Here is a 144179-nt window from a genome sequence, read left to right as displayed (position 1 = left end):
AGAACGTTGCCTTCTTAAAACGAAAATCATAAATTGAAATATAAGTAATACACTGTCGAAAGAATGTATACAATTATATAAAATTCTGATGATGTAATGGTTCGATTTCTCATTTGGGTAAAATGGGCGGTGGGGTAGCCTAATGGTTAAAGCGTTCGCACGTCACGCTGAAGACCCGGGTTCGATTCCCCACATGGGTACAATGTGTGAAGCCCATTTCTGGTGTCCCCCGCCTAGATATTGCTGGAATATTGCTAAAAGCGGCGTAAAACCATACTCACTCATATGGGTAAAACAGGTGAAGCCCATTTTTGGCGTTTCCAGCCTTGATATTGCTGGAATATTGCTAAGAGCGGCGTACAACAATATTCACTCACTTGCTCACCCATAGTTGGATCCTGAATTTTGAAAAAGAGTGGAGTACACATTACAGACGAGTCACAAGGTGTCTTGGTCATGTGCAATTAACATGAATAATATCTGGAAAAAAGAGATCGGTGCGCATCCGCCTTTCCCTAGCCTTGTGGCTAAAGGTTCGCTCGTCACGCCGAAGGCCCGAGTTCGATTCCCCACATGGGTACAATGTGTGAAGCCCATTTCTGGTGTCCCCGCCGTAATATTGCTGGAATATTGCTAAAACGGCATAAAACTAAAGTCACTCACTCACTCCTACCCCTCCGCTATCCGCCTGAGCAGGTGATTGTGATTTTGATCAGAAAACACCCCTCACAAACAATAATGTACAATTTTTTTAATTCCTAAATTTCTTTTACATTTACATTTCTAATATGCTTTTCTTTGCTTAATCCAACTAATGTAAGAAACGTTTCCTCATTTCACTGCAATTCCCGCCGATGACGTTACTCATGAAATGACAGTTGAAAGCATTCCTAGAACATCTGAAGCATGTGTTGGTTTCCCCCTTAAAAATCCCGACTAAAAGTCATGTTCCGTTAAGATGCACAATCCCCGCAGGGCGTAAACACCTTTGCAGGGGTTGAAAACAACACAGTGTAGCATTGTCCAAAGTCAGGTGCGTGATCAGTGGGGCGGTCACTGCCACACTTGAAACTTGAAATTGAAACCTCACTTCTTCGCTAAAATGCGCGGTACCAGTACAATAGACTTGCACAAGTCTCTAAGGTAATAATAAATAGTTTAAATGATAATTTCTATAAAATATAAATATTCCTCTGACGGAGTGGTGTCCTAGATGTACTGTCCGCTTATCTAAACTTGCCTCTTTAAAGGATAGAATTACTATAAACCAATGGGCTTACCATTCAGTACAGCCTTGGAGCAAGGCTACCAGTACATTTTTATATTGAGTTACGCTTTAACAAACTATAATGAATAAGCATTTAGAATGATTGCCGTTTTTCTCTTCCTTAAACGTTGTTTCGTGGTTTGCTTCCTTAATAACTGCGCTTTTCCGCTTTGTCAATCAGGTTGACAGCCTGGAAAACCCACGTGTTTATAAACATGACGCAAGGACATCAATTACAGGTGTTGAAATGATAGTTATCATCGATAACGCTGGTTTATATTATGAACCATGATGTCACAATTGTTATCATTCTTTATGTCACGTTTAACATCTTCACTTGTGTTTAGGTCACCTATTGATATAACGTATTGTGTGTGGAGGCGTGCATAAGGCTTGCTGACACTGTGTTGTTACCACGGTGGCAAAGCATAGTGGGACTATAAGCACTAATGTTCGCTCGTCACAAATAAGAACAGGGTTCTAAGCCATTTCAGGTGTTTCATGATAACGCCGATATACTGCTATATGCGAAGTAAAGACGATTCGCAACCACACTGCTTTGTAAAGTTGGTGATTTGACGAGCGCTTCAAGTACAGCCTATTTCGCACAAGGTAAAAAATTGGTGATATCGAAGGCTGTATTCGTCTCATGCCTATCAGGAGGCGGTGGGGTAGCCCAGTGGTTAAAGCGTTCCCTCGTACGTCGAAGGCTCGGGTTCGATTCCCCTCATGGATACAATGTGTGAAGACCATTTCTGATGATGCTCATACTACCGGTCACTGGCGTCCTGCTCGCTATCAATGCTGACCGCAGTGATTATATTTTAGTAAGAGAGATAGATTGTAGAGTGAGTGAGTAAGTAAGGTTTTACACCCTTGTTATCAATATTCCAGCAATATCCTAGAAATGGGCGTCACACACTGTTCCCGTGTGGGGAATGGAACCCGGGTCTTCGGCGTGACGAGACAACATTTTAACCACTAGGTTACCCCACCGCCTCTATAGACTGTAAACGTGTTATATATTGTAAAACAGCAACGTCACCCAAAGTGTGTGTGATTGAATGTTGGCAAACCGCACTATTCTAGCCATATTAGGTTAGTTTTGAGTTACTTGGGTTAGGGACAGATATTCAGCCAGGTTACATGTTCGTGGCCTCTTGCGGGTTAGTGAGTAGATGTGACCCCCCTGACCCCGACCCCCCTTCATAATTCCTGGATCCGACCATGGTACATGCTTCTCCATACAAATCATCATTAACACACACGCACGCGCGCACGCGCGCACGCACACACACACACACACACACACAGCGATAAATTATGAACGGCCCCTAATGGAAGGGAAGCCGGAAGTGAACCATGTCTTCACATGGTTCTAGCAAACCAAGGATCAAAGGGAATCAAATCCTAGGGTTAAGGAATGCAACTCCGTACACCAGAAGCTTGGTTTTGCACTCACTATCACGCCCATGGCGCTTTCAAGGGACTCAACTTCAACTCCTCTGTTTGCCTGCCGCTAACAAATATACCAAGAGACTCCTATAACACTGTCACGGAATTATGTCGGATTAAATAGATCATGCTTCACATGAGCATGACATGGAACTAAGAGTGAGTGAGTGAGTGAGTTTGGTTTTACGCCGCTTTTAGCAATATTCCAGCAATGTCACGGCGGGGGACACCAGAAATGAGCTTCACACATTGTATCCATGGAACTAAGAAACCAATTGATATGTATCGGGAGGTCTCGACAGCGTGTGACACATTTATGTAACACCCATTAGAATGTGTGATCACTGAAACATTGCATGGATAAAACCGAAACACAAAAGACATGATTTTTACCAATACCAGTGCCTGTACGTGAGTCTGGACCACGCAAACCGGTGACAGATAGTATGAACAATAATCTACGTCCTGGCGGTACCCTGTCATACATCACCAGAACGTCGAGGCAAACCACTCGATCTGTTAAGACGCTCCCTGCAACAAGCACCGTTTGCTGAAGACCCGTACAAACCATGAGTACCACAGATCACTGTTTTGTGAACTGAAGGGCAAAAGAAAGTATACACAAGAAAATTCCCTCTTCACTTTGCTCATTACTATTTACTGTGAAACTACGACAGGGACAACGTTTTCTTCCTTGAGATGTCACATGCACGCCAGCTGTTGTAAGCGTGAGTGAGTATGGTTTTACACCGCTTTTAGCAATATTCCAGCAATATCACGGTGGGGGACACCAGAAATGGTCTTCACTTATTTTACCCATGTGGGGAATCGAACCCGGGGCTTCATTTGACGAGCAGACGCTTTAACCACTAGGCTACCCAACCGCCCCCAGCTGTTTTAAGAAACACATTGGTGTGCTGCGTCATCGTCTTACCCTTAGCAAGTACATCACTGTCTAGTGTAGCCACCCTGTTTAGTTTCATTTACAGGCCCCGTGAAACATGGGTGTATATATACTTTAGATGTCTGACGGCGTCAACACGGTCGCTCAACCCTAGCAACGTTCATCTTAGGTCATACTTCGTCACAAGTAGGTCGATTCTGTCTTTCTGTCTCCATTCTTTCTGTCAAAGATTCGGCATTGTCAGAAATTCTCATATAAGCATAGAAGGAAAGATGTAAGATGTATCTGTGTTGCATCTTCCACGGGGAATTTCCCTCAGTGGGTAGTTTCTATTGTCCTGGTACGATATATATTTAGGTGTGACTTGGCGAGAGACCCACAAACTAACCCTGGATCCTATTACGCATATATCACAGGCTCAACAACCTAGCCATGCGTACATCCCTCAGACATACACACGACTCCTTTCTGCTTCGGGTGGCCCAGTCGTCTAGGGTACCGCAATTAGCCGTGCAATTGGGTTCGAATCTCGGTTCTCACCGATCATACTTCTATGTCTGTCAGTACCATACCTATACTTGTGGGTTTTGTCACAAAACTGCGCTCATTAACAGGGCTCCAGATATATTTTCATGATCAGGAGTACGTACTCCTTATTTTTTCAATATAGGAGTACTGGAAAACAATAAAAGTACATTTAGAGTACTGAATGGAATTTAATGGAGTATCAGTAATCTTGTGTTTCGTTTCATATAAGCACCACAACATTGCTACTCTTGTGTGAACAGGTCAATAAACAATAAAACAATACTTTTTCAGATAAATACGTCGGTAAATGATTCCAAGACCGCACATCATTGCTGTGGTGCGTATCTGCTACGTTTTCTAAATTATTTCATACCGTATCGTGCTTATTTTATATCCGTACATACGCCGATACGTTCCTTATCTGGAGCCCTGCATTAAGCTCACACACTATGATATATACCCTGGGAATGAACCCAACTCACTAACTCATTCACTGTTTTTATGCCACACATTATAACTCAATAGTTTCAGGAGAGACGCGTTATCGCATTTCAACCAAGCTGTGTCAGCCCCAGTCCTTTATTCTAAATTATTTATTCTACCATCTACTCTTAATAATTAAACTGCAAAATACAGCTACTGTTGAGGAAAAGAAAATATGCCTAAATTATCGGATTTATTTGTCCATTTCTTACACTTGCAAAAATCAAAGGGCAATAAATATTAGTTTAAAGTCTACAGATATTCTCATGGAAAACGAATATGGGAACACATGAAAGTGTTCCTTTATTCTGTGGCAGGTTTCTTCACAAGCTTTATATTGCACTGTGAGTGAAATTGTGGAAATAAATAAAGGAACACTTATACTTTCATGTGTTCCCTTATTCGTATCTATGAGTATAGTGAGAGCAAGTTCTTCCTGTAAGAGACCTGCCTGCTTTAAAGATAATGATTACACGGGACGTGTCTTTCAGTCCAGCTTGTAGCAAGTCTATCTGACTCACGTGTTCACCGACAAGGGTAGACAACAGTCGAACCACGAACATCGATATGGAACGTTGTTCTGGCTGAGAGACGTTTATATTGTTGAGGAATGTCTGACAGTGTTATGCATGTTGTTAAGTGAGTGAGTTTGGTTTTACGCCGCTTTTTGCAATATTCCAGCAATATCACGGCGGGGGGACACCACAAATGGGCTTCACACATTGTGCCCATGTGGGGAATCGAACACGGGTTTTCGGCTTGACGAGCGAACGCTTTAACCACTAGGCTACCCAACCGCCCCGAATGTTGTTAAGAGTCTTATCTATCGTGATGTTGTTAAGAGCCTTATCTATGGTGATGTTTTTGAAATATCAAATATAGAGCATCGTGATGTTTTTGAAAACTCAAACATAGAACATTTCATTGATAAAGGGTCAAATGATATATAGCACATTTAAGGGAAAGTTTCTCAGACATAATAGAACTAAGAGTGTCCCCATACTGTTTAATGTGTTGACAAACGTGACATACAGACAAAAAGTTCAAACAACACTAGCAAACATATCAGTTGTATAAACCAACCCCCCGAAATGAAAATGACAAGCAAAAAGCAATCGGTCATATCTTGTGAACCCTCTTCGCGCGTCCAAAACACAGGTGTATCTTGTTTTCATGCTCCTTATCAAGTTCATAAAGTAAGCTTGCGGAATCGCATTCCTATCCTCTACTAGAGCTCTGCGGAGTCCTGGGAGATCCACTGGTGCTGGGTGACGTGTGTACTCGACCGAGTTCATCCCAGGCACAGTTGGGTCGAGGTCTGGCGTGCATGCTGGCTCCATCTGCTCTAAACCCTGCTTCCTAAGGAATTCAATGACAACCCTGGCCCTATGAGGCCTAGCGTTGACGTCTTGCAGTAAATAGGGTCGACCATAAAAGCCCTGCATGGCTTACTGCAATGGTACTGCTCTAGGCGCCAGATCTCGTCCCGATAACGCTGTCCGGTAAGATTACCGTCGACCACGTGCAGTGGAGGACGTCCTGGTCCAGTAGGAGTTATCCCTGTCAAACCCTGACCGACCCCGGAAATCGGTTATGCGTGGCCACAGTTGCATCTGGGATTCGCTCTCCATTGCGACGATAAATCCTCTGCGTTAAAGAATGTAATAATGACATTTCAACGGCCTGATGTGTTTTTCCATACTGTAAGGAAAGTGTGTAAACCATTCAGTTCTATGTATTTCAAACAAAAACGAAGATTTTACAACTTTTAAGAAATAGTGTTACAAATAGTTTGACCCGTCATTAATGACGCCGAGTACATATTGGAATGATGATTTGGCTACATTGTTTTCGTATATAATTGCACACAAATGCATTATTACGGAAATATATATAGTTATTTATCTTCGTCAAATATGGGCCCTGGGGAACTTAGTTGTTTACGTGTTCGCTCATCATGCCGAAGACCTGGGTTCGATTATCACACGGGTACAAAGTATGAAACCCATTTCATGTGTCCTTCGTCGTCATATTTGGGTAATATTGCTAAAAAATGGCCTAATTAAAACAATACTCAACCTTATCATCAGTCTCAAATAACCCTCTGGCAGAAATGTATTTTTGTCGATATAAGTTTTGCCAACGTCTGGGAATTATACCGATATCTGCTTATAATGCCTTTTACTTTTATTGAGGGGCTTTGGGGTAGCCTTGTGCCGAAATCGTTCGCTCGTCACGGCGAAGGCCCGGGTTCGATTCCCCACATGGGTACAATGCGTGAAGCCCATTTCTGGTGTCCCCTGCCGTGATACTGCTTGAAGTATTGATAAAAGCGGCGTAAAACCGTATCCACTCACTCACTACTTTTATTGAGGAACGTCATGGTTGGGCACAAGGAAATGTCAAAATTAATAGTTACAGTGTGAAGTGCTTCTTATGAAATATTTTTCGGACTTATTCCTATTACTAGCCTTACATAAATGCTGCTATTGTTTTACTGCTCGCAAGTGGACGACTTTTGGCATGATTCTAAAACGGCTAAAATATGTGAAAAGGGCAGATATTTTGACTTCACGAGAAAAGTAACAACTTTTGAATTACGTCCTCCTCTATCCTCAACAAATTAGACTGGGTCAGAAAAAGAGCAGATGTTCAAATATTTCCTCATAGACGTGTCATTCATAAACACTTGTCAAACAGCAATTCTGCGCTGGTTGTTGTAGTAAGATGTAATTATACGTTTTGTAAGATACATCTGATAACTATTTATGCTGAAGCTTTACTGTTGTGTGTTGATTTAATTAATTAGGCGGATAAAATGAGTTAAGGGTCACTTATAAATTTACCTAATATTTACAAACAAATCTAAACACAGTAATAGTACATGAGCTCGGCCTCCTAACGTTAATGATAATCTTCCCTTTAGAGTATTGCCGGGCGCGGCGTTAAGCATCACAAACAATAATATTCTTATGTACAGCACGGAAAATGAATGTACTCTTGGTTTCGGTAAAGTGGAACATAAAACCAGCCGAATCACCTGATCGTGGACAAAGGATGAATTCCCAGGGAAACGACAACAATCTATGAAACTAAACAGTTGTGAATTCGTTCGGAAGAAGGAACAAAGATTCAGTTCCGAGAAATAGTATGACACAAACACAAGTAGGGTCGTGACCAGTCGCGGAAGAATATCGTAAAAAAAAATTCATCGGTATATCTTGAGACCTTAAAAATACAATCTTCACTATACGCTTATAAAACAGTGAGTGGGTTTAGTTTTACGCCGCACTTAATATTCCACCTATATGGCGGCGGTCCGTAAATAATAGAGTCGGGACCTGACAATCCAGTGATCAACAACATAATTGGGATACTATGACATGTGTATACCAAGTCAGCGAGCCTGACCACCCGATCCCGTTAGTCGGCTCTTACGACAAGCATGGGTTACTGAAGATCAATTCTAACCCGGATCTTCATGGGACGATTATTAAACAAGCATTTTTGTATATACAGTACAACCAGAAATTATTGAGAATTTATAGATTGTAATTTTTATATTTTTTTTCACTCCTTACTCACGTATTAAATGTGAATATTAGCAGAACATTACTCCAGATTCAAAGACAGGTGAACAGTTAGTATTTTGTCAAGTCACCATGGGCAGCAATACAGGCTTCAATGCGGCGGGGCATACTACTGATCAAAGAAGTTAGAAAGTCGTGGTCCATGCTGTCCCAATATCGGACCACCTCTCCTTTCATTTCAGCAATATTTGTCAGATGTTTCTTATTGACACTTTCCTTCGTAAGTCCCCAAACATTTTCTATTGGATTTAGGTCAGGGCTGAAGCTTGGCCAATCTAATAATGTCATATTTCGGGTTCGAAACCAGGCCTGTGAATGCTTTGAACGATGTTTTGGGTCGTTGTCCTGCTGGAAAATCCAAATATTTCCATAGAACACGTGGGCGGATGGAAGTAAATGCCCCTTGAGAAGATCTGTGTACCGCTCACTGTTCATATTCCCTTCAAATACAGTTTGTGTTTAGAAACAAAAATACCAAGCCGCCTCCTGTCACCGACAGTCAATTTTCTGGGCCTACCTGCGCCTCCCTGGTGCTCAATGCCATATCCATTTGCAATATTTTTCAAAGCACGATAAACAGTGGACAAAGGGATGCCTGTTCTACTTGAAATCACTTTAGCTGATATGATGTCCTTGTTATAATACTCTAAATCAACTTCCTTTTCTCTAAATCATCCATACTGAGGATCACTGAAAATGTCGACTGCTAGCAAGTAAACAAAGGGGGATAACTCTTCACAAACTAATGAAAAATGATTAACGGAGTTGTCTCTCTTGAATGAAACCAAGCACTTGCTAGCTGATCAAGGTTGTTTATACTAGAAATCCAATCAAACATATTCCTAAAATTCTCAATAATTTCTAGTCATACTATAAAACATGCACAAGTATATAAACCATGTCTTTTCATGCAAGGCAAACATTCGATGCTAAATGTTCACATGTCAGATTCTCAACGTTTTCTTTGGCCTTGTGTATACTAGCTGGGAGGGTTGGGCAACAGTTTCAGTATAAAATAATTTCCCTTGCAAGAAAATTATGAATGCAAATCCAAAGAAGGATAACATCCTATATTTGTGAAGTAATTTCAGATCTGTTCGAATGTTTTAATGATTTTAAAAACTGTGGTCCTGTGTATGCGAAAGAACATTGTCATTTGAGATGAAATTATTATCCCAGGGCCACAGGTTCACTATAAATCCTTTGTAATCAATGTCAGTGAGCGAGTTTTACACCGCTTTTAACAATATTCCAGCAATATCACGGCAGGGGACACCAGAAATGGGCTTCACACATTGTACCCATGTGGCGACGCTTTAACCACCAGGCTCCCCCACCGCTCTCATGATCAAAGAGAATGTTGATGTCATGACACATTGTGTATAAACTAGGGGTGGGTATTGCAGAGAATTTACATATTGCGATATATTGCGATTCGAAAGCATATATTGCGATACGTATTGCAATATTTTGCAAGAATATGTTTTTCATAAAAAATTAGTTATAATTGACAAATACATGTATTTACCAAGTACACGGTAGTTTGATTTAACATGCAAATAGTAAAATAAATTTAAAAGTGTTTTAGTCTCTGATCCAGTTAAACATGGTAAGCGACTGTATACAGTGAACTCATTAAACGTCATTTTAAAAGTCATTTCAAACTGAAAAGGTTAAAATTTATCTACTATTGATCCAAAAATGAGTGTGGTTAGTATAGTTCAGAGTTGTGGAATTGTAACATGTTTTAAAAAAAATGTCACGAAAGACAAATTGCATGTGTTATTGTCCGTCTGTGACTAAATATTTCATATAGCTAGCTAGTAAAGCACAACTCCTGTTATGTTTCAGCAATAAATCCCTTGAGGGAGTATAAAGCACTGAATCACCCTTCTTAAAAGAATTCTTGAGGTTACCAGACCCAAAACTATTTTTTAGTGTAAGGGGGCGGTGGGGTAGCCTAGTGGTTAAAGTGTCCACTCGTCACGCCGAAGACCCGGGTTCAATTCCCCAATGTGTGAAGCACAGTTTTGGTGTCTCATGTCGTGATATTGCTGGAATATTGCTAAAAAGCGGCGTAAAACTAAACTCAGTCACACAGTTTTAGTGTAAGCCTTGTTTTTCTCGCAGTCCCTCAAATATTATATTGTTGTTTTACCTTCAGCTCTAACTGAAATGCTAGCTGGAGCCTTAAGTGAAGCAAGTATAGATTTTCCACGTTTAATTCCCATCTCAAGGGGTCCTTTTTCATTTTGAATGTGCTTGCTTGATGTTATCAAATTTCTAAATACTTTCGAAGACAAAGCATGTGAAACTGAAGATCATGGTAATCGTATATGATGCTAAGGTATGAATCAGAGAAAGCTTGTGAACATATATTTTCGTTGTATTGTTATGTTGTTTTAGTCTTACATCCGTATGTTTATTAACATACATTTTGATGGAACCTAGCAGGTTCGGAATTGCTGTAAACTGGGCTATTTAAAATACGTGTTCCACCGATTTCGACTGAATCCTCTCCATTGATATCAATATTCACTTTATATGTAACGTTATTTTTCGGGTATTTAATACTGTATTTTATTTGTAAATTACTGCTTTTTCCTGTTCATTTATTACAAACTGTTTCTTTCTATTTTGTTTGCAATATTTTCCTCATCGTGTAGCTATCCATTTTCTATCGTTTAAAACTATATTTTACAAACATTTATTTGTTCATATCCCATATATTTAAATACTATAGTTTCCAATTTGTTTTGTTTGTTTTCCTATCCATTTGTTACCGTTTTCTTTATTCACATATTACTATATTTCTATTTATTTATTACCATATTTTTTTTTATTCATTAATGTTTTCGTTTAATATTTACTTTATTTTTATCTATTTACTTAAACTGTAACTGTATTTTTTATTAAATAGTTTTATCATAATTTGTTACTTGAATATTATATATTCCTATTTTGCTAAAAGAAATTAACTTATTTAATACTATAGTTTTTTAAATTTATTTATTGCATTATTTCGATCATATATTTAATTGTAAGTGCATTGTATACTGTTTCAAAATATTTCCTTAAATATATACTGAAAGCCATTAAAAATGCAATTTGACATTCATACTTTCTTTACTCACACTAATTTCAACATATATAAACCTAACTGGCAGATATGTTTTAAGTGAACATCTGTGAATAATTTCATCTGAAAATGTCCAGTCAACAACAACATCAGTGACGCAACAACGACATCACACAAAGGAGGGGTCACTTGCAGTCAATATCGTGTGTGTCCACCGTGCGCTGCAAGACATGCTCGCAGTCTTTGGGGCATTGAAAGACACACATTTCTCAGGAACAGCTGTTGGATGGTCTGCAGCCTCTGATGGTCTGTGGTCTGATCATGACACCACCCCCCCTCCAAAACGATCATGTTCAAGGACACAGTTTGGCGCAAGTCTTTCTCCTTTACGTCGATAAATCTGTTGACGTCCATCTGCAAAGGATAAGTTAAACCTGGATTCATCTGAAAACATGACATCTGGCCATGTCCTGTTGCCAAGATTGGCCCCATTTGCTGCCCATCGCTGTCTGGCAAGTCTGTGGCGATGCAATAAGGTTGGACCACGGTACGGGTGACGGCACCGGATGTTGAAGGCAGCAAGGCGTCCTTGCACCTTTTTGGGCGCTGAAATGACGTTGACTTGTACCAATTGTCCTCCTTGCCTAATCATCAGCTGTTTGGAGCCGATTTCGCAAGTGTGAAACTCGGATATTGCGGTTTTGTCGAGCTGTTATCACAGGTGGTGCACCAGGTCGCGGACGATCAGCAACACTTCCGGTAGCCCGAAAACGTTGTCTGAGTCGACTTACAGTGGATGAATGCACATTAAAGTGCCTGGCAATCATCACATCTGAAGCACCTTGGCTGACCATACCGATAACCTGATTCCTTTCGTCTTGTGTCAAGTGTGGCATTTTCTCAAAGTGATTGAGTTCCACAATTCCTTGTGCTTTTACAGGGCCTGGGTGCAGGTAATGCATGTGCACAACGTGTTTCATGAATGTGGTTGTGTTTACGAGAAATGTCAAAGGTTCAGTTTTAAGTATCAAAGTTCATGTGAGAGGAATGCTCCGGGACTCGAACTCGAAATGGGCCAGAATAACAGCCTTTTATCCCTACATCCTCTGTATCGCCGGAAAAATCTTCAATAGAACTTTTGTAAGTTTCAGGACAACAAATACCAATTGCGTTTTTAATGGCTTTCAGTATACAACAACAAACCCATATTATACATGCTATATTGAGAAAAGCGTTATCACTCACTTACTGACCTTTCCGTCATAGCAGTATTTGTTCGTGTGGGACATCAGAAATTTGTGTCTATATTTAATATTCAAACGTGTTTGGGGCCAAGGTACTGTCAACTGTCACGTACTCAAACCATGTCGCAACAACGTGACACACGCTGTGTGACTTGGCTGTTGTGTTATCGCGAAACAGACTTATCAAAGTGCAGCGGTCGTGACATTCCTGTATAGCTTCTCTGGTATCTAGTCAGCCTTTTTACACTTTTATTCACTCATGGAAGGTGAAAGCTGATGTTCATTGGTCAGCTGGCAACCAATCATTCGTGCAGGTTCTTGAATGCCATTGGCATATACTAAAAAAATGATCTGTTCGAGACTCAGTGTGCGTTCCAGATAACATAATACTGTCCATACCTTTGTCATATCAAACTGTCCACGTGATGTTATCACACGCACCATGTGTATGTGTTATATGTACAGTATCTTCTGGTGCAGAGCACAGTTGGAGCCCTTACTTCCGGGTCGGGCCGTGTTCAATATATCGCACGACAACACCTAATCTTTAACGTTTACTTGTTTTTTTTGCATGTATTTGCAGTTTGTTGTAGTAATCCTGGAAGCATAAAGGATGCTTCCAACAATCATTGCTGTTTGACTAGAATTCATTCGTTTCAAGGATTTATTTTACATTCGAGGGGGTGTCCCGCCGACTATGGAAGCAGCTTGAATGCCAGGAACCGCTTGTCCTCATTTGAATCTGATAAGATCTGCTATCACCAACTAAGCACCATTATGACCTGTGTCACTTTGGGAATTCCTCTGAAATTAAGCTGTCTGTTACATAACTCAAATATTGGGCAACGCTCAAATATTGATGGACAAGCTATTTGCAGTTTAGCACGGCATTCAGCCATATTCAAGCTACACCTGCACAGCACCTGTAAATAATCGAAGCTGGATCAGTCCAAACCGTGTTTAATGTAATAGACAAGCATCTACGCCGTTAAGGGACGCGGACACGCGATCTAGCCATCGAGCTGGACCCCTTGACACTCGGCCAAACATAGCCATGTTGCGAGCGACATACTCTTGTTGACGGTGTTCAGAACTAGATCACATGACCAGCATCGATGTGATACCTTCCAACCCCCAACCCCAAAAACAACCAAACAAAACAAAAACAACCCCCAAAACAAAAAACACACACCCCACCCCACCAACCTCCAACCCCCAAACATATTTCCTTTTTTTTAAAAAAACAACACAAAAAACAAAACAAACAACAACAAAACAACAACCCCAAAACACACCACCCCCAAAATAAAAATATATAAAAAATATAAAAAATCGCAACAAAACAAAAACACACAAAAATGAAAGTAAGGTAAGGAAAACGCTACTAAATGCTGCAAACTCGCTTTGACAAAATGCCTTCCAATATATAATGTGAAAAATATTACATTTTGTAAATAAAAAAACGAATGACCTTCTATCATATGGTATCTAAGATGTGGGTTGAATGACCTGCAAATACCTTTAAAGACGCCAAATGCTGTTTACGCATTTATAGAGCTGCTGTCATAAACTAGGTGAAATTAACGGTATGTCTATTTTCACTTGTTTTTAACGCATTACAGAAATAAAAATGTATTAAAAAAGCAATGCGCAGAACCATTTTCACTTAAATAATGTCATCAATCAAAAGCAACAAGCTGCCCAGGATGGCAGTGTACAGTCGTGACAGTAACACCTGCCACTTTCTTGGTGAGTTTAATCTATTGTGAAGATGATCTTCCGGGACTTCTTTCTTTCTTGACAATGAAAACCGCAAGATGAATTTGCCTGTCAGACGGCCAACAAAGACGGCATTGTTTTTAATGAGGAATAGTTCATACGAAATTGCATATTTTCCACGAATTCGCATGAAAACAAATGTTAAATAATACATGCGTGAAATTTGGTGTCAAGGCTATGTTCTTCGTCCTTGTCTTTTTGTACGATCTGTTTACAAATATCTGTTGAAACTGTTATAATGATAATATTTAATATATTCCCATGCCAATAATGGTTGTCACCCCCTTCAATTTTATTAATAGGCTGGGGGCGACAACCATTATTGGCATAAGTACAAGTGGAAATAATGTGTAATTCTTTACGTAAACTGTTGCAAAAGTAAACAGGACATAGTAATTATGGCTGAGTGAGTGAGTATAATTTTATGACGCTTTCGTTGGCAATATTACAGCGCGATACCATGGTTGGGGACCACAAATGGTCTTCACACTTTATATCTTTGTTGAAAATCGAACCTGGATCCTCAGCGTGACCATCGACAGATTAATCAAATGGGTACCCTTCTGCCCCCACTGATCATGATAATAATAAATGCATGGAAGTGGATTATGTGAATGTGGACATGAGGAAATACGTGTTTCCGGTGAGACAGGAAATGGTCACCTGTTTCGCCAACATCTGGTGGCATTACATACTTTCTGTTGTCCATTTGTATAAACGTCACCGCAATTTTCCCTGTCATGCCAAAATGTCATGAAATATATTGGGATCGCTATTTTAATTACAGTCGAGCACCGTTGTATCGAACTCTGATAACTCGATATCTCGGTTGTCTCGATATAACATCTCGGTTCCGGCAAAATCTTTCATAATTTATCATTATTCAAGCTTTTTTAAGTCGATACGGATGTCTCGATATTCAGGGACTGTGAGACAGGCCACAGCGAGCCTGGCTGTGTCGTCCGTCTCTCACTGAACAAGCAATACAATACAAGCAATAGTGTTGAAGTGTTCTGACCAGTTTAGACTAGTTGGTAAACAGTAAAGTATTTATCAATTCGCTCTAAACTTGTTCAATCGCTGTTTACTTAAGCGCAAACTGTTTTGACTACATGGACAAACATGCCACTATAGACGAGAATGGGATCGTAGCTGTGAGACATACGTTACATATTACTCCTATTATAATAGTTAATCTGCCAAGGCAGTACATGAGTGTCCTTTCTTCTGTTCAGTGATATACTGATTATCTTTGTCACGTCTTCCTGACGGACCAAACACCCATACTATAAAAAAAATTTTTAAATGTTGTGAAGCGACTGTCGAACTGCCACACGTTTTTGACTGAGTTTTTAAGTAACAAAATACTTGTTCCAGGGTTGTGAAATAAATAAAAACGGAGTCATCACGCTTTCAAAATATGGAAGTTCATCTTGCCAGTGTTAATTCTATTATGACAAATACCTGGACCCATCGCTGCAATAACATCATTTTAAGATCGATTCAGATTAAAAGATGCTAAAAATAGCTGACCAATCAAACTTCACTCATGGGCGAGGAAATAGCTGTGCGTATATGGAGATAGTACGGAAGCGCTGAAGGGACCTGATCAAATAAAATTTATCTTGAGCGCACGAGTTAGTATATTGAGTGCACAAGTTAATATATTAAGCGCACAAGTTAGTTTTCTTGAGCGATCACGTTAACATCTTGAGCGCACAAGTTAGTATGTTGATCGCACAAGTTAATATCTTGAGCGCACGAGTTGTATGTTGAGTGCACAAGTTAATATATTGAGCACGCACAAGTTAAGTTATATTGAGCGCACGAGTTGTATGTTGAGTGCACAAGTTAATATCTTGAGCGCACGAGTTGTATGTTGAGTGCACAAGTTAATATCTTGAGCGCACGAGTTGTATGTTGAGTGCACAAGTTAATATATTGAGCGCACGAGTTGTATGTTGAGTGCACAAGTTAATATCTTGAGCGCACGAGTTGTATGTTGAGTGCACAAGTTGAGTAAGTTAATATCTTGAGCGCACGCACAAGTTGTATGTTGAGTGCACAAGTTAACATCTTGAGCGCACGAGTTGTATGTTGAGTGCACAATTTAATATATTGAGCGCACGAGTTGTATGTTGAGTGCACAAGTTAACATCTTGAGCGCACACGTTAGTATCTTGTGCGCAAAAGTTAATATCTTGAGCGCTCAACTTCGTATTTAGCATCTAATGGCATTAATGAAGCGCACATTTGCTTGACTGCTGGCTAAAATGTACAAACTTATATCCTTTTTGGAAGCTTTCAAACGATGCAAAGTCGGAGTTAACTATAGGTGTTTATGATGAGACTATGTAAAAGTATGCAAATTTATAATGAACATTGATAATGTTTATCATGTAAACGTTCATCGTCTTTATGCTTGTCAATACTATTCTTTGTATCTAATTTTACCACTTTTGCTTTATTACATAAAGCAGGCCTAGGTATGTGTAATGTCATAATAAACATTGAAACATAAACATGAGTAGGAGTTAATTGCAGGGTTGAATAGTGGTGCTTTACTTACTTCTTATATTGGTACATAGTATCATGAGCACTAGCGTAAAGCTTGGATAACTTGTTTTGTGCTACGGCTTTATTATGTATATATAGTATTACATGACCATGAAAAATGTAAACATTGAGTGTTATACTTAATTATCTCAATTATAAAACTAATGTCTGATGTATTGGAAGTAAAGTCGACCACTTTCTGGGAACTATAGTCTGTAGTCTTGGTTTGCATGTATCAGTAATGTTTCCTAACGAGGGTACAATGGCAGTTAACTCTGTACAATATCATATAAAACCCGCCTGATTTATTTGATCCATTAGTATGTATTAGTATGTATAGCATATATACCGACTTTATTTCTTACTAAAATACTGTGTTCCCCTTTTCACTTCCCTATCAATCCCTTATGTATACGTATGTGTGTTGCAGTATATTTAACATGTTTTAACAACACAGGAAGTTGAAGAATAAACACGTCGATGAAGACAGTGTCCTGGGCGAAATTCAACACCATCCGGGTCCAAAAACGACCGTACAGCATCCTGTTTCACGATTAAACCGCATTGGATACATTTTTGATGCATCAACGATAACCATGTCTTTGTTCAGATCGTCGAAGTTGTCCGCAATAAAGTCTGTAACATCAGCGGGGCGGTGGGGTAGCCTCGTGGTTAAAGCGTCCGCTCGTCACGCCTGGGTTTGATTCCCCACATGGGTAAAATGTGTGCAGCCCATTTCTCTTGTTCCCCACTGTGATATTGCTGGAATATTGCTAAAAGCGGTGTAAACCGTACTCACTCACTCACTGTAACATCAGCAAATCTGGTATCTGGTGCGAAAGAGGGACATACACCTCAGAATACGCTTCAAGTGGCGTACTATACTATACCATGATTTTTGACAAGAAGATGTGTTATGTGTTTGTATTGGAACCCAAGACTGAAATAAGCATGAATCAGCTCGCGTTTCCACTCCTCCTTGCTTCCACATGAACTGCTTATGAAGCAGTGTATCTCAATATACTAAGTTGAGCGCTCAACATACTAACGTGTGCGCTCAATATATTAACTTGTACACTCAAGATAACTAAATTGTGCGCTCAAGATATTAACTTGTGCGCTCAAGATACTAACTTGTGGGCTCAATATACTAACTTGTGCGCTCAATATACTGACTTGTGCGCTCAAGATAAATTATATTTCATCAGGTCCCTTCAGCGCTTCCGTAAGATAGATATCACTCTCGGAACGAAGTATTAGTTGCGAATGGGTGCAGCATTCAGTAGATGGTTTAAACATATTTATTCGTCAAAAAGGAATGGATTGACAAACAAGGTATAAGTTTATATTAATGGCGCTCCAATACAATTTGCAATGGTAAACAAACCAAACAAAATAATCACATGACAAACCACAAGGTTAATGTACAATCAAATGATAATTAATAATTCAATAGCATTTTCATGATAACAACTGATATATTTCTTAAAGCTAACAATTCTTTAACCATATTTGAACTTAAATAGGGGTCTGTAGTGGAAATCAGTTGGAATTCAGTGAGTGAGCGACTTAAGTTTTACACCGCTTTTAGCAATATTCCAGCAATATCACGGCGGGGGACACCAGAAATGGGCTTCACACAATGTACCCATGTGGGGAATCGAACCCGGGTCCTCGGCGTGACGAGTGAACGCTTTAACCACTAGGCTACCCCACCCCCTTAAATCTACAAGAAGCAGTGATGAAGAGGTAAACAGATTGCAAGATGGCTAAGTTATAAAAATCAGATATTCCACTATTTCCATATAGAATTGTGTTTTAAGCTAATTATTTTTGTAATATAACGCATCATTTCTTAACATAACGTAGTGTGGACAGGCAAGTTCGCGATAAGCGCGAACAGGAAGGATCGTTTGAGATATGTCTTTCAAATTTATGGTAAGTTAGATCACATACAGGTTAGACAAAGCCTACAATGAATAATTTGACAAAATCGGTATACAGTAGCAGATAATAGAATACCATGCTGGGAACCATGTGAAAACCATGATGTCTACGTTTATTTATTTGCATTGTTTAGTCGCCAAACATATGCACCACTGGCAAATTGTTGGGGTTTGCGCTGGAATCGGTTACATAATTTGAACCAGGCAATTTTAACGTCTTTGTGTGAACATGCTGCCTTTATCGCACTCATAACATCTACAGCCCTATTAACATTATTCTGACAATTACCTCCTTTAAGCCGGTTAAAGGTTAGACCAATAATGCAATGGACGTATGAAAGCATGAACCGATTTTCGTGCCACTTGATCGTATTTCCTACGAGGTTTCCTACCAGGAGGACTTCTCATTGTAAACACTAAACATTAGCTCTTATGGCCATGCTAAAGAATGCAGTCGATATCAAGCGTATCTAAAACACTTATACAGATGACTTCCAACACGGAACGGTGTTATATATAATGTCTTGCAATCTATCAGGTTTCTACATCACTGCTTCAAGGTCTATGTATATACAATATTGAAAACATTTGTCTGTGTCTGCCAGGAATCCGTCTAGCCCAAGGTCAAGGACACGACACCGGGGAGCAGTCAAACTGTAATGCATCCTGGTTCCCGGGCCTCTCATTATCTGTATAAAAAACTAATGAGAGGCCCGGGAACCAGGATGTACAGTTATGGTGCATGGATCGTTATACGTAGAGGGTAATGTCGAGAAACTCTCCATTCCTTAAAAATAATGGAGCCGAGGCCCCGGAGGGGCCGAGGCACATTATTTTTAAGGAATGGAGAGTTACGAGGATATTACCCTACTTAAATTACATTCGAGGGAATTGGGAATATTTCTGTCATCAAAATTAAATGTCAAAATGACAAAATGAAGGTTTTATTTTGAAACTGGTACACATCGCTCCATTCCTGAAAAGTAATGGAGCGAACAGACAATGGAATGACGTCACAAATGTAATTTAATAGAGGTTACAGCGCTCGTTAATCACGCCGTAGGTTCGACACATCTGAACTAGCCGTCCACACAACGTATCAACACCAGTCATTGTCAACACAATGTATCTGAACCTGTCGTAGTCAACACAATGTGTCTGAACCAGTCGTAGTCAACACAACGTATCTGAACCAGTCGCAGTCAACACAATGTGTCTGAACCAGTCATGGTTAACACAATGTATCTGAACCAGTCGTGATCAACACAACGTATCTGAACCAGTCGCAGTCAACCCAACGTAACTGAACCTGTCGTGGTCAATACAATGTATCTGAACCAGTCATCGTCAACACAATGTATCTGAACCAGTCGTGGTCAACACAACGTATCTGAACCAGTCATTGTCAACACCACGTAAATGAACCAGTCGTGGTCAACACAATGTGTCTGAACCAGTCGTGGTCAACACAACGTATCTGAACCAGTCATTGTCAACACAATGTATCTGAACCAATCGTGGTCAACACAACGTGTCTGGACCAATCGTGGTCAATACAATGTATCTGAACCAGTCATCGTCAACACAATGTATCTGAACCTGTCGTGATCAACACAACGTATCTGAACCTGTCGTAGTCAACACAATGTATCTGAACCAGTCGTGGTCAACACAACGTATCTGAACCAGTCATTGTCAACACAACGTATCTGAACCAGTCGTGGTCAACACAATGTGTCTGAACCAGTCGTGGTCAACACAACGTATCTGGACTAGTCATTGTCAACACAATGTATCTGAACCAATCGTGGTCACCACAATGTATCTGGACCAATCGTGGTCACCACAACGTATCTGGACTAGTCATTGTCAACACAATGTATCTGAACCAATCGTGGTCAACACAATGTATCTGAACCAATCGTGGTTAACACAATGTATCTGAACCTGTCGTAGTCAACGCAATGTTTCTGAATCAGTTATTGTCAACACAATGTATCTGAACCAATCGGACTCAACACAACATAACTGAACCAGTCGTGGTCAACATAATGTATCTGAAACTAATCGGACTCAACACAACATAACTGAACCAATCGTGGTCAACACAATGTACCTGAACCAATCGGACTCAACACAATGTATCTGAACCTGTCGTAGTCAACACAACGTAACTGAACCAATCGGACTCAACACAATGTATCTGAACCTGTCGTAGTCAACAGAACGTAACTGAACCAATCGGACTCAACACAATGTATCTGAACCAGTCGTAGTCAACGCAATGTTTCTGAATCAGTCGTTGTCAACACAATGTATCTGAACCAATCGGACTCAACACAATGTATCTGAACCAGTCGTAGTCAACGCAATGTTTCTGAATCAGTAATTGTCAACACAATGTATCTGAACAATCGGACTCACCACAATGTATCTGAACCAGTCGTAGACGCAATGTTTCTGAATCAGTAATTGTCAACACAATGTACCTGAACCAATCGGACTGTGTATCTGAACCTGTCGTAGTCAACGCAATGTTTCTGAATCAGTAATTGTCAACACAATGTACCTGAACCAATCGGACTCAACACAATGTATCTGAACCACACAACATAACTGAACCAATCGGACTCAACACAATGTATCTGAACCAGTCGTAGTCAACGCAATGTTTCTGAATCAGTAATTGTCAACACAATGTATCTGAACCAATCGGACTCAACACAATGTATCTGAATCAGTCGCAGTCAACAGAAGGTAACTGAACCAATCGTGGTCAACACAATGTACCTGAACCTGTCGTAGTCAACACAATGTGCCTGAACCAGTCATGGTTAACACAATGTATCTGAACCTGTCGTAGTCAACACTACGTAACTGAAGCAGTCGTGGTCAACACAACGTAACTGAACTTGTCGTAATCAACACAATGTATCTGAACCAGTCGTGGTTAACACACTGTGTCTGAACCAGTCATGGTTGACACAATGTATCTGAACCTGTCATTGTCAACACAATGTATCTGAACCAATCGTGGTCACCACAATGTATCTGGACCAATCGTGGTCACCACAACGTATCTGGACTAGTCATTGTCAACACAATGTATCTGAACCAATCGTGGTCAACACAATGTATCTGAACCAATCGTGGTTAACACAATGTATCTGAACCTGTCGTAGTCAACGCAATGTTTCTGAATCAGTTATTGTCAACACAATGTATCTGAACCAATCGGACTCAACACAACATAACTGAACCAGTCGTGGTCAACATAATGTATCTGAACTAATCGGACTCAACACAACATAACTGAACCAATCGTGGTCAACACAATGTACCTGAACCAATCGGACTCAACACAATTTATCTGAACCTGTCGTAGTCAACACAACGTAACTGAACCAATCGGACTCAACACAATGTATCTGAACCTGTCGTAGTCAACAGAACGTAACTGAACCAATCGGACTCAACACAACGTATCTGAACCTGTCGTAGTCAACACAACGTAACTGAACCAGTCGTGGTCAACACAATGTATCTGAACCAATCGGACTCAACACAATGTATCTGAACCAGTCGTAGTCAACGCAATGTTTCTGAATCAGTAATTGTCAACACAATGTATCTGAACCAATCGGACTCAACACAATGTATCTGAACCAGTCGTAGTCAACGCAATGTTTCTGAATCAGTAATTGTCAACACAATGTACCTGAACCAATCGGACTCAACACAATGTATCTGAACCTGTCGTAGTGAACACAACATAACTGAACCAATCGGACTCAACACAATGTATCTGAACCAGTCGTAGTCAACGCAATGTTTCTGAATCAGTAATTGTCAACACAATGTATCTGAACCAATCGGACTCAACACAATGTATCTGAACCAGTCGTAGTCAACGCAATGTTTCTGAATCAGTAATTGTCAACACAATGTACCTGAACCAATCGGACTCAACACAATGTATCTGAACCTGTCGTAGTGAACACAACATAACTGAACCAATCGGACTCAACACAATGTATCTGAACCAGTCGTAGTCAACGCAATGTTTCTGAATCAGTAATTGTCAACACAATGTATCTGAACCAATCGGACTCAACACAATGTATCTGAATCAGTCGCAGTCAACAGAAGGTAACTGAACCAATCGTGGTCAACACAATGTACCTGAACCTGTCGTAGTCAACACAATGTGCCTGAACCAGTCATGGTTGACACAATGTATCTGAACCTGTCGTAGTCAAAACTACGTAACTGAACCAGTCGTGGTCAACACAATGTGTCTGAACCAGTCGTGGTCAACACAATGTATCTGAACCAGTCGTGGTCAACACAACGTAAATGAACCAGTCGCAGTCAACACAACATAAGTGAACCAATCGTGGTCAGCACAATGTATCTGAACCTGTCGTGGTCAACACAATGTATCTGAACCAATCGTGATCAACACAATGTATCTGAACCTGTCGTGGTCAACACTACGTAACTGAAGCAGTCGTGGTCAACACAATGTGTCTGAACCAGTCATGGTCAACACAATGTATCTGAACCTGTCGTGGTCAACACAATGTATCTGAACCAATCGTGGTCAACACAATGTATCTGAACCAGTCGTACTCAACACAATGTATCTGAATTTGTTAATTTGTATAAGCAATGGTATTGTATGATGAGTCTATGCTTTGTTTACTTATCGACGGAACAGTTTAGCACGCTACGATCAGAAGTTATGTACAAAGGATTACTTGCACATACAAACATACATCCCCATTCCATTGTGACGAATAACAGGCACGTTTGGTTACCTTGTTAACATAATTTTCCTACAGATTGTTTTTCCATTGTTTTGATATTTGAGACTGTACTGTGAGAACTTCCTGGTTGTTTTGCGACATCTCAACATAAAACATCAATTCGTGTGTTGGCAGATGGAAATCAAGATTGTAGATTGTCTGGCTGCCTGCCAAATCAGGGAGGTGTCTTATTCAATGTGTTCGGTTTTACTGTTATATGTTTGTTTACACTAGATCACTTCCCTGTCAAGTATGGTGCAAAATAGTATTCGGTTACTTGACCGCCTGACCGCTATCCATCACATTTATTCATGCTTAGTTAGTGGTTGGTTGTATAGTTTTACATCGCACTCAACAATATTCCAGCTATATGGCGGTGGTCTGTAAATAATCGAGCCTGGACCAGACAGTCTAGTGATCAACAGCATGAGCATCAATCTACGCAATTGGGACACGGTGACATGTGTCAAACAAGTCAGCGAGCCTGACCACCCGATCCCGTTAGTCGCCTCTTTGGTTACATGGGTTACTGAAGTTCAAATCTAACACCGGGTCTTCACGGCTCCAGAGTGCGTGAGTGAGTTTTTACGTCGCCTTTAACAATATTCCAGCAATATCACAGCGGGGGACACCAGATATGGACTTCACACACTGAACCCATGTGGGATGTCTTCGGTATGACGAGCGAGTACTTTAACCACAACCTAAACCCCCCACCCACCCCCCAATTCATGCATCTATAGATCGGAGTAGCAGTATACATAGTGACACGTATTATTAACAGAGGGCTGTACTATGTTGTCCCTCCACGTTTGTATGTTCTAATTAGCACCTTGTGCGACACTGTCTTTGTGAGGGTGTCAGTAAACTGTAACTGGTCTGTAAGTAGATGGCTACCAGCAGTATCAGCAGATGTACCATTTTAACAGTGGTAGTAGATGTACGTATACCAGCAGTATCAGCAGATGTACCACTTTAACAGTGGTAGTAGATGTACGTATACCAGCAGTATCAGCAGATGTACCACTTTAACAGTGGTAGTAGATGTACGTATACCAGCAGTATCAGCAGATGTACCACTTTAAGCAGTGGTCGGTAGATGTACCACTTTAACAGTGGTGGTAGATGTACCACTTTAGCAGTGGTGGTAGATGTACCACTTTAGCAGTGGTAGTAGATGCACCACTTTAGCAGTGGTGGTAGATGTACCCCACTTTAACAGTGGTGGTAGATGTATGTACCCTTTAGCAGTGGTGGTAGATGTACCACTTTAGCAGTGGTGGTAGATGTACCACTTTAGCAGTGGTGGTAGATGTACCACTTTAGCAGTGGCGGTAGATGTACCACTTTAACAGTGGTAGTAGATGTACCACTTTAGCAGTGGTGGTAGATGCACCAGTTTAGCAGTGGTGGTAGATGTACCAGTTTAGCAGTGGTAGTAGATGCACCAGTTTAGCAGTGGTGGTAGATGTACCAGTTTAGCAGTGGTAGTAGATGCACCACTTTAGCAGTGGTAGTAGATGTACCACTTTAGCAGTGGTAGTAGATGCACCACTTTAGCAGTGGTAGTAGATGCACCACTGGTAGATTAGCAGTTAGTAGGCAGTGGTAGTAGATGTACCACTTTAGCAGTGGTAGTAGATGTAACAGTATAAGAGTGGTAGTAGATGTACCACTTTAGCAGTGGTGGTAGAAGTAACAGTATAACAGTGGCTGCAACAACTATTTGAAACCCTAGTACAATAGTAAACACGTGTTATTTATGTGTGGTTATGGTCAATATGACAATTTAGTTTTTAGTACAACTCCCCAGCCTGTTCCACGTACAAAAGATGGCGATAATAGTTGACAACCATCAACCTGGCCCCGATTTCGAAAAAACTTAAGTCTGAGTTTTGACTTAAGTAAGAGTTTTTACTCAAATTTGAGAAAAGGCAGGAAAATACATTTCCCAGAATGAACTGAAATCAATATTAAACCCAAACGGAGTAGACAATTTGAGTTTGGTGGATAGATCACTTAAGTTGTTTGGGCTTTTTTATTTAAAAAATGCAATTCAGCTGTTTCAAATTGTCAAACTCAGTTTGAAATTTGAGAAAAACTTAAGTTTGTTTCGAGAAATCGGGGCCAGGTCTCAACACAACGTGATATACGCATGAGTATGTCCCAGTAAGATAACATGATAGCATAATAGCCAGGCATTCCTGACCCTTGTTCAACTGTATGTCGCTATAGTTTCGTTGTCTTGTGTGTGTGTCGAGACATGAAGTGCGTTGCAAAGAAAAACTAAACCGTGTATCTAATCGCATTGCGTTTATATAACTGTTGATTATTCGGTCACCCATATTTACATAGCCGTTATCTTATTCTTTACATAAAGGTTTGAATAAACGAGTTTCACTTCGAGTTTATATGCGACATTGTATAACAGGACATATCATATCAATATGTCTTGTACTTTGTCAAGCAATAGAAAGGAGTTGAACGGTTATACTGTTGAGTAAGTGGTTATATTTAAGAAGATTTACAGCTGTCAAAAGTTTTGTTGTGGTTTTACCAGGAACGTGTTTCATTCAAATTAAAGAGGATGTCGAGTATTGGGACACGGATAGTAATTATTTTCCTTATTATTAGAACGCAATTGAAGTTTTATATATAACGCCACAACCTCTGACCAAACTTTCGCCACGTATTTCGATAAAATCTGGACACAAATCAAAGTATTGGGATTCTGACATATTTGTCTCATAGGATCTATACTTTCGCGGAACTCGCGTCTACTTCCTTGTGTGGATAAATCATTAATGACCTTATCTAATGTCAGCACATATCCTTTGTCTCGAAACTCGGATATGTCGACATTCAGTTATATAACTTTATTCAGTAGAAAGGCCACAGGCCCATGTACAATATATATTACAATACAAAAGGAATGATGTGCACAATAACTAGAACTTATTTTTATATATTCACAATAACAATGCGCTACGTCGCATAAACGCTTCCTTAATATATTTTGCATACATATATAAATAATTGCTATTTTCATTTTGAAGAAGGCGAATGAGAGAGTTTCTATCTTTACAGTCAATATTTAACATATATCCTTTGTTATATAATGTTGACAAGTATGATTCCATATTAAACGTACTTTTGACACATGAATAGAACTCTAAATTAGAATGTTGATTTAACATAGAAAATATACACTGGATGTTACAATCTTTAACTCGTTGAGAAAACTGTTTAGAAAATAAGTCAGTGTTAACAATATTTTGAAACTCCCACGCATAGCTGAAACCATAAATATAAATTAATTTCCTCACTTCAGTTACCCATGACTTGCGGCTAATATCGTCCATTCTTTTTAACATAATATAGGTTTGTTTTGGATATCTAGTCTCTTCCATAATTAATAATTTGCACCAGTACTTAACACATCTTATTATAGAATCACAACATATATGATGACGACCGCATTCAGATAAAACATCTGCATTTGTTGTGGTAATACCAACACCAGGAACATATTTACAGTATTTTACATGAAATCTTTGTAGAATTAGCCACTTTTGAAAATCCCATATTTCTGAGCAATATAATAAAATAGTCTTAATTTGCGTATCAAACATTTGAAATAAGACAGTAGGGGAAAGATTTTTCATTTTAAGATTTTTCATTTCAACGTATGGTTATCTTCGGGTAACGAGGTTTCATTGTACTACTGATCCGTCGAGCAATTACACGTAACCGTAATTCCTGGAATAGATGCCTGATCTGAGTATGAGACAGGTGTGAGACTCTCGAAATGAATAAACGCCTGCCTCGATCTTTAAACTCAGATCCAAGTTGCTCCTTATTGCTCCACAAGTAGTCATCTTAGCAGTAAGATCCGAGTTTTAATGAGAATGCGTGGCATCGGTGTGCGAATTAGACGCATTTACCGTCTGTCTTGCATAAACGCCTGTCTTGAATAGACGTCAGATATTCAAACGTCCATTGAATAGGCTCCATGATATCTATTCAATGATTTACGCAGCCTGGTTCCCTGAGTCTGTTGCACCTGCGCTAACGCTCCGACACTGCGCAACAGACCCAGGGAACCAGGCTGTGATTTACGGTAATTTGATTAATCCAGCATAAATACGCATATCCACGTGCACACATATATTACACGTCTCTGCTTAATTTCCACGTGACACCAACCCAAACAATTCATCACATAGTCACACAACATCAGAGCAAACAATTCATCTCAAAGTCACATGACATGAAACGAAACAATTCATCACATGTTCCTCGTGACTCATTGCCAGGCATACCGTCAAGGTGATAAATTACCAATTTTCAGGGTCAACCCTTCTCAACCTCTGCTGGCGACGTAAATCGACTACATTGTACAAACTACGGCCAGACACAAACAGAACCGCTGTACGTGATGTTTTATGAACAGACAACAGCAGAACGCCTGACCTCCAGGACGCCGCATGTACGTGACATCAGCGACGGTAGCGGCGTCATCGACACCATGGAACACGACGGAGATTGGCTCGAAGCTAATTAATACGCAAAGCGAGTGCCCTGGAATTTCAGAGCAAAAAGGGAAGAGGAGACTGTATGAGATGGGATGAAGTAACGGATGCCCACGCTGCTGTCGGTAGGATTATCCCGTCCCATGAATGATTACGTCGGTTGTACGTACAATACCTGTCATAAGTTTACATGTTGCGTCTGTTTGTACGTCTCCGACGTGCGTCTAAACTGGGACTGCTGGTATCAGCAAATAAATCCGATTGCAGCGAGGACTATTTTTGTGGATGCTAATTTGGATACTCTTTTGATGCAATTACCAAGTGTGAGCAGCTAATGGACTTAGATGCAGAGCCAAGAAGGACAACAAATTGTCGGTATGTATCAATGTAGATAGGAAAGTCAAAAACGCAGTATCGCGTCATGTTTTCTGGTCAGTTGCTTAGTAACGTGACATACAAACACATGCACACAAACTAAACCAAACAGAATGAATTAATGGGCAGGAATCTTATTTTCGGGTCATAATATATTGCATAATATATTGAGCTTGTTTGTCTTGTATTTAGACGCTTTGTAACTGTCCCCAGTATAATGGTGAACGTTTTCTGTGCCTTTGGGATATGCACCGTGTTTCGCAATAAGCCAATGAGTCATTGGCCGTTTGAAGCACACTTGTAATAATTATTTGGACCCACGCTTTGCAACATTGTTGACGTAATACTCATACTATTGTTAAGTTTTCGTGTACTGACGTAACAATAACAATGACGTCACAAAGACGTGATTCTTTTCGAAATGAGAGCCATTCTTCACTACAAATTAATTTTAAAGTGTTGTTGTAACAGTAAAAAATATGACTATTTTTGTGTTTTATTTGAAAAAAATTAGAATTCATATATTTTTCGAGAGAGGACGGTAGTTCAGTCATAATATATAATCTCTATTTATAGCATGCGATCTATTTATATCTACACACAATCTGTGTCTTCTAATAACAAATATATGTATGATATTTAGAATAACAAACAAAACGGCCCAATTTCACATTCCTAACTGGCAATAATCTATGATTATTAATTGATCAATGATTATCAGGGGTTGAGTTATCAAGACGGTTGATCTACACCTACTCCTTGCGATTATCGTGCTCGACAGACCTGTCTGTGTATGCGCGGCTGTGTATACGATTGGCTCTTCTATTCCGGAAGTAAAACTGTCAAGGCTAGACACACGTGTGGAAATTTAGGGACTTCACCTTGTATTGTTTGTATTAATAGTTTACGTCGTGTTGTTCAACGAAACAAGGTAGTGATTTGGTGTCATTGTCGAGGAAGGTTATGAGTGAACAGCTGAGGTTGCCAGTGGAAGAGAATAACGAACTTCACTAACTTCGTCAAACACTTCAGCAACTACAAACAAATGATATTTTGTCAGCGTTGGACAGTGGCAGTGCTTGGCGGTCTTTGCAGTGTGAGAATACAGTTTCTATGGTGAGTACTCTCTCCCATCAACCGGTAATATTTCGGCTGTCACTGACGCCGAAGAGGTCGTTAAAGTGAAATTACAGAAACGTACGCGGTACCCATACCACGACGGATTAGTCAACATTCCTCAATCTAAAACCAATCTAATGTGTAGAAGAATAATCACAATTATTATGGAAATACAACTTCTTTTATTCTGTGGAGGCGAACTTGGTGAATTCTAGACTTGCTTCATTTAGGCCTTTAGCACTGCAGAGACGGATAGGCAGTAGGGAAAATAATGTGGTTCAGGGACTGGGAGACAGACTAGTAGTGGTTCGCCTGATCGCGAGTGGTATTGTGCATCGCGAAATATTCATGTATGCTTGTTTCTTAAATAAGACTATCAAATGCATTTCATACAATAGAATGACAGTTCCTTTTAAGAAAACAGCACAATGTGGAATGGACTTGTCATAGGGTACATTTCTGTATTCCGATTTTGGCTAGGGTACGTGTGTATACACAGAAACATACCTGGGGTACATAACTGTAGTACCGGCGCAGACAACGTCCACTTCAGCGTCACTGACACCAGTAATGGTGCCGTTAAGATTTCCACCGGTAAATGACACCAACATAGCAATGTTGGCAGATAAACATGTCATGACAACCTGTGTACGTCACAGCGGCATATGTAATGCCACTCATGAGGGCTCAACCTCGTAGAGGTTATCCCTCTCAGCTGTAGTGGGTATGATAGCAAAGATATCGCACATATTGTTATCTTTTTGTTTTAACCCTGATGTAGTTTTGTTTACACTGCTGTCAACAGTATTCCAGCAACATCACCTCATGTCAACTTCAATACAGGAGGATGAAGGTCCGAGTTTCATTCTGTGTGAAACCCAGTAGCATGGTGCAGACAAACCTAGAAAGTTGAATATGGGATGCAAACCCATGTTCATAGGTTTATTACTTCCATGTCACAGATCAACATAGCAAATTGTGTCATGTCTGATAATTAGCTACTTAAAGAAGTATATGATATCAATTGCAAATGTTATGCATGACTCACAACTCAAGGCAGTCAAGTTTTAACTGTCATATTAAATCATTGGTTTGATCCGAAAGTATGATAACATTACAGAATAGGGGTGATTAAAATACAAAGTCATAAAAAGAAATCTCAACATAAACTTGTGCTATTTGAACCAAATCAGGGAAGATATCGTATGTGTTCAACAGTTTTGATAAGATGTGAATGTAAATCATTTGATGACAGTTATTATCAGTGACCATTAGTAACACAATTTTATACTCTGTGTATTGGGGCGGGGTAGATGAGTGTTAAAGCGTTGGCACGTTACGCCGAAGACCCGCGTTGAATTCCCCACATGGGTACAATGTGTGAAGGCCATTTCTGGTGTCCCACTCCATGATATTGCTAAAATGCTCACTCACTCACTCTGTGTATGTGTATTGTATTAGTATGATAATTAGAGGGTCTTTGTGGCCCAGAGGATAGAGTGTCAGCTCGGAGAGGAGTGAACTCATGGTGTATACAACTAATTACCCTCTCTGGCAGGCCTCATTAAGTAGATAAAACGTAGACTGATATGCTAAGAAGTGAACACCCGCCCACCCACATACTGTTATGTTAAGGAGGGGCGGTGGGGTAGCCTAATGGTAAAAACCGCTTCTTGTCATGCTGAAGTCTCTTGTTCGATCCCCCACATGAGTACAATGTGTGAAGCCCATATTCTGGTGTCCGCCGCATTGTGATATTGCTGGAATATTGCTAAAAGCAGCGTAAAACCATACTCACTCCTTCACCATTACCATAAACCCTAGTTTAGTTCAGTTTTTTATGACAATACTATCTTGCAAGTGATATACATTAATTGGACTTTCAACTGAAAGCACTCAAATATCACCGATAACCTTTCTGTGCATCAATATTTGCGTATTTCAAAAGTCAGGAGCATTTACTGTTTTCTTGTCAACCCCGGAAAACATACATTATTTTGTGTGTGTTGTGAAGTTGAGACTCAATAGAACTTCCCTCTTGAACAAATAAACATTTGTTGTACCAACCTATATCTATTTTCTATGTAAGCTCTATGTACACCTATGTGTGAATGTCATCTCACTGCTAATGTTGTGTATTCAGCATTCAGAGGCGCGGTAGGCTGCTACTGGGTAACCTAGTGGTTAGGGCGGTCGTTCGTGGCGCTGAAGACCCTGGTTTGATTCCCCACATGGGTACAATGTGTGAAGCCCATTTCTGGTGTCCCCCGCCGTGATATTGCTGAAATATTGCTAAACGCAGCGTAAAACTAAACTCACTCAGCTTTCAGATCACACAGTAATTTTTATAGAGATATATTTTATATGGTTGGTGAAAGGAACAGGTCCCCTTATATTAATATATTATTTTACACAGAGCAGTAAGGAAACAGGAAGTGAGGACGATGCTGTACCAGGAATATGCTCCTGAAACGGACTTGACAATCAATGACTGTCAGGGTTAATAAACACTGTCATAAATAATGTACTTGAAGAATGTATATCGCCATACTTTGCAGGATACAGAAATCTAACTTTTGTTCAAGTGTTATATGGGGAACTGAAGTTTTTTATGTGACTTTTGGGATGTAATGTAGAACATACATTTCAATGAAAAAAAGTATAGATTGTTTAAAGTTTGTTAATTTGCTCATCATTGTGATCTGTTTGTCCAGTTTACTTGTGTAGGACATTTTTGCATAGATTCATACTCACTATGTTAATCACTGGATTGTGACTCATTTGATTCATTTATAGAACCAAGTAAAAGGCTCGCAATCTGGGAGTAATTCAGGACTCTCTTTTTTTCACTTGAAGACCATGTCAGCCATATCTGCAACCAAGCATACTTCCATATGAGGAACATTGCTCTAATAAGGAAGTATATAAACACACGTGTGGCTGCATCACTCATCCTGGCATACGTTTTATCCCGTCTGGATTATTGCAATGCTCTCTTGGTTGGGTTACCATAACAACGAATTGCAAAGTTACAGTGGGTACAAAATTTAGCTGCTAGAGTTATCTCTCGAACCGGCAAATATGAGCACATAACTCCAGTTCTAATGCATCTGCATTGGCTCCCAATAGTCAAACGGATAGAGTTTAAGATGCTTGGGCTTGTATACAAAGCTGTTCACGGTATTGGCCCATCATACATCAACGAACTGATCCAGTGCCATCAACCATCCTTTTTGACAGACAGACAGATTTATTTCGTAGAGTGGCCATGAGGCCAATAGTACAGTGACATTATGACATGTTCTTTGGAGCGCTGGCATGAGAAGTACACCGGCATTTTTAGTATCATAAAACGTTATGGATTTTGTTTACAAATATGGCTAGGCGTAAAATAACATTTGCATTTTGGGTGTTAAGTAAATTTACAAACTTCTGTATGTTGGGATTTCCACAATAATATTGTGGTATATACCTGATGCGTAAATCAGAAAAAACAGGACATTGTAACAGAACATGGTACTCGTCCTGGACCCATCAACCATCCCGTTCCCTACGTTCTAGTAGTGCCCAGTTACTAGTTGTGCCGCGTACGAGGACAAAGACATTTGAAGACAGATGTTTCTCAAAAGCAGGTCCTATGCTTTGGAACAACATCCCATTGGGCATTAAAAGTGCAGAGAAAATCTGTGCATTTAAGAGAATGTTGAAAACATTCTTTTTCAAATCATGTTACAGTTCCGAGTGACTCTTTCCTTGTCAGACTCATACGAAAGCACCTTTGAGCAGGACTCATCTGGATATTGGCGCTATATAAATCTCTAAAATCTCTATATATTAGAGACTGCCATGATGTTACTTGAATATTGCTGGATGCACAGACACAGACAGACAGACACACAGACACATGCACGCACACAGAGTGAAAGGGGCAGTTAATATCTAGAGTACGAGAGAACTCATTACAGTATCTTGCAATGTTTTGTTACAGATACTTGTCACTTACAGATAAAGCTTCCAGCTTCTGGATCAACACATCACAGTTAAAGATTAGAGAAGCTAACTTCCACAAAATGCCAGTGTGTCCCACATGTCAAGATCTAACCTTCCTCTTTCAATAAGTCGGACATGCCAAGGTTATGACATTTTGATAACATAAATACTGTTCCATAGTGTTATCTCATTCCGTGACCTCAGCCATGCCCTGGGTTGGATGTGGACCCTGTTTGGCTATGTCAGTATGTTATCACCCACAATACATACGATAGCCGATACTTCATGCTTTCAATATCTCCTGGGGCAATGGGGTAGCCTAGTGGTTAAAGTGTTCACTTGTCGCACTGAAACCTGGTTTGTTTCACAACCCATACACCCAATGTGTCAAGTTTCGTTTAGACTGTGAAACCATCATCAATTACTCACAATACCTTGGCTAACTACAGGAAGATAATTATTATCAGACTAGTCAAGATTATAAAAATCAAATGGATTTAGGCAACTCTGATAATGGATTTGACTATAGTAGTTAAGCCATTATCAGAAAATATGTTTTGAAAATTTTCAAAATCATATATATGTTTTCCTTCTACATTTAATGGATTAGAAACATATGAATATACAACTACAAAAACTAAATAGGAAATATGTTTTAAAAAGGAAAGTTTATGTTTCATGTTTTTGACATTACAATAACACATAATTAAGAAGAACAGCCTTCTCTCACAGAACACTACTGAAATTAATACCACAGTTTTAGACATTTGTGCTAATCTCCAGCTGGAATTTGCAAAATTGTACTATTGTTTACGAAAAACGTTTAACAATTGTAATCCATTTAAACTAATTATTTTAATCTTTATTTCGACCTACCCACATTTACCCAACCAATAATGAAACTGTAAATAGAAGGAAGTTTCTTCTCATCTCACGTTGTAATGGGACGACAATATACTTGATGTTACTATTTTGACAATTTCAACAGAAATTCTGCCAATAAATGCGTGTTTCTGTTGTCATTGGTGCTGGAAGGAAACTGCTCCCATTCATACAGAAAGTGATACTTGGAAAGAGTGAATACAAGGAAATATCAGTTGTCATTATATATACATGTACTGTGTAAGTGTGGTATGTCCATCTTGTCCAACCTATCATTCTATTTCAGCTATTTTGCTCATATCTTTTTCAAACGTTCTTTCATTAAGTATGTAAAAACTGATAACTTGAAGGGCTACTTGTTTAACAACAAAATTTAGAAAATGCCAAATTTTTCCTTATCCTGACTCATGCTCTTTTGCTTGTCTTCTTCTTCTTGCGAACATAGTGGAACACTTGTATCTCCTTATTTGAAGCTCCCTTCAAAATAAAATCACTAATTGGTACTCACCACGAGTTGCTCCCCTTTGTCTCCCCTGGCGGGAAAAGGTGTCGCCACCCTCTGGCCATGTGCTTCACTCTCTCCTTCTTCGCCCAGTGAGCAGGATGTGAGAGCGCCTTGTGTCTCCTTACACACATATCCTTTGATAATCTCTTAGTTTTTACCTCTCATAGGTTACTATAGAGGTATAGCTAGTATCCTTTACTATTTGTATTGATTAATTATCGTATTTCTACTGTTTATTCACGTGTATTCAGTGATTGTTCAGCTAGCTTTTACGCTCATGAAAATCTGCACGATTTGTAGATTACGTTTTTCTGCCTCCGATCCACATGTAATATGCCCTAGTTGTTCTACGTTAATGCGTTTAATTCACGTTGCAGTTACTGCATTAATTTATCTCATTCTGCATTTAATAAATATCATCTTTGCGTCTTTAAGACGTGCTGCAGATAGATCACGCAAACAAGGGCAAAACATGGCAGAGAGTCCAGATATTCCTTCCAGTCAGCTGCTAGCGATCGACCTCTCCCGCCTGGTGTTCTGCTAGAGACCCCTGCGGCGCAGAGGAACGCGGGACGAGTCCGCTACCTCGAAGAAACGACCGCCTCCCCAGACATCCCGCCATTGCAGACTAAGTCTAAGAGGGCCTCATCGCCGCCTCAACGCAGATTGAGGACACCAGGGCAGCGCGAGACTTCCAAAGGGAAATCTACGTAAGACAGCAAGAACTTTCAGCCGAGATCGCTCCAGCAGCAGAGTTGGGCCTCTACGATGATCAGCCGATAATCATCCCGACTTACGGCAGAAGAAGCTGACCGTGTCAGCGACTGTGACTTCTGCAGAGATCTCCATGCAGCCTGATGCTCTCTACACCGACGCCAGACGTCATTGATGTGAACCCCATCGCAGAAAAGAGCGCCGACGACTTCGTCACAGATCATCCCAGAAGACATGATCGGCAGATTATGAACATCATGGAGGACCACTACAAACCGCGCAAAGCAGGTCCGGAAGTTTTCAGCGAAGGCTCCAACGTGAGACAGCACCCCAGAGGCACCCCGTCAACGTAGCAGCCAAGACGATGTCACCTTCGCCAAGGAAGTCCCGCACCACCTTGACGAAGGACCTAGATGTACAGCTTCGAAGGCCTTCGCGAAGGCGGAGAGATCATCACCATCTTCGATTTCATCTCTAGATATGGACTCAGACCATCAGACATCACGGAAGCCTTCGCGAAGGTCATATCATCGATCCCCCGGACCGGACGCAAATGAAGCTTCGCGAAGGCATTCGCGAAAGACATATGATTCCAGATCTTCATCGTCTAGAAGAACATCGAGGGACTGCCGAAGAGCTTAGCGAAGCTATCAACATTCACCTCACAAGTCTCCGAGAAGATCATCCCATAGACGATCTCCACTCCGTTCATCACCAGGTCGATCACCCATCAGATCTCCACATAGAGCGGCGCACAAGTCAACTAGATCGCCACAAACCTCATCAGATATTCAGATAGCTACACGCAGTCCCGAAGAGCATCTACAATTTATTAATGATGATGGTTTTGAGGATGATGGAGGAATCATATTTTCTGATGCAGAGATACTGGTATTGATGGTCAATAACCTAGATCTCACATCACCATCTAAAAGTGGCAATACAGCTCAGACGTATTTGATGAAGGAAGATGATCCAGATGCAATCACTCTACCCCCGATCGACCCGATTGCGGCAGTGCCACAGAATCTAGATGCAGCTTTCCAGAAAGCTACGAAAGTTCAGATACCACATCTACCCAACTTTCAAGCCAAGAAGTTCTCCACGCATAACATGGACTCCTTCTACAAGGCCCAGGACATCGATGAGAACTATAAGATCATCAGCGATGTAAAGAACAAGATTTACAAGATGGATGATCGCAAGTTGGCTCATATAGAAACCATGACGAGACGATGTTCTTTGGGTTAAATAGATCTAGGACGATCAATGAGACTCTTATTACTAGATTCCGGATTCCACGACGGAAGATGATAGAATGATTTATTCTGCCTTTACTTATGCAAAAAGAAAGATCAGCAGTTTTTAACGGATCATCTTACATCTGTTTCAGCAGCACTGACCTTAGCTCGTCAGCCAAGGCCTCTCGCCTCCTGTAATTGGGGAGAACTTTACAGCCCCCACTTTATACAGCCCGTGGTCGACAACATCCATCTTTGACGGAGAAATCGACAAGGTCGCCAAGGAAGTCTCTAGGATTCCAGGGAAGTCCTTATGATTAGATCGATGGACACACTAGCCAGCGCCATTCGTCAGACTTCACAAAGATACTCAGGCAGATCTAAGTTCACGGGCCTACAAAGAGCAAGAGACAGGAAGATAGCCAGCTCTAGAGGTAAGATTCTTTTCAGCCTATATGGCAACTATAGAGGAGGATCAGGAAGAGGCAGGACACCCAGAGGTTCCCGCAATTATAGACGCTGAAACACAGGTTCGAACGACTGGAGTCTTCCACCCCCAGCCGCTCCAGTACAACCAGCTCAGTGGGTGGGTGGACGCCTCCAACTACACTGGGAAAACTGGGAATACTGCAAGATCCTTACGCCTCCAACATTATTCAACACGGATTTCGTGATCCTCTACAGGACAAGCCTCCGCTGACAATCAAACCCCCCAAGTTCGATTTACAAGCGCAACAACTACCAAAGATAAAAGAGGCTGTCTCATCACTCCTATCCAAACAGGCCATAGAAGTAATAGATCAAGCAAACGTCGAACCAGGTTTCTACTCCCCAGTTTTCCTAGTTCCCAAGAAAAACTCCACGGAGAAATACAGACTCATCTACAACATGAGCTTTTTCAACAAGAACTATCTACGCGAAACCACCGAAGTTTCAAGATGATACATTTACCTCAGTTACGCCAGATGATTCGGCCCCTATGGACTACATGGGCAGCATAGATCTACAGGATGCCTACTTGCACATCCCCATTCATCCCGATTCCAGGAAATACCTACGATTTACTCTAGAAGGGCTACATTACCAGTGGAAAGTACTCCCATTCGGAATATCATCAGCCCCCTGGCTATTCACGAGGATAACGAAACCGATTATCAAATTTCTACATCGTCAAGGGCTACGCAGTGCATTTTACCTCGACGACGGGATACAAGTAGATCAAGATCCACCGCGCGCCTCAAACTACAGTTAAATTACATCATAAAGCTACTAACACAACTAGGTTGGTTAGTAAACTTACGCTAAGTCGGACCTAGTACCATCGCAAGACCTACAGTTCCTAGGTATTCGATTCATCACAAATCGCGAACCGTGATTATGGTACCAGAAGACCGTTGGCTCAAGATACAACAGACCATTCCACCAGCTCTACTCTCTCTCCGCTACCACTGCGACAATGGCAGAGCCTACTAGGTCTTCACATCAGCCCAAGACATGACTGTCACAGGCAGATTACAGTTACGCCCCCTACAGGTCTCATCAACGACATCTCAACGATGTACAACCATTCAGTCTACGAAACATCTCAGACCACATCTACTATGGTGGACCAAGAAATCGAATGTTCGCGAAGGGATTTGTTTAGCAGAGCAGGAATACAAAACCCATCTGTATGTAGACGCTGTTACTCCAAGGTTGGGGAGCTCATCTCACCAACCACACGATATCAGGGTTATGGAATCAGCAAGAATGCAAACTCCATATAAACAGTCTAGAAATGAAAGCTGTAATCAACGCCATTCTACATTGGAGCACATTTCTACAAAATGCCACTAATGATCCATACAGACAATTCGACAGTGGCGTTCTACATAAACAAGCAAGGCTCAACGAGATCGATGAACCTTTTGAACCTAAGTTTTCAACTGTTCGATTTAATACAAGATCTAAATCTACATGTCAAAGCAGTGCACATTCCCGAGCCAGAAATATACTAGCAGACGCTTCTCTCGCCTCATCTACCATCACCCACAGAGTGGATGATCAACCGGAAATTTTTGCACAGATAATCAAGCAATTAGAGCGCCGCTAATAGACCTATTCGCCACGCGATTCAACAATCAGCTACCGACATTCGTGGTCACCAGTCCCAGACCCCCAAGCTTGGGCAACGGACGCTTTAAGTCTATCATGGAAGGCCTCACGCGCACGCCAAGCTCGCCGCCAGCAATAATACCTCAAGTATTACAGAAAATCAGACAAACACAGAGCCTACAACTCACTTTGGTCGCTACTTACTGGTCGGCCAGAACGGTTTCCATACTAATTCAAGAAATCGGTCAACCAACACTGGAGCTACCCAAGCCGCGCAAACCTGTTAATTCATCCTCACACCAAACAAGTGCACGGAAACCCAGCAATGTTCCAACTACACGCATGGACTGTATACAAATGTGTTTAAACAAGAGAGGATATTCTGCCAGGGCGGCAAAAGCAGTCACGCTTTGCCTTTTACGCTACTCAACTCGTGAACTTGTACCGACGCACAAGTGGCACAGTTTCAAAATTATGCAACAAAGAAAGGGTTTACAGCAAGAGAGGCTTCACAACCTCAAGTGGCAGACTATTTGTGTTACCTACGCCAAAACAAACATTTAAAAGGTTCAACGATATCAACATATCTTGCCGCGCTTTAGCTCTGTAATCACCATGAGAACGGGTGTCAAATTGACAAGATCTCCAGAGTTACTGGCCTTACTACGAGAAGCCCGATTGAGGACCAAAAGCGAAGTTCCACTTCCAGCTTGGGATCTGAATGTAGTGTTACAACACCTCACGAAAGTGAGGTCTATGAACCCTTTGAATCGATTAAACTTTGAATTTCTCTCACAGAAAACATTGTTTCTGCTATCGCTAGCCACAGCAGCAAGAATGTCTGAAATTCACGCCTGGATTACGAGAGGATACAGTTTGATGACAATCATAACACAGCGCACTCGGATTAAGATGGGATTTCATTGCAAAGAATCAACTGCCAGGTCAACCAGACAGATTATTCCACATCCCGGCGCTTATCCTCTATTCTCGATCACAAGATACACAAGACCTATCACTGTGTCCGTAAGAGCTTCAAAGTTTTTATTTACTTAATTTATCCAAAACAAGGAGAAGATTTCTCAAACGCTTATTCATCCCATTATCGCCACTTAATCAAACAGAAGTGTCACGGACCACAATATCTATTTGATAAGGACTGTCATTCTCCCAGGCCTACAAGGCAGCAGGCTTGGACCCACCAACAGCATCAAATCCACATGAGATCAGGGCACTGGCCTCTACCCTCGCCTCTACACGTAACTGTTCCTTGAACACGATTATGGAAGGATGCTATTGGAAATCTAACATGGTATTTGCTAATCACTACCTAAGAGACATCACTACAGAAGATGTCTCTGGCATTCACCATTTCGACCACTGGTCCTCGCCAGCAACTGACAGTCCCTCAGAGATGCTTAAAATATTAGCCTCACAAGATTAATATGTATTTTATACATACTCATCTAGCTTATAACTCTAAGGAGTTTTAGGGCTATGTATATATGTTCAGCTTAAGTATTCTACCTTAAGCATATACTTGATATAGTCAATTTCAGTGCCTCTATCAGAGTCACCTATATATATATATATATAATTTATATGTATTGTTCAATATATTCATAATGTAATTCCCTTTAATGGCTTTATATAACCTATGGTTTTTTTTATACAGGATACATCCTAAATCTAAGACTTCATGAAGTTCCCAGAGGGGATATTACAGTATATCTATACAAAATCACTAATTATAAATCCAAAGTATTCTGTTACCCACCTCCGCTCTGTGAGGATGCTACAAGTTAAAGAGCATGAGTCAGGATAAGGAAAAATATGTAATTTTTAGAGTAAAATTGATATTTTATACTTATCCTGACTCATGAGGTTAGCCCTCCCATCCTCCCCACATAACACTTTGGATTTCCCTGTAAATTCAAGTGTTGGGCTCGCTAAATCAGGAGAGAGTGGAGCACATGGCCAGAGGGTGGCGACACCTTTTCCCGCCAGGGGAGACAAAGGGGAGCAACTCGTGGTGAGTACCAATTAGTGATTTTATTTTGAAGGGAGCTTCAAATAAGGAGATACAAGTGTTCCACTATGTTCAAGAAGAAGAAGAAGACAAGCAAAAGAGCATGAGTCAGGATAAGTATAAAATATCAATTTTACTCTAAAAATTACATTTGGTCAGACAACATGGAAGTCATGAAATTTGATATCAATTTTACCAGTGGAACAAGTAAATAGGGCAGTAGTGTGTTTATTTTGACTAGAATGTTTGCTAATCATGACCCCATTCTCTCAAAAATGTAACACGAACATTTCAGTACCACGGTATACCACGGTTTTTGTTCAAGTACCACGGTATTTACCATGGTATACCATGTTTTTTGTTCAAGTACCACGGTACTTACCATGGTATACCGCGGTTTTGGTTCAAGTACCACGGTATTTACCATGGTATACCACGGTTTTGGTTCAAGTACCACGGTACTTACCATGGTATACCACGGTTTTGGTTCAAGTACCATGGTACTTACCATGGTATACCACGGTTTTTGTTCAAGTACCACGGCATTTACCATGGTATACCACGGTTTTGTTCAAATACCCACGGTACTTACCATGGTATACCACGGTTTTGGTTCATACCACGGTATTTACCATGGTATACCACGGTTTTTGTTCAAGTACCACGGTACTTTACCATGGTATACCACGGTTTTTGTTCAAGTACCACGGTACTTACCATGGTATACCACGGTTTTGGTTCAAGTACCACGGTATTTACCATGGTATACCACGGTTTTGGTTCAAGTACCATGGTACTTACCATGGTATACCACGGTTTTGGTTCAAGTACCACGGTACTTACCATGGTATACCACGGTTTTGGTTCATTTACCATGGTATACCACGGTTTTGGTTCAAGTACCACGGTTTTGGTTCAAGTACCACGGTACTTACCATGGTATACCACGGTTTTGGTTCAAGTACCACGGTATTTACCATGGTATACCATGGTTTTGGTTCAAGTACCACGGTATTTACCATGGTATACCACGGTTTTGGTTCAAGCACCACGGTATTTACCATGGTATACCACGGTTTTGGTTCAAGTACCACGGTATTTACCATGGTATACCGTGCTGCAGTAACTACTAAGTAATGAATCTGATTGTCTTGTTTAATGATTTTGAATGAACTGGACCATGAAGTAATGTCATAACTATAATAAACAAGTATGAACAATACAAAGTGTACACAGAAGATGAAATCTGAAAACTTCAAAACTGAGCTCACTGCCAAGTTCAACAACTCAAACATTATGAACAAAATAAACAATCTTGTTAATTCCAATAAGTCAACAATATTAAGCTAACATAACTTGACAATATCACAAAATGACCTCCCAAAAATCACATTGACTAGAAATATTACAAGATTCACAGCTGTGCAATGAGATTCTTGAATTCAGCATTATTCAGGTATTAAATTACTAGGAGTGCAAGTTTTAGTTTGCAAAAGCACTCATCACTAGTCATCACTCATCAATCATCACAAAAAGGAATAGTAAACTGAGATGATATCCTTCACAAACTTCCATATGAAATTGAAAATTTCAAAACTGAACAACAAGTTAACTGTTAATCATCAATGCCATTAACAGTTCTTTTCGTCTTTTCTTCTTTCAATCTACATTGGATAGCAGCATTTTAAAGAAACAACCGCCTCCGTGGTGTAGTGGTTAGAGCGTCTGCCCGGATGGCGGAAGGTCACAGGTTCGATCCCCGACCGCGTCATACCAAAGGATGTTAAAATATGGTACTTGTTGGTCCCTGCCTTGCGCTCGGCATTAATGGGTACAACAAGGACTGGTCGGCTCAGAGTCAGTATAATGTGTCTGAGGGGGGTATTCATGCTTCACTGCGGCATGGTATCTCAATGGGCTAGCACTATAAAACCAGCTTCAGTCTGGGCTAGTACAAGCAGCTGCACATACACATACACACGCATGCACGTCGTCATATGAGCGAAATATTGTCAGGTACGACGTAAAACCCAATTTCACCTCACATCACTTTAAAGAAACCATGCAAAGAAAAACTAGTGAGATCACAAATTTTACTAACAAATATCTTTGTGAAGAGAAAATAGTGTTTTATTTGAACGGAACACACACACACACCCCAGTTTTATGCGACCTTCCGCGATGGGTACGTACCGGCTCATGGAAAAAACCATCATGTATCATGGTGTAATATCCAAGTTGAAAGAAGACCCAAATTTCGCAGGATGCAGCACTAATTGTAAGAAATGTCCTTACTTACTAGTTTTTTGAAACATTGAATAAATTCAGGGAACAGCCATCCCGAACATTGTAACGTTTTAAATCTGCAATTGCAGAGTATTAAAGCAATGTGAGACAAAAAAAAGTCTTACTTTTCCTTGAAAATATCATGAAATATGACACACAGCCTGTGGTGATTGAAGCTGTCAAGTGTTAAGTGATGACAGCTGATCAAACTAATACTGTCATGCAAACTAACAAATCAGATGCTCAGCTTTGATGTTTTGAATGTGCATGTAGTGAGAGGTGGTATGGGCTAACCTATGCCGAAGAAAGTTAGGTTTTAGGTTAGGTTTTACAATGCTTTTAGCAATATCAGTGTATGAAATAACCCAAAACTCCAGCCAGACATCAGGGCTGGTAACTTCAAAATGTTACCAGTCCAAAATGGATTTAACCAGACCAGACACCAAGATATGACTTAAGATGTATATAACACCTAAATTTGGGCTGGCTAGCTGTCGGGCCATCGGTCTGGCTAGCTGTAAATCTAGACTGTCCGTCTGAAATGTAACTCGTCTCAGGTGGTCGGACGGGCCTTACTTCATACACTGGCAATATTCCAGCAATATCCCGGAAAAAGGCCTCCCACATTGTACCCATGTGGGGAATTGAACCTGGGCCTTCGGCGTGACAAGTGAACGCTTTAACCACTGGGCTACCCTACCGCCCTAATGAGGAAAGAGTTGATCTACTGTAGAGTTGATCTACTGCAGAGTTGATCAAGTTTTTAAGACAGGGGCAAAACCTTTAAAGGTCACATGCAACCAAAAGATCAAACATAATTAAAACACAGTTATCACTTGTTCATGACATATAATATACATTGCTGGTTATGAAAAAACATGAAAAGTAAATTATAAGCGGACAATCGCAAATCAAAAGTGCAATATTCTGTACTTGGGTTTACTTCCCAAGAAACGATGCAGCTGGGATACCGAACTCAGTCAGCAGGTGGGTGTGCACTCACTGCTCATTGTGTGTGTGTGTGTATATATAGACCGAGCTCCAGATAAGATTTAGCTCGTGTGGGTACTGTACCCACTGCTTTCAAATATGTGAGTATTTCAGTCATTTCACTCGCCTAAGTATTATGTCGTTGAGTAAGTTTACTAAGCAGGTATGTTCTGCCTCGTGTCATACCTACCTCGTTTTCATACCTCGTAATCAAAACCAACTTAAATATAATGGAAATGATTTCATAAACAATCACTCATCCTATACTGACAGTACAACACTAGTCCTATACTAACAGTACAACTTGATAGCAATCTATGTCTTTTTCATTACGCAAGCTATTTTTATAAATATATTCCGTACACATTTGTTTTAAACTTTTTGCGTATCCAACATTTTAAATGCGTAATTGGTACAGACAAGCATTTTTCAATGCGTAATTGGAAATTTTCTATGCATATTTTACCCGGATACGCAGCTTATCTGGGCCTCTGTATAGAGATGTTGGGTTTTGTAAATACATGCTCATTTTTTGTGTATAACATTTTGCAATCAACAGACATCATAACATGTCATGTGTACAAGTATCACACCTGCCTGTCTGTGTAATTACATAATGTGACATAGACCGAACTCGGGCCATAAATCAATGAGTTTTGTTTATGGTGTATAGCCTGATAGGTGTTAAGTTCAAATTGCATGTGGTCACTGATTGAAATTGTGTATTGAATATTGTCATTAGCAGACGGGCAGGCAGACACATAGGTGCCAATAAAACAGACATTGAGTTTTGTCTGTGATAACGACATATCTATATCACAGTTAGAAATTCTGTCGATGCTAAATAATGACATTGCTTTTAAGTATGGAACTGGGAAAGTGACTCGGTAAGAAGAACATGTGGTGAAATAGACAAATGAAATTATATAAACAGTTAAATCGGTAATCTACTGTAATAACATATAAAAAGCTCGCGCCTGTGAAATATCAACAAAACATTAGAAAAATAGCTCACACCAAAGCCTTCACCGAATATTCACCGGACAACCCGCTTCCAAGCTCCGCGAACCTATTTCACTGCGCATGTGCTATGAGCGCAGCCCAGCTGTTGAAACCACTTCAATTCCCCCAAGCGCTTGGGGAAAGTTAATGAATCGTTTGAACTACGATTTCGCACGGGTTTTTTTCATCGCGTTATTTTTCAACTTTATAAGTTTAATTTGCATTTTTGATGATTTGTTTCGTAAGTCCATACCGAAAGGTATCAGAATCTGCAAAGTTGTGTTTTACGTTGCATGTGACCTGGTGACCATGGTGACTGATCACATGTTGCATCAATGTTGAAGTGTAAATTTACTTCTCCATGGAGACAGAAACAGGTTGGTCTAATATTTAACAAGTATGTTGTATGCTGATCCAATAATATTGTCTGAGATCATGTTTTTTTTCTTTTATATTTTATATTATCTTACCTTCATGTAAAATACTTTAATTTCATTGGGGACCCGTGAAGGTCTGGGTTAGAATTGGTCTTCAGTAACCCATGCTTGTCGTAAGAGGCGACTAACGGGATCGGTTGGTCAGGCTCGCCGTCTTGGTTGACACATGTCATCGTATCCCAGTTGCGTAGATCGATGCTCATGCTGTTGATCAGTGGATTGTCTGGTCAAGTCTTCTTTATTTACAGACCGCCACCACATAGCTGGAATATTCCTGAGTGCGGCTTAAAACTAAACTCACTCACTCACTCACTCATTGGTCAATGACGCTTTAACAAGTTTCCATGTCACCCCTACCAGGAGGGTGACAACTGGAAAAATATTGCCTGCTGCCATGGTAACTGCCAATCTCTCCGTCGAGAAGCTGTATCACTAACAATTGTGTCACATAATATGATGCATGCAGTGCCTGGAGTTCAAAAACTGTTTTGATTAACTGTATTTGAGTTCACTATGTACACATTTATTTTACTTTTTACTATTTTCACTGCTTTATCTAAACTATTTTATACATATAATCATTTGCACACTCAATTTAAACATAATTAACCATTTGTATAGCAGTTTTAAGCCTGTCAGAATATGTTTCACTGATTGTAAAAATCCAGGTGAGAGACAGAGGCCATTTTGTTTACATGCCATACAGTCGGTAGCAAACAGGTGTACAACAGACCGTATTACCCTCGAGAGAAGCATATAACTTATATTATATTTAAAGTGTAAGGTGCAGCTGATTGACCTGTTATTCAATCTATGTGTATCCCTCCCAAGGTGCAGTATATAACCCTGAAATCACACCCTGGACTCATGTGCTAGATGATCACACGTCATCCAAATAACCATTGAATCTCTTCTAAATACATATTCAGGGCCGACATGCTATTCAGTCCGCCAAGTTTCTGTGTAATTACACCTTCTGAGTCCACTGGGGACAAACATTTGTGTTCACTGTCTGCCTTCACACTATGTGCAATAAATAAAGATATATTGGATATCGCTGTTCTTCCGTCTTGCAATAGATATGTGCTGTGTAAATCTCAATATAATTGGCTGTAGAAGGAAGTCATTAAATGGAGAAAAAAAATATCACTCGTAAGAACATTGTTCACCGTCACTCGATACGGAGTTAGAATGTTTTACTCCTGTAGGTTATGTTTTCATTGACTTGCTTGGAAGGGTCCTTCAATGATGTTATCAAAGGTTTTACAATTTCTTCAGAAATATATATATATCGTGAGCTTGACAAAGGGAACCAGTATTGATAATATGAAAAAGGTTTCACTCCATGCAAATTTTAATAATTTATATTCCTAAAATGTCTGCATGGAAATAGACATTTATAAATCTCTGTGCATGTGTGAAAAGACCCATATAGAACGCTGGTCTTGCTGATCGGATATTTTCATTAAGACTAAAAGTGCAGTTATCATTCATACATACATACGTACGGACGTACTGATGGACAGATGTTCATCTGTTTTTGCATACAAATGCAGCTTGTAATGTATATATGCAAGGCTCCAGATAAGGGCCGTATCGTCATATGTACGGATAGAAAATAAGCACAATACGTTAGGAAATAGTTTAGAAAACGTAGCAGATACGCACCACAGCAATGATGTATGGTCTTAGAATCATTTACAGACGTATTTATCTGAAAAAGTATTGTTTTATTGTTTATTGACCTGTTTACACAAGACTAGCAATGTTGTGGTGCATATATGAAACGAAACACAAGATTACTGATATGCCATTAAATTCCATTCAGTACTCAAAATGTACTCTTAAGTTTTTCCAGTACTCCCATATTGAAAACATATGGAGTACGTTACACCTGATGTTGAAAAATTATCTGGAGCCCTGTATATATGTATACTGTATTTGTTCTAATTTTCAACCTACTTTCAGACCCAGCGTTTATTAGAGGCCCAGCGCTTTTTGCGCTTACTGGATGTAATTATGTTAGAGGAAATACAGTATTAATTCATTTTTGCATACAAATGCAGCTTGAAATATACCTATCTCAATCCAAACAGAACAGACGTTCAGACAACACTCAGTTGCATTCAGCCAAGAATGATTCATATTTTAACAAAGTGTGAAACATTTAATATTTTGAATCCAACGAGGATATCTTAAGTCATAAAGTGCATTCTTGTTTTCTTGATCTTCAGTAACCAATTATTGCATAGATTGATGCTCATGATGTTGATCACTGGATTGTCTGGTTCAGACTCGCTTATTTACAGACTGCCTCCATATAGCTGGAATATTGCTGAGTGTGGCGTAAAACTAAACTCACTTTGAACATGCAAGACTGGAAATACAATGTCATGAAATCCGTTCTAAAGTACACAAGGTCAGAAGTACATACGTAATCCAGTCATTACATAATCTGGTTATAAAATGTGTTTGTTGTATATTTTGACTTGTTATCCAAGTTATAACTTTATTCAAAATTTTATTCAAATTCGTTTAAAAAAATTCAGATAGGATTTGTGTGTGTTGATTGCCAAATGGCACCAACTTACCATTATGTAAAGCATCTGCAATGTGATTGCTGAGTATTGGATGATCACTTAATACTCAAGTGTACACTCTGCACAGGAAATATTGTAATAATAAAATTTTGTAACGATACAATAAATAGACCAGAAATGTTGTGACATACAATATAGAAGAAGTTGTCATCCGTAATATTTACGAAAATCTTAAAACAAAACACTCCCAGACGTGCTATGTTACATGTATAATTTCTTTTTAAAAGCACAGAACATGTATCGCATGTACTGTTAAGACAATTTCCTTTGACATAAGAGTGTTGAGGATACCACAGAGAGTTTAGTGTGACGGTGTAGACCTGAAGGAACATGCTATGTAATGACCACAAAGATTACTTGTATCGCTGAGATCATGTCCGCATCAGGAAATGGGCGATTACCAAGTAAAACCTCTTGATGTAGGTGGCGTAATGGAGTTGGAGGAAATTCCTCGATGCGTTATCAGAGGAATACTTGTTTTGTTGTACCTTTGTTGAAGGGCGTGAGAAATGGTTGTTTTCACTTCTGATAATATGATCACATTTAATCGTGTGCCCTGGCACAGACTTTGGAAGGACTTTGCAAAGAGTATGGGAGGAAAACGTATCAAACGAAATCCAGATTGTAAGTACTTACTTTGGTATAAGTATGATTGAAATTATGTAACCAATATTAATAGTTTTGATGGGATGATATTGTGATAAGCCATTTTATATGACCAGTTAATAAATATTATTATGGCATTAACAATAGCGTAATATATAATTATGTGTGAATTATGTAATCACATTTGAATATTTATGAAGTGATAATATTCCTGTTAAACCATTGGAAATGTCACCAATTTGTTAATATAGCATTATTGATAAAATCTAAATGCAATATAAGTTAAGATGCAGGGCTCAATTTAAGATATGTTAACCTACTTGCACCAGGTGCAACCTAAGATAAAAACCTAGTTGCACCAGCAAATTCCAGTTGCACTGCTTTTATTGCAATATGTACTGTAAGAAATATGCTATTGAATTATTTAGATGTTTTATTCAGAGTTTACCCAATCAAAAATTGAGTTGCACCTGGTGCAAGTTAGATTAATAACTAGGTTGCACTGTGTAATATTGGGTTGCACCAGTGCAAGTAACAAAGCACTAAATCGAGCTCTAAGATGTAAGTAAAAGGTTTATCAGTGAAAGAATTTGAAATACTGAATGATTAACAGGCAATGATTGATAGATAAATGACAAATAATGACCGATATGAAATACAAAATAGAAATAGTTACTAATGGTTAATCAAGAATGATACTTAGGAAGATCTAGGTTAGATTTTGTCTTCGACAACCCATGTTGTGGTGGGGTAGCCTAGTGGTTAAAGCGCCCCTCATCATGCTGAAGATCTGGGTTCGCTTCCCCACATGGGTACAATGTGTGGAGCCCATTTCTGGTGTCCCCTGCTGTGATATATCTGGAATATTGCTAAAAGCGGCGTAAAACCAAACTCATTCACTCACTTACTCATGTTTGTTGTAAGAAACACTAGTAACAGAATCAGGTAGTCAGACTCACTCATTTGGTTGATATGACACTGTATCCATGTCACATAGTTCAATGCTCATGATGTCAATCACTGGATTGTCTGATCCAGACCAGATTTCTTACAGTCTGCTGTTACATGGCTTGAGTATTGTTAATTGTGGCTATAAACAAACAACAACTGAACAGGGTGGTACCTCGGGTAGGTTCTCGCCACGTTTGTACAATATTTATCTTGTGTTTATCTGTATATTTATGTGGTGAAATTTCAGTTTGTGTATCTCAAAGGAAGTTATGAAAGCAAATTTATTTACTTTGTATTTTATAGACAACAACTGCAAGTTTAGGGAACTGAATACCAAGCTGATTGGCTATGCTTAGGCATAGCTGATGTGGTAGTTGTAGGTACGAGATGACTGCCTCTGTAATCTAGATGATGGAGTGTCCGCCAAGAAAGTGGAAGGTCAAAGATACCAAGACGTATAATAACTATAGATGTTAAAAGAGGTATTTGTTGTTACCATGCCTGGAGGATCAAACAAGCACTGGTCAGCTTGGAGTCAGTATACCCTGTCTCACTGGGCTAGTCATGTTAAACTGTGGCATGGTATCTCTGTTGGCTAGCACTGTGAAACCGGTGATCAGACTAGTACAGATGCACGCACGCACATATGCACACATGCACATGCACATCATTGTGTTAGTGCAACAATTTTGAATGTTATATCATACCCAGTTTTCACCCACCTTGGTCTGAGAAACATTCACTTCACTTGAGTTAGTTTAGTGTTAGCAAATTATTGGTATGACTTCTTTTTATACTCCATAGCCTATTGAACCATAGACATAACCTTCAACATGTTTACAGATAAAAGGATCATGTTGATTCTGACATGCCCCCCGATTATGTCATTGAGAAATAACTAAGCAAATACAAATGAAAAAAGATTGTCATTTAAAAAACGCTGAATGAAAACAAAAATATTCAGAGTTGACAAACTTAACAAATAACATAAATATTTTAACTTTGATAAGCCTTAATCTGAAAAACAATATTTTCCCATGCTTATAAAATATTTACCTTTCTGTTTATCTTAATGTATAACAGCTACATTTATCACCAGCTCTAGAGACGTGAAATATAGCTGTGCTTGTATTTGTTTTTACTCTTCAAAATAGTTGATCCAGTTAGCAAACAGGAAGTAAGGAGTTGGTTAAATTCTCTCTCACATATCGTCCCGGCACGTGTGTACAGCAGCCTCGTGTACGAGGAAGATAGAGTTATAAACATTTACAGTTTGATTGTTTGTAGTCAACTTACGTCAACTCCACTGAGACAGTCGTGGGTGGCCTTCACACTGTATGTGTTGACAAACTTCCTATCTCCCTAGGGGAGAGTGATCACCTCCCGATTTTCCTTTTCTCGCCTTTTGAAGGTAAATTGTTTTAACGTTCGAGACATTAATGAGTATAATGAAGTGTCCCAAGCCAATACCATCATGGGTGATGTTTCAAATTTATGCCCTTTTAAGGGGGTTTTGGAAATGTGTTGTAGATTTGAAAGGTGAGATGTATTTAATATTTGTTTATGTTTGTTCTCATCAGTTGTTTATGTATTTCAATAATGTGAGTAATTTGTTTCATTAGAGCTAATCTTCATCCAGTAGTGCTTGTCACTGAAGTTAAGTGTTCTTATCTAGACAACTTTATTTGCCTTTGTCATCTTTCAAATATTTGTGCTTTTTCACAGCCATGTTGAAAATATTTTAATTCCCTTGCTTATTTGGGTGTACCAGTGTGTTGGGTATACTATGTAAATATTTTTGGTTTTGCATCATTTTTGGGATACCTTACAATTGTGTTCCTCATATTAAATAATCATTTAAAATATGTGTGATAAATATATGTTTTTCTTTTAAACATATTAAAATATTTTTCCTTGTGTGTAATTTTTTTTAAATTAATGAAATCATATTTGAAATATTTGTGTGCATGTTTAAACAGTAGACAGTGAGTAGGTCTGCAGATAAATGATAATGGGACATGTCAATGGTTGGTGAGTATTAGAACTCTTTCAAGAGGGCTAGCCTAGTGGTTAAAGTGTTCGCTCATGCTGACACCCTGGATTGATTCACCACATGGGTATAATGTGTGATGCCAATTTCTGGTGCCCCCCGCCGTGATATTGCTGGAATATTGCAATATTAACACGGTGTAAAACTAAACTCACTCACTCACTTACTTTCCAAAGGAGACAATGTTTCTTGTGACAGTCCATGCAGTTTTAATTTTTTTGATATTTTGGGTTCAATCCACGGTCTTGTGACACCAGAAGGCATCACAAGGTGTCCATGTCGGTGTCTGAGTGGGTTGTACATGTTAAAAGTGTGGCATGGGACCTCTGTGGGTGAGCATTACATATTAGTACACACGCCATACACTACACACAAGGGCACCACACAATATGCATGAATGCAGGAACGCGTGCATGCACACACGCACACATACATGTAGTCATGTCGCTGTATTAGTACAAAAATTCCTGTGACATTAACCCCCCTTTCATCTGTCTTCACCTGCTCTTGAATGTCATCAACTTCTCTTGTCTTCTCCACTGGATTAATGTCTTCTCTTTCAAATTTCAGATCGTTCCAGAATGGCGACTGAGGTGCCTGACGCGTTCGGCGAGATCGTCATCGTGTTTGCTGACGATGGCAACGAATGGGCCTTGTTCATCCAGCGTAAACTCACATCCCCGGAGTACACAATCGCTACCCACGCACATCACTACAACACCGTGAACATACCTTCTCTCAAAAACTACAAGGTGCAGGTGGTGCTTATCTCCCCTCAACTCCTAGAGGGCGCTGCAAGTAATCAGTGGGACTTCGCACAGTTTGAAAAGTCAAGCACAGTCATGGTTCTTCTTGGACTTGATGTTATGGAAGTGAAAAATATTTTGCAAGCTAAGAGCGAATATATATTTCAATGTAATCACGAAACAATCCATCAGAATGATCCGGGAGCATCTCTCCGAAATGCATTGATGGAGATTATCAAGGTGTACGAACGTGATGAGTTCAGTGACGATGAAGACCCATTTGAAGAAACGGATAGTATATACCAGTACCCCCCATCACCACGCCAAATCAACCAAATCTACAAGATCATTCCTAAAGCCCTAAATTCGGTAAGTGTCAGTATTTTGTCAATTGTTCACCGAATGTTTTTTTTACATTTATTCATGCCCCATTCATGTTGTATATTTCCTTGAAAACTGTTTAATAAATGACCATGTTTATAAAAATTAAATAAAAATTAATATTATTTGTATTTGAAGAAGTCGAACTGTGTCATATTTGTAATTGACATCCCTTGTACCTTGGTGACAAGCCTGGACTTGATTCAAACATACTGTTTGTTTAATGCTGTTAACTCATTCACAAGTAGAGTGAGTGAGTGAGTTGGGTTTTACTCCGCTTTTAGCAATGTTCCGGCAATATCATGGTGGGGGACACTAGAAATGGGCCTCACACATTGTACCCATGTGGTTCACAAGTGAGAAAGATGGACGGGCAAGACCCAAATTACAGAGAGATCGGAGAGACGTGTCTCTTATGTAAAAGCGTTATAGATCGCCAATACCACATTCCTAGTCTTTGTCCACAATAACAATTTCTTCGATTACAATATTTACTGATACATGTTATAGAAAAATATTATTCAAAATTTGTGGATATTGTGGAATTGAGAACTTTAGTTATGTATTTGTTCCAAATGTGTATGTTATGTCAAGCTTTCATAATTTGAGTGAGTGAGTGAGTTTAGGTTTAGGACGCTTTTAGCAAAATTCCAGCAATATCACGGCTGGGGACACCAGGAATGGGCTTCACACATTGTACCTATATGGGGAATCGAACCCGGGTGATGTGCGAGCGCTTTAACCACTAAGCTACCCCACCACACTTCATAATTAGTATACCATTGGAAAACATAGATATACTGTGGTTTTTTGTTATGGTGGGTGGGGATTAGCTCTAAGGAATAGTACTGCGTACTTGCTGTGTACAACAGGGCTGTTGCGTTTCACTCACATGTTCGGTGAATTGAAGATCACTAAAATCTAATATCCATGAATTTTTAAAGAAGGATTTCTTCTTACCTGAATTTAAATGTTATCCATCAAAATCACAGGTGCAAAATGGAATATTTCCAAACCAAGCAGTATAACAACCAACACTAAAATTTAATCAGTTTGGCAGTAATTTAGCCTCTGCTCATTTTCGTGAGAAATTGATAACTATCATTATGGTCAAAACATGTGAAATAATTTGTTATCATGGTTATTGGGGGCGGTGGGGTAGCCGTGTGGTTAAAGCATTCGCTCGTCAGGCTGAAGACCCGGGTTTGATCCCCCAATGTGTACAATGTGTGAAGCCCATTTCTGGTGTCCCCCCGATCGTGATATTGCTTGAATATTGCTAAAAGCGGCATAAAAGTAAACTCACTCACTCACTTGATCATTTGTTATTGTTTAACTGCTAACTTGTAACAATATTCATTAACCAATATTTTTGATAACTATCATATTCATCTCATAGTGGATGCAATGCAGCCCGCGTGTACAATACTGCATTTCATGTTTATCATGATTGGCCTGTTGCCTGTGTATTAGGAAACAAACACTGGCTTGGCTTGGCTTGTCATGAGATTTCTTCAACCATCTTCCTGGTACATTCAGTGTCAGATTTCGGGGTTTTTTAACAACAGCAGCCTATGTTTGCTCAGTTAGTGAAATCATGCTTAGATTAAATCATACTCCAATTAAAGGCACGAGCAGCCCTGAATCTCTATATTTGAGATTGAAGGATAAGAAAAGGCCCTTTGTATTCCATGCTTTACACGCAGTCTGTGGTCAGACAGTGTGACCTCGCTCATGGCGTGCCATCATGTGTCATCACGTGCCATCATGTGCAATGCTGTCTACAACTTCAGTCACGTGTGTTACCTAGTGCAGAATTTATTACTACAGTTTGCTATGATGTAGCTGAAATATTTCTGATTATGACAATGATCACTCATTCATATATTCTAGATATGACAAAAAAGTTATGACACTTATCACTGCTTATGACTCATACGAAAAACATTTCAGACGTGTCGTAGAGCGACATTGGCAGGCCTTGATCTACGACTTTTGAAGGGATGCCACAGTGTTTTGTTTAAACCTTTTACTTTTAAGGTCATAATTTGAATGTTATATTTGGAGGGGATTCGCTTGACAATATATGCTGGGGGGGTCATTGTTTTTATATAAATCATTTAATTTTAACATTGTAGTTATATTGTTAAATTGGTACGATCAGTATGTGCCTATTTAATTATATATGCATGGGTAAGAGGTGCAGGTATCGGAATTTCAAGTATTAAAAACCCTGCTGACTGGGACACTATCTTCCTGAGGACAGCCCAAACACTGCTTATCCAGTGACTCCATCTCCTAGATGATCACTTGAGGATACATTATAAGGTCAGGGATTTATCTCAACCTTTTCGCACACTGATATATGGACGCAAGTCTGAGGCAGATGTTATGAACGTTTCCCAGATTGGAATTAAACATTTCCTGCTTTTTGTTAATCTGTAAAAAAATCTAAGTTATTTTATGATTTTAGAGCTATTTTACTTACCGATACTCAAAGACTGGGTAAAGGAATAGGATTAAATCATTAGTTTACTATCATTGTGTTGAATACAATTTAAGAAAACAATTTTAAAATTAATCTCAACTGAAATAGATGTGAACTTAAAAAATACACACATTCGGAACAAAATACAGAAATATGTTATCAACTTTCCTGGCAGGGCCAGTTGGTTCAGGATTGATGATAATTCACTGCATGCATATCTGACAAAATGACATTACCAACAACGTTGTCCTGGAAGTGTTAATCCAGATGAATTTCAATGGAAACTGTATTGTCCGGATTAGTAAGGTTTGACTTTACACATATTTTCCTAAAAGCAGTATGAGCTTTGCTATCGTCACCAACAAGTTACAACAGTTCTTGTGTCACTGCCAAGTAATGGATGTGTATTAAAGGAAAATTGCCAATTCTATGGCACTACATATTTTACACAAAGAGCCAAGTTTCCATGTGGAGATTCCAGGTTAGAATGCTTGTCCAGTAGGGCTGCGCAATATAACCGGTTTAGCGGTATTTACCGGTTCAGACATGAAAACGATACGTATTGCGATACGCTGATTGAAAACCGGTATTTTGACTTGCATTCGGAAAACTTTGTAACACTTGGAAATTTTCGGATATTTCCTTGTTTCGTTTGTGCCAAATATTATTTACACTTCTATTTTATCATGATTAAAAGTTGTTATTAAAGCTTAATCAAGTATAATGATTTTGTTGTGTTTTTGCTCTATAAACATGATAAATCAAGCATTAACTCGATTATAAGTAGTTTTTTTGTTTAAAAATACTTCATGCAATATATTGAAATACATATCGCAATACATGCTTTTGCGTCGCAATATATGGCAATATGAAAATTCTCTGCAACACCCACCCCTATTGTCCAGTTGGGTGTCCAAATGCATGGGCTGGTCAGACTCGGTGACTTGGCTGATTGCATGTCATGGTACATGCTCATAATATCAATCACAGGTTTGTCTGGTCCTGACTGGATGTTATTATCCAGCTGGACAATACCTGAGTATGCTTTGATAATGGAATACAGCTTCTTACATGTCAGGGGCGGTGGGGTAGCCTAGTGGTTAAGGCCTTCTCTCGTCATTCAGAAGACCCAGGTTCGATTCCCCACATGGGTACAATGTGTTACGCCCATTTCTGGTGTCCCCCGCCGTGATATTGCTGGAATATTGCTAAAAGCGGCGTAAAACCAAACTCACTCACTCACTCTTACATGTCAGGGGCTGTGGGGTAAGCCTTGTGGTTAAAGCCTCCTCTCGTCATTCAGAAGACCCGGGTTCGTTCCCCACATGGGTACAATGTGTGAAGCCCATTTCTGGTGTCCCCTGCTGTGATATTGCTGGAATATTGCTAAAAGCGGTGTGAAACCAAACTTAGTCACTCACTCTTACATGTCAAGTTTCTATTTGTCATTTTGTGTCATTTTGCTTCAACCTTGAGATCTGTATCAATGCAACATTTGTAACGAGGTATGTATCAGCTGGTGAAACTTCAGTAATACTTGCTGTATTGTTTACGAGCACATCATATGTCTGGAAAAAATTACCAACATGAAATGTATCTTGTGACTGTATAATGTTTTTCCTTTCTTGCTAGTCATCACCCGAGACTCTGATTCTCCTGGATCGGCCAGCAGATTCCGATCTGACTGTGGAGCTAAAAACATCACCACCGATCAAGGTCACGGCAGAGTTCATTGACAAGGCCGTGTATGCAGTGAATATCCCAGGTAACTATACTGACACAACTTTGTGTCATATCTGTTACACGTTAATACTAAGCCCAAAAAACATTCTGACTTTATCCACCCTGAGTGCTGTTGTACAAAGTGATCTTACCGCTAAGGTGATCGTAACTACAACTGTCGTAGCACTAAGGTTACTTTGTTCAGTGACACCCTCAGCATTTTAGCTTTTTTGTCAGTATATTTTAGTCTTTCAATATGGATTCCTTCCGGGAACCCTGGGAGAGAGTGTGCCAATTATTGTAGAATGTGTCCTCAACAACCTTTTGCTGATCATCACAACAGGGTATGGTAGCCTAGTGGTTAAAGCATTCACTCGTCATGCCGAAGATCCAGGTTCGATTCCCCAATTTGGGTACAGTTTGTGAAGCCCATTTCTGGTGTCCCCTGCCGTGATATTGCTGGAATATTGCTAAAGGTGGTGAAACACCATACTCACTCACTCACTCATTACCAAACAGGATTGATTAAACAGATTAGTAGTCAGTTTTAATACAACATTCTGGTGTCCCCCGCCGTGATATAGCTGGAATATTGCTAAAAGCGGCGTAAAACTAAACTCACTCACTCACTCACTTTAATACAGCATGTGTAATGTTTACTCAAATGACTTTGTAAAAATGTTAAAGGTCACATGCAACGTAAAACACAACTTTGCAGATTCTGATACCTTTCAGTATGGACGTACCGAAACAAATCATCAAAAATGCAAATTCAAGTTATAAAGTTGAAAAATAACGCGATGAAAAAACCCGCGCGAAATCGGAGTTCAAACGATTCACTAACTTTCCCCCGAAAATTTCGGTACGCTCATAGCATGTGCGCAGTGAAATAGGTTCGCGGAGCTTGGAAGCGGGCTGTCTGGTGAATACTCGGTGAAGGCTTTGGTGTGAGCTATTTTCCTAATGTTTTGTTGATATCTCACAGGCGCGAGCTTTTTATATGTTATGACAGTAAATAAACTGTTTATATAATTTCATTTGTCTATTTCACCACACTTTCTTCTTACCGAGTCACTTTCTCAGTTCGATACTTAAAAGCAATGTCATTATTTAGCGTTGACACAATTTCTAACTGTGATATAGATATGTCGTTGTCACAGACAAAACTCAGTGTCTTGTTTTATTGACACCTGTGTGTCTGCCTGCCTGCCTGCTAATGACAATATTAAATACACAACTGCAATCACTGACCACATGCAACTTGACCAATCAGGCTATACACCATAAACAAAACGCATTGATTTATGGCCCGAGTTCGGTCTCTGTCACATTATGTAATTACACAGACAGGCAGGTGTGATACTTGAACACATGACATGTTATGATGTCTGTTGATTGCAAAATGTTATACACAAAAAATGAGCTTGTATTTACAAAACCCAACATCTCTATCTATACACACACAATGAGCCGGGAAGCGGCATCTGCAAATGAACCAGCCGTTACACTTGAGTGCACACCCACCCGCTCTGACTGGGTTCGGTATCCCGGCTGCTTAGATTCGAGGGAGGTAAACCCAAGTACAAAATATTGCACTTTTGATTTGCGATTATACGCTTATAATTTTGTTTATTTGTTTTTTCATAATCAGCAATGCATATTATATGTCATGAATAAGTGATAATTGTGTTTTAATTATGTTTGATTTTTTGGTTGCATGTGACCTTTAACATCATGTGTATGGCCAAGCAGCCCAATGACATTGTTTACTTCCTCCTTTGCTTTTGATCACACATCGGGATGGTCACTCAATCTTTGATGTAGCCAGTTGTGCAGCATATTGTGTGACTTCCTGTCAACTAGCAATGGCTGCTCAGTACATAGATATACTGTGGTAAGGGTCGAGCTGGGGAATAGCTTCTGTTTTGTGTCCAGGGACAAGTACACAATTTTAGTGTTCGCGCGTCTTGCGGTAGGGTAGCCTAGTGGTTAAAGCATTCGCTCGTCACGCCGAAGACCCAGGTTCGATTCCCCACTTGGGTACAATGTGTGAAGCCCATTTCTGGTGTCCCCCGCCGTGATGTTGCTGGAATATTGCTAAAAGTGGCGTAAAACCATGCTCACTCACCCACTCACTCACTCACTCCATAGTAGTATTTCCACACCCCTCAACTGATAACTCTGTAGCTCTCTGACGACATGCCTTTCAGTATGCTAAACAATGGTTGTTAGGGTTAAGGATGTTTTCATGAAATTATGTCGTTAGTCTTCAATACAAAGACAGCTGTGAAGATACGGGTTAGAATTGGTCTTCCGCAACCCATGCTTGTCGTGAGAGGCAACTAGTGGTCAGGCTCGCTGACTTGGTTGACAATTGCATAGATTAATGCTCATGTTGATCACTGAATTGTGTGGTCCAAACTTGATTATTTACAGACCACTGTCATAGATTTGTTATGGTAGAAAGTGTTTATATCGTTTCTATTATGAATGACTTCAACAAATATATGTCGGTTCATTTGTATTTCAGACAGATGCAGTGGAACTGTACCTGTGAAAGTCTCAAGTGGTGATCAAGTGATAGCTGAAGATCATGTGAAACTACAGACTAAGATGGACCAATTGTGTAACTTATTACGTGACATTACCGACCCCATGAGCGTGATGTGTCAGGCACTGGGGTTGAAAAGTGATAAAAACGAGGCATTAGATGCAGCTATGTCACAGCAACTGAAGAAATGGTCCCCTCAAAATATACAGATGCTTCAGATGTTTGAGGCCAATGTCACTGGTGGGTATTCTTCATATTAAGCTGAATGTAATTTCATAATCATTTTTGAAAAGTGAAAGCTGGTTGCATTGTATATTTTATTTGTGCTGTCCAAATTGGATCCTACTTCACCTAATTTATCAAGAGATCAGTGTAATCAGTGTAAAAGATATTGATCCAGTTCTGCAATGTGACCTTCACATTACGATGATCATAACTCAAATACTTTAGCGTAGACAGTTCCAGTGCGATATTGTGTAGTAGAACAATCATCATAATGATCATGAAATGGGATCAAACATTTGTTTTTGATCAATATAAAGATGGAACCATAACAACTTATTTTCTTTACTATGACCTTTTGTCCTTGACCCACTGACCTTGACCTTGACCTATATATTTCAACAGATGAGAGGAGCAGTCACGAGTGGCCGACTATTGCTCACTTTGCTGCCGAGTTTAACTTGGTAAATACTTGCACAGAATTGCTGCGGTTTCCGCCCACGTTCATTGTGATGGCGTGCTGCATGGAGAACTGTAATGGTGACTACCCATGTGATATAGCAGAGAGGAAGGGCTACCAACATCTTGCTCAACTTCTAACGCGTGTTGTGGAGGATCACAGTAAGTAACCCCCATCTTCCAGAGTGGATGCTTTACATAGATGATGCTCATTTAGGGCTGCTTGTCTAATGATTTGGCTTTTGTTATGGATAATGTGTGTGACAATACTCAAGTACGCAGTCATTGAAAGACATTAACTGCCTCCCTCCTTAAGTGTCTGGAAAATTGGATGACAACCTGATTATTTAAGAAAAAGTATAGACACCAAAACGTAACCAGCAACAATGCACACATGCCTTGCCCATCCTAACACCAACCAATCAAGAAACAGTAATTTCTTCATGGGCGTGTCTAGTGTTTTGGTTTATTGGAACAAAGGTGCAAAACAACTGATATTTTTAGCCAATCAAATGCCATGGAATCATGTGCCGTCCATACATTTCTTCACATCTAATATTCAGACAGGAAACAGAAATTACACCCAGTCAGTACCGAACTCTTAGAAACATACTGTAAATCCATGAATAAATGCCTCGCTTGAATAAATACTAGGGTGCTGTTGTATGAAGTGACTTTAACCCTAAGGTGCTGTAACTAACATGATTTAACATAGACTTCCAATAGTCTTAGCGCTAAGGTTGTTTTGTACAACCATCCCCAGGCCCACAAGTCTCAACCTTGAATATGTCTTTGCCTTGAATAATCATATTTAAGTCTACAGAATTTGCCATTTAACGGAATGCTCCAATTTCTCTTGGCTTAATAATTCTTGTTACAAAAATAAACAAGTTTTGATGTAAATAATTAATATTCATTTCTGGAAAAAGTGGAAGCATGACGCTCAGTCATGGAATCTTCTGAAAAAAATAAACAGGAAATAAATGTTTTCACCGGGTACCACTTGATTGTTTATAATTGATTCCCATGAGGGAATAAAGTCTGCTTTTCAATTATGGAAATTTGACATCTGTAAATTTATTCATAAAATACATTGAGACCAGTAGTCCTGAATTTCCAGGACCAAGAGCCGTTTTTGTCTTTTTGAAATTTTGAAAAATATGGAGATTGGTAGTGTGGAAAAAATATTTTTTGCATGAAGAGGGCAGAAAGCCTCTGACATAATTTTTAAAAAAATGTCTAATCTGGCTGCTTAGATAACAGATCTAGATTTTCTCCTCAGCAAAATATTTTTGACATGTTATGTTTGCCTTATGTGCTTGGTGACTGGTGACTGATGTTTATCTGTTTGTTTAGGCGGCGTGAGTCATGTTATGTTCGAAGTCCACAGTGACAGTTTGCCTACTGTATAGTTTGTAACAAGCATTCGAAATTGAAGTAAGAATATTATAAGTGCATGGACAAGAAATTTCAGCATATCTTACAGTGTATTATATGTTACGAATTTAGTCTCTATTAACTTGTCTTTCACTCGTAACGCCAAAGACCCGTGTTCGATTCCCAACATAGGTACAATGTGTGAAGCCCATTTCTGGTGTCCCCTGCTGTGATATTGCTGGAATATTGCTAAAATCCCCGTAAAACTAAGCTCTTTCATTCACTTGTTTCCACTGTTTTTAGTTATTTGTTTTTTACCAGTATTATACACATACACATATGTACAAAATATATAGTAAAAATATCTACAGGGAATCCTCCTAGCTTAGTAAATAGCTAAAAATGCAATATGAAATTGAACAAAAAATATATATTTTCAATTAACTATGATATCACAGCAATTGTTAACTTTTAAAATATTTCGAAAGTCCAAGGACATTTGTCAAATGTTAGATACTAAATGGAACTATGTCAAAAATGTCATTCAGAAATCAAACATTTCATCTGAACTACAACACACTTCCTGGTACATAGACCACACACTGGCTTGCTGATGGGCAGGAAAGTTGTCAATATCATTTTATTTCCTTATTGAATAATGACAGACAAAAGGACATACTTAACTTTCCCTCATCCCAGATGAGAGTAAATCATATGGATTTTTCTTAATTTACAGCATGCGTGCAATTGCCCCATTTGGGGAAAAGACTATTCATGAATGTACTTTGGACGGTAATGGATATGAAAACGGATGAATTATTCACTAACGTTATCTGTAATATTATCTGTCCGGCAGCACTTTCGAACATACATCGCACAATTCTGTTATGACTTGTTTGAGTGGCATTTTTAGAAGTTGAGACGTACAATATGAAACACGTTTTTATGGATAACAACTTCTGTATTTGGTGAGTGCGATGTTTCGATACAGATTCTTGTACCGTTGTCAAGCAAGATTCTGTTATGGTTTAGCTCTCAGATCCTTAGAAACTGTAGCAAATATAATATTTATTTCTTTCATTTTAAGTGATTTATGTAGGCACAAGTTTGACTTAAATATATTATTTTAATATTGTTTTTAAAATTAATGGCAGATGAAGTCTGTTAGGGTGAAATAACTTGTACATCATTACTGTTTATGTTATATTTTATAAATCAACTTTTCGTTTAAACCTCAGTGAATGCAAAAAATACTGAAGTCTGTTCTTGTAAATAAGTAAGGCAACATTGATACCTTTGCTAACTGCTTATGCAATCCTCAACACAAAAAACTAGACAACAGTAAGAAATTGGTGATAATGTTCACCAATATAACGTAACATAAATGACAAGACGAATTTCAAAGTACCAATAGTGAGCAGGGCTCCAGATAAGGGCCGTATCGACGTATGTATGGCTAAAAAATATGCACGATACGGTAGGAAATAATTTAGAAAACGTAGCAGATACCCATCACAGCAATGGTGTACGGTCTTAGAATCGTTTACAGACGTATTTATCTGAAAAAGTATTATTTTATTGTTTATTGCCCCATTTACACAAGACTAGCAATGTTGTGGTGCATATATGAAACGAAACACAAGATTACTGATACTGCAATAAATTCCATTCAGTACTCGAAATACTCTTAAGGTTTTCCAGTACTCCTATATTGCAAAAATAAGGAGTACATACTCCTGATGTTGAAAAATTATCTGGAGCCCTGGTGAGCGTGGCCTAATTTTGTAAGGTTTCAAATTCCAAAGTAGTCTGTGCATGGCTTAGTTTTGTTTGTTTTGTGGAAACATGACATAACTTTCTGGGTGAATTGTCATGAATAATAAGCAGTGTAAGTGCAATGATATGAAGCTGTGCTGGTAACCAGTACTACACTTGAAGTGACTCAGCTGTTTCCTTGTCTTATGAGTTCAAGTCTGCATGTGTCAACCATTTTGCTGAAAAGTTTTCTTAGCAATAGGGAGCGATGGGGTAGCCTAGTGGTTAAAGCGTTTGCTCGTCATGCTGGAGACCCGGGTTCGATTCCCCTCATGGGTATAATGTGTGAAGCCCATTTCTGGTGTCTCCTGTCATGTTGTTGCTTGAATATTACTAAAAGCGGCGTAAATCAAAACTCACTCACTCACTCACTCTTAGCAATAAACCTGCTGCTATAAGGTTATGTAGATCACCCTCACATCATACAGAGATACTTGCAGTTAGGATGGCTCCAGAGTCAGGATTATATTTTACATGAATTCCATTCACCCGTTACACAGAACAGCATTACAAATTTGTCCAAAAACTTTGCTAGTATATTTGACTGGTTAGTTACCGGTACATTACGACCAAATAGGTATTGTATTTGTTTGCTATATTTAGTAAAAGTTCTCTTGACATCAAATAATTGCCTTCAATATCATGTAGACTTTAAATGTTTTCTTGTACTATGACAGAGCCTGGATTTTGGAAACCTTCCTTTGAAAAACTTATTTGACTGGACAGTTATTTTCCCTTGTGATCTGTGAAGAATAAAGACAATTATTATAGATATGCAACTTCTTTTATTCTGTGGAGGCGAAGTTTCGACATAGGTTCTAAGGTTGTTGTCAAGCAAGTCACTATAATACATAATACACAATGCCATTGAGAATCTGGTCAAGTGCAGCGTGTTCTGTTTGGGACCACGCCCTCCCAGCAAAGCACAGACTCCCCAGGACCCAGACCCACCCCCCAACAGCCTGGCACCCACTCGCCAGCACACAAGAGTCAGCCACCCCTGTGCGCGGGGATCTGTGTTTGTCCTCTTCATTGTTGTATTCCAAACAGTCATTCATGAAAATGTGATTACTAACTTTACATCACTCTGCTAGAAAGTCTTATCGGTAACTGCCCGAATGGGTGGGGGGCTGGCTGGCTGGCATCGTGAGCAGACATGTATCTTTCTGAAGGCTTACATTACAATTTCCAACAGATATGCATATAAAAGAATAATCATATAAATGATAGAAATAAATATGTAGAAATACAAGACAAGGTACTAATAAGCCCTCCCATTTATTGATTTTCAGAATCATCTCATCCCCAAAAGCTCCCAAGATACTGATATGTCATTTCCGCCATGTTGGCAACTTCGCTGTATAGGTAGCATTGTTGTAAATAACAGTCGATTATTGTCTGGCCACACTTTCTTTGTTTTGTGGTGAGTTTTTTTCATTTTTGTTATAATTTTGTTCTGCTTCATGATTTTACTGTTTGTATTTTGTTGCCAGTAAATTTGGGTGATCAAAATAGAAATCCATTTGTGCAGCCCTGTATTTTCTTCTTTTGGGGACTATGTATTCACTGAGGCATCCGTCCATATACGTACGGATTGAGGGACGCCGCTGAATACAGAGTCCCCCGTATGTCCTGATTCTTGTTAACGCAATATCTCATGAACTGTTGTACCCATAGGTCTTCAAATTTGGTGACAGCCTACTTTGGGGGATTACACAGACACCAGTTGATTTGGGTGACCTTGACCTTGTTTTCAAGGTCACCACAATTTGACCACTTTTCAAGCTCTTGTTAACGTGACATCTCAAGGACTGTTGCACCCAATGCCTTCAAATTTGGTGACAGCCTACATGGGGGGATTATGCAGACACCAGTTTCTTTGGGTGCCTTATCTTCAAGGTCACCACGGCACTATGACCGCTTTTAAAACTTATTTAAACGCCATATCTCATAAAACATTGCACCCAATATTTTCAATTATGTCGACAGCCTACATTGGGGGATTAGTCATTTCAGGCATCTTGTATGTGCCCCCCCCCCCAAAAAAAGTAGTAAATATAGATATTCCATTCTTTAGCGGCGGGGGACATTGCCATATCAGTGGCAAACACTTGTTTTAAAACAAATTATATTGTTTTGGTCCATTTGGAATATTGTTGGGAACTACATATGATGACTGTGGGGGCTATTTTAGCAATTGCAGTTCTACAGCAGCTGTAGTAGCCTGAACTATTGCAATACTATTGACATAGTTGTCAACTATTGCAATTCTACCCTTGCCATCGCAATAGTAGGTAACCAACTTAGTTATATGTATCAATGTAATAGAAATGTATTAAGTATTGATGGCAATCTGAAAGCCGGCCATTTTCTTCCCTCTTGTGACTCAAACCAAAGGGCAGTAACTCTAAGTTGTCAAAATCCATGCTTACCAGTAAACAGGCTGGTTAGAATTGTAAATATACAATTAGTGTTTTATTTGTAACTAATTGCAGTGATTGAAAGCATCAATTGTTATACATACAATCAATTATACTGCAATGTGCACGGCAGCTGTGTATTTCCATCTGTTCTTTCAATTTTTTTAAATTCCGTTTTGATCAGTCTACTCCATGTGTAAATGGCCACAGAATATTTACAATGCATTTGATGATTTATTGTTTAATAAGTCTACAGTTACTTCTGTTGGAAATGTTTAAATAGTGACTTGTTTTTGTATCCATAGCAAATTAAGAGAGTGGGTTATAAATTGATGTTTATATTTTCTGTTGTGACTGTGACTTGTGACTCACTAATCTCATACAAAAAATTACAAAGAAGTGTTGCCTCACTAAAAACATTGGTATTATTATAAGGTCAATTCTTACAAATATTTTCTCTGATTTAATTCACTGTTATTTGTTCATTGCCTGTGTCAGAAGTCAAGTGATCTGCTGTACCCACAGCCTTGATTCATTTCTGTGTATACATATGTTTATCATTGCATGTGATTTGGATACATATATGTTTATCATCCATGGTAATATTCACCTCCGCTTTTACTGTGGTGTAATGATTAATAACATTTCATTGTATAAAACTGCTTGTTAGTGATCCAGAACCATTTCCAGAAAGTTTGGACGCTGGAATGGGAGAAGAAGTGTGTTTGTGTTCATGGTTCATGTGGTTCACGTGTACAGCTTTGTGAAAAATGGAAGACAGATTTTGGATTGTGTCCTTAAGAAGAAATATGATTCATAACATCCCGTGAAAAACGCCACACTTGCTTAAACTGGGACTGACTTTTGGACTAAAATGTCAGAAGGCATACTGAATCCCAAAAGAATCGAACTTTGTGACTATTATCATATTCCTATCATCATCATCATCTTCATCACCGCCATCACTCCATCCTTATTACCCATCATGCTTTGCAGACGTGGACAGTGGGATCATGGAACCAGAGTTACCTCCCCCTGCCCCTCATATGAAGGCATATCACTACGTCAACCAAAGTACCGATACAGTGAAAGGGGTGTTGGACTTGGAATCGCCATATATGGACATGACTGGTGTACAGAAAGGTGAATAGCTGCTGGGAATATAGTACAAGGAAGACTTGACTGCTTTGGAAATAGTTTCGAAAGGGCTTGCATCATTTCAGTTAGGGTTTGGTGCTGTCATTACTAATGTAATTGTCCTTCAAATGTATTTGGGACTGGTCATTAATTGCTGGAAAGGGAGAGGAGGAATCGTGGAGCGATGTCATATTTATCCTCAACTCCCCCCCTCCCCCTCCCCAACACTTGTAACATATTCCCATGATACCCTGATCCCCTAAAATTGCCAGTCCCTAAATATTGCCCAGTGCTAAGATTTATAACTTTAAGCAACACCGAACTTTCACCTTTCACTGTGCTTGTCTGCTTTAGTAAATGATTCGTCCCTGTGTCAAAATTATTTGTGTTTGAAAGAATATGTTTGTTATTTTCAATTCATTTTATATAAATATATTTCAGTCCTCCCAGGAGATAAGCCCTTTCCATGTAAGAAGAGAACCAAATCTAAAGGTATGTTTATCTGTATATTTCAACTATTTTGAGCTGTTTATATCCCATATCATCACAGAATGCACTATGCTTTACATCATGAGATAACTTACTGTTATATCCATATCTGAGTGTTCCTTAAAAAGGAACCGCCTCCGTGGTGTAGTGGTTAGAGTGTCCGACCGGAGAGCGGAAGGTCGCGGGTTCGATCCCCGACTGCGTCATACCAAAAGATGTTAAAATATGGTACTTGTTGGTCCCTGCCTGGCGTTCGGCATTAATGGTACAACAAGGACTGGTGGGCTCGGAGTCAGTATAATGTGTCTGAGTGGGGTATTCATGCTTCACTGCGGCATGGTATCTCAGTGGGTTAGCACTATAAAACCAGCTTTAGTCTGGGCTAGTACAAGCAGCCGCACATACACATACACACGCATGCACGTCGTCATATGAGTGAAATATTCTTAAGCACGACGTAAAACCAAATTTCACCTCACCTTCTTGAAAAGGGTTTTTTAAAACTGTGAAGATCCAGGTTACAACTGGTCTTCAGCAACCTATGATTGTTGTAAGAGGCGGCTAACGGGATCGGTAGGTCAGGCTCACTGACTTGGTTACACATACATCGGTTCCCAGTTGCGTAGATCAATGCTCATGTTGTTGATTACTGGATTGTCTGGTCTAAATGATTTTTAATTGATGCTTGAAAGAGCCACAGTGTACCAAAGTATGTTCCTTAAAGGTCCAAGATCCTAATCACCAATGCACCTAATGTGCTTCAGCAGTGTGTGTGTATTGTCTATGCACAAATGCAACATGATTCACTTATAATTGCCGTACAATACAAGTACCTAAATATTTGGTTGTGAAAACAATACTTTTACATAAGCTGGAAACCTACCAAATGATTAAATCCTGAAATAATAGCCCTGTATTTCGATGTAATTGCTATGCTTTAGGGGTGGTAGGGTAGCCTAGTGGATCAATATGCCAAAGGCCCTAGTTTGAATTGCCATTTGGTGCAATGAGTGAGGTCCTTTCCTATTGTTCAAAGGATATTGCAAACAGCAGCATAAAACTGTATTGACTGACTGCTTGACTCACTCCTATGCTCTCACATATAGTAGTACTTTGTACTTTGTGAATCTGACCTTAGCTTATGGATTGATTCACAGATGAGATGTGCTGTATATTTAGAACTACTGACATTTGATATATTCTGCGTTCAAGGCACACAGGAAGTTCATAGGTCCGTGTCGGAAGGAGGCAAGAGGCTGTCATTCATGAACTTAGAATGTAAGTCTGTAGTGTTCATTTTATGTTTGGCTTAATGTATCGGAGAGAACACATTTGTAGATACTTTGGATCAAGGAAGTTGTGATAAGAAATGGGTTTTGGACATGGTAATCTTGCAAAAATGTCAGTAATTTGATAGATTTTTATGAAACAAAACAAACGTATGGTATAAAAATGGACCAAACATGATGAAAACATGAAGAAATATATGAGATATAAAGATGGACACATCACTTTAATATGAGTTGATAGATCTAGAATAAACACAAGCTTCTGTATGTCCTCAACAAAATGCTTAACAAACATTAATTTTAAGTGAAATTACCAAATGAATATAATTTCATATCTGTATCTTTGGAGAACTACCAAGAAGTGACTAAACTCCTGATGCTTATTGCAGCTGCTTCTTCCAATGGTGAAGACAGCACATCAGATGCCTCCAAGCCCCGTAGCCCCCGTCCAGCCAGCGAGGGATCAGCAGAAGAGGCCTCGAGTTCTCCTGAAGCCTTGACCGACTTCCTCAGCAGCTTCAAACCTCCTCCATCACTTCCTCTTAAGAAAGGCCCTCCAACACCTGCTAAACCACAGCTAGCTTCCAAACCTCATCTCTCCCAATCTGCATCCCCATCACAGTCATTGTCTTCATCAGTGTCCTCATCAATGTCATCGCGTCCTGGCTCCTCCGTCAAACCACCTCCACCAAAGGGTCCAAAACCCAGGAGTTCGTCCAGTCCTAAGGTCTCCGATGTAGAGTCTAGTCCCTCTGAGTCTCCTCAAACAAGTCCAAGAGAATCGTATGTGACAAGTGAGAAGTCACCAGAGTCCACAGCAGATGTTCCTGCTGGAGACACCCAGCTGGTGTCACAACTGTATGGAGACACCCTGGCATCCTCCTCTATACCAGGAACACAAGGTGTCCCACCGGAACATGTGCTGTCTGATGATGAAGCATCCGACATCAGGTTGGAAGCACATGAACAACCAAGTGCTCTCATTGGGGATACATACACGGTAAGTCTTATAGGTCAGATAATGCAGATGTTCCATGACTTGCTGCTGCTATTCTTTGACTTGTTGCTGTAAGTCCATGACTTCTTGCTGCGTGTCACTCTGACTTGCTGCTGATATTCTTTGACAAGCTGCTGTTATTCCATGACTTATTGCTGTAATTCCATAACTTGTTGCTGAAATTCAGTGACTTGTTATTGTTATTCCATGCCTTGTTGCTGTTATTCCATGACTTGTTTCTGATGTTCAATGAATTGCTGTAGATATTCTTTCACTTGTTGCTGAAATTCCATAACTTGTTGCTGTAATCCAAAACTTGTTACTGATATTCTTTAACTTGCTGCTGTTATTCCACAACTTGTTGCTATTATTCCATGACTTGTTGCAGTTATTCCATGACTAGTTGCTGCTGTTCTGTGACTTTTGTTGCTATTCATTGAATTAATGCAGTTATTTCCCAACTTGTTCCTGCTGTTCACTGAATCAATGTCTTCTTGCTGCTGATTACAGACCAGCGAACTCTCCATGAGAGGAAAGACAACAACCAGAAGTAAGATCTCATCGTTCCTCAAACGTATCGGCATGAAAAAACACTACAGTGAGCATGACCTTCATAGGAGTGACAAACAAAAGGTAACCATGGAAACAATGGTCTTCATTTTCAGAGTACCTTCCATATATTTTTTGGTTGCTAAAAAATTAAATGTCTTATTCCATTTGGGTTTAATAATGTTGACATTGAAAATATTTTTTGTCAAAGTCATGGAGTGTAACTTTATTTTGTTGAGGTATGAATCATATGCAGATTGTAAAAAATATAACAATTATTTCTCCTCAAATTCCAGTTAAAGATACTCATTTGTATTATTTTCAGAAAACGCGTTTTTATGTGCGTCAAGCTCGAGGCAGTGACCCCGGCCTATCAGGTATTGGCATTGATAACCTCCAGCACGGAGCCCAAAAGAGCTTCACTGTCCCACGTAACTATGTCAATTTTGTTTTTCTTGTGTGGCAATACTAGCTTTCTGCACTTCTTTGTTCTTAGAAATGCACCACAAGAAATAACCAGTTGACATATTCTGTGTCTCAGTGGATCAAAGGCATATAGATCTTGTAAAGATCATGTTAATCTGGGCTTTGTTGTTCATGGTTTTCCTCTTTCAATTTATTGTAACAATAATGTCAATTAAATGAAATCGTAAAATATCATTTTTCATGTACTAATGAACTAATTTTTAAGAAAGATTCTTTTAGTACTAAAATCATCTCATCTCTGTGATTTGAAACTTCTCTTTTTTCATATACTTAGGAACAAATGTTTAAGAATGATCATTTTAGTCCTTATATCATCTTATTTATGTGATTTTTTGTTTATTTTCATATACTAATGAACCTATCTTTAAATATAATTATTTTAACTACTTAAATAGTCTAAATTCTGTGATATGAAATTTTACAAATTAAGCAAGACAGATAGAATGATGTCCTACAGCAGTGTAGGAAAGATGTAGAAAATCTAGCCTGTCCACAGGACTGGCAGGTCAAATTTTTAACCAGTCCTGCCAAAATCTAGCCTGTCCTCCAAATATAAATAAAACACCTTCGGCAGTAAATATTCAAAAAGGTTATAATCATTATATATATATGTCATTGGTTTGCTAAAATTGACCCGACATGAAGACGGACTAGATACTTTTTTTAACCCGTCCTCCACAAAATTCACCCGTCTCGGACGTTGGGACAGGCTATCTTTCCTACACTGCCTACAGCTTCTAATTATCTAATGCTGTAGAAGTCAGTATGGAATCTGTCTCTGGCACTGAGTAGGTGGAAATGGTATCAGAACGACATAAATGCAGTAAACTGTCAAATCAAGCACTTGTAGAAATCTTGCACTTCATATCTATCCCGTAAACAAAATGCTTATCATTAACACTTTGCATACCCTTCTTCAGCAACCCTGTAGTGTTAGTCTCACGGATCAAGGTAGTTTTATGCTTAGGATTGTTTTTTATCAGTACCCAGCACTTAACACAATGCTGAACTTCTGATATGTACTATGCGTAAGAATTCAGAAAGGACACACATTTTTTTAAATATTTAACTATAGTTAGTGAGTGAGTATAGTTTGGCATGGTTTTCGCACTATTACAGAATTATCATGGACACCATAAATGGGCTTCACACAATATACCCATGTGGGGAATCAAACTCATATCTTCGGTGTCTTCAAGCTAAGCTACCCAACCACCCCTCATAGTACTACTGGCAAACAAGGATAAGTTCAGCACTGATCTGACATTTGATCCGTATTAGCATGTACGAGTGCCGACCACTGGCGCTTGCCATTGTTAGCGAAGGGGACCCATGTTGTCCGCGATCAAGTGTAGTGCGACTTGCTACACCGACGTGAGAGTCTTATGAGCAAGGCGTCTGCAGCTATGCGCGGAATCAATTTCATCGTCATGCAATGCACGTGCACTAGCCTACATCTGCTCTACCTTTCACAAACCAAATGGGTTTGCTCATTGCCATGCACCGCCTACTTCTCGTAAACGCGTTCTCTTCATCGGTCCAACTTATCCTTGTTTGCCAGTATAGTGTCATGACATAAATGATTAATTATTGTAATATGAAAGAATATGATTTTCATAAATTTCTCTTGAGTAGTATACATGAAACCATTTACATATATACATATTGTAGTAATAGGGAAGTCTATCCCTATTAAAAGTTGAGTCATATGGTTTAAATAGGTTTGAAACAATTTGTAATACATAGATAGAAGTCTCAACATAACAGGTGTGATTGGTATTCATCTTTAATATACAATTCCCTCAAGATTTGGTATCCACATAGTTTCAATGGCTCAATACCCATGAAGGAAGCTAGAATCGGCCTTCAGTAACCCATCCTCGTAGTAAGAGGCGACTAACAGGATCGGGTGGTCAGGCTCGCTGACTTGAATGACACATCATCATATCCCAATTGCGTAGATCGATGCTCATGATGTTGATCGCTGGATTTTCTGGTCCAGACTTGATTATTTACAGGCCGCTGCCAAATAGTTAGAATATTGCTGAGAGCGGTGTAATCTAAACTCACTCACTCACTCAGCACCACACACCTGCTTCTGGGTCCCATCAGTGATAAATGTCTAACACCTGCATCACTTGTATCTTTCAAACCCACATTCGGGGCCTAGTGGTTAAAGCGTTCGCTCCTCACGCTGAGCTAGGTTCAATTCCCCCTTATGGGTACAATGAAGCTGGAATATTGTTAGAAGCGGCGTAAAACTAAACTAACTCATTCACTTATCCCACATTAACCCTATTTGCCGTTAATGCTATTCAAGGCAGCATTAAACCTAACTCGCCTTTTCTTTATTGTAGTATAGTAGAGCGTATACATTTATATCATCTTCAAAAATCATATAATGTTTCTCTATTCTGCCATATTAAAACTTATTTGGTGTTTATTCGTCAGTACGCATATTAATCTAGACATGGAAAGTTACACATAACTTTTTTCAACCACCAACCACCTGTTGTTAAACCATTAAAAATTATAAAGGTCTATGACAGAAAAAATAGTGAAATAGTTAAACTGGATTTTAATGTATAATACAGTCTTAACAAGCTGTAGAATATTTCTAACAGTGTTGGTAGGAAGCCATTTCCATGTTTGTCATGTTGTAAATGGAGGAGATGGTTTCCAGGAAAGATGTCCCTGCCGGCGGTATTAGAACCCCCAGAGCCCCGTGACAGTGGAAGCTTTAGTGAAGAAGAGGATGGCACAACTGATGCTGAGAAAATTGTAAGTGCATCTTCTTGATTCAGGGGTGAAATAATCTCTTTCGATGGTGGGAAATGGGAGTTTGTGATAATAGTTTACTGAACTGATTTTTTTGCAATGACATTAAGAGAAGGGGTTTGATGTGAAGATTGTGATCTGTTTTTATAGGGTAATTCTTTCTGTCACTAGTTGATTAATAGTGAATGTCTTCAACTATTTTCTGAAACGTCTCCTTTTGCAGTCGTACAGGAGGAAATCGGGTAAACATGACAGGTCTCACAGGTCTCGGCAGTCTCTGGTAAGTAAACAACCCTTGTCTGTCAAGTCCAGGGTAGTCTAGTGGCTAAAGCGTTCGCTCGTCACGCCGAAGACCCAGGTTCGATTCCCATGGGTACAATGTGTAAAGCCCATTTCTGGTGTCCCCCGCCGTGATGTTGCTGGAATGTTGCTAAAAGTGTCGTAAAACGAAACTCTTTCACTCTTACTTGTGAATGAGTTAAACAAACAGTATGTTTGAATCAAGTCGAGGATTTTCTGTGAATCAGTGTCACTACAGTAGCTAGAGAATGTGACTGTCACTGGTGCAATAATTCCTTCTTTTTCCTCGCCTTGTAATTATTTGTTGTTGATTCTGTGGATCAGTTTCACTTCAAGCATCATAGACCATGAACCCGTTAAAATCCAGGATGACACATGTCGTCATATGCCAATTGTGAAGAACAATGCACATGCTGTTGATCACTAGATTGTCTGGTCCTGACTCTATCATTTACAGACTGCATCCTTATAGCTGCAATATTGCTGAGTGTGGCGTAAAACTAAACTCACTCACTCACTCACTCACTCACTCACTCACTCACTCACTCACTCATAGGCCATATCTCATTGATGTTTGTTTGCATACTCACTTTTTCACTTTACAGGAGAGGAAGCAGTCGGTCCGTCTTTCACGTGCAATGAATGAAAATATCAGCGATGCACCCAGCATGCCTCAACAGCAAAAGCCGTCGAGATTTCGTAGCATGCTGTCGTCGGCCTCCACATAGACACCTTACAATCCCTCCCATGCAATAGCAATCAGTAAACCTCCTCTGTTGGCAATAGAAGACCCTCCATCATGATAGCTCTGCATGCGCTTCGTCTGTATACATGTAATGAAGACATACTGGTTTGTTTGTAAAGTGCACATAGGTTTCATATCCTAGATATGAGTGCACATTTTGTAACATGTGAAAAATAATGTATCTGTACTGACAAGCAAAGTTCGTCTCTATGAGTCAATATGTATGTGGTGCGGTTGGGTAGCCTAGTGGTTAAAGCATCTGCTTGTCATGCTGAAAACCTGGGTTTGATTCCTCACATTGGTACAATGTGTGAATCCCATTTCTGGTGTCCCCAGCTGTGATATTGATGGAATGCTAAAAGCGGTATAAAACCAAACTCGCTCGCTCGCTCACTCACTCACTCACTCACTCACTCACTCACTCACTCACTCACTCACTCACTCACTCACTCACTCACTCACTCACTCACTCACTCACTCACTCACTCACTCACTCACTCACTCACTCACTCACTCACCCCATATGTACATGTTGGTGTTACGGCAGTTAACACTGAGATCGGTCAGTGTAGCAAGACAGGAGAAGATGTCTAGACATGTTGGGGAGCCATCTGAAAATTCTACAAGGTCAAATGAAAGTTTGTTTTTGTTTGTTGCAATGTTGATGCAATTGGAACAACACTTTGTGTTGTTGTTGTTGTTGTTTATTGTGTATTATGTCCATGCTCTGTTCTGCTAGCATTATACAAGCATCATACTCATTACTTAGCAATATAATGTTTATTAATCATATTTATCACCAAGTGTGTATAAGTGTGTTTGTATATAGAATAACATGGTTAAATATATTTTGTCGTATCTAATTTAAATGCTATAAATATTATTTAACTTAATGATTTGTCACAAGTTGATGAATTTTTTTTAAAAACATGCTTCTTGCAGTATTTCAAGATTTAAAATCTTTTGTATATTATTGCAATATGGGTTATTTTTCTCCATGTACAAGTCTAAGGCTAAGTAGTGCTCAGTTTTGTCCATTGTTTGTGCCCGAGGGCTAACATTACAGGTTTTATTACAAGATTCATCCTGGTTAGGCATCTCTGTACCATATCCAGTTGTGTGTCACCAATGTTTTAACACCTGCGACAGACTTTCCTCCCTCACAAGCTCACATGTAGTGATATAGCACTTCATGTACAGAAGTGACTCATAGCAGTGACAGGATCCACTGATTGGAGCTTCAAATATCAGACCTGACATCGGTGACAAAAATCAAACACACAAACCACACCTTGGAAGGTGATCGAAGTCAAACACACAAACCACACCTTAGAAGGTGACCGAAGTCAAACACACAAACCACACCTTGGAAGGTGACCGAAGTCAAACACACAACCCACACCTTGGAAGTCAACCGAAATCAAACACACAAACCACAATTTAGAAGGTGACCGAAATCAAACACACAAACCACAATTTAGAAGGTGACCGAAGTCAAACACACAAACCACACCTTGGAAGGTGACCGAAGTCAAACACACAAACCACACCTTGGAAGGTGACCGAAGTCAAACACTCAAACCACACTGGAAGGTGACTGAAATCAAACACACAAACCACACCTTGGAAGGTGACCGAAGTCAAACACACAAACCACACCTTGGAAGGTGACCGAAGTCAAACACACAAATCACACCTTGGAAGGTGATAATGGGCAAGAGTAACACAGTGGTCAGTGGGCTTTCTCTTCAGTCAAAGGCTGGTTATGACTCTCATGTGTGTGCAAATGTAATTAGTTTGTGAATATATAGCTTGAAAGCTCATTTTGTGTATTCAGTTTGTGTTAAACCCTGTATATATGTACATATCACTGATATTGTGTTGTGCGGTAAGAAGGTATAAAGCAAATATTACCTCTTTATAATGCTTGTTAATGAAATATGCTCAAGAAGATCGCTATACATATCATTGTATGTAGTTGGTGTGATTGAAATGATAATGATAACCATTTTGTTTATTATAAATTTATGTCATATTTAGATGATAATGAAAGATATATTTTAAGACATTTTTAAACTCAGTTTGAAGCAAGACCTTTTATCTGATTATTTGTCGATACTAACATTTTGATTTGGTGAATTACCCGTGTCCAAAAACACCATTCTGCCATGACTTCAGTAAATACTGGATTGTGATTGGTTCATTCAGAGGTACATAATCACGTTATATACCTCTGTTTTTCCAACACAGTATGAAATATTTAAAAATCTAATCTTAATAACACGGTTATGGTAGAGTGGAGATAAACACACTGTGTTGGAAAATCAGAGGTATATAACGAAATATAATAGCTACACGTTCAGTTTTAAATCAGATTTAGAGCTATTATAATTTTGTTATATACCTCTAAGTTTGAAAAACATTATGTTTATCTCCTAATTATTGTTAGCCATCAACGTTTTAAATTAAGTATACAATAATAATTATTCTGGTTAATTTGCAAATTATACATTAATACCATGCTGTCATCACTTTATACAATTGTTGATCTGGAACTGGGTCATGAGTTATATAGAGAATATATAAAATTAGTCAACATCAGTTCTATTACTCATAACCAATCACTGATCAGTAATAAATCAATAGTTCAAGGAAAGGAGGATATTATTGCCATAAGGAAAGAATGACAGCCCACACAGTTCCTTCCTTCCTTCCAATGCAGGGTCTGTGTGGAGGTAACAATAGCATTAACTAGGATTGGCGCTTTGTAAACCTATTATTAATCCTAATCGTGTCTCTTCCTGGATGTTCTAAGAATGATACTCATGACATAAAAATAGACTATAAATTGTATTTAATTCCTTGTGTCATTTTGAAGGTATATTAATTTATGTGATAATGAGTTTCCTTTACAAGAGGATTGGTCAAAAATCATATAGATCTTTGTAGGAATGTTTGAATTTTTCAAATTGATTACAGTGATGTGTTGTGGCACAGACATGGATCATGCCAGAATGGTAAATTAGAACGTTTGTAATAAAACCCCTCTCTATGTGATGATATGACAATTGTTGAAACCCTTGAGGTGACAATATAATAACATTGTTGGCACCACAGGAGGTCTATGAGGTGACAGTATCATTGTCATATTATAACATTGTTGGCAGCACAGGAGGTCTATGAGGTGACAGTATCATTGTCATATTATAACATTGGTGGCACCACAGGAGGTCTATGAGGTGACAGTATCATTGTCATATTATAACATTGTTGGCAGCACAGGAGGTCTATGAGGTGACAGTATCATTGTCATATTATATCATTGGTGGCACCACAGAACGTCTATTAGGTGACAGTATCATTGTCATATTATAACATTGTTGGCAGCACAGGAGGTCTATGAGGTGACAATATTATAACATTGTTGGCAGCACAGGAGGTCTATGAGGTGACAATATTATGACATTGTTGGCAGCACAGGAGGTCTATGAGGTGACAAAAGTATAACATTGTCGGCACCACAGGAGGTCTATGAGGTGACAGTATTATAACATTGTTAGCGCCACAGGAGGTCTGAGGTGACAATATTATGACGTTGTTGGCTTTACAGGAGATCCATAAGGTGACAATATTATAACATTGTTGGTACCACAGGAGATCCATAAGGTGACAATATTATAACATTGTTGGTACCACAGGAGGTCTATGAGGTGACAATATTATAACATTGTTGGCACCACAGGAGATCCATAAGGTGACAATGTTATAACATTGTTGGCACCACAGGAGATCCATAAGGTGACAATATTATAACATTGTTGGTACCACAGGAGGTCTATGAGGTGACAATATTATAACACTGTTGGTACCACAGGAGGTCTATGAGGTGACATTATGAGGTGAAAAACAGATTTAGCATATGTTTCATGCACTGAAGTGCAGTGATTATTCACCTGTAAGACTGATATAGCCATGTTGATATAGGTGTTATTGTCTGTGCCGTTGTCTGTGGCAGCGTAGTCGTCTACTACAGAGCCTGAGTTTGCTGTGTGCAGTTTCCTCCCATCTGTGAGCAACTCTCCTGCAATCATGGGTTCAAATCTCACACAAGGGGCGTAGGGGTAGCTTAGTGTTTAAAGCTTTCGCTCGTTACACCGAAGACCCGGGTTTGATTCCCCATATGGGTTCAATGTGTGAAGCCTGTTTGTGGTGTCCTCTGCCATGATTTTGCTGGAATAATGCGACTACCATACTCACTCACTCACTCACCCCATATGTAAGTATTGGTGTTATGACAGTTAACACTGAGATCGGTCAGCATAACAAAACAGGAATCTCTCACCCCTGATTATGTTTATGGGTTTGTCATGTTCGACATGTGATATACAACCACAACACTTCAAAGTAGACCAGTCCAAACTCAAGTTCAATGTATGAAGTATGAAGTCAAAATATTGTCATGTTGTTAGTTTCTCAATTGAGGAAGGATGGTGAACCGCTTGTCTTTGCTATTGCTTCAAATGGTTGTTATGACACAAAGCTTGTGATTAATTTAAAAAAATTGTAAATACTATACTTTGTAGATAATCACTGATAATATATATCCTATTTACAGCTTCAATTGTACATTTGAATCAACAAAGTTGAGTGTCTTTAAAAGACAATCTCAAACAGATTGCATCTTTTAGTAGTATGTAGTTTGTGTTAGTTTTATAATGTAATTTATTATACACTGTGCCTGCAATTTGAGAAGCTATAATTTATGTAACGGACCACGGATGTATAATAATCACTGGAAGAGCTGTGTTACTGCAGTAAGGCAACACCTGTTTTCTTTCTTGTGTAGTGCAAGGTCTTATTCAGGTAAATTCATTCGACAATAGAGTTCTAAGTATTGATTGATTTTCCATGTCTGTGATAGCTATTATGTTGGGGATGTTTTGTTAGTGAAGAGTATTGTTTGATCAGATGAAAATATATGTGCATAGTGGTGATAGGAATAGTTTATCCAACTAAATTTTGAAATGATTTTTTTGTCGATATAATAGATCCTAAATCTTACGACTAACAATTCAGTGCATAATGCTATAAAGAATACCCATGAAGGTCCGAGTTAGAATGAACCTTCAGCAACTCATGCTTGTCTTAAGAGGCAACTTAAGGTCAGGGTCGCTGGCTTGGTTGACACATGTCATCGGTTCCCAATTGTGCAGATCGATGCTCATGCTGTTGATCACTTGATTGTTTGGTCCAGATCGCCGCCACATAGCTGAAATATTGCTGTGTGCGGTGTAAAACTAAACTCACTCATTCAGTCACTAGGAAAATAATGTAGTTTCATAACCTCCTGACTCCCAACATATTTTATGCTGACCAAACCCCCATTCCTTTAATAGTGTTGTGAATTTCACTAAGTTATATCAGGAAGTTGAAATATAACCAGCCCAGACATTATGACCATCCTGCATCCACCTAGTTCATGATTTGACGAAATGAAAAACTATACATTTGAAATGAAGTTAATGTTATATTTGACATACCACTGTTTTTTATAAACCCACCTCAACAAACACTAGGATCTTAGAGTACCAGGGTCAGGTGATTGATGCTCTGAACGAAATAAAACATTGCACAATTTTAGCAAATGTGTCCAGTGTGTGTACTTGATCATGAATATAAAGTTATTTTAGTTATTTGTTACTGTTTCTATTTTCCTCGGCTGTATAAGCTGAGAAGTTGATGAAACGGAGGGAGATAAGTGCCTTGTTCGTATCAGCTCTTTCTTGGTATCTCTTGGTCAACATGCACTAGTCCCTGGGTCAATTTCTGTAGTTTGTCATTTGCGTATTGCCCGCCCTTGTCTTTCATTAACATTTTACCACCCAATCAAATTTCGACATGAGGGAAAGGGAGGTAACTCATGATCTCTAGAAACACAAAGCCATCGCCAGTTTTAATGGCCATGAAGACATCCTTTTTATCATAAACATTTATGATCGTTTTCTTACACCTGCCAATCAGTTTTTCAATTTTGAATTTCTCGCAAATCTTTTCTTATTCAGTGGGAATGGCTGCCATGTTGTTGATTGTTTCCATCTTAAGTTCAAGTAGGTTTGTAACTCGCATTCTGATAGGTGCGTTAGGGGTAGAAGCATCACTAGTCAAGTTGATAAATGGAAATCAAGGGCGGGTAATTTGAGATTGTGAGAATCACAGGAGTGGAGCCGATAATAAATGTAGGTAATGTTAGCCATCGGGATATAGAGGATGATATCAACTTTATCAGAGCTGAATGTTTAACATATTATCATTTTAGATTGTTACATTCTTACTATATGTTTTATATTTTAGAAAGTGTATTTTTATCAAATTTTTCTGAATTATTTACATATTCAAAATCCAGACAAGAATCACAGATTTATTTCCATGAATTATAATTTTACGGATGTCTGTAAATAACGCTGTGATGACTGTTATTTGTATGCAAGAGATATAGCGGTACCAGCTTCCATGTAATGGAGACACGCAAGCGTCACCTGTTAATGGAATAGCGTATCATTATGGAATAGCCTAGTGGTTAAAGCGTTTGCTTGTGGCACCTGTTCTGGGTTTGATACCCTTGGATACAAGCACATTTCATTCTTGAAGTCAAGTACCATGATTCTCCTACAGTATTGCTCAAAGAATGAACCGGGGCAGTGGGGTAGCCTAGTGGTTAAAGCATTCGCTCGTCACGCCGAAGACCCGGGTTCGAATCCCCACATGGGTACAAGGTGTGAAGCTCATTTCTGGTGTCCCCCGCCATGATATTGCTGGAATATTGCTAAAAGCAGCGTAAAACCAAACTCACTCACTCACTCACTCACTCAAAGAATGAACCACACTCACTGGCAATGATGGCCTGGATTCTTACCCAACATTGTAGGGCAATACCCATGTTTGTCTGTTTTCTCTCAGCCTTCTTATGTCATCACAAGCTTATTGTAATAAAGGAAATGCTTATGACTGACATGCATATCCAGTTAATCCATTACCTCCTTTGTGATTTTAAAACTGACGACCAAAAGTATGGCGTTTCTTCTTGTCTTATTCTGGGATAAGTCCTTAGTAACCAGTGGTTGTTAGAGGCAATTTTGTGGATACTTTACTGTAATTGTATCCAAAAGATGTAGATCAATGGTCACAATGTGAATCACTTGATTGTCTTGTCCGAATATGGGCAGGCCTCCAATCATATATGAGCATGGCGAACTGGGGATCTATCCATCCAGGCTTTCTGCATCTTAGACCATGTTACACAGATACTGGCAGAAAAGTTTGAGAAAATGTATATATTAAGGAGCTATTTTATATGTTTTGAATTTGAAAACTCATTTTTATGTACATGGAAAGTTTTTAGCATTTTTGCAGAATTTTCAATTATGTTAATATGAGAGAGCTTGTGAAGTGTGTGTTTGATATATGTACAATGTTTGCTTGCTTGTAATATATACTGTACACAGTTTGTAATATATACTTTTTCCTCCACAATGTGAATAGTGCTTTGGAAATTATGAAATAGTATTCTTCGTTTTACTTCGACGAACTATTATTTTTATGAAATAAACTTGTAAAATATGTTTCATTGTTTTTTATTGTACATGTATACGTTGTCCTCCGTGTTGGTTTTTATAAATATCTGTTTTAGATACCGGTCATCTTACTATACCATAGTTCAGATGAATTAAGAGTAGCCTCCCTTGGGTGTGCCAGAACCCTATGATTGGAGGTTCGAATCCCTGCTTCACCTGATGACCTATCTGGGTTTGTTCTCAGGGGTTTCAGCAGCATCTGGGACATGCGTCACCACATGCTTTCATCCTGATGCTGACATGCCATGGTATAAGTGGAACATTGTTCTACGTAGCATTAATCCACACTGACAGACTCACTCTAGTCTCATTTCAACTAAATAATAACCTGTAAACATAGTTGTTGGCATGAGCATGATTACATTGCCTCACAATGGTACACTATGTACACCATCAACACATGAAATGGACATGACTATGTACACCATCAACACGAGACGGACATCAGTATGTACACCATCAACACATGAGATGGACATCACTATGTACACCATCAACACATGAGACGGACATCACTATGTACACCATCAACACATGAGATGGACATGACTATGTACACCATCAACACATGAAATGGACATCACTATGTACACCATCCACACATGAGACAGACATCACTATGTACACCATCAACACATGAAATGGACATCACTATGTACACCATCGACACATGAGATGGACATGACTATGTACACCATCAACACATGGGTCAGACATCACTATGTACACCATCAACACATGAGATGGACATGACTGTACACAATCAACACATGAGACGGACATCAGTATGTACACCATCAACACATGAGATGGACATCACTATGTACACCATCAACACATCAGATGGACATCACTACGTACACCATCAACACATGAGATGGACATCAGTATGTACACCATCAACACATGAGATGGACATGACTATGTACACCATCAACACATCAGATGGACATGATTATGTACACCATCAACACATGGGTCGGACATCACTATGTACACCATCAACACATCAGATGGACATCAGTGTGCACATCATCAACACATGAGACGGACATCACTATGTACACCATCAACACATGAGACGGACATCACTATGTACACCATCAACACATGAGATGGACATCACTGTGTACACCATCAACACATGAGATGGACATCACTATGTACACCATCAACACATGAGATGGACATCACTATGTACACCATCAACACATGAGACGGACATCACTATGTACACCATCAACACAGGAGATGGACATCACTATGTACACCATCCACACATGAGATGGACATGACTATGTACACCATCAACACATGGGTCGGACATCACTATGTACACCATCAACACATGAGATGGACATGACTATGTACACAATCAACACATGAGACGGACATCAGTATGTACACCATTAACACATGAGATGGACATCACTATGTACACCATCAACACATCAGATGGACATGACTATGTACACCATCAACACATGAGATGGACATCAGTATGTACACCATCAACACATGAGATGGACATCACTATGTACACCATCAACACATCAGATGGACATCACTATGTACACAATCAACACATGAGACGGACATCAGTATGTACACCATCAACACATGAGATGGACATCACTATGTACACCATCAACACATCAGTTGGACATCACTACGTACACCATCAACACATGAGATGGACATCAGTATGTACACCATCAACACATGAGATGGACATGACTATGTACACCATCAACACATCAGATGGACATGATTATGTACACCATCAACACATGGGTCGGACATCAGTATGTACACCATCAACACATGAGATGGACATCACTATGTACACCATCAACACATCAGATGGACATCACTACGTACACCATCAACACATGAGATGGACATCAGTATGTACACCATCAACACATGAGATGGACATGACTATGTACACCATCAACACATCAGATGGACATGACTATGTACACCATCAACACATGGGTCGGACATGACTATGTACACCATCAACACATCAGATGGACATCAGTGTGCACATCATCAACACATGAGACGGACATCACTGTACACCATCAACACATGAGACGGACATCACTATGTACACCATCAACACATGAGATGGACATCACTGTGTACACCATCAACACATGAGATGGACATCACTATGTACACCATCAACACATGAGATGGACATCACTATGTACACCATCAACACATGAGATGGACATCAGTATGTACACCATCAACACATGAGATGGACATGACTATGTACACCATCAACACATCAGATGGACATGACTATGTACACCATCAACACATGGGTCGGACATCACTATGTACACCATCAACACATCAGATGGACATCAGTGTGCACATCATCAACACATGAGACGGACATCACTATGTACACCATCAACACATGAGACGGACATCACTATGTACACCATCAACACATGAGATGGACATCACTGTGTACACCATCAACACATGAGATGGACATCACTATGTACACCATCAACACATGAGATGGACATCACTATGTACACCATCAACACATGAGACGGACATCACTATGTACACCATCAACACAGGAGATGAACATCACTATGTACACCATCAACACATGAGACGGACATCACTATGTACACCATCAACACAGCAGATGGACATCACTATGTACACCATCAACACATGAGATGACATCACTATGTACACCATCAACACATGAGATGGACATCAGTGTGCACATCATCAACACAGATGGACATCACTATGTACACCATCAACACATGAGACGGACATCACTGTGTACACCATCAACACAGATGGACATCACTATGTACACCATCAACACATGAGATGACATCACTATGTACACCATCAACACATGAGATGGACATCAGTATGTACATCATCAACACAGGAGATGGACATCACTATGTACACCATCAACACATGAGATGGACATCACTGTGTACACCATCAACACATGAGATGGACATCACTATGTACACCATCAACACATGAGATGGACATCACTATGTACAACCTCAACACATGAGATGGACATCACTATGTACACCATCAACACATGAGACGGACATCACTATGTACACCATCAACACATGAGATGACATCACTATGTACACCATCAACACATGAGATGACATCACTATGTACACCATCAACACATGAGATGACATCACTATGTACACCATCCACACATGAGATGGACATCAGTGTGCACATCATCAACACAGATGGACATGACTATGTACACCATCAACACATGAGACGGACATCACTGTGTACACCATCAACACAGATGGACATCACTATGTACACCATCAACACATGAGATGACATCACTGTGTACACCATCAACACATGAAATGGGCATCACTATGTACACCATCAACACATGAGATGACATCACTATGTACACCATCAACACATGAGATGGACATCACTATGTACACCATCAACACATGAGATGGGCATCACTATGTACACCATCAACACATGAGATGGACATCAGTATGTACATCATCAACACAGGAGATGGACATCACTATGTACACCATCAACACATGAGATGAACATCACTGTGTACACCATCAACACATGAGATGGACATCACTATGTACACCATCAACACATGAGACGGACATCACTATGTACACCATCAACACATGAGATGACATCACTATGTACACCATCAACACATGAGATGACATCACTATGTACACCATCAACACATGAGATGACATCACTATGTACACCATCAACACATGAGATGACATCACTATGTACACCATCCACACATGAGATGGACATCAGTGTGCACATCATCAACACAGATGGACATCACTATGTACACCATCAACACATGAGACGGACATCACTGTGTACACCATCAACACAGATGGACATCACTATGTACACCATCAACACATGAGATGACATCACTGTGTACACCATCAACACATGAGATGGGCATCACTATGTACACCATCAACACATGAGATGACATCACTATGTACACCATCAACACATGAGATGGACATCACTATGTACACCATCAACACATGAGATGGGCATCACTATGTACACCATCCACACATGAGATGGACATCAGTGTGCACATCATCAACACAGATGGACATCACTATGTACACCATCAACACATGAGATGACATCACTATGTACACCATCAACACATGAGATGGACATCAGTATGTACATCATCAACACAGGAGATGGACATCACTATGTACACCATCAACACATGAGATGACATCACTATGTACACCATCAACACATGAGATGGACATCAGTATGTACATCATCAACACAGGAGATGGGCATCACTATGTACACCATCAACACATGAGATGACATCACTATGTACACCATCAACACATGAGATGACATCACTATGTACACCATCAACACATGAGATGACATCACTATGTACACCATCAACACAGGAGATGGACATCACTATGTACACCATCAACACATGAGATGGACATCACTATGTACACCATCAACACATGAGATGGACATCACTATGGACACGATGATTTTTGCTCCTAAAATTTCAAACGTACAACGTAGATGTACAGTTAAATTCAGATAAGTACAAGGGACAAAACATTTTCCACATCTAACAGTAATCTTTGTAAAAGGATTGTTGACTCTACAATTACATTATCAAAAACAGGTTCAGCACGTTTCAGCAAAGTGCCCCTTTCAGCGTGGACCATGCCTGTCATGTTATTTCACCTGACGAGCTCCATGTAAATACCTATTTCTTTGCCCTTTGAGCGATCTTGATATCAAGTCAAGAACAAGCAACCCGGAAGGTCAATGGTAACACAAGCTGTCTGTCTCAGATATCTCAACTGGGACACTGCGTGCGTCAACAGTTATAGGTTATGTAAACAATGCGTGACTACCACAGTTTTATTGTTATCTGACGTTTCCTAGGCAACCAGCACAATACGGTGCATCAAACTGCACTGAAGACAGAAAGCTGCCCTTAACATACAGGTGAAACAGGTGCAACGTTTTATCATCGTGTGTGGTTAGAAACGATGTTCTCGGATGAAGTTTAGGAGATGAACATCATGTGTTGGCCAATTTCCGGGTGTTATTGAGTATTTGAAGCACGGGAATATTCCATTTGAAACCGACGGCGTATAATTCCCGTGCTTCAAATACTCAATAACACCCGGAAACTGGCCAACACATAATGTTTATCGACATTGTAAACACAAAAGTAAACCAAAAGGTCTACATACGTTTTTCTGTCTGCACTCATTGACATCGAGTACGGGTACAGCAGTGAAATGTCATCAGCCGGCCGTTTCGGCTGTCTCCCATGGTAGCATCTGGAACTGTTCATTTGTGACGTCATTCGGACTTTACGTCACAATATGATTTTAATGACGTCATCACAGCTGACGACGTTACAATACAATGGTGTGAGCGATGTTTGTATGTATTAATACGCAGCGAATTTCCGGGAATCGAATACTATTTGATCACGTTTTTCAACCAATCAGATTAAAGAACACAGTGACTTTTGGTTTACAATTATGTGTAATGCTTTCCCAGTTGAACCCAGGGCCACTGAGTGGGGCCTCGTGGTCCAAGGTACCGCGATAAGCGTCACGTGTGCCAGAAAACAAAACTCCTGGGTTCGAATCCCTGATTAAGATTCTTGGACCAACGTACTGTACTGGTGTTCATGAGTTTGAGAAGTAGTGTAGCGGCCATAAAAGTTCCGAGTCCCGTGCTGGGATTCGAAACACGGACCTTCTGCTCCGAAGTCGGACGCCTTGTCCACATGACCAAAGAGGTTAACCCCGTCATCTGTGGAATGACTCCACGCCCTGCTACAGTACTATTTATGTCATTTCTGTCTAAACTAAGCAAACAACGTAATATCATTTACATACTGTTGAAGGTCGTTTTAAAACCAAATCACTTCCACGTACTTAAAGGGGCGGCGAGGTAGCCTTGTCGTTAAAGCATTGACTCTTCACGCTGAAGATCCGGGTTCGATTCCCAGCATGGATGCAATGTTTGAAGCCCATTTCTGGTGTCCCCCGTCGTGATATTGCTTGAATATTGCAAGAAGGGACATGGTCGCCTTCATAAAAACAAGCACAAACGTGTCAAAATAAACATTTGACATTTTGGCCATTTAACGCATTGTCGCAGTTCGGTTAATTTGGATGTTTTTAGCGTATATTTGGACCCGTGAAGATCCGGGATAGAATAGGTATTCAGCAACCCATGCTTGCCACAAAAGGCGACTATGCTTGTCGTAAGAAGCGACTAACGGGATCCGGTGGTCAGGCTTGCTGACTTGGTTGACACATGTCATCGGTTCCCAATTGCGCAGATCGATGCTCATGTTGTTGATCACTGGATTGTCTTGTCCAGACTCGATTATTTACAGACCGCCGCCATATAGCTGGAGTATTGCTGAGTCTGGCGTAAAACTAAATTCACTCACTCACTAGCGTGTTTTTGTAAAGGCAACAACGCGACAATGTCCCTTCTAAGATTCCATAGACGTGTAATTGATGCGTCATTTATCAGTTGCGCAATGATCGTGTCTGGTATCAAAGGTAAGACTTCCTAGCAAACACCCTTATTATTGTCTCTAAGATCATGACACCCGGAAGTGTAGAAAGAGTCATGTACATATGGATTAATTAATATGGATAATCATAATAATAATCATAGGTGGTGAGGGGGTGGAGGTTGGGGGCGAACACTTTCATCTCTTACTTTCACTCAGTAACTTTTCGAGAAATCCACCTGGCAATCCATCCAAACCCTGCTGTCATGGATCTATGTGTAAAAATAAAACATTATCGCCATATAATAATGATTCTCCGAAACTAATTCCATTCAGCGTAACAGGCAAATTGGTGGTGAAAATTATACGGTGAAAAAACTTTTAACGCCATCACTTCGATGAATGTAACAATGTAGACTAAGCATATGCTGAATCGTGAGGTATTGAAGCAATGTTTTCGGGGAATGTAGAATATGCGGAATCGTGAGGTATTGAAGCAATGATTTGGGGGGAATGTAGAGTATGCGGAATCGTGAGCTATTGGCGTAATGTTTTGGGGGAATGCAGTATATGGACAGCCGTGACGTATTGATGTTATATATACAGTGCCGTGAAGTATTGATGTTATGACCTGGAGGAATGCAGTATATTCAGAGCCGTGAAGTATTGATGTTATGACCTGGAGGAATGCAGTATATACAGAGCCGTGAAGTATTGATGTTATGACCTGGGGGAATGCAGTATATACAGAGCCGTGAAGTATTGATGTCATGACTTGGAGGAATGCAGTATATACATAGCCGTGATGTATTGATGCTATGGCCTGGAGGAATGCAGTATATACAGAGCCGTGAAGTATTGATGTTATGACCTGGGGGAATGCAGCATATGCAGAGCCGAGAAACATTTATGCCATGATTTGGAGGAATGCAGTATATATAGAGCCGTGAAGTACTGACGTCATGATTTGGAGGAATGCAGTATGTATAGAGCCGTGAAGTACTGACGTCATGATTTGGAGGAATGCAGTATATATAGAGCCGTGAAGTACTGACGTCATGATTTGGAGGAATGTAGTATATATAGAGCCGTGAAGTACTGACGTCATGATTTGGAGGAATGCAGCATATACAGAGCCGTGGAGTATTGATGTTATGACCTGGGGGAATGCAGTATATACAGAGCCGTGAAGTACTGAAGTCATGATTTGGAGGAATGCAGCATATATAGAGCCGTGAAGTATTGATGTCATGACACTGAGGAATAGATAGGTATAGAGATCCGACGTGTTTGACATCAGGTTCTATGATTTTGCAAGTTCCGGCGTCGACCGCTGCTCATACATGCGGGCACCCGTTCCTGAACACAAAATAACATTTTACGAATGCTTCAAATCAATAAAAACATTATACCACCATGCATAAAAAGCGCGACCAGAGAAAAGTGTAAATAAATATAAGGAAATTCCATCATGCATAACCGAATATTATGCTCACATTTGAGTCATCAACATAATCGAAGTGCGTCAATTCTTAATTCATAAGTAACTAGGAAGCTGTAATAAAATTACCCAGTTCTAATATTAGCCACCAATAGAGTGATCGCACCGACTGGGCCTGCCTTGACATATGAGAAAGTACATTGGCAGAGCATCTGAGCACATACAAGTGGCTGATGCTGCCAACTTTTGATGTTTACGTGTTGTCAAAGAGAAGTTAATAAGAGGTAATTAGTAACCTCCGGAATCCCTGGACAGCGGTGATTTGACTGACCGATTTCGCCATCAACACGGAAGTAATATGCTATCGACAAGGTGTGAGAAACACCTACAAACATCGTATACACGAATGACGTGAGTATCCACGAAGTTTTCGACAATTAGTTCAGAATCATCATCTTTGATTAAGAGATCAAGTGCTTATCAAACCTACATATTGCTTGTATGTGAATGTGTTCTCTTTTTTAGCATTGATGTGGAAAAGTGACTAGACCGAAAATCCGTTATTGCTATTCATGTTCACTGGGAAAAATAACTCTTTGAACTTTGATAGAATTGGTGTGTAAGAAAGAGCAGGGATGACACACACACACACACACACACACACACACACACACACACACACACACACACACACGCACGCACGCACGCACGCACGCACGCACGCACGCACGCGCGCACAACCACACACACAACTGTATCAAATTTAACTCTCTCTCTCTCTCTCTCTCTCTCTCTCTCTCTCTCTCTCTCCAATCCAATCCAACCCAGTCCAATCTTCTCCGGCTTCAGCTGCGACTTTTTTCGTACCAGAGCAAGGTGCTGTCATGACTTCAATTGAATACGAAAATGATAATCAATTTCAATTCATATGCTTTTGTAATTATTATTATTTTCATGATAATGTGTTTTTCACTTTCATTTTGGGGTAATACTACGTTGATCTTACTTTCGCTGTAGGAAATGAAAAAAAATCCCTGACATGATATTTATGGGTTAAATGATGTGTTTGATATGTGCTTATGTTATCAACCATGTGAATCATAACATTCATCCGGTCATTCCGTGCAGTTATATATTTACATGGACAAGAAAAAGGCCGGTCCCTTTCTTTAGAACATGATGTCAGTAGATACGTCTTGTGTTATGTGACCTGTTGTCTAACAAATAGGTTCGTCCTGGCATACTTCCAATTGTACGTGTAAGGAATGGGTAATCACAAATATTGGTTACTGATTTTATCGAAAATGTTGGACACGTACTTCCGGGTCTTCCGGGTAGATGCTGTCAACTGCGCTCACTGCAACCATAGATACATTCCGTCTTACTCACATCCGTTAAGTGTGTGAGTTAAGTTTTACATCGGTTTTAGCAATATTCCAGCAATATCACAGCGGGCGACACCAGACATGGACTTCACACATTGCACCCATGTGGGGAATCGAACCAGGGTCTTCGGCGTGACGAGCGAACGCTTTAACCAAGAGGCTACCTCAACGCCCCCGGAAATACTAGACTTACATACGAATACCAAACACTATTACGTATTATATATTTATCGGAATATGCAAAGCGAATCTGAGTGCTGCCAATATGTACTGAAGACTAGTCTCCGTAATGCGGTGCGTGTGGGGAGTGGTGCAGTTACACCGGAACAAGGAAACCAGTCCACACACAGACGAACAGACTGAAAGACGTACATACATATATTTGATGCAAAAGAATACTATTAGCCTTGCTGAGCATTTTGTTATGTCATATTTATTGTGGAGCCTAATGTTTACCCGGCGTTTCAATAGTATATACTGTACGGGTGTATACAGGCCTATACCCCACTATTTCAGATTTGGACAGTACTTCCCCTCACGCTTCACGGTCAGCGAATATGTAAACATGGAAATTTTGCCGTATTTGATGTAATTCCCCCTTGCAATGCATGATGGGTCTACTAGGAAATCCTCGCGGCTAAGCAATTCCGCTTCAGCAGAGAATGGCTTAATTCCATTTTGATTGTCTAAACCTAATAACCACTTGGTAACGTCGAATGTTTTCGTAAGTCTTCTCTCGCGGGGAAATCTGAAATCGCGTCGCATTCATAGAAAACTATCACAAACGTTTTTTCTTCGTTAAAGCAAACGTATCTACGCCAAGATACTCGGTGCAAAACGTGCTTAGTAAAGTCTTGCCGAAGTCCCGGGGGAACGAAGGTGTAAAACAGTACTTTTTTTGCAAGATGTGCAAGGCAAAGGAGACTACCCATGCTCTTCCTTGCCTTACAAGACCAGAGCAAAAAACTGGAGTTTAATTCATACGATGTTAGTTTACATAATGACCAACAAAAATCACTTAAGTTTAATTTCTAGTGCTTAGACTTGATCTCTCCCTAAGTGTTAATAAACATGTTATAAACAGACGTGTCATTAAATAGATGGTGTTTCAATTAGGAAGTTACAGAGCAATTGTAACACCGTCTATTTACTGTTCAATAGTTTCAAATATTGTGTAGACAATGCTAAACGACGAGGTGATATGTGCTTGTTGATATTCTGAAATGCGCAAACCCTTTCGGACAATTAATAAACGAACAAATAAGATATAAAGAAGATGTTATTAAAACAGTACATACACTACGGGGTGTAGTTAATGAATAGCTGACAGGCCTTTTGAAATTAATGCAATATACTACGCCTTTGTTTGACTCTTGTCATAAAAACTTATCGATATCCATGTTTGTGCTCTCAAACCAAGGATGATACAATTAAATTTAAGACACAGCAATGCTGCACTCCAAGAAAAACAGAATTCTACCCATGTGCTCCTCTTCAGCTAATTTATGGCGGTTAAAAAGTTATATGAGACATAAGCCAATGATAAGTCAAAATAGTGGTATTATTCAGTGACGTGGGGAATCATATGGTCTACCTACACTCATAGGGAACTGTTGGGGTTGACAACTCGAGTTGCTGGTTAACGTCCTAGCAAATCCATTAAATCTTGTGTGGCGTTCAATGCATCTTTGGGATCAAAACGTTTATTTATACAATTCCAAAGACGTTAAAGAACTCCCGATTCTACTGTTAGATCACTGGTGTTAGTCTTGTCATTCCTTGTTTCCTTCCTCAACTTATTTTGAGCTCAAGGAAGCTTAGGCCATCCATATAGTTTTCATGTGTTTCTCATCTCCAACCTTAACCAACCATAGAGTGAGTGGGCGAAAACACAAAATAAATAAATGAATAAATAAAACGAACTAACGAACAAATAAATACAAAAATGAATTCATGAATCGAATGCACACTTAAATATATACATGAAACGAATAAATAAATAAATAATATGGAAACAAATAAATAAATATATAAAACGAACTAACGAACAAATAAATACAAAATGAATAAATGAATTGAACGCACAAATATATAAATAAATAAATGAAACGAACAAATAAATAAAGTGTTTTTGTTAACTGTTTTAATTTAGATCACATGGTAATAGTCTTTATATCAATCTGTGATGTATAAAGCAGCGCTTTGTTTCGGAACTAGACGAGCGAAGATCAAGATGACCTGGTATATATACTATGTGTGAAAGTGTAAAGGTATTACACGGACACACACCTTTCACACTCACAGTTGACACGTGACACATTTTTCCACTGTGGAATGTTTCACTGTGTATGGTTATTGGGACATACGGTGATATGGTCGTGTGACAAAAGCATTATCTATATGATGACGTATGTACTCTGTATTTTGCACCTCCTTGAACGAACGTGCGTTGATACAGTATTTTCCACCTACCCGGATGTGAAAGGGGCATGGTCAGTCCGAACTGACTATACTGTACATCTACAGCCCCAAACTAATGTTATTAAAGGTTAAATCACATATCAATGTATGACTGCGTTATCTCAATTGTGTGTCGAAGCTAACTCTCGTAGAAGATGTTGCAAACAAACAGGATTCAAATTTTCAGTACGGTTTGTGAGATTTGAAAGAAAGTATACGAATACATAACGTATTTTAATCATACTGGGGAGACTTACTATGCTAAATGGTACCTGGAACTAAGCTTTTGTTTCACCGATATCTGATAATGTCTTTAGAGAGTGAGTGAGTGAGTATGGTTTAACGCCGTTGTTAACAACATTCCAGCAATATCACGTCGGGGGACACCTAGTCTGTCTCACAGTCCCTGAACCACATTATTTTCACTACTGCCAGGCCCTCTCTACAGTGCTAAAGCCCCAAATAAAGCAAGTCTAGATTTCCTCAGGTTCTGAATCTCTGGTCTCCCTGGGGCTCCTTTTCAGTTTAAATGGGCTTATTTGTTACTATCAAAATTATATATATTCAGAGACTAAGCGTTAGTCTAGGGAACACCAGGCATGGGCGATAGTGTCGTTAGGGATGCTAATGGCTGAACTATTTAATATATCTGTTTCCAATTTGAAATGAGAGAGAATTATGGTTGACAGTGGCTAATTTGAAACAAACAAGAATGATTCTTCCTTGTTTCGGACCTGCTCGGCGACTGTTTTCAACGTAACCACGTTTTCGTAACGTTTTCAGTTTTTTGGTCATGTACAGTTTTGAAGTGTTGGTTTTTTTACATTTTGTTTTGGCCCCGTAGCTTTGTTAAAGACGTAGATTGTTGATCTCGTTATGTTTAATCTGTGGAGAGAGCAGTAGCCACATCGTACATCTACCACTGTTTTCGGTAAAGAAAGTCGATCGGTAATAACTTTCACAGGCAGGATGTTGTTTCCAAATTACGGCTTTAAAATGTGCTACGATATCCCCACTGACAGAGGTTCAGAAACAGTTCAACCCGTTTCAGTTTCATGGACTGTTTTCGTTGTGAACGAAGAAGCACTGTTCAAAGCACGGGGACATTCGTAACTACTCGCCTTTTTCCGTAATGACACGAGTAGTTACGAATGAGCACGGGGAATGTTGTGTGCACATTAAACAGTGACGTCATGACTGCTGGTACGCAGCAACGGATGAGCTTGCTTCTAGTAAAGTTATACTGATACCGTATGATTCCTAAAACATATTCGACCCGTGAAGATCCGGGTAAGAATATTGATCTTCAGTAACCCATGCTTGTCGTAAGGGTGGTCAAGGTCGATGACTTGGTTGACACATGTCATCGGTTCCCAATTGCGCAGATCGATGCTCATGCTGTTGATCACTAGATTTTCTGGTCCAGACTCGATTATTTACAGACCGCCGCCATATAGCTGGAATATTGCTGAGTGCGGTGTAAAAGTAAACTCAATCACTGACTCACTAAAAATATTTTCCTTAAAATTATATTAATTCTGAAATTCAATGTAACAAAAAGGGAACAATATTATTTAAATTGGGCCTCAGGAAACCCCACATGCTTGTTACCACTAGTGACGTACACTTTGTCAAAATAAACAATTTTTTCAAGCTTTGTAAGAATACTTTTGGAATACTTAGAACGCACTTCGAACCCGCCTCGAATGATTCTTACTCATTCCAAATGTAATAGATCACGAATGCAGCTCGAACGAATCGGAATACAGCGGTAATAATTAGAATGCCGTTAGAATACACTAAGAATACTTAAAATGAATTTCGACTGCCGTACGGGGCCGGTCCGACTGTTGCGTGAATAGCACTCGAATTTCATTTGGAACTTACCTTGAATGCTGTACGAATTTACATAGAATGCATTCAGAAAGCTCTTGGAATGACCCCACAATATGGATCGAATGTTAAAGAATTAAAACAGAATGCAGCTTGAATATTTCAAATGTCCTTCAAATTCACTTAGAATGTAACACGAATGCATCAAGAATGCTGCTGGAATGTTCCACGGTGGGGTATAAAACCCAGCAAAGAGAATCAACAACTCCAGGATCAGCAGGGGCCGACGGGTAGTGGAAAATGCATTTGGAATCATGTCTCAGAGTTGGCAAACCCTCCACCCCACCATGCTGCCAAGGTCTTCCGTTGTGAAGGACGTCATTGAATGCTGTGTCTGCCTGCACATCTTCATGAGGAATCGTTATCCTAATCTCCACAACTGGTGGATGAGGAAGATGAGCAGCGCAACGTGGTGCCAGGAGGCTGGAGACAACTTGTGAATGATATCCGAAGTTTCAGTGACAGGTGGCTACGTTTTTATGCGATTCGGCAGTGCTCTGGTGACATCAGGGCTCATTTGAAGAACATTCGGGATGTTCTGACTGTATTAGAGGTGTATTCGATGTACACTCGAGCTGTATTCTAAGTGCAATTGAAATATTCCGATACGTTTGAAGAATATCCCACCTAAATTCCACCAGCAATCGAAATACATTCGAGGCGCATTCGGGACATTTGAAGTGGCTTGCCTTTTCGATTCTCCCTCGAATACGTTCAGAATTCTTAGAATGCAGTTAGAATGCAGTAAGAATATTTAGAATGCAGTTAGAATACATTTCAAATGTTGTTCGATATTTTTCCACTTAGAATGTACCTCGAAAGTTTTGAACATGTTCAAAACATTCGGGCATGTTATAAGAATTGACACGAATAGTTGGAGTGCATTCGGAATGGAGTAAGAAGTTTTAGAATGCAGTTCGAATTTCCAGGAATCTCCAGGAATTTTCATTCCGACGGCATTCCGGCTCATTCCGCTTCAAGTGTGAAGGGGTATTATTATAGCAGTTTAACGAATAATACTGAGCCTAAGTTTACTTAGACTGCGGTTAACCGCAGTCGGTGTCCCCGATTTGATAAAAAGAGGTCAGCTCCTTACAGCAACGAGGATGTTATTTCGCTGTGAGGTAAAATTGAGTTTTGTAGTTGTGTCCAAGATTGTTGCCGCTTTTAGCTTGTATTGCGGACCTTCGGCGAGTGTAACGAACAAGTCAACCACGAGACCAACCTTCAGCGAGCTAACTAGACTATTGCTTAGTCTCTGAATATATATAATTTTGATAGTAACATACAAGCACATTTAAATTGAAAAGGAGCCCCAGGGAGACTAGAGATTCAGAACCTGAACCTGAGGAAATCTAGACTTGCTTTAGCATTGACGAGAGGGCTTGACAGTAGTGAAAATAATGTGGTTCAGGGACTGTGAGACAGACTACGAGCTGACGTGTAACTTGTTTTTGTGAAACGCGTTCTCTCATTGGTCCTACATTTCACAATGACTTGTGACAAGCGAGCCGGACAAAATAGTCTTCCTTGGTGATAGTTCACTTATGTATCGTAAACACTGCCCTGTAAAACATAGTTACAACAGTTACTGTGTACATGACATTCCAACATGGATACTACTGATGAAATCTACGTTGCTAACCACATCCAATGTTATAACTGGCTGATAGCTGGAAGTGAACTTAAGCAAATTGTTTTAAAACATCGGCTCCCAAATAAACTAGCATCCTTTGGTGATAAATGATGAAAGTCAAGACTGATTGTGTTTCCGGAAACCATTTAAAAATTTATGATATTTCAAGATTATCAACACACTAATGTTGACATTAACGTTTTTTTCGTGTCGATTTTTGCTTGACACAGAGGCGACTTTTTACTTATACCGGGTTAGAATTGATCTCCAGTAACCCATGCTTGTCGTAAGAGGGGACTAACGGCATCGGGTTGTCAGGCTCGCTGGCTTGGTCGACACATGTCATCGTATCCCAGTTGCGTCGATCGATGCTCATGGTGTTGATCACTGCATTGACTAGTCCAGATTATTTACAGACCGTCGCCATATAGCTGGAAAATTGCTTAGCGCGGCGTAAACCTAAACTCACTCACTCACTTTTCACTTATACGTATATAGCATGCATAGCTTTGGTTGGATTAGCGATGATTAAGTTTCATTGTCCGTCTATTATTGAATGAGCAGACCGCCTCCGTGGTGTAGTGGTTAGAGCGTCCGCCCGGAGAGTGGAAGATCGCGGGTTCGATCCCCGACCGCGTCATACCAAAAGACGTTAAAATATGGTACTTGTTGGTCCCTGCCTGGCGCTCGGCATTAATGGGTACAACAAGGACTGGTCGGCTCGGAGTCAGTATAATGTGTCTGAGTGGGATATTCATGCTTCACTGCGGTATGGTATCTCAGTGGGCTAGCACTATAAAACCAGCTTCAGTCTGGGCTAGTACAAGCAGCCGCACATACACATACACACGCATGCATGTCGTCATATGAGCGAAATATTCTCAAGCACGACGTAAAACCCAATTTCACCTCACCTCACCTCATTGAATGAGCATACTTGTAAAATATCATCAAGTCGCTAAAGTTTACAACGTCATACATTTTAATAGCTATAATTTTCCAAGAAAATAGTCTTAATATATCTGACAGACTTTCCTCAATAGCCAAAAATAAATACGTGAAAACCGTAGCAACTGAAACTATGGTCCCAGCCGGTTTGGTTATACAATGGTTTTTATTGTCATTATACGGCGTTTTAATGATATCACTGTAAAAAAAATTAATTAATTAGTCAGCTATTGTGATCGGTACCTATATGTTGACAATTGCATGTATTAGCATAACGGCTTCCTCTCCACTAAGACAACATCAACATCAACACCAAGGTCCTCCAATTTCAAATGAGTCAACAATTCTTGTTCAACTCCACGGTTTGTTTAAAAGACACATATTCTGTGTTGTCCTAAACCTGATGGTTAAAAATGCAAAACCTGGCTAGCTATTCTCGACACGTCTCGTAGCCCATTCTTAATACATTGGCTTCGATCAAAGTTAAGAATTCTTAGGGCTACGATCATTTCGAGAATAAGGGCCCTGTTTCTTTCAGGACTTCAACACGAGTCCTAAGCAGGTTTAACGATATGTATGTCGAGCAGCTGTTTTAAACCTAAACATTTTGTACAATATACAACCTTTATGAATGTGTGACATTTCATTGACACGAGCCTTAAATGGTCAGTATTCCAGCAGTTATCAGAAGAAGAAGGATTTGCATATAATAGTATACACAAAACATAACGGGAATCGGTAGCATACAGTTGATCTGAATGTGAAGGGCACTGGGTACAGGTTTTAGATTCTATTCATGTATGTACATGTAGGAAGTAATAACAGAGAGTACTGATACCCTGAACATGTACCGTTTCCGCATATTGTCTCCCAAACATATACATGTAAACATATATATTTTATGATATAAATATCTCGATGTAGAAAGAGGAAAAGAATAAGGAAAACAATGACTATTGTCATAATCAAATAATATTCCTCCCATTGCAGCACGTTTGTTTGTCTTGATATGTTTACGAATAATAAGTATGTCGTACAATAGAATACAAGATTGTCCATGTAATTCCTAAATTTATTTTCACATGTCAATATCCATGTTGAAGAAAGTAAGGTAACCGGACATTTGTTAAACAAGAAACATCAAAGAAATGTTATACAAATAACAAATTGTATCTAATGTTAACTAAGTTTATAATTGATATATATTTCTGCAATAGAATTATGGTGATATTGCAAATGCAATAAGAGTAAAATTTCAATGGCATTATAAATACAATAATGGTATAATACAAAACATGGAAAATATGTACACAAGAAAATGATGCCGAAATTCACCAGTGGTCAGCAAAAGTGGTCAAGCTTTCAAAATAGGTACTGGGAATCCTGGGTGAAATGTGATCTTGACAGCTGTTGGTCTTGGTGTAATGTAAGAGGAAATGTGAAATGACAGAGGTAACATTAGATATAATTTAGATGCATACAATACAGGACAGTGCAATACAAGAATATTTATTTTACCTCACACATAAATGTCGCTTTCTGATTGGTTGACCGCTCTTCTAATGTTTTCAATGTACCCCGCTTACAAGCGAGTAACGTTTCAGTGTACCCTGCTGTCAATGGCAACTCATTTGGTACTTCGTGGTAGTAATTCTTTATCTCGAATTACATTGAATCACGAATGATGTACGGAAATTACCGATGTTTTGCGAATGCAAATCGATGGAAGGGAAATAACTCTAATCTGTTTTTCTTGTCAGCAAAATCTAGCGATGGCTACAAAACGATTTGTACCAGTGCTTCAAACAATTCAAAATTAACATTAAGGTGTTCGGTAAGATAAATACGTTAACGTTCACTGGTCCTTCGGGCTCAGGGAACATAAACAAACATCGAGGGTACATCAACCCATGTCCCCCTCGTGACCAGTGAATAACTTATAATATACTGACGAGCAAAGGCATCTTTCGCCTTGTTCAATTTGATCTCAGGTTAAAACAAGAAGAAATCGAAGTTTGCAATTTATAATTTGTGAAGCAATGACATAGGCACGTGCTAAGTACAAACGTTCGATATTTACAAAGCTGAAAACTGATTGAACAGGTTATGTCGACATGGGGTCAAACTAGAGAATTCACGATCAGTGGTTCCATTCGGGAAACACAGCAAAGCGTGAACAGAAGTCTAATATTCTGGATAGAATACATGCAAACACACGTCTTCTGATTGAAGTTGTGAGGCGTCTGATGACGTCAGCTGGGATTCGCCTCCCTTCTTCGACAGGGCATGAGCTATTTGCTGCACCGTAACCGGTGGATTCTGTCTCCGTTGAATAACTCTATCAAGGTAGTCCCATGCGTGCTCGATGATTGGCGACATGTCAGGAGACCGTGCAGGCCATGGCAGGACATTGACGTTGTTGGCGTGAAAGAAGTTCTGGACAACTCGAGCGACCATGTCTGTCTGTCAGCAGCGTTCCTCGGAACGGTCGGTAGGCCCTGATACCATAGGCCCGTAGTCTCCTTGACACTATCCTTCGATTCACTGGGTGACTGAGTGCTGTTGACGCAGATGACGTTAACGTCATGAAGGGGTTTCTAATGTGTAACGTCCTCGGGTGGCGGTCTTTCTGCGCAATTGTCACCTGTCTGCCTGTCTGGGGCCTGTCTGAGGTCTGACCAGTCTATTGGTGACGACGACGAAAGTTCCTGACGGTCACGACGGAGCAATTGAAGGTTCTTGCAACGTGACCCGTTGCAGCGCCCATTTGCAGCATTCCGATGGCCCTCTCTCGCTCTGCTGAAGTTAACCTCGGCATTGTAAAGTGGTTTTCTGCTGAAGTACGATCTGCTCTGTGCTGTGAGGTGGTTTTATACCATTACTTGCAAACACGTGCATTTTGCTGTTTTCGGTGCAAAGTTTTCAAGAGGTGCGTTTGGCGCTGATGTTGATCAGAATCGAACCCTTGTTGTTGACAATAACTATGGGGCAATTTGCATTTGATTATATTTTAATATGTTAATACTATGAAAAATTTTGCAAGAGAAAGTTTCTATTGCTCATCAGTATGTCAGCATTATCATCTCACAAAACAAAGCACAAATAAAACATTTGACATGGTTGGAACGCCAATACCCACTGTTTGGATAATGTGTTGGGTATTTCAGATGTGCATGACCTTTCAGCTGATAAAGAGGTGTTGACAAATGGGATCGTGTATACTATATGTAAACATTTTATATCGTACACCTGTATACATATCACATTCTATGAGGAAATGTTATTCCATGCAAATGAATGACTGAATATCGCATAAGTATTTGTTTTGTTTGTTTGTTTGTTTTAAACATATTTTATTCATGAGAAAAGGATTGGGTACAAGTTATACAACTTAGAACACCCTCTCCGTAGTATTTACATAGTATTATTTACATTCATTCTACAAGATGGACAGAGAAGAACAGAACAGAAATATGGGAAAAAGAGGAACAATTGCAACAATTAAGAAAATCGTTTTGAATGACAAATATATGTTTGAACAATTTTAAATATGTTTTGATTTATGTGAACAGTCAGATCTGCATTGCCATGTATTAGTAACTCATAGGTTATATCCACATTTGTAATACTGCGTAAATTAGTCATCATGGTAGTTCTCTGTACTGTATATAATTGACAGTCAAATAAGTAATGATAAGAATTTTCACAAACATTTCCACAAGAACAACTTGGGTTATCGCTTAAACCAGCACGGAATAGATCATAATTCAACTGACTACACATGTAACGTAGTTTTGTAAGGATGATGTTAGTGATTCTCGGTCCAGAATCAAAGTATTGAGGAGCAGTTTTATGTTTTATGACAATATTATAGTATAATAGCATATAGCATAAGTATTTCCTTGTAAAAAGAAACATTTTGGACAATGCATGTGAGCTTCATAAACTGTTACCAGGATAAACCCATGTCAGATAGCTTTGAATCCCTCTTCGGCTGGTGGGATATCCTAGTTCGGCTCGTCGCGCCGAAGACCCAGGTTCGATTCCCCACATGGGTACAATGTGTCAAGCCCATTTCTGGTGTTACCCGCCGTGATATTGCTGGAATATTGCTAAATGCGGCATAAAACCTAACTCACTCACTCACCTATGCTAAGATATGTCCTATCCTGGGGACGTATTCTAATCCCGAATCCTTACGTCGTAATATAATATTTTGCTAAATAGTAATCGATCAATCTTTATTCAGAACTGAAGGCCACAGGCCCATAGTACAGGTATTTACAAAGTTCAAAAGCAGAGTGGATTTCTCTTCAAAATAGCATGATAGATATACAAAGCAATATTTTCAATAAATATACGGTTAGAAGTAGACAACAGTTGGATAAATTTATGTTTTGAATGCTGTTTCGTAACATAACAAGGCATATATTTGCATCTAATGTTTCTATAATGATCACAAATTAGCAGAACATGGTATTCATCTTCCAGGACATTCAATTTACAGTATCTGCACACAGTAGATGTCTTATGAAATTTTCCCTTGTAACAACTTAAATCATAATGAACGAACGAAACTGTGATAAGGCTATTCTTACTTAATATAGTATTCACAAGTGCGTTGATGAAATACGTTTCTTATACCACGAACAATCGGCATGCGTTAGTGTCGGGTGTTACAAATGTCCTCGTATCAATCACGATCATATACAGTCATTGGCCATAAGTGAGTCATCATTAGTGAAATTTCCATAGACTAATTACATGTTAATTAACTGTTGCAAGAAAAAAACAACATAAATTGAGTAGAAGTGATGATTTTGTTTTGATATTTTGCTAACATCTTGGAAATCATCTTCAGCCACGTGTACATGATTGCTTTTCATCTTTTCGTTCATTAGTTATCGAATGGCACCCGATTAAGCACCATAAGTACAACTTAATTTTAATTTATCCCATAGACAGCCATGTTAAACTTGTTTGAGTGGCATTTTAGAAGTTGAGACGTACAATATATAACAAGTTTTATGGATAACAACTTCTTTATTTTCGTGAGTGCGACGTTTCGATACAGATTCTTGTACCGTTGTCAAGCAAGAGTGATACATGAAGTGTAGGAGCTGCATATATATACTGTATATAACAATGAAACAACATAATAGACAAGGGAAACAACATAATTGCCATGATTGGCTAAGCAGTAAGCTGATGAAGCCAGTAAGTACATAAAGGATAGTGAGAGGAAGCCAGAGATGTAGTTACAATGAGATGTTTATACAATGGATGCGATGTTTATACAATAGACTGGGCTTGGTGGAGGAGTGGATCATAAGCAGATGGAATGAAGTATCCTTGGTCACGGTTGATGGTAGGCTTGTGCCGTTTGATGTGAATGGCTTCTGTGAGCTTGCGTTTAGTGAAGTCCGTTTGGTTGTTGGCGAGAATGGTAATGTCGGACCACTCTATTTGATGATTGGGGTTGGCTTTGATGTGGTCAGAGATAGCTGATTTGGTGTCGGAATTAGCAACAGAGGTGCGATGTTCTTTGACTCGGGTGTTGATGGGTCGGGATGTTTCACCTATGTAGCATTGTCCACAATCACAGTCTATTTTGTAAATAACACATTTCGGGTTGTTGTTGTTGACGGTGGGTGTCTCAGCGTCCTCCAGCCTCAACAACCTCCTCCATGCCAACGGAAGAAAACAACCCACCGTCAACAACAACAACCCGAAATGTGTTATTTACAAAATAGACTGTGATTGTGGACAATGCTACATAGGTGAAACATCCCGACCCATCAACACCCGAGTCAAAGAACATCGCACCTCTGTTGCTAATTCCGACACCAAATCAGCTATCTCTGACCACATCAAAGCCAACCCCAATCATCAAATAGAGTGGTCCGACATTACCATTCTCGCCAACAACCAAACGGACTTCACTAAACGCAAGCTCACAGAAGCCATTCACATCAAACGGCACAAGCCTACCATCAACCGTGACCAAGGATACTTCATTCCATCTGCTTATGATCCACTCCTCCACCAAGCCCAGTCTATTGTATAAACATCGCATCCATTGTATAAACATCTCATTGTAACTACATCTCTGGCTTCCTCTCACTATCCTTTATGTACTTACTGGCTTCATCAGCTTACTGCTTAGCCAATCATGGCAATTATGTTGTTTCCCCTTGTCTATTATGTTGTTTCATTGTTATATACAGTATATATATGCAGCTCCTACACTTCATGTATCACTCTTGCTTGACAACGGTACAAGAATCTGTATCGAAACGTCGCACTCACGAAAATAAAGAAGTTGTTATCCATAAAACTTGTTATATATTGCATGTTAAACTTGATTGGTATGTCTAATATATGATGTTTAAATAGTTGTAGTTTTCTTAATAATTATCTGAAAATTGAATGGAAATTATGTGTACGTAGCTGAGATGATTTCCCCAGCTGGTTGATAAGTTTTAAAAGCAATTCGACCGAAACTAAATTTATGAACATTATTCTTGTTGTAGCTGGAATATTGCTGGTATGTGTAACATTAATCATAAATAGCATATTTATTTTGGTAAACAAATTCTACATCTCCTTCACTACAACTGCTTCATGAATAATGTGTTTCTGTTGTATGTTCCGTATTATTGACAAGTTCACAAACGATGGAAATTTACAACAATTTCCCTATTTTTAAGTCCAGAAATATAAAAGTATTCACAATCCTGAGAAATAGTTTTTGTTTTTAGATACATTGGTAAAACCAATAAATGTTTACAAGAGTTGTTTATAAACACTCTAATGTTTACCTCACAGGTTTTGTTTTTGTTGGATGTGTCAGCCGTCTCGGGTCGACTGTCGTAAGTTGCCAGATATCATAATTCAGATATTTCATAATGTTTAGTTGTTTAATGTTTAGGTAATTTTCTTGATAAAGACGGAGTTGACATGTGGATGTACATTGCATTTATTTTTACAATGTGACGGCTAAATGCTTGTTTTGTTTTGAATGAATTATGTGACGTTTCGGCATGTGCATGATGAAGTAACAGACTGCTCTACTGAGACTTAAAAAATAACGGGTGTCTTGGCTACCTCACCACGCCTATTACAGTGACGGGTGTCAACCTTCACTTGTAATGAGAGTGGTGTGTTAGCTTCTAGTGGTTAAAGCGTCACGCCGAAGACCCGGGTTCGATTCCCCACATGGGTAAAATGTCCCTTGCCGTGATGTAGCTGGTATATTGCTAAAAGCGGCTTAAAACCATATATACTCACTCACTCATAATGCAGCTTCTGATCTTATCTTGGAAATCAACATCAGGGCTCTCTTGTCAGACAACTTTCCAACTACCTGTATTATGTGTACTGGCATTTTGTTCATAATTTCGGATTTTCCACTCTTAGTTGCATGTACTATTACAGCTTTCATTGTCGTGTAGGGAAGTAGTTTCTGTCAAAGGTGCACCATTCACCACTGTTCAGGTCTGTGTCGACATTACATTATCGACATTGTGTTATGCATTACATTACATACACATTAACACTTTTGTTGAAGCCGACATTATGTTATGTATTGCATTTATGTTATGTATTGCATTTACTTACTCGTTTACACTGTTGTTGAGTCAGACAGTATGTTATGTAGAAAGGCTATGACTTTGTATTTACCTCGACATCATGAAACAAGAGTGGGAGAGTCCACTGATCAGTGGACGGGGGTCACTGGGAATGAGAGTTGTCTACTGTGAAAACATCAACGTTGGGTAGATTCAAGCACTTACTGTTAATCTTAATAAGATTAGATCTTTTATTGGTGGAGGAGTATTTAAAAGAAGGGTGTATAATTCTGTTTCCTTCTCCAAATAACATGAGAAGGAAGAAACTTGCTATAAGTGTGTATGTTTGTAGCTATGTCTATATCTATATCACTATGGCTCGTGACTTGCATACTATGCAGGACATATGTTTAAAGTCAACCATCAAGTAGATGACATTTGCTACTGGACATGTACAGGGCAGCACTGTAAAGGATCTATCCACACACAAGATGATCGCCTACAGAAGATTGGATCGGGACACAACCATGAAAGCACCCTACATGTATAATTCGTCCTTCGTTACTTAAGACATGCTATCCAGCTGGATGGAGAGTGGAAACTACATATGCAGGAGAAGACTTCCTGATGACAGATCATGGGGCCGAGGACTGAATTCTCATCTTTGCGAAGCCGATGTCATACATGGTGATGGAACGTTCTATACATCCCCGAAACACTTCCAACAGATACCCGTGAAAGTCCGGTTAGAAGTGATTTTCAGCAACCCGTGCTTGTCATAAGAGGTCACTAATAGGATCGGGTGGTCAGGCTCGCTGACTGGTTTGACATATGTCATTGGTTCCCAACTGCGTAGATTGATGCTTATGTTGTTGATCACTGGATTGTCTGGTCCAGACTCGATTATTTACAGACCGCCGCCGTATAGCTGGAATATTGCTGAGGGCGGCGTCAAAAACCTCACTCTTCCTACAGATCTGCACTCTCCACGCTGATATCAGCGACTGATGCACCCTCCAGTTTACTGTTGTGCGAAACAAGACTGAAGCCACATACACTACGACCTTCCAGCTGATCCAGGATGAAGCCAATCGTCACAACCTCGGTCGACTTTAATCTGATCTGTCATGACAGTGTGATATCATGATTCGTTACTCGCCGTGGGAGATACTGCAGTGTAATATTTTTACGGCAATATTACACTAGTGTAATACTGCTAGAAAAATAAATATCTCAATATGAATATTTGAGCTTTATTGATTCTTATGATTCACCCCTCCTGTGGTCAAAAATGGACCAGTCCAGCAATAATCCACCCTACTCCCATAAAACCAGTGAGGCATGAATGCCCACATAGCCTAATGAACTTTACCTGCCTAGTTAAATAACTTTAGGCCATGATGGCTGACACCATCATGTCCACATTGTTTGTGTGAACGCCATTTCTCGATATCACGTGTATCTCGCATTCCATAGTGTAATCAGAACTCGCATGGTGCTTCCTGTTACCTGCTCGTCACATAACGGGACGACGCCTCTCATTGGGCGATATCGGTCCATACACAATGATAACAGATCTCCAGTTATTTTTGTTACAAACCCGAAACTATATATAACAGGAACCAATCAGATAATATAACGCTATTGTTCACGCTCTGGTGCTAATTTGCATATCACGTGACCAGATTTGTTTTGTCCACAACGCGGGTATTCATAGATCAGAAGAGACTTGATTAATGTTACCTTGTCGGTGTGCTTTTCACATTGCTTTGCATAGTTATATAGATTTACTTCTAAGAGTTTTCAAAGGGTTGGTTCGAACCCCCTGAACCTGGGTAGAAGAGCGGCTTATGCACTTGACTCTGGGCCAGGAATTCACCATTTGTTTTGAGTGAGTGAGTTTAGTTTTACGCCACACTCAGCAATATTCTAGCTATATGGCGGCGGTCTGGACCAGACAAGCCAGTGATCAACAGCATGAACATCGATCTACGCAATTGGGATGCAATGACATGGGTCAACCATTCGTAACTACTCGTGTCATTCCGACAAGCCGGATGGCGTCTCGAACCCATCTTGTGGCCATGTTTACAACTGGGCCCTGTCTAAGCGCAAACGGGCAGGGAGATGAAAATAGTCTAGTACTATTACCAAGGAAAGATAACTCTGAATTTCCAAACATGGCTCCCAGAATATCCGTCATCCCGTGGGCAAAACAGCAATACAGTCATTCCCTTTGTAAATATGTTTCAGGATTTAAAGTTGCTGATCTTTAAGCTCAAAGTTTATGCTTAAATTGTGCTTTGCATAGTTCAGCGAAGTTTCAAACTTCAACGGTGCCGCCATTTTCATGCTTCGAAATGCGTTTTACTACGCGCGATTTGATTGGTTTGCCACGATTCTTGGCAATAATGGCGTACGATAGGGGTACGAGTCTTCTTGTAGGTCACGGAAAGAGGCGAGTAGTTACGAATGCTGTTCAATACTGGAGTCTTGTTTTGTAGTGGGAAATCCGCGAGAGTACAACATGTCGATCACACTATGGAATGTATTGCCGGAAGTATTTATCATTATTTCATGAAACATAACAAACGTGGTCAGGGTCGGGCACTGTATCAAAGGTATAGTATATTATGTGCTGAAAATGGCTTTGTTTGTGTTTATCGTGATTAGTTTATGGCCTATGGAATTTGTCGCCCTTGCAAAAACAAGCAAAAAGTGTCAGCTACAACAATGCGACCACATGTTTCTCGTAATTGCGTTTCAGTAAATGAAAGATAATTACAAAGCTCGACAACGCGACCTTCTAGAAATGGTGATTTTTACGTTGTCTCATTGTCGCGATTCGACTAATTTTGACACAACGCCACGATGTCGCTTCTAGGTTTCATTAAATTCTATTCTAGTAAATTGTTAATTAAATGACTTAATATTATGTCACCTTAAGCATTGGCCCCTGATAAACACACTAGTGACTCCATCACCCCATCCACGAGACTCCATCCGTCGAACTAGTCTAACAACATCCCCACCCACGAGACTATTCCACCGACCCCAAACACATGACAAAGGTTTACCGACTTACCAGTTAATCTACATTATCAATTTCCTCTTTGGAAACTGCTAAACCACCCTGTGTTTTTAACGGAGCTATACCCCCTATCTGTCGACGCCTAACACCTGTAATTAGCGATAACTGACTACATTTATCAAACAAGTCCGACCTGGTTTGGGTCACGAAATAAGAAAACTTTCGTATACAGTTTGGTAGCAACGATACCCATGGTAGCATGAGATAAACCACATGCGGAACCAGTTTTCGTTCACAGTTTAACAACAACGATAACGGTGATAGCACAACACACGAGTTTTGCTACGCCCTGTATTTATCCACCGAACCAACCTAATATGGTCATGCGTGATTGAAACAATTGATATTTTACGTAGTTTATTTCAAAATCATGCTTACATATGTTACTGTGGCCAATAAAGAGTGGCAATAAACATAACCTGCCTTACACTCGGAGACAGTAATGAGGGATTTTCTCAGCATTTGCAGGAACATCGCATTGAATTTATACAGAAATAATTATTTTTCAGTCTCTGTCTCAGTGTGGACTGACGAAAGAGAATAGAGAGCCCGGCAGGTCCACTGTTATTTTCCTTAACTCGTCATCATGGCTACTGTGAACACAGATCAAATTCTGCAAGAATTGTTGAATATGGAAGTTCAGATGCGTAAGATGCTGTTAACCTTAGACACGAGTGTAACGGCTCTGGAAATAACCCCATCTGGATCTGAACCGCCGGAGGTGACCCCCGAAAAGGTTGAACTCGTCTCGGACAAGATCGGTTTGACTTTGAAGAACGTTGTGGCGCAGTATAGAAAATATTTCTACCTATTTCCACAGCGAAGGCAACACGGTGAGTGACAATGTATTGGTTTGGTTTGGTTTAATGCCACACTCAGCAATATCCCAGCTTAATGGCGGCGGTAAATAATCGAGTCTGGACCAGATAATTCGTGATCAACAGCATGAGCATCGATCTGCGCAATTGGGATACGATGACTTGTGCCAACCAAGTCAGCGAGCCTGATCACCCAATGGTTTTTGTATTGGCTCAATTGGGCCAGTAACTCTGTCGGCCTTTTCTCCAAAACCAAAGGGTGCGGTGGGGTAGCCTTGTGGTTAAGATGCGTTTGCTCGTCACGTCGAAGACCCGGGTTCGATTCCCCACATGGGCACGATGTGAGAAGCTGATTTCTGGTATCCCCCGCCCTGATATTGCTGGAACATTGCAACGATCAGTGTAAAACCATATTTCACTCTCTCACAAAAGCATAGTTTCCTGTTAGTAGGGACATTTATGACTGAATAAATAGAGGAGATCCCAAGAATTAATATCAGCTCAAAGAACCCATTCGAATTGGATAATGGAGCAGACAAAACGGGACCTCTATGGTTTCCGGTATGGTACCGCTGATATTGTAATTACCTTCCTGGTAGCCTTTAAGGGTTCTATTTAATAAGTTTCCATTTTTATGAAACTGTATTTACATTCCAATCGGTATTTTCATTTAAATTGTACAACTTCCGTTGTGCAGTGACTCGGCGTTCCTTCCGTGAGGACAGCGGCTTCGGCAGTGGCATATTCAACGATGATCCTGCAGCGACCGAAGGTACAGTATGATAATTGCCTTAATATTAGGCCTGGGTGTCCAGAACAAAAAGAGTCAGCAATATTCCGGCTATATGGCAGCAGTCTGTAAATAATCGAGCCTGGAACAGACAATCCGGTGATCAACAGTATGAGCATCGATCTACGCAACTGGGATACGATGACACGTGTCAACCAAGCCAGCGAGCCTGGCCACCGTTAGTCCCCTCTTACGACAAGCATGGGTTTCTTATACTGAGTAACCCATTTTAACCCGGATCTTCACGGGTCAGAACAGAAAGAAACTAACGAGTATTGTAACATGACTGAACCATTCCTTACTGTGTATTGAGATTATCTGAAAAATGGGGTGTCTGAAAATGGGGGTGTCTGAAAAATGGGTGCTACCACTCAGTAGCATAGTTAGAGTAAATCTGGTTGCAATACCGTAACGATGTTGTCCTCCTACTTTTATGGTCAGACAACCTTCCTTTGACTGGAACTGCCGATGGTTTTGCACAGGCCTTCACAATTCCTTTAGAGTGCCCTTAAAGGAGTTCCGTGGGTTTTTCTATTTCCAAGTTTTCAAACTATTTTTGCTGATTTAATTTTATCAAAAGTTATGAATCTGGCTAGCTATTCTCGAAACATTCGTAGCCTTACGAACTTCTTAAGACCACTCTTAACACATTGGCTACGATCAAAGTTAAGAATTCTTAGGGCTACGAACATTTCGAGAATAAGGGCCCTGTATATATGATCTGTCTATATATGCGTCTCATGTTTCAGTTTCTTTATGTTTTACGCTGTTTTTAGCAGTATTCCAGCAGTATCACGGCGGGGGAAATCAGAAATTGGCTTTACACATTGTAACCTTGTGGGTTTTGCACAGGCCTTCACAATTCCTTTAGAGTGCCCTTAAAGGAGTTCCGTGGGTTTTTCTATTTCCAAGTTTTCAAACTATTTTTGCTGATTTAATTTTATCAAAAGTTATGAATCTGGCTAGCTATTCTCGAAACATTCGTAGCCTTACGAACTTCTTAAGACCACTCTTAACACATTGGCTACGATCAAAGTTAAGAATTCTTAGGGCTACGAACATTTCGAGAATAAGGGCCCTGTATATATGATCTGTCTATATATGCGTCTCATGTTTCAGTTTCTTTATGTTTTACGCTGTTTTTAGCAGTATTCCAGCAGTATCACGGCGGGGGAAATCAGAAATTGGCTTTACACATTGTAACCTTGTGGGAATGGAACTCGGGCCCCGTTTCACAAAGCTACCGTAGCGCTACAACTGTCGTACCTCCTATACTGTAACATAGACTTACGACAGTCGTAGCACTACGATAGCATGTGAAACGGGGTCCTCGGCCCCGTTCCTCGAAGCGATCGTAGCGCTACGACAGTCGTAAGTCTATGTTAAGTATGGGAGTTACGATCATCTTAGCGCTACGGTCGTTTTGTGGAACGAGGCCCTGGTTTTTGGTTTTGAGTGCTTTAACCACTAGGCTACCCCATCGCCCCCTCGTAGTTCAAGTCAAATCGGCTAAACTATCTAACAGCATAACACTACAAACCGTGGTGTTTCTGGTGTTAATGAACTCTGATACTGACTATACAGAACTACTCCCTCCACTCTGTTACCCACTGACCTTACCCTTCATACGCTGCCGTTTGATAGGAACAGTTTCGGTTTCATTGTTTAATGCTAATAAATGTCTAACACTGTACAAATATAGAACAATGCATGTATTTACATACATTGTACTTGTTAGCAACAAAGTTTAAACTGATAATATACAACTGTACTAGTATATTTTCATTCAAGTGTTGACGTTAAATGAGGGACCGTCGCTCGTTTATGTGAAAATGAGTGACTGAGCTTAGTTTTACGCCGCACTCAGCAATATTCCAGCTATATGGCGGCGGTCTGTAAATAATCGAGTCTGGACCAGACAATCCAGTGATCAACAGCATGAGCATCGATCTGCGCACTTGGGAACCGATGACATGTGTCAACCAAGCCAGCAAGCCTGACCACCCGATCCCGTTAGTCGCCTTTTACAAGCATGGGTTACTGAAGGCTCATTCTAACCGGGACCTTTATGTGAAAGTAAGGTCGTAACAATTGCAGGACTGGTTTTAAGGTAGAGATGTCATGGCTGTCCAAAATCTGTATTGAAGCAACTATGCTATGTTGGGAAGCTACAACTGCTAAAATCCATGTTAAATTAGGGAAGTCACGAATGTCTTAACACTGTGTTAAAAAAGGGAAGTACAACTCCCAAAAATCAATATTAAATTAGGAAGTCACGACTGTCTTTGATCTAGGACAATAAAGTTGGGAAGTTTTGCGACTGTTGCTTGTCTAGTTACAGCAGAGAAACTACCAATGTCTGTGGGTTTCTGAGTGGGAATGTTTTCATCGTGTAAAACAGCAACCGTGAAAAAATATCTATACACATACAGGATGTTTCATGTTCGTTTCATTAACTAAGTATAGTCGTACTAGTCTGAACATAGCTAGCTTCAGCAGCTGCAATCTCCCATCACACAATTTCCTGGCTGATGTATTTCTACAGGCACGGATACAGCTTTTTGAGAAAGGGGGGGTGCACACTATTGAGAAAAGGGAGGGTGCACGCTTCATTTTCACCAGAGGTTGAATGGTCATTTAATAAACTTTCAGGACAAAAGGTGGGGTGCACACACACACACACACACACACACACACACACACACACACACACACACACACACACACACACACACACACACACACACACACACACACACACACACACACACACACACACACACACACACACACACACACACACACAGACACACACACACACACAGACAGACACACACACACACACACACACACACACACACACACACACACACACACACACACACACACACACACACACACACACACACACACACACTGGATCCGCCTATGTTCTACCCATATAATTCCCGCATCCTGGGTTTGATAAAGGAATAAACTGTCTACTGTCTGTTTCAGTCTGCGCTACACCCATACAGGAATCCCAGGAGACCACAAACACTGAGGTAGGCCCCTTACAACAGAGGAATGAATATCCCCCAGTGAAGGGTACCGTCTCCTAGTCACTGCTCTTTCGTCATAATGAAGAAAGTGATGTGTATACCTATAGTGGTTTGGGATACAATAGTTTCCCAAAATAATTTCAAAACAATTTGTTAAACTTTGCATATTTTTGGGGTTTGGTTTTGTTTACCGAAGCACTCTACAGTATTGCAGTTATATGACGTGGGTCTGTATATACAAACCTTATAGTTGGGTAATTGGCAAAGATCCACACCTTCAGAGTAGAGTGACGCACAATCAAACAAGTGAGTGAGTAAATATAGTTTTACGCCGCTGTTAACAATATTCCAGCGATATCACGACCGGGGACACCAGAAATGGGCTTCACACATTGTACCCATGTGGGAAATCGAACTGGGTTACAACAGAGGACCAGCTACCAGCCAGACACATCCTGTTGTTTATAACAGTAAATACGTCATGTTCAACCATATAAGGGCTGTCCTCTACAGCCTGAACCTCAGTCTTGATTACACAATGCCATTTAGAAAGTGGTCATATGTAACATATGTTATATTTGGGATGACACTTTCTTAGTAAAGTACAAATTCTAGTACTTTTTTTAGTTGAGCACCATCCGGGATTCGAACTCACACCCTCAGAGTCAGGCACCTAATCAACTCAAAAAAGTACTAGAATTTGTACTTTACTAAGAAAGTGTAATCCCAAATATAACACATGTTACATGAACCTCAGTTTTGTTGTGATATATTCATGGAAGGCTACGGTTATTTCTGGTGTTACTAATATTTCTGGACTGTTAAACCTTTTCTTGGTGTTTTAATAGGGCAGGAAAGTTTAACGTATCCTTGTAGCTTCTAATAAGACTGAAATGTTAAGATTAATCCTTTGATAGAGACCTCGGTGTTATATTACTTGCAAACCTGGAACGTTCAGCTTAGCCTTAGTGTTCCGAATATTCCTGTAATTTATAGCTTCTTCAAGGGGTATCGCAATAATCCGGGAATATAAAACGCTGAATCTGACTGGTCTATGCATTGCGTACTACTCTTAATGTTGGGTTAACATGGTGGTTCCACATTGGCCGGTGTAAATCGGACAACCTTGGAGACATCATGAATTTATAGCGATTTTATTGTCGCCTTGTCGTTGGAATAGACTATTGGATTCGGGAAGACAGGCTCGCGGGCTTGTTTATACAGGCCAACGTATCCAGGTTACGTAGAGAAATGACTACTATAAATTACCTTGTTGTGTGACCCGTTGTATAGCAGGAATAGCGTTGCGTTAAAAACAAACAAACAACAACATGACGGCGGTCTACCGAGATCAGTTTAGCCTGGGTTGAGTGAAGTAAACATAGCGTTAGATTTAACACAGAGGTTTATAAATAACTAAGTTTAAACTAGACATATTGGCTGCTATAACTCGGCATCCGTGAGGCACCATTGTGACCATACAATCTCCATTACATTGCAACACTATGGGATATCGGGTGGCACCCCAGCTGTGCTGCTGATGATGTATGTAACCACATTCAGATGGGGTATGACCACTGCCTACTTGACCAGCGATAGTTGCACTTCTAGATATCACTTTAATTGAAACCATGAGTCTGAATACCTATTTAAAAATAACACCTTGCAACAAGGTAGGTAGACGATATATATAATTTCCGTTTCAAATCACTATTGCTACGATGTTTCTTGGATAATTGTACTTTTCTAACGCCTCCCCCGACGCCAGCCACAACCCCCCAAAACAACTAAATAAAGAAAGAAAGAAAGAAAGGAAGAAATAATGAAAGAAATAAAATGAGATAAATAAAATGAAATAAATTGAATTAAATAAACACCCTAAGCAAAAATCAACAACAAAGATATATTGCATTATAAAACAACGAAAAAAAAGAGTAATATTATATTATATAATACATATGATGATTAACAGAAAAAAGAGGAAGTGACGTATGAAAGATCAAATCTTGAGGTTCTAATCTGACATCTTCCCCTCTCCACAGAAGAACTCAGCCGTAGAACACAGCGAGGGCAACGGCAAGGAGGTCGGCCCAGAGGAAACCTCGGCTACTGTACCCAGCGTCACGGAAGTGACCCACGTGTAGCCGCTCGTCACAAGCCTTGGACAGTAGACGTTACCAGCCCACGTATGAACTCTTGCAGCTATATTTCATCTCAACAAATGTTGTTGAGGTCCTCATGTACTGTCATTATGACATTGGGACATTTGTATACAACCATGAATTGAGCATCATCTACAATCACTGTATCATTAGGTAGATTGGCGGGTGGATTTGGTGAATAGGCAGGTATACTTCGGGTCATTTAATATTCTAGGAGGAAACGGAGTGACTGGGTGAATTTAGTTTTACGCCACTTTTAGCAATATTCTAGCAATATCACGTCGGGGGACACCAGAAATGGGCTTCACACAATGTAACCATGTGGGGAATCGAACCCGGGTCTTCAGAGTGAGGTTTTTACTTCCTCCTGGGATACCCCGCCACCCCAGGAGGAACTGCCCCACCACCCGAGGGGGAACTGCCCCATCACCCCAGGAGGAACTGCCCCATCACCCCAGGAGGAACTGCCCCACCACCCAAGGACGAAGTAAAGTGGTGATGTTGGGTGAAGTAAATTTTCGAACGAAAATGTTTTACGAAGGGGCGTAGGTAGCTTAGTGGTTAAGGCGTCCGTCTGTGACTCAGAAGACCCGGGTTCGATTCCCCACATGCGTACAATGTGTGAAGCCCATTTCTGGTGTCTCCCGCCGTGATATTGCTGGAATATTGCTAACAGCGCTTAAAAAACAACTCACTCACTCACTCATGTTTTACGAAAAGTAAGATTGTTCACCAGATAAGTTAAACACAATTACTTTACACTCGTGTTTTAGAGAACACAGTTTAGGTGTCTGGAAATGTTGCGAATGTCTGTCTCTCTCCAACCAATATCTGAAAATATTAAATGGTTGTTACCTTAAAGCATCCCCAAACCCACCGGCCTGTCTCCTTACAGGGACACATACATTAGTTAATGCTTCATACTCATGATATAGGGCAACCGACCAGTCTGTACAACCTGGGACTGTACGGAACCTCAAATCAAAGTGAAAGTAGACTGAAGTTTTGTATGGATGGGAAAGTGTGTTCACAGTAGGTTGTTGACATATGGAGACTCAGTTGACACATGGAGCCTTAGTTGACACATGGAGCCTCAGTTGACACATGGAGCCTCAGTTGACACATGGACCCTCAGTTGACACATGGACCCTCAGTTGACACATGGAGCCTCAGTTGACACATGGACCCTCAGTTGACACATGGACCCTCAGTTGACACATGGACCCTCAGTTGACACATGGAGCCTCAGCAGGACCATGCTTGCCGTCACATTATAGCCGATGGGATTTGTTCACAGAAACAATCATGCTCCTTGACTGGTGCAATAAACCCATTATAACCCACCCGTTGGACTGTATTAGTTCCGTGTTCTCCCTATGTATATATTGAACACGGACTCGGGTGGCCCTTCAAACGCCCGGATATTTGCTCATATCTCCTTGCACGTTTAAAATGTACATATGCAATTTTCATTTGTATGAAATTGATAAAATGAGTAAAAATTGCTTTGTGTTTACATGGCCTTTAAATGTAAGTGCCATGCAGTGTTTATATTTAATAGCACAGATTCAGGATGGAAATACTGCATTGTTTGGGGCATGTGAAATATGTTCCAGGGAAGTATTGCTTATTTCCATTGAGGATCGTATGTCCCGACTGGGACATGATGAAGTACTGACACTAAACTAGTGCTCAAAACAAAGTATGCAGTGTGTTTGACCAAACTTGAAAAGAAAAGAAAAGCATATCTAAACTAGTGTTCAAAAGAAACTATACACCGCAAAACATTGCATAAAAATTCACAAAATTAAAAGGAAGTGATAAAACCATACTCAGCCATAATATTTTGCGGTGTATAGTTTCTTTTGAGCACTAGTTTATATCCTATTAATCAACTGTCGGAACGAGCGGAAACTCAACAGAGCTATTCCGACATCAACATATATGTATATATTGTTTCCTCTGTACATACGCGTTCTGCTGAGCTTAACTATTTGTTGTTTGTTTCTGAATACTATGCAATGAGAGACGTTTTATGTAAAAGAACATAACTGCTGAATGAAATCGGGAAAGTCCAGATCGTTATCCAGAATATTTGAACATTCGAGTATATGTAGAAAATGGGAATTTTGTTTAAAGTGCATTGGTGATATATACTGATAGAAACAAATAAAGGGTCACAGGAACATTCCAGCGTTCCTTTAATATTTTCCAGTTTTCATCACCACAAAGCTGGTGATGAAAACTGGAAAATATTAAAGGAACGCTTGAATTTTCCTGTGATCCTTTATTTGTTTCTCTCAGTATATATAGTTAACAAGAAGATATTGGGGTTTCAGTAGAGAGTTAGATTACAGGTCTGTATAATCGCGAGATGACAGTGGCCTGACCGCCACTGAATATGACGTCTCATATTGACTGTCACACAGATAGGTTGACTTCAGGGAGAGGACATTTGTGGCTGGTCCAAACTCGATTATTTACAGACCGCCGCCATATAGCTGGAATATTAGTGAGTGTGGCGTAAAACTTAACACACTCACTCACCTTATTAAAGTGAATGTTGGTTGGAAATATTGATCACGTGCCATGTCATCACTCATCACCACGCCATTCATTCTTTAGAGATAAACAATTATGAGCGTTTTTATTCTTATTATGTGTCTTTTGCTCGTTAAGTAAGAAGTCATTCCATTGTGTACAGTGTACAGATTCATAACTATGCATTGCATGTCAATATATGACTGTATTATCTGTTGCAGAGAGTCATTTGTTTGTAAATACAAACATGTTGTGACTTCTATACTACTCCTTCATACATTCCTGAAGAAAGATGTATTACCGTTATAAAAATTTACATATCTTTCTGAGTTTTCATTCTTTCTAAACAAACGGGCAAAAGAAACGATACCAAGTCGAAAACACTGAATTACAAAACGACAAACCACCATTGTTAAAAAAAGAAAGTGAATTTTAATAACAAGTGTATGCATGTGAATTTCCTCTTTCACAATGGTGATCTGTCGTTTTGTAATAACAGTGATTTCGACTTGGTATCGTTTCTTTTGCCCGTTAGTTTATTTCACTTATTTTCCAGTCAAACGCATTCAAACTAATACATATTGGTATTACAAACATTTTGTACCGGACATTTTAGAATTTAATCGGTGGTTCAAATCTACTCTACACATTTATTTTTAAAATATATATTCATTTAAAAAACAACAACACTCTCATTATAATGTTTTCTAACTGAACATTTATGGATGGAGTCTAGTCTTCTGGGAATGATAGTCTCTCCACAACCACAAATGAGTATCCTTGTACTCACATTAATGCCTATATAAGTTCATATTACATATATACCACGACGCCTTATTGCGTTATATGCTGGTGTGTGAAAGTGAAAGTGAAAGTAGGGACACCGAATCTATTGTAAATTCTGATAAACTTAAGGATGTCCTTCATGAATACCACTTACAATTTATCCAAGATAGATATTATGAATTGATATGATATAATTCAACTCTCAGACAGAAGTAAATCTCTCTCACACACACACACACACACACAAACAAACACAAACGAACAAACAAACATATACACACACACACACACACATCAAACATATATGCACACACGTATTGCATAACTGACTCTAACAAGGTACGGAAGTCAGAAATACTCTGCGTTTTACTAAAGTACATTTCTTCACAGTTAATCCGAAAAATAGCATTCCACGTGAAATTCCCCGACAAATTATCAAATTATAAACAATGGGAAACTAATTTGACTTCACTATCTACCCACCTACCCGGTGGTGTCCGGATTACAGAGGTTTGTAATAGCATGAGTTCATAAGGGTCTCTAATTTGTACAAAAACATCAAAAGATTAGATCAGTTAGCTTTTCAAGTATCTTAAGGCGAACTTTATTTTTCAAATCCTTTTTACATCGCACGCAGTGAGATGACGCAATCACTTGCACATGTTTACATAATCACCTAGCATAACCCACGGGGAAGGGTACACTCTCCTGGTCACCGCTCTGTCGTCATAATAAAGCAAGGGATATGTACACTTGTGGTGGTTTTTTAAATTTAATAGTTTCCCAAAATAATTTCAAAGTAATTTTTTAAAACTTTGCTTATTTTTGTTTGTGTTGTTTTGTTTACCGAAGCACTCTACAGTATTGCAGTTTATTTAAAAATTGTTTATTTAAGACTGTAGGCGTTATTCCCTGAAGGCATTAGTAGACTCCACCTAGAGTGCCGCACAATCAAAAAAGTGAATGAGTGAGTAAATATAGTTTTACGCCGCTTTTAGCAATATTCAGCGTCGGAGAACACCAGAAATGGGCTTCTCACATTGTACCCATGTGGGGAATCGAACCCAGGTCTTCAGCGCAACGAACGGATGTTTTAACCATTTGGCTACCCCACCGCCCCTCAAACAAGTCATCAAACCTGATCATCCGATCATAATCTCACGACCAGCACAGGGCTCGATATGGCGATGATAGATCAAGGAATTAACTTGGTAGACTCGAGGATTCGAACCAGCCATTAGAGGACCCGTGGCATAAGGGAGGTAACTCTGCTAGACGAATTGCGACGCCTTTTACTGAACCTCATTACGTGTAGTTGGTTGGTTTGTTGCTTAACGTCACACTCAGCAATATTCCAGCTATATGGCGGCGGTCTGTAAATAATCGAGTCTGGACCAGACAACCCAGTCATCAACAGCATGAGCATCGATCTACGCAATCGGAATTCGATGACATGTGTCAATCAAGTCAGCGAGCCTGACCACTCGATCCCGTTAGTCGCCTCTTACGACGAGGACGCATAGGTTACTGAAGAACAATTCTAACCCGGATCTTTACGGGTCCATGACACGTGGTACACATGCATGTGAACTGTCATACAAAAACCATGGAATATTTTTCTTCCAGGTGACGCTGACGTATCTGAGGGTCAAACGTCACACAGTATATAACGCATTCATCTTCCTGCTACAGCTGGTGCAGTAGCACTGAAAGCCGAAGTGGGGAATTGCCACCATTCTATATATAGATTAAAGTCAGGGTTTTCCCTGGAAGGTTTTACTGCCTGTGGTATAATAGCCAACTGACCTCGGAGGGCACGGCAAAATGTGTTTACACATCGTAAACTTGTGGGGATGTTGCAAGCGATTTAATGGAATGCAGACTTGAATGCGACACCGAAGCGGTAATATATCCGAGTTCATGGTCGGTGTTCATGGAACCAGTTAAGACGACTTACAGTCCAAGAGGGGCGGTGGGGTAGCCTAGTGGAGAAGGCGTTCACTCTTCACGCTGAAGACCCGGGTTCGATTCCCCACATGGGTACAGTGTGTGAAGCCCATTTCTGGAGTACCCCGCCGTGATATTGCCGGAATATTGCTAAAAGCGGCGTAAAACTAAACTCACTTACTGGTGTCCATGAAAACATAATAATAATATGAACCCTGAGAGATATAATGTCAGCCCTTTTGTCAGCCTGTCGCCGATAGCTGAATAGATGTAATACACACTATAAACACCAACATGTTGATACGGAGCATTGGGTGGAACCTGTGCAGCATCTATAATCAGTTATAGCCCAGCTATGCCAAGCCGGTACATAATCGTAGAGAATACACAGGTATGTGGTTTCGGCCATTATCGAGCCTGGATCAGGTAAACCAGTGGTCGATATTAGGAACACATACCCACAGCATGGTGTACAATGTGGCACTGATGTGTAATGCATATTAAAGTTGTTGCTATGCTTCTAACAATACATCAGTAAGGGAGGTCAAGAACTACCTCCGAACCACTGCTTTACCCATTAACCCAAACTGTCGCTAATATGAAAATATTACTGAAAATATATCAATATCATGATAGTGAATGTATAATTTTGGCAGCTACCTTAAACATTTTTTTTCAGAAGGCATCAGACGTGCATGGGACGTGTGTGTGAGTGCGCGAGTTAGAGAACATTTACCACAAATAACATTTACACCACAGGCCCTCGTGTCTTTGCGAGGATTGAAGATTTTAAGAAATATATACAATTTTTTAGATGACCCCGACTCGAAATGCTTCACAGTATAATAATGTATTACACTGTGAAGCATTTCGAGTCGGGGGTCATCTCAAAATTTTATATTTTTCTTAAAATCTTTAATCCTCTCAAAGACACGAGGGCCTGTGATTGTGGGGTGAAATTTGAGGATGTTTCAGATTACATAAACAATTAGGATTCAAGGGTATTGTGGCCCACACATAGAATAACTTATTGTATCTGTTGTTTTCACAACATTACATTAAATTTACATTTTGATTAATAACATTTTTTAAAAACTCATAAGAATATCAAAGTCGTTTTTTTCCCTTTCCATCAACTAATTTTCGCATCAGTTTTCATTAAACGACAAAGTAATATGTCTGTGTATTTGTCATAATACACCCGTGAAGGTCCGGGTGAGAATTGGTCTTCAGTAACCCATGCTTGTAGGAGGCTACCCGTGAAGGTCCGGGTTAGAATTGGTCTTCAGTAACCCATGCTTGTCTCAACCCGTGAAGGTCCGGGTTAGAATTGATCTTCAGTAACACATGCTTGTCGTAAGAGGCGACTAACGGGATCGGGTGGTCAGGCTCGCTGACTTGGTTGACACATGTCATCGGTTCCCAGTTGTGTAGATCGATGCTCATGCTGTTGATCACTGGATTGTCTGGTCCAGAGTCGATTATTTACAGATCGCCGTCATATAGCTGGAAGAGTGCGGCGTAAAAATACACTCAGTCACTCATTTCCCAGTCACTTCATTCGATTTTACAGCGCGGTTATGTATGTGCGCCATCCCCGGGTTCTGCCTTGTATTTCTGAGTGGGGGTCGGGGAATCCCCATGGTGTCTGTTGATGGGTGACGCACGAGGGTCCAACCCCACCCACAACACAACCGTCTGTAAACTGTCTGGAACTCAGTCTAGACTTGTAAACAAAAGCTCTGACATATATCTTGCGTGGTATGTATTGTAGACAGATTAAATAGGTTGTCTGCACACGTAATTGGGTCAAAACATTCTGTGTTTGTTATGAGGAAGTACTTGACATCTGTTAGTGGTTGGTTCACACGTTCGCAGTGCTTTTGAATACAAATATGATGAAAAGGTTATTGTCGGTGTTGACACTGATAATCGAAAATGTGTGTGAGTGAGTGAGTATAATTTATGGCCTTTTAGCGATATTCTATCAATCTAACAAAATCAAGGCTTCACACATTAAATCCATATGGGAAATGGAACCCAGGCCTTCGGCCTGACAAGCGAACGCTTTCAACATGAGCTATACCGTCACCCCTTGCGAAAATGTATCGTTACCAGACAGTGATACTAACCAACGGAGTCGCATCAGTTTCAAGTTTCTGCGGGAAACGGGGACAATGCTGCTTTGTATTTATGGTCATTAGTATCAACCAGGCTGACACTCCAAGAGTTACAATATAACCAGGGATACTCTACAACATATTCTACCTGATATAACGGATCAACACACTCACGTGTTTCTGGAGTAGGAGTAGCTGGTGTTTTGCCCGTGTCTTGTTGGAAACAAATTTATAAAACGTAAAGAGAAACACACGTTAGGAAACGCACGAAGACAAAGCTGAGAAACAAGGTAGAGAAACAGAGATGAGAATTTCCAAGAGGTGACAAAACAAGGAAGACAGAGGTGAGAAACAACAGTGGAAAACAAGGTGAAAGACACTAGAATTAGAAACATAGGCGAGATAGAAGGATCATGAGATAAGTAAAGGGAAACAAAGATAAGAAACAAATATAAATATAATGTCTGAAACAAGAATGAGATGAAATATCTCGAAACTAAGACAAAAGTATAATCGAGAAACTGTAACGAGAAACAATGGTGAGAAACCAAAACAAGAAACACGAATGTGAAGGTGATAATCAAAGGCGAGAACCAAGTAAGGTGAGGTGAGGTGAAATTGGGTCTATCGTCGTGCTTGAGAATATTTCGCTCATATGACGACGTGCATGCGTGTGTATGTGTATGTGCGGCTGCTTGTACTAGCCCAGGCTGAAGCTGGTTTTATAGTGCTAGCCCACTGAGATACCATGCCGCAGTGAAGCATGAATACCCCACTCAGACACATTATACTGACTCCGAGCCGACCAGTCCTTGTTGTACCCATTAATGCCGAGCACCAGGCAGGGATCAACAAGTACCATATTTAAACGTCCTTTGGTATGACGCGGTCGGGGATCGAACCCGCGACCTTCCGCTCTCCGGGCGGACGCTCTAACCACTACACCAAGAGAACCAAGTAAGAAAGGATGAGAAACTATAAGATGGGAAACTAAAAGTAAAGTTAAAAATCAGGATGGAAAGCCGAGAGAAACCAATGATTGAATAAGGTGTAAGCGTTGGGAAAGAAGGATGAGAAACACGGGAGAGAAATATAGATATGAAACTAACGACGAGAAAAAAAGAGAAACAAAATTTGAAATATCTGAGAAAGACGAGAAACACATTTTTACAAACTCTGTGGTCATGTATAGTTGTATATTTCCCTGTTTGTTACTTATAAATGAATACGAAAATGTGATAAAAACAAATTAACTATGGATAACAAAATGACGCACTAACTAAGCGTGACGGTATGCGGCAGGCGAAAAAAATAACAGTATCGTATAATAAACGGCACACCGCAGCGTAAAACGTCTCTCATTTCCTCATGACATGCCTGCAAGCATCTACTCAAAAGAGTAATAGACTCATATACTCGGAATCTCCCAGAGAATTAACAGTTTATTAAGAAAATACCTTACAAAACCTCTCATATACGCACATGATCTTATGCTGTGTGTGTTTCCTGATATTGACATATTTCTCTTAAAGGCACATGTGATTACTTGCCATTCATGTTCGATTTATAGTTATTACCTACGAGGGCGAAAATATCAGGGTTCATATTTTTAATACGATGCCCAAGGGCAAAATATCACTTTGTCATGGTGACGTGAGGTCATGAACAATGCCATGACGTCACGTTTCTTCTATGACGTTGCGTTCTACATACGGAGACGGCGAGTAGCCAGCCTAAGTTTGAAAGTAGATAAGGGTTTATTTTCCTCAATTTAACGACTTCGGTAATAAATAGAATATTATATTCGTGCCTATATCATACTATGTTTACGACACAACACTCGCTCCCACTCGGGAAATACCGTTCAGGCACTCGTGTCCTAAACATAGTGTGACACGGTCACTCATATAATATCTTCTATTTATGTCGATCTCTCTCGCCAGCCAAAACGGATGAACTCATCATTAACCCTTTCCCCAGCTGCATTTTTCCCATATACATTTTGTCCTGGTTTTCGCAAATTTGCATATATATATATGAATAATGACGTCATCCACCCAGCCAATCAGATGACAGCCAGCCTCATTGTACCACGTGATCCATCCAAAGTCTCCTGGACCGGAAAGCGGCGGTGGATGTCTGAAACAATGTTAATGACATTAAGTAAAATCGTGACTCTGCAACATTTAAATTGAAACCACCGTGTTAAATTTTATTTGTTGTTTTACGCCGCATTCAGAATTATTCTAGCTTCCTATAACGGCGGCCTGTAAATAGTCGTAAATAGCTGAAACCACGAACACAGATACCAGTCACAACATGGATTTGCTGATTTCCACAACCAAGCACTTGTTAATGTAAACTTTTACATTGCAAGCTTGAAGACTTGTGCGCAGCTCATCTTGCGTATCCGCACTCGCCGGCAATGCCTAGTCAGCACCAGACCCGTGATCTTGTAACAGTAACCCCTGCTGGTCGTAAGAGGCGACTAACGGGATTGGGTGGTCAGGCTCACTGACTTGGTTGACACATGTAATCGGTTCCCAATTGCGTAGATCTATGCTCATGCTGTTGATCACTGGATTGTCTGGTCCAGACATTATTATTTACAGACCGCCGCCATATGCTGAGCGCGGCGTAAATCTCAACTCACTCACTCACTCACTCGCTAGCGCCAATATTCTCTATCTTGCAGGAAAGCGCTAATGTCACTGTTATCACTGACGCGTACGCTTATGAACCATGGCACTGTTTATTCATATATTTATAGCATGCTTACATACGGGTCCTGAAATCGGATCTGAATTAGATATTTAATTCATCACGTTCGCATAACTTAAAATTATATGTAATTAAAATTGATAATAAACTTATTGTCAAGCAAATAACCCAACACGAAACAGACACTATCCTGGTGATATGATATTATGGTTCTTACACGAACGGGGAGCAGACGTGAGACGGTCACGTGATCCGACCAGACGATAGTTGAGCCGGTACGTTCCGGTCAGACGGACGAGGACTGTGGAGATGTGATTCACCAACGTCTGAACATCGTCTGGGCGAGGACTTCCACGTCCCCTGAATGTACTACCCCTGTCACCATAGAGTAGATCCGCCTGCAAAAGCTCCTGTCGCCCGAGAAGGTGTTGCAAACGATCGGCGGTAGCAAATAGTTCCGCCATTATGTCAGTGCAGGAAGCCCCAGCCATTTCTTATGACTTGCAAATTGACGAACCTGTGTGAAAAGTGAATATTGCAACAATATGAAATTGGGACTTAGATGTATGTCATGTACAAACACTTTCTTGACCCAACAGCGTAGATCGGTGCTTATTATATCAATCAGTGGATTGTCGGCTCCAGATTCGATTATTTCCTGACAGTCATTTACTTTGAATATTGAGTGCGGTGTTAAACAACAGCCAACTACTTCTTTTCAATTAATGTACATGCATTGTATGCCAAACGCTGAGCACGTCACTCTGCATTCAGCATGTGTTATCGAAATAAATTGTTCCATTGCACCATTCAGAAAACGCTCACTAACTTGCATATTGCCCTCGCAACAACAGTCATGACATAAATCAACTTTAGAGATCGGTTAAACTACAATAGACATATATTGTCCTAGTTCTCTGTCTCTGTCTTATCTGTGCGTCATATCTGTCTTGTCTGCATGTTATATCTGACGTGCAGACTCACGGGCAAGGCGGATATAACATGCAGACACACAGACAAGACAGATATGATATGCAGACGTGACGGATATGACTGGCAGACGTGACGGATGTGACACACAGACAAGACTGATATGACACAGACAAGACAGATATGACATGCAGACAGTACGGATATGACAAACAGACAATACAGGTATGACATGCAGACAAGACAGATATGATATACAAACGAGACGGATATGACAGACAGACAATACAGGTATGACATGCAGACAAGACAGATATGATATACCAACAAGACGGATATGACAGACAGACAATACTGATATGATATGCAGATATGATATACAAACGAGACGTATATGACAAACAGACAAGACAGATATGATATACAACAACAGATATGACAGAGATATGATATGATATGCAGATAAGACAGATATGATATACAAACGAGACGGATATGACAAACAGACAAGACAGATATGACAGGACACAAGACATGATATGACAAGACAGACAATACAATACAGATATGACATGCAGACAAGACAGATATGATATACAAACAAGACGGATATGACAAACAGACAACACAATGACAACACAGGTAAGACAGGTAGACAGGACAGGCAGACAAGACAGATATGATATACAGACAAGACGGATATGACAGACAAAGACGACAGATATGACACACAGACAAGACAGATATGACATACAGACAAGACGGATATGACATGACAAACAGACAATACAGGTATGACATGCACACAAGACAGACAGATATGACACAGACGATAAAGACAAGACAGATACACACAGAAACAGACAGGCACAAAGATGACAGACAAAGACATGACACACAGACAACATACGGATATGACAAACAGACAATACAGGTATGACATGCAGACAAGGCAGATATGATATACAAACAAGACGGATATGACAAACAGACAACACAATGACAACACAGGTAAGACAGGTAGACAGGACAGGCAGACAAGACAGATATGGCACAGAGAAACACACAGGCACAAAGACGACATATATGACACACAGACAACACAAGTATGACACACAGACAACACAGGTATGACAGGCAGACAATACAGGTATGACATGCACACAAGACAGATGTGACACAGAGAAACAGACAGGCACAAAGACAAGACATATATGACACACAGACAACACAAGTATGACAGGCAGACAATACAGGTATGACAGGCAGACAATACAGGTATGACATGCATACAAGACAGATGTGACACACAGACGTAAAGACAAGACAGATATGGCACAGAGAAACACACAGGCACAAAGACGACATATATGACACACAGACAACACAAGTATGACACACAGACAACACAGGTATGACAGGCAGACAATACAGGTATGACATGCATACAAGACAGATGTGACACACAGACGTAAAGACAAGACAGATATGGCACAGAGAAACAGACAGGCACAAAGACTAGACATATATGACACACAGACAACACAGGTATGACACACAGACAACACAGGTATGACATGCAGAGAATACAGGTATGACATGCACACAAGACAGATGTGACACACAGACGTAAAGACAAGACAGATATGACACACAGATATGTAGACAAGTTGGTCTTCTGTGTTATGATATTACAGGTGTTGCTTGTAGTACAATACTGAAGAGATATACGAAATAAGCTCACAATAAAATGTCGACTAGCTGGGTATGATATAAAATGATTGCCTCACCTGATTAAGTAGACAACAGCGTTAAGTCACCCCTTTGCGTGTAGCGGTAACCGACCTCTGAGTTGGGTAATGCCCAGCACTGGTCAGCGATGGACACGTCGCGCTGGTCAAGTGGGTCAGTCGGCGTCTAGACGCTATGCAAATCGTGCAGTAATAATCTGTCTCAATACGTGAAGCCGGAAAGTATAGGACATGTGTGATATAAATATGACTGTGTGTATAGTTTTGCCTCCATTGGTTGTAATTAGGGTGGGATGTCTGGGTTCTGGCTGTAGACGTCTGAAATGAGAGGTCAAAGTGGAATATTTTTATGTCTCGGGCGTTTCACTTGTAAAATGTATACGTCCAAAACATTTAGAGAATTATTTGCTGCACTGAATAACGTTTTCTTTGACAATGACTAACACAGGATTTTAAAGAGATTTACAGATTAGACATTAACATGACAAAACACTGTGATATCGACATCATAGGCAGGCACGTAGACGAAATGTAGACAGATCAAAAGTTACAGAGACAGGGATCTGTAACCCGACAAAATAGACAAATGGTCGTGTATATGAAACAAAACAGACATACAGATAAAACTGGCATGCGGAGTCGGACAGATAAAGTTAAAAGACATGGCATGTATGACGGACAGACATGTACACATGTCATACACAGACAAGACATACATGGCAGGTAGACATGCATGATAAGTCAGATCTTGCAGACAGACAAGAAGATAAGACAGATGTGACAGACAGACAGACATGAAGATAAGACAGATATGACAGACAGACATGAAGATAAGACAGATGTGACAGACAGACAGACATGAAGATAAGACAGATATGACAGACAGACATGAAGATAAGACAGATGTGACAGACAGACAGACATGAAGATAAGACAGATATGACAGACAGACATGAAGATAAGACAGATGTGACAGACAGACATGAAGATAAGACAGATATGACAGACAGACATGAAGATAAGACAGATGTGACAGACAGACATGAACATAAGACAGATGTGACAGACAGACATGAAGATAAGACAGATATGACAGACAGACATGAACATAAGACAGATGTGACAGACAGACATGAAGATAAGACAGATATAACAGACAGACATGAAGATAAGACAGATGTGACAGACAGACATGAAGATAAGACAGATGTTGCAGACAGACAAGAAGATAAGACAGATGTGACAGACAGACATGAAGATAAGACAGATGTGACAGACAGACATGAAGATAAGACAGATGTGACAGACAGACAGACATGAAGATAAGACAGATATGACAGACAGACATGAAGATAAGACAGATTTGACAGACAGACATGAAGATAAGACAGATATGACAGACAGACATGCAGATAAGACAGATGTGACAGACAGACATGAAGATAAGACAGATGTTGCAGACAGACATGAAGATAAGACAGATGTGACAGACAGACAGACATGAAGATAAGACAGATGTGACAGACAGACAGACATGAAGATAAGACAGATGCGACAGACAGACATGAAGACAAGTCAGATGTTGCAGCCAGACAAGAAGATAAGACAGATGTGACAGACAGACATGAAGATAAGACAGATATGACAGAAAGACATGAAGATAAGACAGATGTGACAGACAGACATGAAGATAAGACAGATGTGACAGACAGACAGACAGACAGACAAACATATAGATAACACAGATGTGACAGACATACAGACATGCAGATAAGACAGAAGTGACAGACAGATATGCAGATAAGACAGATGTGACAGACATACAGACATGTAGATAAGACAGATGTGACAGACAGACAGACATTTAGACATGGCGTGTTTGATAAGACAAATATGAGAGACAGACATGAACCCAAGATAGATATGACAGACAGACATGTACCCAAGATACATATGACTGACAGACATGTACCTAAGATAGATATGACAGACAGACATGTACCCAAGATAGATATGACTGACAGAGAGACATGTACCCAAGATAGATATGACTGACAGAGAGACATGTACCCAAGATATATATGACTGACAGAGAGACATGTAGCCAAGATCGATATGACTGACAGACATGTATCCAAGATAGATATGACTGACAGAGAGACATGTAACCAAGATATATATGACTGACAGAGAGACATGTACCCAAAATATATATGACTGACAGAGAGACATGTACCAAAGATACATATGACTGACGGAGAGACATGTACCCAAGATATATATGACTGACGGAGAGACATGTACCCAAGATATATATGACTGACAGACATGTACCCAAGATACATATGACTGACAGACATGTACCCAAGATACATATGACTGACAAAGAGACATGTACCCAAGATAGATATGACTGACAGAGAGACATGTACCCAAGATCGATATGACTGACAAACATGTACCCAAGATATATATGACTGACGGAGAGACATGTACCCAAGATATATATGACTGACAGAGAGCCATGTACCCAAGATATATATGACTGACAGACATGTACCCAAGATATATATGACTAACAGAGAGACATGTACCCAAGGTAGATATGACAGACAGACATGTACCCAAGATATATATGACTGACAGAGAGACATGTACCCAAGATAGATATGACTGACAGACATGTACCCAAGATATATATGACTGACAGAGAGACATGTACCCAAGATATATATGACTGACAGACATGTACCCAAGATAGATATGACAGACAGACATGTACCCAAGATAGATATGACAGACAGACATGTACCCAAGATAAAGATAGATATGACAGACAAACATGTCCCCAAGATATATATGACAGAGAGACATGTACCCAAGGTAGATATGACAGACAGACATGTACCCAAGATATATATGACTGACAGAGAGACATGTACCCAAGATAGATATGACTGACAGACATGTACCCAAGATACATATGACTGACAGAGAGACATGTACCCAAGATATATATGACTGACAGAGAGACATGTACCCAAGATCGATATGACTGACAGACATGTACCCAAGATAGATATGACTGACAGACATGTACCCAAGATATATATGACTGACAGACATGTACCCAAGATAGATATGACTGACAGAGAGACATGTACCCAAGGTAGATATGACAGACAGACATGTACCCAAGATAGATATGACTGACAGAGAGACATGTACCCAAGATATATATGACTGACAGAGAGACATGTACCCAAGATCGATATGACTGACAGACATGTACCCAAGATATATATGACTGACAGAGAGCCATGTACCCAAGATATATATGACTGACAGACATGTACCCAAGATATATATGACTAACAGAGAGACATGTACCCAAGATAGATGTGACTGACAGACATGTACCCAAGATATATATGACAGATAGACATGTATCCAAGATAGATATGACTGACAGACATGTACCCAAGATATATATGACTAACAGACATGTACCCAAGATAGATATGACTGACAGACACGTACTCAAGATAGATGTGACTGACAGACATGTACCCAAGATATATATGACTGACAGACATGTACCGAAGATAGATATGACTGACAGACATGTACCCAAGATAGATATGACTGACAGACATGTACCCAAGATAGATATGACTGACAAACATGTAACCAAGATACATATGACTGACAGACATGTACCCATGATAGATATGACAGACAGACATGTACCCAAGATAGATATGACTGGTAGACATGTACCCAAGATATATATTAGAGACAGACATGTACCCAAGATATATATGACAGACAGACACGTACCCATGATAGATATGACAGACAGACATGTACCCATGATAGATATGACAGACAGACATGTACCCAAGATAGATATGACTGGTAGACATGTACCCAAGATATATATGAGAGACAGACATGTACCCAAGATATATATGACAGACAGACATGTACCCAAGATAGATATGACAGACAGACATGTACCCAAGATAGATATGACTGACAGACATGTACCCAAGATATATATAACTGGCAGAGATTTATGTAGCCAAGGGAGACATAATAGATTATGCAGACAACGCAAATATGACAGACATGGCACAGAGACAGAAGGGTATGCGTGTAGGACACGCACACTACGACATGCAGTTGGGGTACACAATTACCGGCAGACGACTCGTGGTAAGGAGAGAACAAATAGAGTGGCCTAGATTAGATGTGAACTGTGTGAGACGTGGGGTAAATAATGTGGTTCAGGGACAGTGAGACAGACTATCTCCTCCTAGTCCTCAGCGTGCCGGTAGGGACACCCTCTCCAGATCTCCCCGGCCCCTGTAATACTGGCCGGGCTCGTCACTGTAAGGACTGTACTTTCGTGTGTTCCAAGTAGCCACTGTGATCTTAAGTCGGGTCAGTCGGTCGGTTTGAAAACTTAAAATATGAATTTCTTAATCTTGCTTTGTTCATATCTACATCAGTAAAGAAGACAAAAACATCTGTAACTTTGATTATGCATTATTTTGCCTGTTTAGGAGTGTCTTTGGAAAATCTGAAACTGTAAAAGAAGAAGAAGTGTCTTTAAAGCTAATGTATTCTGTTTTCTTTGGTTTTAAGAAAATATAAAGAATATATACAGCGAAATCGTCTGTTGTTAAATGTGCAGATTTTGAAAGAGATTGACGAAGCTGCAGAGAACATCAAAATATACTTATTTATTATCAGAAACCTCGGTCAATGAAAGGTTTCCTTTACTCTATGAAATATGATAGTGTATTAAAAAATGAAATTAACGGAAAGTAGAATGTGAATACCTGGCGCCTAGACTTCTTGTGAATTTTCACTTATCTTCTACCTACATCCCCATGCTTGTCGTAAGAGGCGACTAACGGGATCGGGTGTTCAGGCTTGTTGACGTAGTTGACACGTCATCGTATCCCACTTGCGTAGATAGATGCCCATGCTGTTGATCACTGTTGTCTTGTCCAGACTCGATTATTTACAGACCGCCGCCATATAGCTGGAATATTGCTGAGTGTGGCGTAAAACTAAATTCACTCACTCACTCTACAAACATCCCTCCCACCAGCATTGACACAGAACGGAAAGAGTCCAATGACCATTTGAATGAGCAGATTATATTACAATGTATTGATATTTTCGGGTCGGCGGCCGAATTATTTCGATTGGGCGATGAGGAACACGGAAATACAGTACAACCAGAAATAATTGAGAATTTAAAGATTGTAATTTTTTATTTTTTTTCACTCATTACTCACGTATTAAATGTGAATATTAGCAGAACATAACTCCAGATTCAAAGACAGGTGAACAGTTAGTATTTTGTCAAGTCACCATGGGCAGCAATGCAGGCTTCAATGCGACGGGGCATACTACTGATCAAAGAAGTTAGAAAGTCGTGTTCCATGCTGTCCCAATATCGGACCACCTCTTCTTTCATTTTAGCAATATTTGTCAGATATTTCTTATTGACACTTTCCTTAGTAAGTCCCCAAACATTTTCTATTGGATTTAGGTCAGGGCTATAGCTTGGCCAATCTAATAATGTCATATTTTGGGTCCGAAACCAGGCCTCTGAATGCTTTGAACGATGTTTTGGGTAGTTGTCCTGCTGGAAAATCCAAAAATTTGGGCGGATGGAAGTCAATGTCCCTCGAGAATATCTGTGTAACTCTCACTGCTCATATTCCCTTCAAATACACAGAGGGACGTTGCCCCTAACAGATATGCCACCCCACAAAGGGATGCCTTTTTTACTTGAAATCAATTTAGCTGATCTGATGTCCTTGTTATAATATCTCTAAAATCAACTTCCTCTTCCCTAAATCATCCATACTGAGGATCACTGAAAATGTCGTCTGCTAGCAAGTAAACAAAGGGGGGTAACTCTTCACAAACTAATGAAGAAGGATTAACGGAGTTGTCTCTCTTGAATGAAACCAAGCACTTGATAGCTAGTCAAGGTTGTTTACACTGGAAATCCAATTAAACATATTCCTAAAATTCTCAATAATTTCTGGTCATATATAAAATGTTGCCTTATGGAAGTTACACGGGCAGCGACAGCAAGGGATGCAACCCTGCATGTCGAGTTGCAACGCCTTCAGTTATGGAGCCACCCCATTCCAAAGATAGAAGGAACCTTTGACGAGAGTACAAAATGTATGCAACAACATTGTATTTCTTCATTGACAATATTATATTACAGAGGTATAGAATAAGGAAGTTAGGAGTAACATGTAAGGTCTATAATTAGCAGCAGATCCATCCAGGAAGTAACGACGTGCACACAACAACATAATGCTCTCATACCAGGGTGTTCATTTCTGAAGGCGACGTTCTCAAGGCGAGACGTGTAGCCGGTTGGATTAAACAATATTTGTCGTTCAGTGGTGAATTGCGTTTTAGCCGTGTCAATGTAGCGCACCTGTGATGTCGCCTTAATCAGCCAGTGGCGGGTTATCAAACGAAAGGTAAGTGACAATGTCTCCCTTTATAGGTAAACGTTCCGATGTTGTGATCGCCGTTAAGCTGGGATTTGACAGCGAATTTGAACTTACCACCCAGATCTGCCCCAACGCTTGTAAAGCAAGTGTACTAGGAGGTGAAGTATACTACTCACACTTTGCTAAGTATCACAAAAATTCCCAACTTTACTTAAACATAGATTTATAATTTGAAATTGTATCCATTTAAAACCAGATAAGTAATGATATGGTAACCCCTCTTTAGGCAAACAGCCACTTTAATCTAACCTTATGCACTTGATACATGAGTAACCATAAAAATGGTTTTCATGGCACCAATCAACCATTTTGCAAATCGTAGAATGAGTCACTGACAAGTACACAACACCTGTGAATAGCAGGTATGGGATCCACAAGATGCAGTGACATACTGAAACCTAGGGTCCATGCTTACAATAAGCTTAGATATTTAAACCACATAAGACACCACATCATATAGTTTTCTGTTGAATCAATGGTTTGATCCTTAGCAAAGTGTGAATAGTATATGTTGCATTCGCTGTTCACGACGCAAGCAGTTCACCGAAGCACATGATTTGGATCAAGGTTCTACTGGAAACACGATGAAACAGCCTTTGGTTCTGTGTAGCAAGTAAATCAGAATTAACAGAATAACAGATGTTTATTGCATTTCGGGGCCTAGAGACCTCGAGTATAGTTTATCATACATTATCAGAGCGCTATAATTTTGATTTGAATACTTTATACAGGTAGGCGACTAAGCTGAGCAGTAAATTACTGTTTGTTGTTGATAACAAGGTAATGAATGTTGAGTACATGGATGGCTATAATAGTACAAAGGTAAACTATGTTCCCGGTTTTGAGTGAGTGAGTTTAGTTTTACGCCGCTTTTAGCAATATTCCAGCAATATCACGGCGGGGGACACCAGAAGTGGACTTAACACATTGTGCCCATGTGGGGAATCGAACCCGGGTTTTCGGCGTGACGAGCGAACGCCTTAACCACTAGGCTACCCAACCGCCCCCGTTCCCGGTTTTGGACGTAATATGGACATATAAACAGAACATGATATTTGTCTTCCCTCATCAACTCCACAGCTAAAGACATAATAAATCAGCGGGGTTTTATAATTTTGAACATATTTGTATTATTGTATTCAGTGGCTTTAAAATTATTTGAACAGCATCTGACCTTAGTCAAAGCCTTTAACAAAAAAGAATATATACACGAGCTGCAGGGAACATCAAAATAGACTTATTTATTATCAGAAACCTCGGTCAAAGAAAGGTTTTCTTTACTCTATAAAATATGATAGTGTTGATTGAGGAAGAATATCAAGAACCTAAGAAACGTTGAATTTCCGACATTGTATAGTTTGCGTAATATCTCTACAATGTAACCTATAACTGCTACGTTTAACTTCAATATGAAAATGCATACCCAAAATGACTGAATTCCTGGTTCAGAATCAACAGCAACAGTTGTGTACGTTATCAAAACGGTTTAACATTTTTAGAGACACTTCCACAGAATCCAGGTTTGACTGATCCATATGTCATCGCACGTAACGCCAGTTCTTAAGGGTCACATGCAACGTAAAACACAACTTTGCAGATTCTGATGCCTTTCGGTATGGACTTAAAGTAACAAATGATCAAAAATGCAAATTCAACTTATAAAGTTGAAAAATAACGCGATGAAAAATACCCCGCGAACTGGGAGTTCAAAAGATTCACTAAATTCACCTCAGCTGGGGTGAAAAGTTGATTCAACAGCTGTGCTGCACTGCGCTCATGGCGCATGCGCAGTTAAAATGTGTCTGCCTGCATGTCTGCTAATGACAATATGCAATACACAACTTCGATCACTGACCACACGCAATTTGAACTTAACACCTATCAGGCTATACACCATAAACAAAACGCATTGATTTATGGCTCGTGCACACGAGTTCTGTCTCTGTCACATTATGTAATTACACAGACAGGCAGGTGTGATAATTGTACACATGACATGTTATGGTGCCTGTTAATTGCAAAATGTTATACACAAAACATTTCTATACACACAAAAAGAATTCTGAGTGTATCGGTAAATGAACCAGCCAATGAAACACTTCATTACACTTAAGTGCGCGACCACCCGCTCTGACTGGGTTCGGTATCCCGGCTGCTTCGTTTCGAGGGAAGTAAACCAAGTACAAAATATTGCACTTTTGATTTGCGATTGTACGCTTATAATTTTGTTTATTTGTTTTTTCATAATCAGCGATGTATATTACATGTCATGAATAAGTGATAATTGTGTTTTAATTACGTGTGTAGTTTTGGTTGCATGTGACCTTAAGTATATGCATTGACTTCCCACTGAAGCGAGAATCCACTTTAAAGTTCTATGTATGGTGTACAAATGTCAAAATGGCATTGCACCACCATATCTTTCTTATATGCTAGTAGACTACATCCCTATAAAGACTCTTCGATCTCCAAATCTGAATCTTCTGAACACACCAAAGTATAATCTTACCAGCTATGGACAGAAGTCCTTTAGTCACGCAGCTCCTCGACCATGGAACAAACGTCCTCTGGCAAACTCAACTTTCATCATCATTAACGGTATTCAAATCAAAACTCAAGACGCAACTATTTTCAGGCTATTATTCACACACTTTATTTCACCATATTATTCATGGACTTTAATTCATAGACATTTTCTCCTGCTTTTTTTATTTCACACTATTATTTCATTACGTGTGTCTTTTCTCTCAATTTATGACCCGTGAAGGTCCGGGTTAGAATATTTATCTTCAGTAACCCATGCTTGTCGTAAGAGGCGACTAACGGTAGCGGGTGGTCAGGCTCGCTGGCTTGGTTGACATATGTTATCGGTTCCGAATTGCGCAGATCGATGCTCATGCTGTTGATCACTGTATTGTCTGGTCCAGACTCGATTAATTACTGACGCTGTCATATAGCTGGAACATTGCTGTGTGCGGCGTTAAACAACAAACACACTTTATGTATTGACAAGTACGCGTGTCAGTTTAGTCTTTCCCAGTGACGTGTTTTGTTGAATGTAAATGTTTCATATAAGAATCCATTTAGAAGTATTACCGGTTCACAAACACTTGTGACAGTGAAAAACACATAAAACATTCAGATTTGTTGAATCATATTTTTCTTATTTCGTTTTCAGTTGGCGTAATTGACATTTAAAGGGGAACTCATTAGGGTCAATGAAGCTGGAGATGCCTTTTTGACCCTGGTTATCCGCACACCTTTTTAAGCTTAAAACACGTTAGGTAGCCACAAATGACTTACAAGAGAGAGAGCTCATCTTTTCGGAAAGGGACCTGAAGACACAGATCGCAGCAACACCGAAGCTTTCACTGGATCTTACCCTTTATCTTGCAAGGACGTCACGTGATCTCCCGCTATGGCTGAGGGCATTAAAGAACTGCAAGTTGAACAGATATGTGCTAAGATTAAGCAAGAACTGTACCAGCAGCTACAAACCAACACAGGGTACCTGTTCCAACTGAAGCAGCTACAAATACAGGGGAAATATGAGGCAGCAGCTCCGGTTGAGGACACCATCTCCAGGAATTCCACCATGCCAAAAATGGTCAAAGATATCATTAATGAACTTGGCGAAACAAATATGGAAATTTCCGAGCTGATCGGTAACCTCCCTGCCGGCCTCAGAGATTCAGGTAATCTGGCTTTAGTTAATGGACGTTTCATCGTCTTGAATTAAGAATTTTTGGTGGATTTAATCTATTTCATTTCTAATGTGGTTCGTATAAAAATGGTACTCGACAATCCCACCGATTATTTAATTTTCGATTTCTTTCTCTTTACAGTGTACTCGTGCAGCAGTGGTATATCTAGTTTGCCGGATAATCCAGGTTCGTTGTCTACAATGCCATTAGTTATTTCCTGAGGGACAGAACTCCAATCATCTGAGCGTAGTTTCTGGCCAGTAATTCCAAAGATATTTAGGTGAGGGAATGGGTTAAGTTTACGCCACACCCAGCAATATTCCAGCTACTAGTATATGGCGGCGTTCTGTAAATAATCGAATCTGGACCAGACAATCCAGTGATCAACAGAATAAACATCGATCTACGCAATTGGGATATGATGACATGTGTCAACCAAGTCAACGAGCCTGACAACTCGATCCCGTTAGTCGCCTCTTACGACAAGCATAGGGTGCTGAAGAACAATTCTAACCCGGATCTTCACGTGTCGTTTTCAGAACAATGCACCAATTATTATATTCTTTAACAAATCCCAGACTGTTTGGAATATCAAATGGTAGCACACCGATCCCATTGATCACAAATCTCCACTCCCTAAGATACGCAATAGCTGTGTCTTTTTCCGTTGTCACAAACAGACGACACATGTGTGCTTAATTCTGGGAGTGGGAGTTACATTTCTAAAAACGTTGTAACTAATTCGCCTTGAAATAGTACAAAGTGTACATTTTTTTGATAAAGACTTCATTAACTTTTGAGAGACAGAGTACATAGGGTACAAAGCTATACACATTCGGGTCAAATTACTGATTTTGGTTGAGATAGTTCAGACCACATTATCAACCGTGACGTCCATTACTGCCCGTCTGGGGATCCACTAGCACAAAGCATTGTGATATTCTCAAAGGCGCTACGACGTTCGTATGTCTTTCTTAAAGTAAGCGAATTAAGATCTTAGTAGCGCTAAGATCGCTTTGTGCAAGAGCTAAGATGACGTAACTCTCGGCCATTAAACAGAGGCATATGACAGTCATTGCACTAAGATCGCTCTAGAAACGGGTCCCTTTTCCTGATCTTAGCTCTCGAAGATCGCAAGCATTAGAACTGAGGCAGCTTGATGGAGCGATGCCAAGGTCTACGATTGTCGTAAAACAATAATATCCATGGAATCACATTGGATATTTTGAACAATTGAAACACAGTATTGAGTATAATGTATGTGATGTTTGCAGATGAAGACTTGACTGAGGCCGTGCAGGAGGAGGGCAACGGAGATGTAAGTACAGTTCTCCTCTTCCCACCCCTACACATCCCCAACACAATTCCGAAACACACGTACAATCGCCGTCGTAACGTGAAACCGCAGTTCGAAGAGCAATCATTATGTTTGTTTGTTTTCTGTTCTTTTGTGGTTTAACGCCGCACTCAGCATTATTCCAGCTATATGGTGGCGGTCTGTAAATAATCGAGTCTTGACAATCCAGTGATCAACAACATGAGCATCGATCTATGGGAAGCGATGACATGTGTCAACCAAGTCGGCGAGCTAACCACCTGACAAGCATGGTTTGCTGAAGATAATTCTAACCCGAATCTTCACTGGTTCAATTATTATGTAAAAATACCATGACCCAAGTTTATCATCTATACCCCACTCAGACACTTTCTACTGTCTCCGCGCGGACCTGTCTTGTTTTATCCCCTTTATGAAGAGCATCAGGCAGGGAAAAACAGAGTATCATCTTTTAGGTCATATCGTAAGACATGATTGGGGATACAAACCCGACCTTTCGCTGTTTGTGCAGACACTCTATCCACTCGACCACAGACGGTGTCTGACTGATGGTTTTACGTTATAGGTAGGGCCGGTGCCGATGCGACCAGCGAGTGAATACTTCATGGAACGGCAGGGAACAGCCTCCCAAACCCCACGCCGGGGAAGGGGAACACGACAGGTTGTGGATGACACGGAGGAAGAGCCCTCTCCCCAGTCCACCACACTGCAAGATCGGGTCTAGATACAAACAGAAGTTTGTATATTTTCAAACAGCGGTAATGTTTCGTCACTCTCCAGCGTATATCAATATAACAGGAATAACGTATTAAGATATACGGTCCTGTCTGCATGCTTCGGTCATGCTTTGTCGACAAACGAGAGTGTTGTATATAAGCTCATAACATGACTGACATATCAAGGTACGATATACTGTCCTATCCTCAGGGGCGGGTACAGTTTTTGAGAAGGGGTGGGGTGCACAGTCTTGAGAAAGAAGGTTTTGGGGGTGGGGGTGGGGGTGGGGGTTGCACACTCTAGAGAAAGGGGGTGCACACTTCATTTTCACCCGTTTTCACGATATACAGTGGTCATTTAATAAACTTTCAAGACAAAAGGGGGAGGGGGTGTGCACTCCTGCACCACCACCCCACACCCCACATCCGCCTATGATTATCCACATGCTTCGGCTATGCTTTGTCAACAAACGAGTGCGCTGAAAATACGTTCATAACTAACATGAAATATTCAGCTGAAATGTGCTATCCTATCATAGTGCCTTCACTGATCTTCACCGCTGGTTTGTATGCATGGTGGCTGTTTCGCAACATAATTATGCCTTTGTGTTTCTCGGGATAATTAAGACCGGTTATTCCATGTACATAGATTGTTTTATAGATCACCAAGCCATGCAATAAAATTACCGTTTTTACTTTTTATTATTTGACTCTTGTATTTGTATGAGTGAGTGAGTGAGTTAAAGTTTAAAGTCTCATCGGCAGTAATTAAGCCATATCGTGACTAAGAAAGTTGAACTATATAAATGAATAAAAGCAAATTTAGAGAATATACTTACCTGTCTGCAAAGGACAGTAAAATAACTAGAATATCATAGTAATAAATGTAAAACTAGTATGAAGTCTAAAACATCTTAACTATGAAAGACAATACAATATAAAAACGGGCTATAGATTGCCAACAACTGAAGGTAGAGTATTTGTGGAGTGGGCTCACGATAAACTGACCGTGTGTGAATGAATATTATGATACACCGCTGTATTGCGTACAGGACATTTCACAAATGTGCACGGTACCCCGAAGGTGAAACGAATGAGACATATCTTAACCAACAGACGCTCCATCCACTATATCAAGACAAAATGCCGATGGAATGATTGCATGTAGTTTCATGCCTCGGTCTGTCACATTCACTAGAAAGTATGTTATACAACATGAATTTGTTCAACACTGCTTCCGTATTTATGTAATATTTTAGTATTGTTTAATGTTTAACGCCGCACCCAGCAATATTCCATATGTATGTCGAGTCTCGACCAGACAATCCAGTGATCAACAGCATGATTATCGATCTACTCATTTGGTGGACGATGACGTGTCTACCCAGTCAGCGAGTCTGGCCACCCTTTTAGTCGCCTTTACAACAAGCATTATATTTTACTTGTTTACATAACATCCCTACACATGTTCTACAACCTCCCTCTGAATGTTTCTCTCAGTCGTAATTCACATTTTAGATCCGACTTTGTATCTCCATTCTATACTAGGCACATAAAGAAACTGTGCATACAAAAAATTAAAATCTAAATGTATCAAACCTGTGTAGACACATAAGGATTTAAACTCAGAGATTAGTGACACGTATCCAACATGCATGCACGTGCCACGTTCCGTGACGTCAGTGGGTTCGTCCTTGAGACGTGCAATACGTTGTTGCACATGCATTCCGGGAAAGAGAAACAGAGCAAATGAATGCCACACAATACTGTCACTTTGGAAAGCTGAACCCCCTACCCTTGCGATCGTTCAAAAAATTAAACGGCTATTGAAACGAATAACATGCCAAGGCTCACGTCTGCACAACGTCATGAGGCCATTGGGATGGTCCGTGGGGGAATGTCTCAACGACAAGTGGCTGCACATTTCCACTGCCACCGAAACACCATTTCTGCACTGGTGAGACGCTACCAGAACACAAATGACGTCATCGAGCGGCCACGTTCTTGACGTCCGCGTGTAACAACGCCAAGACAGGACATATGGATAAGGGTGACCCATCTTCGCCACAGGTTTCAGACTGCAGTGATGACTGCCCGAACCATCCCAGGACTTCGCCGTATCCACCCAAACACAGTTCGACAACGTATACGTCATCACGGGATCACTCCACGACGTCCCGCCATACGGCCTATTCTGACACAACGTCATCGACAAGCTCGCCGAATGTGGTGCCGAAATCATGTCCGCAGACCCTTGTTTTGGTGGAGAAATGTTGTTTTTACAGATGAGTCCAGGTTTAACATTTCCCATAGTGATGGATGTCAACGTGCCTATAGACCCGTGGGAGAACGTTATGCACAGGCCTGTGTCTTGGAGAGGAATCGCTTCGGTGGTGGCTCCGTGATGATTTGGGGTGTAATAACAGCACGCCAAAGAACTCGTTTGGTGATTGTTCAGCGCAACTTAACTGGTGTGGGCTACAGGGATCAGATTCTTCGACCTGTGGCAATTCCTTTTCTGCAACGTCATAGCCCTGGGTTAACATTCCAACAGGACAATGCCGGCCCTCATACGGCAAGGGTTGCTATGGATT

The 144179-nt window shown here is 39.9% G+C and overlaps 3 protein-coding genes and 4 long non-coding RNA genes across 12 annotated transcripts; 5 read left to right on the top strand and 2 right to left on the bottom strand.

Moving 5' to 3' along the window:
* The first annotated feature begins 51294 nt into the window (after positions 1 to 51294).
* LOC124270601 lies at positions 51295 to 75312 on the top strand. The gene is made up of 14 exons (XM_046705616.1): positions 51295 to 51403; positions 52613 to 53157; positions 57290 to 57422; positions 59910 to 60170; positions 60558 to 60773; positions 67220 to 67366; positions 67802 to 67852; positions 69062 to 69127; positions 69528 to 70138; positions 70646 to 70768; positions 71010 to 71115; positions 73854 to 73951; positions 74172 to 74228; positions 74854 to 75312. Exons 2-14 carry the CDS (start codon positions 52624 to 52626, stop codon positions 74974 to 74976), a joined length of 2526 nt encoding a protein of 841 aa, XP_046561572.1. The 5' UTR covers positions 51295 to 51403; positions 52613 to 52623; the 3' UTR covers positions 74977 to 75312.
* Positions 75313 to 75476: 164 nt separating this feature from the next.
* On the top strand, positions 75477 to 76701 carry LOC124270602. Of its 2 annotated transcripts, XR_006896837.1 has the most exons (3): positions 75477 to 76440; positions 76478 to 76551; positions 76587 to 76701. It is a non-coding gene; the product is annotated as an uncharacterized LOC124270602 (long non-coding RNA). The 2 variants fall into 2 exon arrangements; XR_006896836.1 differs by having other exon boundaries at positions 76478 to 76701.
* Positions 76702 to 76866: 165 nt separating this feature from the next.
* On the top strand, positions 76867 to 78591 carry LOC124270599. Its single transcript, XR_006896833.1, has 3 exons — positions 76867 to 78113; positions 78224 to 78529; positions 78572 to 78591. It is a non-coding gene; the product is annotated as an uncharacterized LOC124270599 (long non-coding RNA).
* A 12239-nt stretch (positions 78592 to 90830) lies between these two features.
* LOC124270598 lies at positions 90831 to 118205 on the top strand. Of its 2 annotated transcripts, XM_046705615.1 has the most exons (6): positions 90831 to 91089; positions 105534 to 105547; positions 110172 to 110495; positions 111178 to 111252; positions 114268 to 114314; positions 116354 to 118205. In XM_046705615.1, exons 3-6 carry the CDS (start codon positions 110249 to 110251, stop codon positions 116453 to 116455), a joined length of 471 nt encoding a protein of 156 aa, XP_046561571.1. In that variant the 5' UTR covers positions 90831 to 91089; positions 105534 to 105547; positions 110172 to 110248; the 3' UTR covers positions 116456 to 118205. The 2 variants fall into 2 exon arrangements, with proteins under 2 accessions (XP_046561571.1, XP_046561569.1); XM_046705613.1 differs by lacking the exon at positions 105534 to 105547.
* On the bottom strand, positions 98515 to 117276 carry LOC124270600. Of its 2 annotated transcripts, none has more exons than XR_006896834.1 (3): positions 117169 to 117276; positions 103131 to 103147; positions 98515 to 98528 (listed from the first exon to the last, which is right to left on the bottom strand). It is a non-coding gene; the product is annotated as an uncharacterized LOC124270600 (long non-coding RNA). The 2 variants fall into 2 exon arrangements; XR_006896835.1 differs by having other exon boundaries at positions 98516 to 98528; positions 117165 to 117276.
* A 7144-nt stretch (positions 118206 to 125349) lies between the features above and the next one.
* Positions 125350 to 129536, bottom strand: LOC124270597. The gene is made up of 3 exons (XR_006896832.1): positions 129309 to 129536; positions 126806 to 127105; positions 125350 to 126006 (listed from the first exon to the last, which is right to left on the bottom strand). It is a non-coding gene; the product is annotated as an uncharacterized LOC124270597 (long non-coding RNA).
* Positions 129537 to 135628: 6092 nt separating this feature from the next.
* LOC124270595 lies at positions 135629 to 142280 on the top strand. 3 transcript variants are annotated; one of them, XM_046705609.1, is made up of 6 exons: positions 135629 to 135800; positions 139008 to 139524; positions 139675 to 139719; positions 140808 to 140851; positions 141435 to 141624; positions 141998 to 142280. In XM_046705609.1, exons 2-5 carry the CDS (start codon positions 139248 to 139250, stop codon positions 141591 to 141593), a joined length of 525 nt encoding a protein of 174 aa, XP_046561565.1. In that variant the 5' UTR covers positions 135629 to 135800; positions 139008 to 139247; the 3' UTR covers positions 141594 to 141624; positions 141998 to 142280. The 3 variants fall into 3 exon arrangements, with proteins under 3 accessions (XP_046561565.1, XP_046561567.1, XP_046561568.1); XM_046705611.1 differs by having other exon boundaries at positions 141995 to 142280; XM_046705612.1 differs by lacking the exon at positions 141998 to 142280 and having other exon boundaries at positions 135629 to 135796; positions 141435 to 141897.
* Positions 142281 to 144179: the final 1899 nt, after the last annotated feature.

The sequence above is a fragment of the Haliotis rubra genome, unplaced genomic scaffold, assembly GCF_003918875.1.
Source record: "Haliotis rubra isolate DU_JTF1 unplaced genomic scaffold, ASM391887v1 Scf153, whole genome shotgun sequence".
Lineage (NCBI taxonomy): Eukaryota > Metazoa > Mollusca > Gastropoda > Lepetellida > Haliotidae > Haliotis > Haliotis rubra.
This window is presented reverse-complemented; position numbering and strand designations above follow the sequence as displayed.

Coding starts and splice junctions, on each gene's coding strand:
- LOC124270598 (XM_046705613.1), top strand. CDS start 110,249: ATGGCTACTGTGAACACAGATCAAATTCTGCAAGAATTGTTGAATATG. Junction 110,496..111,177: donor TCCACAGCGAAGGCAACACG/GTGAGTGACAAT, acceptor TCCGTTGTGCAG/TGACTCGGCGTTCCTTCCGT. Junction 111,253..114,267: donor TGATCCTGCAGCGACCGAAG/GTACAGTATGAT, acceptor TGTCTGTTTCAG/TCTGCGCTACACCCATACAG.
- LOC124270601 (XM_046705616.1), top strand. CDS start 52,624: ATGGCGACTGAGGTGCCTGACGCGTTCGGCGAGATCGTCATCGTGTTT. Junction 67,367..67,801: donor CATGACTGGTGTACAGAAAG/GTGAATAGCTGC, acceptor AATATATTTCAG/TCCTCCCAGGAGATAAGCCC. Junction 73,952..74,171: donor CAACTGATGCTGAGAAAATT/GTAAGTGCATCT, acceptor CTCCTTTTGCAG/TCGTACAGGAGGAAATCGGG.
- LOC124270595 (XM_046705609.1), top strand. CDS start 139,248: ATGGCTGAGGGCATTAAAGAACTGCAAGTTGAACAGATATGTGCTAAG. Junction 139,525..139,674: donor TGCCGGCCTCAGAGATTCAG/GTAATCTGGCTT, acceptor TTCTCTTTACAG/TGTACTCGTGCAGCAGTGGT. Junction 140,852..141,434: donor AGGAGGAGGGCAACGGAGAT/GTAAGTACAGTT, acceptor TTTACGTTATAG/GTAGGGCCGGTGCCGATGCG.